Here is a 140,000-nt window from a genome sequence, read left to right on the forward strand (position 1 = left end):
GTTCGCTCCATCTTCTCCACTGTTGTTATTGTGACCTCATAGACGGTGAGTGGCCACATTACCCGGGGGAGAAGTCCAAACTGTAGGCACCAAAGCTTGAGCTTCCCAGGCAGTAGTGTCTTGTTGATGTTCTCAAGACCGTCGGCGATGTCCTGCCTTACTTGCTGCACTTTATCTTGACTATGGAGATGCTTCGAGATTTGCTTGGCTTGATTTTCATCCGGGCCCACTTGACGTTATCCTGCAGTTTTGCAAGTAGCCGCCTGGTGCATGCTGCAGGGGTAGTCAGTGTAGTCATGTCATCCATGTATGCTCGGATAGGTGGGAGACGGAGCCCTTCCTTAGTTCTCTCACCGCCGACCACCCATCTCGATGCCCTGATAATGACTTCCATGGCCATAGTGAAGGCCAGAGGTGAAATTGTACAGCCTGCCATTATGCCTACTTCCAAGCGCTGCCATGTTGTTGTGAAGTCAGGTGTTGTGAAACACAATTGCAGGTCTTGGAAATAGGCTTTTACCAGTGTAGTGATGGGTTCTGGTATGTGGGAAATGTTGAAAGATTCTCAGAGGAGTTCATGGGGAACTGAGCCAAAGGCATTGGCCAGGTCGAGGAAGATGACATAGAGGTCTCTCTTGTCCTTCTTAGCTGTTTGGATCTGGTGCCAAATCATACTAGTATGTTCCAGGCAACCAGAGAAACCAGGAATGCCTGCTTTCTGTACAGATGTATCAATGTACTTGTTCCTTTCCAGATAAGTGGACAGCCTCTGTGCTATTATACTGAAAAAGATCTTCCCTTCGACGTTGAGAAGGGAGATTGGTCGGAATTGACTGATGTCTGTCGCATCCTTTTCTTTCGGAATTAGCACACCACCAGCCCTTCGCCATGCCTTTGGTATTATTTCCTTCTGCCACACTATCCTCATGAGCCTCCAAAGAAAGCATAGAACATCCGGGGCGTTCTTGTAGAGCTTGTATGGTACTCCATTAGGCCCAGGAGCCGAGGCCGCTCTTGCTCTTCGGACAACGTTCTCTTGAATTATGGTGGTTGAATAGGTGGGATGTCATGTGGGATGATTATCTGCTCATGCCTTTTCATGTCTGGTGTGGTCTTATGTCTTCCATTTCCTAATAATTGCTCCCACAGTTGATTTCTTCAAACCAAGCTTCTTACCTATTGCAGATTCAGTCTTCCCAGCCTGGTGCAGGTCTACAATTTTGTTTCTGGTGTCCTTTGACAGCTCTTTGGTCTTGGCCATAGTGGAGTTTGGAGTGTGACTGTTTGAGGTTGTGGACAGGTGTCTTTTATACTGATAACAAGTTCAAACAGGTGCCATTAATACAGGTAACGAGTGGAGGACAGAGGAGCCTCTTAAAGAAGAAGTTACAGGTCTGTGAGAGCCAGAAATCTTGCTTGTTTGTAGGTGACCAAATACTTATTTTCCACCATAATTTGCAAATAAATTCATAAAAAATCCTACAATGTGATTTTCTGGATTTTTTTCCCTCATTTCGTCTGTCATAGTTGAAGTGTACCTATGATGACAATTACAGGCCTCATCTTTTTAAGTGGGAGAACTTGCACAATTGGTGGCTGACTAAATACTTTTTTGCCCCACTGTCTGTATATGTCATACTGTCTATGAATCTAAGATGAAGTGTCTGGATTAGTTTGGCTTTGCTGGACAACAAAGGTCGTATTTAATGGGGATTTCTGGTTCACTGCCCATTTCTGGTTCACTGTTGGTTTTGAGTCACGTGACTGATTAACGCAAGGCACTCCGGGAAGTTTTTGAAAGTCTTTTGCTTATTTTTCCTCTTTTAATCCATTCCTCATTCAGGTGAAGCCTTCTTTGACACAGAGGACAACATTGAGAAGCGTTGCCTGCTGCTGGAGTACATACTGGACTGCCTCCATAAGATCTGCCTGTACGACACGCAGCGCTTCGTCAGCAAGGAGAGAGCCGACTCCCTCATGACCCCTCTGGTCGATCAGGTCAGCCTCACCTCTCTCTCACATCACTATAACAAAGGATTCATCCACAAAAATGGTAAGCTTTACAACTGAGGGATTTCCTCATATGGATGCCGTACGCCTCTTCCTTATGCCCTATTCTATTCTTGTGGTACCATATAGCAGTGGTGTATAAATATCTACCTGTCTGTGTGTAGTTGGAGAATACCCTGGGTGGAGAGGAGGTTTACCAGACCAGAGTCACCAAGCACCTGGTGCCGTGCGTGGGCCAGTTCTGCGTTGCCGTGGGTGACGACACTCTGTGGAAGACCCTCAACTACCAGATCCTGCTGAAGACGCGACACAGCTCTTCCAAGGTGAGACGTCTGAGAAGTGCAAAGAAGTTTGATTGGATTCCCAACCTAGTACCAACAGACATGTGATTCAAGTCATCGTTAAGACCACAGTTAGCTGGTGTGTTAGTGCTGGGTCAGCACAAAAACCCTGGTCACCTGCAGCTCTCCAAGACCACGAGTGATCATCCAGTGACTTAAATAAAGGCCTGTTGGTTTCCCCCCCCCCCCCCCATCAGGTGCGTTTCTCTGCCCTGCTGATGCTGCTGGAACTGGCTTCTAAGCTGAGGGAGAACTACATGGTCCTGCTACCAGAGACCATTCCCTTCCTGGCTGAACTCATGGAGGGTAGGTTCACTGTCTCATCACTTTTTATTTTCTTTTTTCTCCACACTTTTCTCTTTCTGCAGCTATAATGTTTCTGTAATGTTAGCATATTTCGTACATGTCTGTCTGTCCCCCCCCCCCCTCCCCTCTGTGTAGCAGAGTACATTCCATTTAAGCATATCTGGAAACCTCTTCGAATAAGCATAATTTAATATATTCTGTCATTTTGAAAGCGAACCGTTCCTTGACATATTATTTATTTATAAATAATAAATAAATGGTTTCGCAGTATGTAGACATCCCTCAACCCTGTGCCTAGGGTAGTTGAAGAAAGTAGGAAAATAGCAGGGTGGTGTAATGGTAGCTACAGTGCCTTCAGAAAGTATGTATGCCCCTTAATCCACATTTTGTTGTTTGAGCCTGTATTCAAAATTGATTCAATTGGCCCAGCGTCGGCCCGGATTAGGGGAGGGTTTGGCCGGCCAGGATGTCCTTGTCCCATCGCGCTCTAGCGACTCCTGTGGTGGGCCGGGCGCATGCACTCTGACACGGTCACCATGCACAGCATTTCCTCCATCACATTGGTGCGGCTGGCTTCCGGGTTATGCGAGCATTGTGTCAAGAAGTAGTGTGGCTTGGCTGGGTTGTGTTTCAGAGGACGCACTGCTCTCAGCCTCTGCCTAGTCGGTACGGGAGTTGCAGCGATGGGACAAGACTGTAACTACCAATTGGATACCACAAAATTGGGGAGAAAAGGGGGTAAAAAATATAAATCAAATGGGAAGAAACACACACTTGTCAATGTAAGGTCCCACAGTTGACAGTGCATGTCAGAGCAGAAACTATGTCATGAAGTCAAAGGAACTATCTGTAGATCTCTGAGATAGATGCCTCCTTACAATTCTATCTGGGGAAGGGTATAAAACAATTTCTACAGTGTTGAAAGTTTCCAAGAGCACAATGGTTTCCATTATTCGGAAATTGAAAAAATGTGGAACTACCCAGACTCTGCGTAGAGCTGGCCGTCTGATCAAACTGAGCAACCGGGCAAGAAGGACCTTGGTCAGGGAGATGACCAAGAACCCAATGATTATTCTGACAGAACTACAGAGTTCCTTGGCTGAGATAAGAACTTGCCAGAAGGACAACGGTCTTACAGCACTTCACCAATCTGGGCTTTGTGGGAGAGTGGCCAGACTGAAGCCACTCTTAAGATAAAGGCACATGACGGTACCCCTCCAGTTTGCAAAACGGTACATGAAAGACTGAGCATAAGGCAGAAGATTCTGTGGTCTGATGAGACAAAAATGTTGCTCTTTGGCTATGTTTGGAGAAAACCAGGCACAGCTGATCACCCGTCTAACACCATCCCCACCGTGAAGCATGGTGGCAGCATCATGCTATGGGGATGCTTTTCATCAGCAGTGACTGGGAGACTGGTAAGGATGGAGGGGAACAATGAATGGAGCCAAATACAGGCAAATCTTTGAGAACCTGCTTCAGCGTGCAAACAACCATAGACTGGGGTGGCATAGATTTATGTTCCGACAGGACAATGACCCCAAGCATACAGCCAAAGCAATGTTGGAATGGCTTCAGAAGAACAATGTGAAACTCCTTGTGGTCCAGCCAAAGCCCAGAAAATCAGTGGAAAGACTTGGGGAGTGGCGGTGAACAGCAATCTTCATCTAATTTAACAGAACTTTTGAAAATGTGCAAGGGAGAAAGTCCCCAAATCCAGATGTGCAAAGCTGATACAGACATAGCCAAGATGACTCAAAGCTGTAATCAAGACCAAAGGTATCGGGCGTGTGAATACTTGGGCGGCAGGTAGCCTAGCAGTTAAGAGTGTTGGGCCAGTAACCGACAAGCCGCTGGTTTGAATCCCCGAGCGGACAAGGTGAAAATCTGTTGTTCTGCCCTTGAGCACAGCAGTTAACTCCCAACAACAACTGCTTTCTGGGTGCCGATGATGTGGGCGTCGATTAAGGCATTTCTCTTGAGAGGTTGGGTTAAATGCGGAACACACATTTTGTTGAATGCTTTCAGTTGTGCAACTGACTAGGTGTATCCCCTTTCCCTAACTTATGTAAATGAATTTTCTGTATTTAATATTCAATTAATCTGCAAACATCACCTTGAGATGGGAGTATTGTGTGTAGATGGATGAGAAACAATTAAACCATTTTTAATTCAGGCTGTAACACAACAAAAATGTGGAATAAATTAAGGGGTATGAATCCTTTCTGAAGGCACTGTAAATATCAACGTGTTTAGGGTAGTTGGCGAACTTGGTCGATGGCCACCATTTTGCGACTTCCCTGCTTACGTGTGTGTGTGTGTGTGTGTGTGTGTCTGTCTCCGTTACAGACGAATGCGAGGAGGTGGAGCATCAAGTACAGAAGGTGATCCACGAGATGGAGACCATCTTGGGAGAGCCTCTTCAGAGTTACTTCTAACCTGCGTCCCACTTCCACCCTCTTCGCCACCATATAAGGTCCCAGATCGACCCGTAGCCCACTTACTTCCCCCTATAAGAAGGCTGAGCCTCAGCCCCTCTCCCCCAGCTTAGACATGAACTGTTTCCCAGAACCGTGCAACAATCAACATAAAGATGGGAGACACTGGAGGTTAACCTTTGTTTGCATTTACCTCTTGTCACTGGATACCTGGTACATATAGGATGGATCTCTAGCAGTAAGAGATGAAATGATCAGCCCAAAATGTACCCTGTGGGAATTCAGAAATGTATTCATTTTGTTAGGCTATTGCTGTTGTCTTTTCCCTTTTTTGGGGGAGGTGTTGTGAAAAACTTATGGAAACTTTTTAAGTCTTGGTTTTGTTACATTGTCATACAATGTAATATGTACATTTGAAATAATACATTTGTAAACTAACTCTTCATTGTAATACATTTGAATAAAGGCTTTTGAAAGCTTATCCAGCACTACTTACTGCTGAAAATGAAGGAACCTGAATCTGTCATGAGTCATTCCTTTTTATGGAACATTTTCATTATGTATAGCACCAGTAAAATTGTATTTGAATTGTCCCTATTGAAAACACCTTAATAGACATGGCTCAAAATTATTATGAATTCCACTGCTGCCCATGACACAAGATTATTTAACTTTTATTGTTATGAATGTCACTAAATACAAGGCGAAGATGAGTTATGCAATTTTAGTGAAATAAAGCCGCATCATATGTGATGATGCTGGGTCGGTGTCGAAACTTTTAGCCGTGCGGACCATTAAAGAGCGGCAATAGGCTCCCGGTATACTGTACCACGCTCACGCTGGTGTCGTCACACACTGGTGATGTGCCTTTGATTTCAGTAAACAATTTGATAGTGCTCCAGCGCCGCTCCAACCGTGTGCTCCTGTACACTGTGTCCCGACACAGGATAATGGTCATTATGAAAAGCTCGGGAGGATTACAACTCGCCTTCAGAATTTATAAGCGAAGTCATCACTCAGTTGGAATTATTGGAGCGCCTTTTTCAAAAGGACAAGTAAGTAGTCAATATTTTATTATAGGCTAGCCTACTTATTATAGGCTATTGATAGGTTTTCGAATGGGCTTAATAGACTACCGTTATATGCAATATATATGTTTTAATGTATTGCTGTAATAGGCCTACACAGTCCCATAAATATATATCTGCTGCAGCCGCGGGATGGTGTGGAGAAAGGACCAGACCTCATTCGCGCAGCCGGATTGGTGGAGAAGCTTAAAGCGCAAGGTGACGTCCTGATAGTGATTTTACACTCATTCTGTGATATAGGCTAGCTAGGTAGCTCCAGTGTAGAAATTAAGACATCTTAACTGAATCAAATGGTGCGAATATAGAATGCCCAGTACAGAGAATCTGTTTTCATTCAAAGTATTTGTTTTCCCGAAAGAAATAATGAAATGATCCTGTACATTCCCAAATTGCAATATTTGCATCAGTATGCTATTGATTTAATCAAATGACTATGTGATCTGAGCTCTTATGAGGAAGTCACGAGACTGCCAACCTTTTCGTTGACTTGCCTGGCAGAGATGTTGAGGTGAATTCATTAACATATTGGGGATCCGTTTGAAACCTGGTGTCAAATGGCAACATCATTTACACAAGCTAAGGGCATGATTTATTTTCCATGACCAAGTTCAATTCCAGGGCAGTTCTGAACAAATTATGTGAATAAGTGATATTACATAGGCTAGGCTACAGAAATAATCCTATTGGAAAAAATAAACCTGAACTTGAACTTGAGCTCATGACCAGAGCATAACACAGACACGAGTTTCCTTTGGAAAGATTACCAGTAAAACTGAACTGTCTTTTGAATTGTTAAGTCGTGGGAAGTCTTATTGGGAAATCCGTGACCGTGAGAGTGACAGGGGGATCTGTGTGATCCAAGTGGATTAACATGTGAGCAGGATCAATCACTCTGTGTGTGGGGGTGTGTCCTCCTCTGCCCATGTGTGTGATCACGTGTGATCAGAGACATCCTAAGCACTCTCTCTGTTTTATTCATATCACACAGGAGAAGGCATCTGATAGGCCTAGCTCTTTTGACCTTGCATCACTCCCCCTTCCATGTTTGTGTGTATGTGTTTGGGTCACGACAATGGCAGCCTCCTGCATTCAGGATGCATGCCAGTGATAACATTCTCACTCATTAAACCGGCAGCAACAGTTGGGGCACTCTGAGGACAAGTGCCCTGTCAATCCTTAGCCTGACTGTGTGCCCTACAGAGAGAATAGCAGACAGCAACCTGGTCTCATAGACTAGACATAATGTAGTAAATGTAATTCCGCGATACTCAAATTAGTATGATATGTTACGTTTGGTATGGTTACATAAGACGGAAGGTTACTTGAGGCAAAAACGAAAGTAGGGTGGTTGGTCGGGGTGGATGAATGGGCGTATAACGCGAATGTCTAGCAACCCAAAGGTTGCGTGTTTGTATCTCACCATAGACAATTTTAGCTAATTAGCAACCTTTCAACTACTTACAAATTTTTGTCTACTTTGCAATGACTTAGAATGTTAGCTAACCCTAGCCTAGCTAACATTAGCCACAACAAATTAGAATTCATAACATATTGTATGTTTTTCAAATTCTAACATATTGTAAGTTTTGCAAATTCGTAACATATCTTACGAAATGGATGAAGGATATGAAAAATGAATACATACCATACGAAACAAAATATATAATTTTATATGGTGATACTATTATTTATGTACTGAATAATACAAAAGTCATTTATTTAAACTAGGAGAGAGCACATTTGCATCTGATTGTGAAATGTTTATTTTGCAATCACTAACATAGTAACAGACATAGTAAAATATATATTTCATAAATCATTTATTTAAACTAGGAGAACGGTAATTTGCATCGGATTGGGAAATGTTTATTAATGGAGGGAATGTAACATTTAGCATTTTTGTAAAATGGAGGGGATTTAACATTTAGCATATTGGCAAAAAGTATGAGTTTTAACATTACCAAAATGGCAGTAAGATCAGAGGTTAGGACTAGTTTAGAACATGTACAGGGATGGACCATTATAAACATTGTGGTAATCCATTGACATCTGCATCGGAGCCATGAGTTTGCAACTTTTCTTTTCTGTCTAAGTGATCCATGGACAGATCATGCCTTGATTTTTTTAAACATGAGATTACTGTAGGTGCATTGACTAATGCGTTTTCTTATGTCAATTGTGTTGCCCAATCTCATCCTACACAGGCTGTGCGGTCAGAGACTATGGCAACGTGACGTTTGAGGAGGTGGCCAACGATGAGCCAATAGGCAATGTGAAGAGACCCAGAGCAGTGGGCAGCGCCAACCAACGTCTGTCTGCTGCCGTCCACGCTGTGAAAAATGACGGACACACCTGTGTGATGCTGGGAGGAGACCACAGGTGCGTGTGTGTGTATGTCACATGTCTGTGTGTGTCTCTCATATTCACCCATAGTAGAGCAAGAGCCCAGTGTCAACAACCAGCCAAAATACACCTACAATTATTGAGGGTTAGGGGTTTTTCCCTAACAATGTGATGTGGAATTCACTCCAAGTTTGGTCTGTGTCCAGTTTGGCAATAGGCTCGATCCAGGGGCATGCAGCAGCTAAGAAGGACCTCAGTGTGGTATGGGTGGACGCCCATGCAGACATCAACACACCCCTGACCTCCCCTACAGGCAATATCCACGGACAGCCCATGTCCTACCTCATCCACGAGCTGCAATCCAAGGTGATTTCTCTATCTCTCCCTCTTTTCCCATAGGCATCACCTAGTTTTTATATTTCAAATACTGTATCATTAAGTTTGACCAGTAAATGTTATACCTTGGTATTCACAATACCAGTATTTACACAGTTGTGCAATGTCTGTTTTATTTTGGGGGGGGTTATCGTGAGACTCTTCCTCTTCCTGTGCACGTCATGAATCATGAATTTCTACAAATTGATTATGAAATTAAAACATTTGAAAGAGATTAGTCATATGAATTGTGTTTACGTTTTAGGTGGTGACAGTGTTATATAGTACCAGTCAAACGTTTGGACATCTATCTACTCATTCAAGGGTTTTTCTTTATTTTTAGTATTTTGTACATTGTAGAATAATAGTGAAGACATCAAAACTATGAAATAACGCATATGGAATCATGTAGTAACCAAAAAAGTGTTTAACAAATCTAAATATTTTAAGTAAGAATTTGTTCTTAACTGACTTGCCTAGTTAAATAAAGGTTAAATGTTTTAAATGATAGCTTCACTAAGTGCAAACCAGATGGTATAACTGCAGAATGCTGTGGTAGCCATGCTGGTCACTGCAGAATGCTGTGGTAGCCATGCTGGTTAAGTGTGCCTTGAATTCTAAATAAATCACTGACAGTCACCAGCAAAGCACCATCACATCTCCTCCTCCAGGCTTCATGGTGAGAACCAGACATGCAGAGATCATCCGTTTACCTATTCTGTGTCTCACAAAGACACGGCAGTTGGAACCAAAAGGACCAAAGGACATATTTCCACCGGTCTAATATCCATTACTCGTGTTTCTTGGCCCAAGCAAGTCTCTTCTTCTTATTGGTCCTTTAGTAGTGGTTTCTTTGCAGCAATTCGACCATGAAGGCCTAATTCACGCAGTCTCCTCGGTACAGTTGATGTTGAGATGTGTCTGTTACTTGAACTCTGTGAAGCCTTTATTTGGGCTGCAATTTCTGAAGCGGGAAACTAATGAACTTGTCCTCTGCAGCAGAGGTAACTCAGGGTCTTCCTTTCCTGTGGCGGTCCTCATGAGAGCCAGTTTCGACTGCACTTGAAGAAACTTTCAAAGTTCTTGACATTTTCTGCATTGACTGACCATGTCTTAAAGTAATGACTGCAGATTCTGTCATTTCTCTTTGCGTATTTGAGCTGTTCTTGCCATAATATGGACTTGGTCTTTTACCAAATATGGTTATCTTCTGTATACCACCACTACCTTGTCACAACATAACGGATTGGCTCAAACGCAATAAGAAGGAAAGAAATTCCACAAATTAACTTTTAACAAGGCACACCTGTTAATTGAAATGCATTCCAGGTGACTACCTCATGAATCTGGTTGAGAGAAAGCCAAGAGTGTGCAAAGCTGTCATCAAGGCAAAGGATGGCTACTTTGAAGAATCTGTTTAATTTGTTTAACACTGTTTTGGTTACTACATGATTCCATATGTGTTATGTCTTCACTATTATTCTACAATGTAAAAAAAAATATAGCAGAAATAAAGATAAACCCTGGAATGAGTAGGTCTGTCCAAACTTTTTGACTGGTTCTGTACATGGGCATGAGCTACAGTTCTGGATGCAGACTTGTCTCTGTTTCTTTGATTAGATTCCAGTTCTGCCAAATTTCTCTTGGATAAAGCCATGCGTATCAGCCAAAGACATAGTCTACATTGGCTTGAGAGACGTGGATCCAGAGGAGCAGTATGTTTTTGCCTGTCATCCTGTATCATACACTATCTTATCATGACCTTGCACTACATAATTGAATTGTTGACAGGAGAATTTAAAAAAAGATATCTCCCATTCCAGCCATATCCTGAAGCTACTGGGTATCAAAGTTTACTCCATGACTGAGGTGGATCGCCTTGGAATCGCCAAAGTGATGGAGGAGACATGTGACTACATCTTCTCAAAGTATGTAGCCTCAACAATTTCACTGTGTCGTTTTCATTTCTTGCGATGTCTAACTTGGGTACATCAATGGAAATATTGGGCATTGACACGTGTTAGACATGAATTCATTTCTCTGATTCAACAGGGTGAAGAAGCCCATCCATCTGAGCTATGACATCGACGCCCTGGACCCATCAATCTCCCCGGCCACAGGAACCCCAGTAGTGGGAGGGCTGACCTACAGGGAGGGAATCTACATCACAGAGCACATCAGTCAGACAGGTGAGAGATCACACACACAGATAGATGCACATAAAACAGAGATGATAACATGCACACACAGATGCACATAAAACAGAGATGATAACATGCACACACAGATGCACATCCACAGAGATGGTAATGCGCACACACAGATGCACATCAACAGAGATGACAACACGCACACACAGATGCACATCAACAGAGATGATAACGCGCACACACAGTGAGAGATGGGAGTGTATCGGTATTGATGCTGCTCCAATGTACTGTTGAGTCTGTGTGTGGTCCTTCAGGTGTGTGTTGAGCGATGTTCTCTCTTTGTGCAGGGCTGCTGTCTGCAGTGGACATGGTGGAGGTGAACCCTAAGAGGGGCAGGACAGATGATGAGATCAGCTCCACGGTCAACGCTGCAGTAGATCTGATACGTGGCTGCTTCGGAAAGCGTCGGGAGGGAAACCACCCTGCAGACTACAAGATGCCCCTGCCTTGAGCTGCCAACCACCACCAGAATCTGCTGTTACGATAAAGGGCTCTGGCCATCAAACGCAATCTTTTGTATTAAATCATGGAGATTAAAATACTTTTTTCCCACAGAATTTTTTCAGGGTTTGATTGATAACAACTGTGTTAATAGGAATAGTTCTGCCGTTGTTCCAATCAATTATGCGTCTGGTCTGGACAAATAATGTAAAACACTGACTCACTCCAGACTGAATTCTTTACTTAACGTAATATTTATTTCTGTAGAAAACATTCATCTCACATGTACAACACATATCCCCACACATCCCATCATCATTACAATTCAAAATAAAAAGAAGGCCTGCATCTGGGAGGATATACATGTAACAGTGTTGCTTCTGTCCCTCTCCTTGCCCCCCAACCCGGGCTCGAACCAGGGACCCTCTGAACAAAAATCAGCAACTGCCTCTCATGAGCTATCGTTATTCCCAGGGTCAGCATAGGCTTAAACTGTGGAGTGGAGGAACCAGGTTTGGAGTGATACACGGAAGAAATATTTCTTATCGATTCTTAGCATCATATTTCATTCAGTCATTTTAGGGATGAAATCCTATTATCATCAAACCCAATAAATCATCAGTTGATGATTGAATCATCAGTTGATCAGGTACAAGCTTTAGTTTACTGTATTTCACCAAGGCAGAGAGAGGAGTGGGAGACACAGGAGGAACAGAGCGCGTTGAGAGAGAGCGGGGGGAGAGGCAGAAAAACTAAGAGACATCGTGTACCTTTGGCTTTAAAAGTCAGTGTTTATTTGTGCAGCAGATACAGTAGTGTTTGTCGTGGAGTGAATGACCTCAGGGCTGAAATAGCCCCGAGGCATGCATGGCCTTGGTGGAGAAGAGGGGTGTAAGGGAGAGAGAAGGAAAAGAGGGAGGGGGGGGGGGGCTGGCACAGCTTCTCTGTCAATATATCACAGTGAATCAGTGATAATCACTTGTCATAAGCACTGTTCAGAGACCTTCCCTTAGTCCGATAGTAACCCAGACCCTGCGCATAGTGTACTATATAAGATTCCATCAACAATGTAAAGAATGGTTTCTGAGAACGGTCACAATATAGCAAGTATTTGCAGTTACATTGGTGATCCCCTGTCTTAACGCATCAGGTTGCACCACATTGTTTCATACGCGTACACAACTAGAACGGACATTATTTAGAGCCTTGGCCTATTGAGTAACCCTGACTGTCATAGCACAACCAACCAATAAACCTCCATCTTTACAGCGACCCCCCTAGTCTAGCCCTGTGTATGCCCTGCGGGTCAGACCAAGATGGGTCAAGTGTCTTAAATCCCAGGAGGCTTGATATAATGTGGGGGTCATCTGATTCTGACCTGTTGATAGAGAGGGAGAGGAGGAGAAGGGGGGACATCGTGGGAGAGTATGACAGTGCCTTTATGACTGGTCTCGTCCCTCTGTGTGCTGGGTCACAGTGGGCGAGGAGAGGATTGGAGTGATGGTAAGGAAATGAGAAGTGCACATGAAAATATGTCATGTTGTAGGAAGTTGCAAAGGAAGAAGCAGCTGTGTTGATTGCTCTAGTTCAGTGTTTTCCCAACTCCGGTCCTCCAGTCCTCCGAACCCAGTCCTCCGAACAGTACACCATTTCGTTGGAGTTCTGGACAAACACATCTCATTCAACTTATCAAGGGCTTGATGATGAGTTGACAAGTTGAATCAGGTGTGCTTGTCTGGGGGCTAAATTACAAATGTGTACTGTTGGGGTATTCAAGGACCAGAGTTGGGAAACGCTGAACTAGTTAATTGAGTATTTTGTCGATAGTACCAACATAAAAGTCCATGTTAAAGGGTGAGAGTTAAATAAAAGTTCCCCAGGTTTTAAGACAGCTGTGCAGTCTGAGTGTGCAAAACCCATCAACAGAAGGCACAGAAGACTGGGACTGGTGAACCACACACACACACACACACTAAAATGTGACAGATCACATGAGCAGCCAGAGCCTCAGAGAAGCACTGAGTGAACTCTTGAGTTTGGAGAGAAGGAAGGAGAGGAAGGGAGTGGAGAGGTCAGAGGGCACTTCACCCCCCAGCGTGCACAGAGCCGAGAGTCAGGTGGGTCCAGGAGGAGGGATTGGAATAGGAAGACGAGGATTAGGAAAAAGGTGTTTTATTCCGTTTGATCAGTCAGACTCGTCCAGAGTGCAACGTCTTCTGAACTCTTGGCCTCGCTCGTGAATCCACTTGTTAGACACTGGAGAGAGAAGATGAAAACTAAGCCAGGTGGACATTTAAACACACACATCAAAAAACATGGCATAGGAAAAAGGACCCACTGGTTAACTGCTGGAGCAAACAGTTTGCCGACCGGACACAAGGTTATTTCTGCCCTCAGGCAGACCTGAAGTTCTCAGGGTGTAGGTAATATGACAGGATTAAAGGATGTCATGAGAAACAGATCGGCTCACCCCACTTGTTGCCTACCAGGACGGGGCAGGCTGCGTGCCGCGTGCTGTAGTCACCCTCCCCGCTGGCAAACAGGTTATACCAGAACACCGCAGTTCCCTGAAAACAACAGTTTACATATACACGCATTAAAGACACCGTTCCTGATTTAGCGTTCAAATATCATCACAGGAAAAGAATGCGATGTGAACACGCACAGTTGTGCGTCTCACCTTTTTGGGCCACACTGCAGCTCCCACGTCTGTAAAGACAGTGGCGCCCCCTGATGGCACGTCACTCATCTGCAACAGAGAAGAGAGCGTCTTCAAGCCATCGGTCATGCGTACCACTCTAAATAGCAGAGATTTTTCAAGTTCAACATAATTGATCCCCATTGCTGTTGAATGGAATCTTGGAAATGAGACCGATTTACACATGGGTAAATGGAAGATCAAAAGTGTATCCACAGCTATGAAAGAGACCTTGAAACAGCGGATTGCTTAATGGACATGTATAAAGCAGAGAGACTAACGTAAATTAACCAGGTGGCGATGCGGTTCCCGGTGCCCAGCTCTTTAAACGCATCTGGTTCATCTTTCTGCAAAGACAGGGAACAAACAAAGGGTCTAAGGTTGAATAACACTCAAGGCAAAAACCCCACCCAGATATGAACCCACTAACAGTAGATCCAAGTGTGCCAGCCATCAACAGTCACCCACTGACTCTCGGTCATGCACGTCATAGTTCCCTGACCAGAATAGAAAGAGAAGCCTTGTTTACCCGCCCAAAGTCAAAGTGGGGCTCGTATTGCCCGCCCACGCCGTAATTTGCCACCTGGGGAGAGAGGAAGAGAGGGTATAAACAGTGACAGATGCTGTGTTGTCATTAGAGACACTCGTGTTCAATACTGTAGAATGACCTTTCCTTCCGCTTTACCTTCACAGTACAAACACTAGTCTTTCATTGGCTCTTCCTAAGTAGCAAACAGCAGTAAAGTTCATTCCTGAACGATCAATCAAATGTATTTATAAAGCCCTTTTAACCATCAGTAGATGTCAGAAAGTGCTATACAGAAAACCAGCCTAAATCCCCAAACAGCAAGCACTGCAGATGTAGTCACTGCATGGAATACATTTTTCACCCTGTTGCTATAATAGACATATACACTGAACATGCACGCCCCCCCCTTTTGCCCTCAGAACAGCCTCAATTCGCCAGGGCATGGACTCCACAAGTTGTCAAAAGCGTTGCACACAGATGCTGGCCCTTGTTGACTCCAATGCTTCCCACAGTTGTGTCAAGTTGCCTGGATGTCCTTTGGGTGATGGACCATTCTTGATACGCACAGGAAACTGTTGAGCGTGAAAAACCCAGCAGCGTCGCAGTTCTTGACACAAACTGGTGCACCTGGCACCTACTACCATACCTGTTCAAAGGCACTTAAAATCTTTTGTCTTGCACATTCACCCTCTGAATGGCACACATACACAATCCATGTCTCAATTGTCTCAAGACACAAAAATCTTTCTTTAACCTGTCTCCTCCTTCATCTATACCGATTCAAGTAGATTTAACAAGTGACACACAGTACATAAGTGATTCATATCTTTCCCCTGGAATTACCTGATCAGTCGATGTCATGGAAAAAGCAGGTGTTCTTAATGTTTCGTATACTCAGTGTATATTCACATCATTGGTTGCTAAACCCTATAGGTGTACTGCGAGAGTATCCACTCCTGCCATTCCTACCAAACTCCCTCAGCCAACCGGATGTTCTGTTGCGTTACCTGCAGCTCCTCTGCTGTCTTGACATTCAGGCCGGTGATATCCTCAATGCGCTGGTTTATCTTGTCCACTACTGGATCCTCATAGGCGGTTAGCCACGCACTATGATGAGAGACGGAGAGTTTCTGAGTCGTAAAATACACCTGGATTTATGATCAATTGCAGCCAGGCAGCTGACTAACGTTATTACAGATTAGCATGGGCTGCATGCGTTAGTACTGTATGTTAGAAGGGTGTAGGAGAAGGAAACAGGCTGGTTGGGACAGAACGCTTCAAGGGAACCCCATATTTATCCACAAGTCTCAAAGCAAAATGTTTGATATGCTTCTATTTAAAGAATCCCCTTAGTTTTCATTAACTAACTGTTTCTCGCCAAGGAAGATGAGGCAGAGTAACCATTTGGGGTTATTCATTTGACAACAGACCCCAGTCCTTCTGTCCCTCTACGTAAAATATAAACATATTGGATTAGAAAGGTATGGGAGTAACAGAAGATTCTATTAAGTGTCCAGCAGGCAGCAGAGTAGACTGGGCAGACCAAGATCTCATCCTTCCATTGGATAGGAGCCGCACCTGTGTGTCCTATGTGCATCCAGCTAATTAGCGTAGCCTGTGCATGTTATATAGATGAATAAGACATGCCTTGAAGTGGCTCAATCTAGTCATACATACTGAAGTAGAAATGTGTGTGTGTGTGTTGAATTACTCTGGGCCATTTTTGAAGTGCTGTTATTAGGAGAGTACGGCCAGAATTCTGGCTCAAATCCTCAGATATAAATGTGCCATCAGCAGCTATATCGGCTGTATGGTTACAAATATGTTTGCTGTATCAGACTGGTTGATTGAACCATTCATCTAACAAAAAGACAAATATATACAGCCTAAGAACCCGGATAACTAATGACCCTAAGATAATTCATTAAAACGTTGCATGTTTAATGAGCACAACGCTTAATGTATTTAACTCATTTAGGTGAAGGGGATCAAAGATCGTTATGAAACTAGAATCTGGGGTATCAGACTTGAGGAAAAGAACATGGTCACCACCATGTTTCCATTTGCTCGCCTCAGCTCAATCTATCCGCACCAAGGGGGCGCTCTATAACCGCTCCACATCAAACAGGCTTGAAGGGAGCCAAGGGGCCCGGCAGCCACCTTCCTGTAAGAGGAATTTAACTTCCACCCACACGCTGAAATAACATTCTGTAAGATTACACCGGAGCCTGCACCAAGATAACCCGAAAAAAGTCCTTGTGTTTTCAAAGAAAAAGAACAGGTAAAACTACCTTGGCTTGTCATGCTGATAATGTCCATCATCTGATGAGTTGGAGAGGAAGGGATCTGACTGGATAGGTCAGGGGGAGGGAGGAATCTGACTGGATAGGTCAGGGGGAGGGAGGTGTATCCGTAAGCAAAGGTCCACAAAGGGGTGAGGGGGAGGGATGAGCAGCGTGAAAGGGCAGACAGGGCCTCATGCAGGCCCCTCCCCTTCACCTTTGACCCCTTACCTCTTGGAGACTCTGTAATGGGCAGTGGTGAGTTTCCCTGTTTGGGGGTCATGCACGGTGGCGCGCCTTAGCTAGCTCCCGGACGGTTCACATTAGTCACAGATCACAAAAGTGGAGGACAGACACACAGAGAGGAAGAGGAGAGACAGAGAAATAGAAAGAGAGAGACAGAGACAGAGATAGAGAGAGATGGTCACTGAATGATCCAAGCAACTGTATGAAAGCCAGACTGATGCCGGGCCAGGGCATGCCGTCTAAAACCATTGCAGCAAACGACTTGCTGAGCTTGCACTCAGGTAATGGCTAGTAATGGCCACTGTCAAACTTAATTGAGATGCTACAAAAGGAAGATGAGATATTAGACTGCCCCTAACGGAACCCCGACTACTGTTACAGGAGTCAGATAACAAGCAGAGGATTACTAGTCTCCTCTTCCTCCCTCTTGTTATGATCAAAGAAGTGGCAGGATGTCTTGGCAAGAGCACGGGCCCAGAATTATACCTTCTTCAAAATCAACCTACCTTCCAATATACCCTAAATATCTACATTTCACAAAAAAGTAACTTGTTCAATAATAGCACAAGTTCCCCAAACATACAAACTATCAATTTACACTAGGCATTGTGTACAATCAGTTATATTCATTCTACACTTAAGTCGTAGAGTTCACGACTAGCTGTTGTGCTTTTGCCAAGGTTCCTGCCCGAAGCGGAGGGGATGCGGGGTGCAGAGGGATTTGGCGTTACAGACAGAGGCACGGTTTGGGTTACAGTGTTGTGCCCATCCCTGCCTGCTGGTCTTACCTCTTGCTGATGCGATAGTGGGCGGTCTCCAGCACACCAGTAATGGGGTTGGAGATGGTGGCCCGGCGCAGCTGTGGAGCCAACAGCCAACCGGCCGAGAGGACACGGGTTACAGGGACAATCCCTGTTACACACTGGCTGGCTGCTGGACCCACATACACTACTAGGCTACATTAAGTCTGTGCTGTGTGTCCCTGCTGGGTTCCCTTACCCTCTCCAAGAGCTGAACCACAGCTTGAGTTATGGATCTCGATCATTGACATCAATACACGATTTATCCGAAAGTCAGATATGTGTTTGATATGAAGCTATGATTTGGTTGTGATCGTTTGAGGTGACGTTCATTGCCGAGTCAAAACTCCCTTTTAGTTCAAACCGAGCTATCAAATACTACTGTATGAGCCAAGCAAGTGGGATGTTGCTCTTAACCAGCCAGTGTGTAACAAATAAACAAAAAACACACACATTGTACACAGTCAGGTCCTCAGGCAGAGTGGGCATCCCCAGTGTTCTTATGGCAGCAATGGAACGTGTATATTACACACATTTTAACCAGTGGGGGCTGGTGGGGCGAGCTATAGGAAGACGGGCTCATTGTAAAGGCTGGAATAAAAGAAATGGGACCGTATCCCAACACATCAAACATATGAAAACCATGTTGGACTCCGTTCCATTTATTCCATCCAGTGCTGGAAAAAATACCCAATGTTCATACTAAAAGTAAAGATACCTTAATAGAAAATGACTCAAGTAAAAGTGAAAGTCAACCAGTAAAATAGTACTTGAGTACATATACTTAAGTATCAAAAGTAAATGTAATTACTAAAATATAGTTAAGTATCAAAAGTAAAAGCATAAATCATTTCATATTCCCTATGTAAAGCAAACATTTTTTTAAATGACAATTTTTTTAATTATTTTTTTTACAGGTAGCCAGGGGAACTCTCCAACACAGAGGTAGTAGGGATGAGCAGGGATGTTCTCTTGATAAGTGTGTGAATAAGACCATTTTCCTGTCCTGCTAAGCATTCAAAATGTAACAAGTACTTTTGGGTGTCAGGGAAAATGTATGGAGTAAAAACAGCATCATTTTCTTTAGGAATGAGGTGAAGTAAAAGTAATCCAAAATTGAAATAGTAAAGTAAAGTACAGATATCCAAAAACTATTTAAGTAGTACTTTCAAGATTTTTTACTCAAGTACTTTACACCACTGACTCCATCTCAGCCATTATAATGAGCCTGTCCTCCAATAGCACCCCCACCAGCCTCCACTGATTTTAACGCCTACCACACTTAGGGTTGAAGAATCCCGGAGACTTTCCCAAAACTCTCCTCCAAATGGGAATTCTGGAAAACCTTGGAATTTTTGGGGAAAACTGGAAAAATTACTGGAATTTTGCAACCCTTACCACACCCCAGACCTTGCCTTCCCCTGAGGGTGGACCTTGAACTCACCCTGGGTTTGGCCAGCTCTTTGACCTTCTCGATCTCGCTGTTGGAGAGGATGTCATGGTAACGGATGATGCGTGGGCGGTCCCACTCGTCCTCCTGCTTGACGGGACCCAGCACGTATAGGGGGTGACGGTTGTTGTCAGAGTAACGGCAGAACATACGACTCTGACGCCGCGGGGTCTGAGATAGGGGGAGGGAGAGAGAGAGAGAGGCAGAGAGATCATTAATCATATATAAATCACAGAGGGTCACCCGAGGTCACAAACGTGCAGATAATTTGCTATGGTATCTGACCCAAACATTACAGGACATATATGGGACATTCTCACAGTTCTGGCCATTGCTATAGCTACTGGCTTAGAATCTATCAAGGCACGGTTCAGCGAGTGCACACACACACACACACACACACTCTAACCCACACACACACACACACACACACACACTTGTTCATCCAGGCTTCCGCCTCGTTGCCAAACATAATGACTAGAGTAAACAGATCCATCTATGGACAGACAGACGGGCTGAAGCAGAGCCAGGGGGAGAAGCAGGGAGCGGTGTATGCAGGAGAGAGGACATAGAGAATCATTAAGGAGATTCACGCAGCAGAGGAAAATGTGCCAAAAGATCCCTATTGTCCTGCCCAAACATCGAACTGGTCTCTCTCTCGGATGAGCATATGGCTTAGGAAATACCCATATATACTGAACAAAAAATATAAAATGTAACATGCAACAATTTCAAGGATTTTACTGAGTTACGGTTCATATCAGGAAATCAGGAAATTTGAATAAATAAATTAGACTCTATATCTATGGATTTCACATGACTGGGAATAGAGATTTGCATCTGTTGGTCACAGATACCTTAAGAAAAGGTAGGGGTGTGGACCAGAAAAAGTCAGTCTCTGGTACGACCACCATTTGCCTCATGCAGTGTGACACATCTCCTTCGCACAGAGTTGATCAGGCTGCTGTAGACTGTGGAATGCTGTCCCACTCCTCTTCAATGGCTGTGCGAAGTTGACGGATATTGTCGGGAAATGGAACACGCTGCCTTAGTCGATCCAGAGCATCCCAAACATGCTCAACGGGTGACATGTCAGGTGAGTATGCAGGCCGTGGAAGAACTGGGACAGCAATCGCCTACAGATCCTTGCAACATGGGGCTGTGCATTATCATGCTGAAACCGGATGAATGGCAGGACATTTTGAGAGAAATAAGCTTTTTGTGCGCATGGAACATTCCTGGGATATTTTATTTCAGCTCATGAAACACTTTACATTTTGCATTTATATATTTTCGTTCAGTGAAATTCCATGATCAATATAAAGCCTTTCAAGACGAGTAGGACTTAAGCCATTTAAACATCAAAATACATAGCCATTAGAAGTGGTGCATGCAGAGTGTGTGTGTTAGTACCAGTGGAGGCTGGTGACGGGAGGATGGCTCATAGTAATGGCTGGAAAGAAATGAATGGAATAGTATCAAACACATGGAAGCCATTTTCATTTATTCTATTCCAGCTACTACTAGGAGTCTGTCCTCCGATTTAAAGTGCCACCAGTGGTCAATACAGCCTCTCACCATCTTGATGCCCTCGCCGCGACACAGCTGTTCGTACTTCCTCCTCTCAGGCAGGTAGTCTGCAGGTCTGCCCTTCTTCTCAGACACCTCCCGCTTCTCCCGCTCTCTTTCCTCCTTCTCCTTCAGGCCCTCCTCTGCCTCCACCTTCTTCTGCTTGGCTAGCTGGTACTCAAAGTACTTCAGGTTGCCATTGGCTCGCTGGTGGGCAAAGTCTGAGGAAAACAGCAGACACATTTAGGACTGAAGATGAGAATCTACTCAGTATTGTCCTGTGCATTACAATCAAGACATGAAACGCATATGAAACACAAATATCCACTCACCCAATTTCAGCAGTCTCTTGGTGTAGTCCAGGGCCCTCTCTAGCTCCCCTTGCTGGTAGATAGAGTAGCTGAGGTAATCCAGGATGGTCACCATGTCCACGGTGGACTCCTCTCCCCCGTCCAGCTGTTTCAGGGCCTGCTCCATCCACAGCTCCGTGTGGTAGTAGTCTGCATCAGAGTAGGCTATCTTCCCCAGCTCAAAGCAGTCCTCCACCGTCATTGGGCTCATAGTGACATCCGTATTGGTTCCTGTGTGTAGACATGAGTGAGTGACACACACGCATCCGACACACACATAGAATCATCTCATCAGCATAAAAATTCCATCTCGGCAGCATTTGCATACAGTGCATTTCCATGGCATTACATGGGATTTCAAGACTTCATGTGGAATAAATGGGGCTTTCCACTGCATGTTGTGAGCCCTGTGCAGGGTTTCCCTCCGTAACAGTAGCAGGAGCAGCAGTCACTGAAGCTATAACAGAACCTCCGCCGGCAACACGCCCACGGCTAATCCACTCCTGGTATGCAGCTCCCTCCACATGCCTTTCCCTGCCTGCCCCTCACCCCCATCACCAGGCAGTTCCCTCATGGAGATGGTATGTGTTTCCAGCCAGTAGGTGCCTAAATGACTATCGCCTCATAGCACTCACATCTATAGCCATGAAATGCTTTGAAAGGCTGGTCATGGCTCACATCAACACCATCATCCCAGACACCTTAGCCTTACTCCAATTCGCATACCGCCCCCAATAGATCCATAGATAGCGCAATCTCTATTGCACTCCACACTGCCCTCACTCACCTGGACAAAAGGAATATCCAAGGTAAGAATGCTTCATTGACTACTGCTCGCATTTAACACCATAGTCCCCTGCAAGCTCATCGCCAAGCTCTCGTGACACCTCCCTGGACATTCCCTCTGCAATTCTGGAAGGATATTGACCTCATCCCGTCAGTCGAGGATGCCGGTCGTTCTTTAACCTCACTAGGGTAGGGGGCAGCATTCCTAATTTTGTATGAAAAGCGTGCCCAAAGTAAACTGCCTGCTACTCAGATCCAGAAGCTAGGATATGCATATAATTGGTCGATTTGGATAGAAAACACAAGTTTCCAAAACCGTTAAAATAATGTCTGTGAGTATAACAGAACTGATATGGCAGGCAAAAACCTGAGGAAAATCCATTCCTGGAAGTGCCTTTATTTTGAAATGCCTGTTTTTCCATTGAAAGCCTATCCACCATACAAAGACTTATGACGCAGTTCACGATCCCCATTGTTTCAGGCTTTTACTCTGAAATATGAGGGAGGAACACCACTTTCAATGAGAGGACAGTGGAAATTTCCAGACATGAGTCCAGCGTGTGACCGGGTGTGCGCCTTTCTTGTTTCTCCTTTTCTATTGACGAAGCTATTGTCCGGTTGAAATATGATCGATTATTTATGACAAAAACAACCTGAGGAATGATTATAAACATCGTTTGACATGTTTCTACAAACTTTTATGGTACTTTTTAGATTTTTCGTCTGCATGCTGTGACCGCGCTTTGTTCCAATGGATTACGAAACACACAAACAAAACAGAGATTTTTGTATATAAAGAGGGAATTTATCGAACGAAACAAACATTTGTGTGACATGGAGTCTTGGGAGCGCTACCATAAGAAGATCATCAAAGGTAAGTGATAAATTGTATTGCTATTTCTGACTTTTGTTACTTCTCTTCTTGGCTGCTAACTGTTTGTAATGATTTGTCTGCTGGGCACTGTTCTCAGATAATCGCATGGTTTTCTTTTGCCGTAAAGTATTTTTGAAATCTGACACCGTGGTTGCATTAACAAGAAGTTCATCTTTAAACCGATGTATAACACTTGTATGCTTCATTCATTTTTATAATGAGTATCTCTGTTTTTGAATTTGGCGCTCTGCAATTTCACTGGATGTTGGCCAGGTCGAACGGTAGCGTTTCACACCCCCGAAAGAGGTTAAAAGTAATTTCCTCACCATCTTAAATAAGCATGCCCCTTTCAAAAAATGTAGAACTAAGAACAGATATAGCCCTTGGTTCACTCCAGATCCAACTGCCCTCGACCAGCACAAAAACATCCTGTGGCGGACTGCACTAGCATCGAATAGTCCCCGCGATGCGATATGCAACTTTTCAGGGAAGTCAGGAACCAATACACGCAGTCAGTCAGGAAAGCAATGACTAGCTTTTTCAAACAGAAATTTGCATCCTGTAGCTCTAACTCCCAAAAGTTCTGGGACACTGTAAAGTCCATGGAGAATAAGAGCACCTCCTCCCAGCTGCCCACTGCACTGAGGCTAGGTAACACTGTCACCACCGATAAATCCACGATAATCAAGAATTTCAATAAGCATTTCTCTATGGCTGGCCATGCTGTCCTCCTGGCTACCTCAACCCCGGCCAACAGCTCCGCACCCCCGCAACAATTTTCCCAAGCCTCCCAAACTTCTCCTTCACCCAAATCCAGATAGCAGATGTCCTGAAAGAGCTGCAAAACCTGGACCCGTACAAATCAGCTGGGCTAGAAATTCTGGACCCTCTCTTTCTAAAATTATCCGCCGCCATTGTTGCAACCCCTATTATCAGTCTGTTCTACCGCTCTTTCACATCGTCCGAGATGCCTAAAGATTGGATAGCTGCCGCAGTCATGCCCCTCTTCAAAGGGGGTGACACTCTAGATCCAAACTGTTATAGACTGATATCCATCCTGCCCTGCCTTTCTAAAGTCTTCGAAAGCCAAGTCAATAAACAGATCACTGACCATTTCGAATCCCACCGTACCTCTCCGCTGTGCAATCCGGTTTCCGAGGTGGTCACGGGTGCACCTCGGCCACGCTCAAGGTACTAAACAATATCTTAACCGCCATCGATAAATGACAGTACTGTGCAGCTGTCTTCATCGACCTGGCCAAGGCTTTCGACTGTCAATCACCCTATTCTTATCGGCAGACTCAATAGCCTTGGTTTCTCAAATGACTGCCTCGCCTGGTTCACCAACTACTTCTCAGACAGAGTCAAAACGGAGGGCCCGTTGTCCAGACCTCTGGCAGTCTATGGGGGTACCACAGGGTTCAATTCTTGGGCCGACTCTTTTCTCTGTATATATCAGCAATGTCGCTCTTGCTGCGGGTGATTCCCTGATCCCCCTCTACGCAGACAACGCCATTCTGTATACATGTGGCCCTTCCTTGGACACTGTGTTAACTAACTTCCAAACAAGCTTCAATGCCATACAACACTCCTCCGTGGTTTCCAACTGCTCTTAAGCGCTAGTAAAACCAAAAGCATGCTTTTCAACCGTTCGCTGCCAACACCCGCCCGCCCGACTAGCATCACAACTCTGTACGGTTCTGACTTAGAATATGTGGACAACTACAAATACCTAGGTGTCTGGCTAGACTGTAAACTCTCCTTCCAGACTCATATTAAACATCTCCAACCCCAAATTAAATCTAGAATCGGCTTCCTATTTCGCAACAAAGCCTCCTTCACTCACACCGCCAAACTTACCCTAGTAAAACTGACTATCCTACCGATCCTCGACTTCGGCGATGTCATTTACAAAATAGCTTCCAATACTCTACTCAGCAAACTGTCTATCACAGTGCCATCCGTTTTGTTACCAAAGCCCCTTATAACACCCACCACTGAGACCTGTATGCTCTAGTAGGCAGGGCCCTCGCTACATATTCGTTGCCAGACCCACTGGCTCCAGGTCATCTATAAGTCGATGCTAGGTAAAGCTCTGCCTTATCTCAGCTCACTGGTCACGATAACAACACTCACCCGTAGCACGCACTCGAGCAGGTATATTTCACTGGCCATCCCCAAAGCCAACACGTACTTTGGCCGCCTTTCCTTCCAGTTCTCTGCTGCCAATGACTGGAACAAATTGCAAAATTCGCTGAAGCTGGAGACATATTTCTCTCAATAACTTTAAGCATCAGCTATCTGAGCAGCTAACCAATCGCTGCAGTTGTACATAGCCCATCTGTAAATAGCCCACCCAATCTACCTACATCATCCCCATATCGTTTTTATTTACTTTTCTGCCCTTTTGCACACCAGTATTTCTACTTGCACATCATCTGCTCATCTATCACTCCAGTGTTAATTTTCTCAATTGTAACTACCTCGTTACTATGGCCTACCTCCTCACGCCATTTGCACACACTGCATATAGACTTTCTTTTTTTCCTTTTGTGTTATTGGCTGTACGCTTGTTTATTCCATGTGTAACTCTGGGTTGTTGTTTGTGTCGCACTGCTTTACTTTATCTTGGCCAGGTTGTAGTTGTAAATGAGAACTTGTTCTCAACTAGCTTACCTGGTTAAATAATGGTGAAAAATTAAAAATTAAATTAATTTTTATTTTAAATCAACACGGGGACCCCTCAGGGGTGTGTGCTTAGTCCCCTCTTGAACAGTATTAACACATGAATGTGTGGCCTAACACAACTCCAACATCATCATCAAGTTTGCAGACACGCCGGTGGTAGGTCTGATCACCAACAATGATGAGGCAGCCTGTTAGAGCATGGAGCTTGCAACGCCAGGGTTGTGGGTTCGATTCCCACAGAGGACCAGTACGAGAGAAATGTATGAAATGTATGCAATCACTACTGTAAATCGCTCTGGATTAGAGGGTCTGCTAAATGACTAACATTAAGGGAGGTGGTCTGAGACCTGGCAGTGTGGTGCCAGCACAACCTCTCCCTCAACGTCAGCAAGACAAAGGAGCTGATCGTGGACTACATGAAATGGAGGGGTGAGCACACCCCCCATCCACATTGACGGGGCTGTAGTGGAGCAGGTCGAGAGCTTTAAGTTCCTCTGTGTCCACATCACTAAGGAATTAACATGGTTTACACACACACCCTAACAGTTGTGAAGAGGGCACGACAGCGCCTCTTCTCCCTCGGGAGGCTGAAAAGATTAGGCATGGGCCCTCAGATCCTCAAAAAGTTCTACAGCTGCATCTTGTCTGGCTGCATCACCACTTGGTGCGGCAACTGCAAGGCACATGACACCACAGAGTGTGGTTCGTACGGCTGAGTACATTACTGGGGCCGAGCTCCCTGCCATCCAGGACCTCTATACCGGGAGGTGTCAGAGGAAGGCCCAGCAAATTGTCTCCAACCACCCAAGCCATAGACTGTTCACTCTACTGCCGCACGGCAAGTCTGGAACCAACAGGACCATGAACAGCTTCTACCCCCAAGCCATAAGCCTGCTAAACAAGACTGCTAAATAGCTCATCAAATGGCTACCCGGACTACCTGCACTAACCCTTTTTTGCACTAACTCTCTTATACTGACTCTATACACACACACTAGACTCTACCCACACACTCACATATACTTACACTGATACCCCAACACACACACACACACACACGCACGCACTCACACTTTCACACACGCTGCTGCTACTGTCTATTATCTATCATGTTGCCTAGTCACTTTGCCCTTACCTATATGTACCTGGTACCCCCTGTAGATAACCATATTATTTTCACTCCTTAATCACTGTGTATTTATTCCTTGTGTCACTATTTCCATTTTATCATTAACTCTGCATTGCTGGAAAAGGACCCATCAGTAAGTATTTCACTGTTAATCTATACCCGTTGTTCACAAAGCATGTGACGCATAGATTTAAAGCCCCTAGCCTCTACCTCCCTGCCCCATCATCCCTCACCAGGCAGCTCTCCCGTGGAGATGGTTTGCGTGTCCAGCCGGTAGGTGTCCTGCAGCCTCATCAGGGCCTTGGCTGCCCCCGTCTGGTCGTCATCATTGGGGAAGTGCTGTCTCTGGATGGTCAGGTTGGAGATGAACCCTGGAGTATGGGAAGGAAAGATTGCAAAGCTCAATTCTATTATACGAGATCTTCCCTCAAGGTGGTACAGAAGCTAAAAGATGCTTGGAGAGCAATCTTGTTTCTCCCTGAGTGGGAAAAGACCCTGTTCCATCACTTTAGTGAAAGAAATGCTACTGATTATATCGTTTGAAAAAAATAACTTGTCAATTAGCAATAATTTGGAAGGATGAATCTTTGTGGTAATAGAGCATGTATACAGTCGTTATAATAGAGGCCTGTGAGTAACCCTGACCATCAGACATGTCCTTGAGAACCAGGCTCTCCAGCTCTCCCCACTCTGTGTTGAGTCTCTTCATCAGCTTGAAGGCGTTGACCGGGTGGCCCAGGAAGCCCTCTGGGTCCTGCGTGGCCGTGGCCGACAACACGTCCAGCTTCTGAGCCCACCTGGACACGTCGCGGAGGGGAAAACACATTCAGTATACGACTCCTGGAAGCAAACAGTGATTCCTTGTCTGATTGCATTTCTACATATGACACACATACATCAACATCGTATTCATGTACTCCCTCTACAGACAAACATAAACGCAAACCTGTCCCTCAGCACCATTGAAAGGCAATAGATAAAGAGATCAGTTGCGTCATGTCCTGGACTTGACACACCCGGTTGGTTCATTGACGGTGTCTCTTTATAGTAACACAATGAGCCGGAGAGGAAAACTAGGTGTCTTGTTAGCCGGGCCCATTGCAAGTGATATGACACCCTCAGCAATATGACACCCTCAGCAATATGATACCCACTGAGGGTGTTGTTGTACAGGTGGCATCGTGAAGAAGGATATGGAAAATTATTATCTTAGTATTTATACCATTGTGTGTATGCCCGTGTGGGAGAGAGTAAAGTGAGTAAGAACGAGAGAGTAGCTATCTGGGCATTTGAGAGTGAGTGACAAAGATAGCGAGATCGGGCTAGAGAGATAAAGCGACTGGGGGGCTCTCCTCTCACGTTTTGACTTGCTCCAGCTTGCTCTCCTCTGCTCTGATGTAATCCTTCAGAGAGGTGACCAGGTCCTTTTCTGTGTACAGCAGATCTGTCATCTGACCTGGGGAACACAGTGAAACCGGGGTCAAAGGTTGTATAAATGTTGAATACATAGAAGAGCTATACATGTTTGCAATGCTTATGTCTGTGATGAACACATTTCTACCCCTAGGGTTAAGGTTTGTGACCAAGACAGGATGGTAGTGATAAAGGTCATTTCCATGTAAAAACAAAACAACAAAAAAAGACCCATGAGCCCCAACGTGAAGATTATAGGAGCATATCAAACTGGGTGTCAAAAAAAAGCTAAGAGTCTATATTTTTGTGAACTAAGGCATGTATACATTTCTCAACCATTTTCCATCCTAAAAATGAGGAATGAGCAAAGGCTTTAGATTTCTGGGGAACATTGAAAAAGGCGCGTTAGAAAACATCTCCCATTAAAACGTCTTCAGAGGTATTAAAGACACGTCAAAGCACAGTAACGTTGTGGTGAAGACCCCTGGCAACTAATATCAACACTTCTATTACGCACTGGAGAAATGTTTCTGCATTCTGTAAGTTTAAGAAACATTGCCTTTGTGCCTTGAAATCCCATTACCAAAAAACCCACATCTTTATATTGCGTAATTTCTCTCCCTCACGAGGAGGGAGGATAATGAAAGTGCACAGAAGTAACAAGTAAAGGTAGACCTGTCAATGAGTTAGTGTTTATAGTGATATCAATTTTGTTCATTCATGAAGTATTAATTTAGTTATAATTGAATTCATATTAATTAAGGGCTCCCGAGTGGCGCAGCAGTCTAAGGCACTGCATCTCAGTGCTAAAGGCGTCTCTACAGACCCTGGTTCGATTCCTAGCTGTATCCCAACCGGACGTGATTGGGAGTCCCATACGGCGGTGCACAATTGGCCCAGCGTCGTCCGAGTTAGGGTTTGGCCGGGGTAGGCCGTCTTTGTAAATAAGAATTTGTTCTTAAACTGACTTGCCTAGTTAAATAAATAAAAACAATAAAGTGATTAAAACTCTAAATTCGGATCCCAAATCAGTAACCGAATTTCTGATATTGAATGAGCTACAATGGGAAATCATAGGTCACAAACCACATATGGGTTCACAAGTTTGTACAGCACAGTAGAGTATAGTATAGTTCAGTACAGTACAGAGTAGAGCACACTAGCATTGAGTACACTATAATGCACTGTGTTGTACTGTAATTAACTATATTCTACTGTGCTGTAGTTTGATGTCCAAACTTGTGAAACGTAGACATAGAGATTTGGTCCAGTTCGGACCAACCAAATGTGGTGGCAGAGCTCATTAAAATAATAGCCCGTGTGTAGAATAATATCCAAATATACAAAGTAGGATATTGCATATTTATACCTTTGTGTACCTATTTAGGATACACCACCATGAAGAGAACGGCATTCATTACCATAATAATGCATTTCTGTGCAGTACAGGTCAGGGACCCACGACGCAATTCTGTTACCGCAATTCTGTTACCTCAATTCTGTTACCGGGTGTGAAACCACTTCACTTACAGTAGTTCAATAACCAAAACAGATTATTTTAAAAAGCCTGTGTGTCGTGTCCTAGCTGACACCCCATTCTTTCTGCAGACATCGTTAAATCTTCATTCGGAGCAGATCGTTTTTGGAAAGCGTGGACACGTAAAAAACGGAGGGAGATTTGACTGAAATTCTCTTACCAAACTTTGCATCTGCAGTTCTTCCAGTAAATGTGTTTTTGTTTTAAACGTTTAGTGTAAATTCGAGAGCTTGGGACTATAAGGTTCTATCTGCAAAAAGATTTGATAATTGGCCTTAAAGTCTCATTGGTTTGAATGGTGTCAGCAATTTTTTATTGTGTATTCTTTTAAGCTTAACATGAATTGGGGGTATTTAGAGTACTATATCGGTAGAGAACATTGAACAGAACAAGGCTGTGTCAATAACTACATTTTGACAACAATTCAGATGGAACCTTACAGTCTCATGCTCTCCGATTGTTATAAGTAGTCTATGTGCAAAGAGCTGTATGGTTTGTTAAACGTTGAAATCAACCGGTTTTGTTTGGCACACACTTTAAGAGAGAGGGGGGAAAAACAATCTATGTCTCCGCGCAATTACATGAACGTGGAATTGCCCTAAACCTACTGAATAAAGGGGTCTATAAAGGATTGTTCATGGAAAATAGAAGGAGGGGGATGTTTACCGATGGAGGTGAAGAAATCTTTGTCAGCGGAGGATGTGTAGAAGAGACAAGTCAACAACACACACCAGACACCCCTCGGCACCATCTTTGCACTGCTGCACAGGGGTCTGTAAGAGAGAGGGAGACAAGTTGTTAGTCTGTTACGTATCATATTAATACCTGTGAGATGTAAGGGCACTTGCGTGTCTCAGCATGCTAACTGGCTGAGCAGAAGCTCCTATTAATTTGTTGCCTACACTGGGAGATGGTTTTTGCCAGGCTTGCCTCCAGAACCCACTGAGTGAATATGAAACCAATGCCAACTCATGCCCCCGGCGTGACCCACTCTGGTCCTTTCACTGCTCCCAGAAGGCCTTAGTTCTTTACACAATTACTATTGTGTAACTCGTGTTGCTCCTAAAAAAAAACACTTTGTAGACTCAAAGCGAGGATTTTCAATTGCTTTTAGTCTATGAAAAAAAACGTGTTGTTTTCATTATACAGTGTCTATCTATATAAAAAAAAACAGACTTGATACTCAGTTGTTGAGTCACACAGTGACCGCTTGAGACAAAGAGGACAGTACTCTGTTTGACCAGAGGGCATTTGAGGCTTTTAGGATGATGGAGTACACATGCCGGCCAGTGCAAGCAGCAGCTGCATCCCAAGGAGCGTAAGGAGCAGAGGGGGGTCAAGGTGGGAGGGTAAAGGCTTGATTTCCCACACACGACATCACACCAGCCTTTTGGGCAGCCCAAATATTTACGATGGGCAATCAAATACTCGGGAGAGTGCACAAGTTCACACAAAAGGCTGGAGTGCAGAAGGTACAGTAAAGTAAACAAACAGGCCAATGGGCTTAATTTACTTTCATGTTGGTCTGGATTTGATATCTGATACCCTTGAAACAGACGTGCAACACCTAAACAGAGGCCCAGGACAGATGACCCATCACTCAACCCTGTCTAGGAAAATGTAAAGTAGGTCTCATCACTAAATGGTTTGGAATGTGGGAGATGTGACTCTACAAGACTACCAACAGCTAGGCTATTAGGTTAAGAGAACTCGTGAGGACACGCAGAGGCGATGTGTCTGTAATCGGCTAGTACTGTTCACTAAAACGGTTTATAATTGTTCAATAACACACGCTGACAGCCATGTTGTTTACAAGCTGCCTTAATTGGTTGAGGAAAACTAATCCTGACGTATTCCAGCAGTTGACTGGGAATGTTTGATTCAATAAGTGATAAACTGAATGTATAGCCAAGCCTACTGTTGGAGAGGTTCAGGCTAGGGAGTGAAATCAGGGGAGACAAGTCTGCCACGTTCATGCCCCTCCCCCATTGCTGGGATTTTGGGAGCTCCCCTATCAAAAAATATATTTCTTAGAAGCCCTACCTCCAATAACCAGAGTCTGACTGCAAAATTAAAGATTGGTATAAAGGGAAGTTACATTTGCTTGAGTTTCATTTTCCACATCTGGTATTTTATTATTCTGGCCCTGCAGTAGCTGACTAAACTCAATGAACTTCCTTCACAATGGAGATGAGTTGGGTCAGCTAACTTCACCCCGCAGCTATGTTTCTGAACGATCTGCACGTAGGCAACTCTTCTCTTGAAATAGCAACATTGTCGCAACATGTGTACAATAACGTCCCAACCAATTGTTTCCAGCAACATGTTACTGTTACGTGTGGAATTGGGGGGAAAAAAACACATTGGAGATAAAAACATCGAGCTTAAGCTAAATTTTACTGCAGGTGCGACATACAACTTTTTGATACGTTCACACATTGTTGCTACTGTCCAGCAGGGCAAATCAAAGCCAAGCCAGATAACAACACAGCATCAATAGCTAAAATCGAGCTAATGTTTCATTTGCAACAACGATGTGGCTGACAAAATTTTATTTTCCCAATGTGTTATTTCATAAAGGAATGCAGCAGACCAAAACGAAAAGCTGTTTAGCCATTAGGTCCAGAGTGACTGAGGACATGTCCAGACGTTTCCTCCAATAAATACGACAGTGAGCAATATCATGCAATAATTAAGAACATCGATGACATATTTTGGTACCTTTTTCAGCCCAGCACTGCGTTCGGAAGGGGGTTAAATCCCCACGTCAATTGCCACCGCTGTTTTCTCCAAATCCTCGGTATTTGTACTGACCTGCGGTGAGCTGGTAGGTTAACGTGCCAGTAATCTTTTTTTGAAACCTTCCCTTTTCTCTTCCGTGACATTTTACAGGATGGTAAATGTCGCCACCTGGCGGCTGAATTTAAACAATGAGTGAAATACAGTCGTGTTTAAATGTACTTTTACTCAAAACTACTGAAATCAATCTTCGTATTTACGGAGTAAATGGATTATGGACAATTATGGCCAAGCAAAAATAAACAAATAAAATAAACAGCGATGGGTGGTGGTTCTTGGATACATTTTTTTGCTTGGAGAGTACTTTTTTTTTTAAATGGTACAATTTCGAGAATAAGCAATATTTCGAGAATTAAGTCAAAATCAAATTTGGTGAATAAAGTGTCATTATTTAGAGAATAATCTCTACATTTAATTTCGAGAATAAATATTTTTAAAAAAAATGAAGTAGACATTTTCACAATAGTCGTAGTTACATTTCAAGATTAAAATGTGTATTTTTTATTAACCCTTGTGTGGTGTTCATGTTTTTGTTATTCACCTAATGTTCGCGGATCTGATGGATCCACAACGTTGGGGTTTTAAAACAATACAGCCATATCAATTTACGTAAAAATACTTAAATGTTGATTTATATCAACTACAAGCAATAGAGACAGCATGCATGGTTAACATTTGACTTTTACCTCTGCTAGGTCACATTTATCAATAAAAGCACCATTCGTTTTTTGGAGGTAAAAAGCAATTATAATCAAGACATGGGTGGAATAAATCATGTTTATCTTGAACAAATATAAATTGAACAAGGTTTTCCTCACTATTGATGTTTATTGCTTTGTACTGAACAAATTGGAAGGCCAAATTTTACATTAGGCCGGTCTACACACCACATGAGTGACAGAGTTTTTCTCTGTGTGTGTTGCAAATGTATTCCTTGCACTTGATGCATGTGTCCTGTGTCTTCCCGTCCTTTTTGGGTCCACACACATCACAGCGGTTCTTCTTGTTGCTACCGGCTGCATCTAGAATGATGAACACACTTAGTTCAGGAATTTTACTAACATCTTACTCACTCACTCACTCACTCAGATATATCGTTACAGCAGGCCAAGGTAGGAGAGTCAGACACACACACATGCAACAACATCACTCACACTTAATTCCGTTATTGGAGTTGAATCTGTGGATTCCCCATTGGATCTGAGAACACCAGCAAGGATAAGAACTCCAAATTATGCATGTAAATGAGTTTGGTCCATCTCCTTCCATCTCTCTCCAAAAACACACCTTCCCTCCAAATGAGTGCAGTCCAGAATGATTTCCTGGATGGAGTCTGGGATGAACAGATCAAAAGAAGACTTTATGTCCTGCACATGAGAAACCACCATCCGCATCGGCCCTGGTTGCATCCTTATCACATTGACAGCCATGCGGGGTGGCTCATTCCTTGGGCAAGAAGACCATTTTATTTCACAATTGTTTGACATCCATATTTCTCCTCCTGCAGGCTGCTGATGAGCTGGTTGCTGACGGGCTGGTCCTGGGGCTGGCTGCTGACAGGCTGGTCCTGGGGCTGGCTGCTGACGGGCTGGCCCTGGGGCTGGTTGCTGACGGGCTGGTCCTGGGGCTGGTTGCTGACGGGCTGGTCCTGGAGCTGGTTGCTGACGGGCTGGTCCTGGGTCTGGCTGCTGACGGGCTGGTCCTGGGGCTGGTTGCTGACGGGCTGGTCCTGGGGCTGGTTGCTGACGGGCTGGTCCTGGGGCTGGCTGCTGACAGGCTGGTCCTGGAGCTGGTTGCTGACGGGCTGGTCCTGGGGCTGGTTGCTGACGGGCTGGTCCTGGGGCTGGTTGCTGACGGGCTGGTCCTGGTTGCTGACGGGCTGGTCCTGGGGCTGACTGAGGTTCAATCTCATCCTCTTCTTCCAACTTACTGTCAGATTCCGAATTGACAGAGACATGATCGTCATATTCTGAAAATTCTTCCAACGTGGAAGACGCCTTCCCTCATTTTTGCCATACTGATTGATTGTGGTAAGGAGCCACACATGCAAAGCTATTTATTTGTTGTTTCCCTCCCCCAATTTGCACCTGGCTGGGGTAGAGTGTGGGAATTTATTTTTTATTTTTTACAATGTATCAAAATAATGTATTGTAATGACATTGTGCAGGTTCCCGCAAGACATTGTGTAATTTCACACCCTACAAAGGGTAAAGAGTGCGAAAAAAGTGGGAGACAGGCAGGGAGATGGACAGGTTCTTGGTGCTATGTTGAAAACAGCAGGCCCAGGGAGGAGGAAGACAGAGTGAAGGCACACAGCAAACCTTTTTGTTTCATTTTTACTTGTTTTCACTGTAACACACACACTTTTCCACACTTTTATTCCCCTTATGTAATACCACATATGTAATATAAATGTATAGGGCGGTGCAAAGTGTGCAGTCAATGAAAATATGTTCCATTACATGTTCTTCACAGAAAATGAGTCAAGGCCAATGGTCTCAGGTTGAAAAAATAATTCATTGCATTTTTATTTTAGTAAACATTGAACACGGGTCCCACAGACCCGAACACCACACAAGGCTTAAGCAGCTACTCTTGCTGGGGTCCAGCAACATTAAGGCAGTTATGTATGATTAAAAATATGACATGACATTACATTCCATAGCACTTTTCACAACACATTAAGTGTGTTCCCTCAGGTTGCTACGCTACTACCACATATCTACAATACAAAATGCATGTGTACCTGTGTGTAGAGTGAGTGTCTTATCATGTATATGTGTAGGCGTGTGGGTCTGTGCCTGTGTATGTGTCTATAAGGTGTATTTTTTTTAATTTTTTTTAATCTGATTCTACTGCTTGCATCAGTTACCTGATGTGGAATAGAGTTCCATGCAGTCATGGCTCTATGAAGTACTGTGCGCCTCCCATAGTCTGTTCTGGACTTGGGGATTGTGAAGAGACTTCTGGTGGCATGTCTTGTAGGGTATGCATGGGTGTCTGAGCTGTGTGATAATAGTTTAAACAGTGCATTCAACATGTCAACACTTCTTACAAAAACAAATAGTGTTGAAGTCAATCTCTTCTCCACTTTAAGCCATGAGATATGTACATGCATATTAGTCATGTTAGCTCCCCGTGTCCATTTAAGGGCCAGCCATGCTTCCCAGTTCTGAGCCAATTGTTATTTTCTGAGGTCCCTCTTTGTGGCACCTGACCACACGACTAAATAGTAGTCCGGATGCGACAAAACTAGCGTCTGGTTAAATGCATGTCTCTCTGTGTGTGTTTGTGTGGAGGGGGGGTTGGTGGTCTAATACACTCGTTCAAAAAGGCGTCACACACACCGTATCTCCTAAGCCATACAATTCTAACGTTAATGGTGCATTGAAATGCGGAAGATCCATTTCAGTTGAATGCATTCAGTTGTACAACTGATTTAGGTGTCCCCCTTCCCCCTTTCCATTGTCAGACTGCGAGGAGACAGAGAGTTGCGTACCTGTCATGGTACCCTTCGAATTCTCTGCAACGTTATCCTCAGTCCCCTGCGTATGCCAACACCTTGGCTTGCATAGTATATTTTAGAAAGTAACAGCTAGGCCATCAACCTATATGTCAAAATGAAATGTTAACGGGCAAAATTGTGCGTAATGACATGGTGTTTTACGTAGGCTTCAGTTCCAATGAAGTAGCCTCATAGGCCTGTGTTTATTATCTTGTGAGTGTAAATTAGGGATTGCGTGGAGGATTACCCGTCCCTGTCGGGCTCAAGGGCTGCCCCGAACTCCCTCACATGGACATTGATTGCATAGCCACGGGGCTGGGGTTTGGGTACAGCCCCGTGACCCGTCTGAGACAGTAATTTTACTGTCAGCTAACAGGTCTTGCCACTAGCCTCTATAAAGTGAACAAGTGGTAGCCTAAATTAGCGGTATAGCTGAGACAACTGGTCTATAACGGACACGATGCAACTTCTTGGGGATAGCCATCCTTTATTCTTCCCATCCTTGAAGACATCGCCGATAGATGGATAGTGAAAGGAGATATTACGATACCATGTCATGTCAAATCAGTGATTATTTCTTTATAGCCTGTCATTATTTATCTAATTTGTCTATATTTAGATCAATGATTATTTCAAGAAAGGGAGAATCCGCCCGTGATTATATTGAAACAGCGCCTCAGATTAACTGTTTTGCGTTTGCAGGAGTGGTCCTTGTGTTGCCTATCCTATCCACAGACACGTTTGCGTAAACCCCGTTCTTCGTTGTTTATTCCTCTCGCAGCCGTTTGATAGGCCAATAATTTAGTCTACTTTCATTTGCCCACTGTAATGTACGATTAGTCTACATGTTAGGGTACTCAATCTAGTGAAGGGCAGCTCTGAACAGTTGAAACTGGAAACAAAACACGTTTCATAAGGGGTGTCCTTGTCTCATCGCGCACCAGCGACTCCTGTGGCGGGCTCGGCGCAGTGTGCGCTAACAAAGTTGGCCAGGTGCACGGTGTTTCCTCCGGCGCATTGGTGCGGCTGGCTTCCGGGTTGGATGCGCACTGTGTTAAGAAGCAGTGCGGCTTGGTTGGGTTGTGTATCGGAGGACGCATGACTTTCAACCTTCGTTAGCGATGAGACAAGATAGTAGCTACTACAACAATTGGATACCACGAAATTGGGGAGAAAAAGGGGTAAAAATTCAAAAAAAAAAAAAAAAACCTAAAGGTTTGAAAAGTATGCACTTAAACAAAAGTAGCCTATTGTCTAAAATGGATCACATTCAGATCTGGGTCTTTCACGCAAATCCAGACAATATTCTTTGGTCAGAAACATGGGTAACTGAAAAATTATGGATTCTGAGATCGTCAGCCTACGTAAGAAACTGGGGAAAACGCAGAGTGTGGCTGGACGGCTTTCGCGCTTGTTGGATGCATCTCCGCCTTGTCGTTTGTCATTATCCAACTGGCCGGTGTTGCCCGGAGCTACCCCATCAGATAGCGGAGTCGAAGGAGCATAGCAAGAGGAGCAAGACAATCAACGATGGTCGCATGTCACGAGCCATGGAAGCAGAAAACAGTGACTTCCCTTAAAGCAATCTATAATCCCAACGAGAGGCCCGGAGAGGATACAACCAATGAATAGTTTCGCCGTCATGGAGCCTGATATTCCTGCACCTTCGTCACTGGGGGTTCCTGTGTCTGCGGCCGCAGTGCCTACAACTACGAATTCGAAGGCGACGTCGACAACCTCACTTCCCTGCTCTGAATTGAACAGGGCTTCTCCATCTGTCAGAGTTCCTTCTCGCCAGCTGTGATTCTGGGCAGCTCCATGGTAAGAAATGTGACCATTCCTGGTGCAAAAACAATGTCTTATCCCGGAACTCGAGTAAATGACATTACTAAGCTGCTCCCGAATGTACTACGCCAGGACATGGAAATTGATTCTATCGTAGTCCATGTGGGTTTTAATGACATTATGAAGGGCAGTTCTGAAAAGTTGAAACTGGATTTTAAAGAGTTGATTGACTCTCTGCTAAAAACTAACAAAAGACCCATCATATCTGGCCTTTCGCCATCTCTGAATTGCGGCATTGAACACTTTAGCAGGATTCTTTCTCTTCACAACCGGCTACGTGATTATAGCAGCTCAAATGGTGTAACTTTTGTTGACAATTTCGATACCTTTTGGAATCAAAACACGTTTTGTTAGGAGGATGGGATCCAGGGTCCTTTCACAGCACTATAAGGCTGCGTTGAGACAATGACTTATCAATGACTCAAGCCCAGCTCAGCTAATCCCTACCATTCTGACGCAGAGTTGTCATAATGCTTCAGCAATTTTACACTACACCAGGGGTGTCCGTAGACACAATATAAGTAACTCAATTTATGTCCCTCTAACTGCCCTGAATGCCTCTACTGATCCTACAGCTATTGTATGCGGTAATCATGTGCCTATGAACCAGATTTATACTGTTAGCACTAAGCCGGTGTGCCCTAGGAGGAAGTCCACTGTGAGCAGCTCACCCTGCACTAACATGAAGAACATGAGCACATCTACTGCTGCCAAGCTTCCCAGTAAAGCAATGAAAGCAAGTAAGCATCCCAGAAGAAAAGTGCTCAAAATAGCCCACGTTAATATCGTGTCGTGGACAGGCAAAAAGTCAAAACCAGTTCAGAGTCCAGGAGGTACAGTGTGGCAGGCAGGCTCGAGGTCAGGGCAGGCAGAATGGTTAGGCAGGTGGGTACAGAGTCCAGAAAACAGGCAAGGGTCAAAACTGGGAGGACTAGTAAAAGAGAATAGAAAAGGCAGGCGCACGGGGAAAACACATTGTTTGACTTGGAACATACAAGAAAAACATCATTCCAAACATGATAAAGAGACAAGATTTAAAAAAAATTACAAATAAAAGAGAGCGAAGACCTTATTGGTAGAGCACAAACATACAGCACGTTGTAGCTTAAGAGACAAGGTTCATGAAATCGATAATTTGCTAGTAACAGATGACATTCATATTCTGACTATCTCTGAAACTCACTTAGATAATACATTTGATGGTACAGTGGTTATAACATTTATAGAAAGGATAGAAATGCCAAAGGTAGAGATGTTGCTGTTTATATTCAGAACCACATTCCTGTAAAGATTAGAGAGAATCAGTTAAATACTGTTGAAGTAATATGGCTACAGGTTCATCTGCCTCACCTAAAGCCCAGTCTGGTGGGAAGCTGCTATAGACCACCACGTGCTAACAGTAAGTATCTGGATAACGTGTGAAATGCTTGATATTGTATGTGATATCAGAGAGGTATATTTTCTGCGTGATTTAAATATTGACTGGCTTTCATCAAGCTGCCCACTCAAGAAAAAGCTTCAAACTGTAACCAGTGCCTGCAACCTGGTTCAGGTTATCAGTCAACCTACCAGGGTATTTACAAACAGCACAGGAATGAAATCATCAACATGTATTGATCACATCTTTACTAATGCTGCAGAAATTAGCTTGAAAGCAGTATCCAGATCCATCAGATGAAGTGATCACAATATAGTAGCCATTTCTAGGAAAACCAAAGTTCCAAAGGCTGGGCCTAATATAGTGTATAAGAGGTCATACAATAAGTTTTGTAGTGATTCATATGTTATTGATGTAAAGAACATCTGTTGGTCTGTAGTGTGTAATGAGGAGCAAACAGACATTGCACTTGACACATTTATGAAATTGCTTATTCCAGTTGCTAATAAGCATGCACACATTAAGAAAATGACTGTAAAAACTGATAAATCCCTGTGGATTGATGAGGAATTGAAAAAGTTTATGGTTGAGAGGGATGGGGCAAAATGAATGGCAAATAAGTCTGGCTGCACAACCGATTGGCAAACTTATAGCAAATTGAGAAATCATGTGAAACCAAGATAAATGAAATAAAGAACGCTAATAAATAGCTTTGGGCACCTTAAATGAAATTCTGGGAAAAAAGGCAAACTCTGCTCCATCATTCATTGAAACAGATGTGGCTCATTCAATAAGGGCACAAGGCGAGACCCAGATACAGACACGGGAGGCAGATGGTTTGAGTCTTTGATAGTTATTATATCCAAAAGGGGTAGGCAAGAGAATGGTCGTGGACAGGCAAAAAGTCAAAACCAGTTCAGAGTCCAGGAGGTACAGTGTGGCAGGCAGGCTCGAGGTCAGGGCAGGCAGAATGGTTAGGCAGGTGGGTACAGAGTCCAGAAAACAGGCAAGGGTCAAAACTGGGAGGACTAGTAAAAGAGAATAGAAAAGGCAGGCGCACGGGGAAAACACATTGTTTGACTTGGAACATACAAGACGAACTGGCACAGAGAGACAGGAAACAGGGATATATACAACAGGGATAACAAGCGACACCTGGAGGGGGTGGAGACAATAACAAGAAGAGGTGATATTGATCAGGGTCTGACACATTCATCACAAAACCAACTGATATTACCAACTACTTTAATGATTTTTTCATTGGCAAGATTAGAAAACTTAGGCATAACATGCCAGCAACAAATGCTGACACTACACATCCAAGTATATCTGACCAAATTATGAAAGACAAGCATTGTCATTTTAAATTCCGTAAAGTTAGTGTGGAAGAGGTGAAACAATTATTGTTGTCTATCAACAATGACAAGCCACCGGGGTCTGACAACTTGGATGGAAAATTACTGAGAATAATAGCGGACGATATTGACACACCTATTTGGCACATCTTCAATTTAAGCCAACTAGAAACTGTGTGCCCTCAGGCATGGAGAGAAGCCAAAGTCATTCCGCTACCTAAGAATAGTAAAGCCCCCTTTACTGGCTTAAATAGCCGACCAATCAGCCTGTTACCAACCCTTCGTAAACTTTTGGGAAAAATGGTGTTTGACCAGATCCAATGCTATTTTCCAGTAAACAAATTGACAATAAACTTTCAGCATGCTTATAGAGAAGGACATTCAATAAGCACAGCACTTACACAAATGACTGAAGATTGGCTGAGAGATTGTGGGGGCTATTTTGTTAGACTTCAGTGCGGCCTTTGACATAATCGATCATAGTCTGCTGCTGGCAAAACTTATGTGTTATGGCTTTACACCCCCTGCCATATTGTGGATAAAGAGTTACCTGTCTAACAGAACACAGAGGGTGTTCTTTAATGGAAACCTCTCCAACATAATCCAGGAAGAATCAGGAATTCCCCAGGGCAGCTGTCTAGGCCGATTACTTTTTTCAATCTTTACTAATGACATGCCACTGGCTTTGAGGAAAGCCAGAGTGTCTATGTATGCAAATGACTCAACACTATACAGTGCCTTGCGAAAGTATTCGGCCCCAGTTTTTGATTTGTTAAAAAAGTTTGAAATATCCAATAAATGTCGTTCCACTTCATGATTGTGTCCCACTTGTTGTTGATTCTTCACAAAAAAAATACAGTTTTATATCTTTATGTTTGAAGCCTGAAATGTGGCAAAAGGTCGCAAAGTTCAAGGGGGTCGAATACTTTCGCAAGGCACTGTACATGTCAGCTACTACAGCGACTGAAATGACTGCAACACTTAATAAGGAGTTGCAGTTAGTTTCAGAGTGGGTGGCAAGGAAGAAATTAGTCCTAAATATTTCTCAAACTAAAGGCATTGTATTTGGGACAAATCTTTCACTAAACCCTAAACCTCAACTAAATCTTATAATAAATAATGTGAAAATTGAGCACGTTGAGGTGACTAAACTGCAACCATGTAACCCTGGATTGTAAACTGTCACGGTCAAAACATATTGATACAACAGTTGCTAAGATGGGGAGAAGTATGTCCATGTTATAAGGTCCTGCTCTACCTTATAGACAGCACTATCAACAAGGCAGGTCCTACAGGCCCCAGTTTTGTCGCACCTGGACTACTGTTCTGTCAGGACCCCTCCAGCCAGTGCCTCCACACCTTCAGAGCCTTCTTGACCGCCAAGAGTTTCTGGTCCCCTACGTCATAGTTCCTCTAGGCGGGGCTCAGCTGCTTAGAGTAAAAAGAGCAGGGCCACAGCTTTGGAGGGATTCCGCTACGCTGGGACAGCACTGCCCCAACTCCTACTTCGGGGGCATCCACCTCGACGATGAAGGGGAGTGAGGGGCCGGGATGTGCCAACACAGGAGCAGTGGTGAAACGTGCCTTCAGCGTCTCGAACGCCCTCTCCGCCTCCACCGTCCATGAAGTCATTGGGGACCTCATCTCAGCAGGGAGGTAAGAGGCGTGACCACCGTGCTGAATCCCCGGATTAATCTCTGGCGAATCCCAGGAATAGCTGGACTGCTTTCACTGAGTTGGGGATGGGCCATGACCTGACTGTGCTGGCTCGTTGCTCCTCCATCTCCACTTCCTCCGTGGAGATGAGATAGCCCAAAAAGGACACGGACTGCTGGAAAAACAAACATTTCTCCTGTTTAACTTATAGATCATGCTCCAACAGTCTTCTCAGCACAGATCTGACTAACAAGACATGCTGGACGCGGTCAGTAGAATAGACCAAAATGTTGTCAATATAGACCATATATAGTCCCAGCATGTCCAGAATCACTTTGTCGATGAAGGCCTGGAAGACTGAAGGAGCATTAGACAGGCCAAAGGGCATTACGAGATACTCATAATGACCCGTGGCCGTGGAAAGAGCAGTCTTCCATTCATTGCCTGCACGAATGCGCATCAGATTGTAGGTGCTCCTCAAGTCCAGCTTCGTGAAGTCCTGTGCCCCATGTATTTGTTCAATGATGGTTGGGATGAAGGGTAAAGGATAGCTGAACTTGACGGTGGCCTTGTTCAGTGTTCGATAATCAATGCAGGGGGCAATGTCTTCATGACAAAAAAAGAAGCTTGAAGAGAGAAGCTTGAAGGGGCTGGCGACTTAGAGGGGCGGATAAAACTCTGCTGGAGACTCTCCTGTACATAAACTCAGCAAAAAAAGGAACGTCCCTTTATCAGGACCATGTCTTTCAAAGATCATTCATAAAAATCTAAATATCTTCATTGTAACGGTTTTAAACACTGTTTCCCATGCTTGTTCAATGAACCATGAACAATTAATGAACATGGTCGTTAAGACACTAACAGCTTACAGACGGTAGGCAATTAAGGTCACAGTTCTGTAAACTTAGGACACTAAACAGGCTTTTCTACTAACTGAAAAACACCAAAAGAAAGATGCCCAGGGTCCCTGCTCATCTGCGTGAACGTGTCTTAGGCATGCTGCAAGGAGGTATGAGGACTGCAGATGTGGCCAGGGCAATAAATTGCAATGTCCGTACTGTGAGACGCCTAAGACAGCGCTACTACAGGGAGACAGGACGGACAGCTGATTGTTCTCGCAGTGGCAGAGCACGTGTAACAAAACCTGCACAGGATCGGTACTTCTGAACATCACACCTGCGGGACAGGTACAGGATGGCAACAACAACTGCCCGAGTTACACCAGGAATGCACAATCCCTCCATCAGTGCTCAGACTGTCCGCAATAGGCTGAGAGAGGCTGGACTGAGGGCTTGTAGGGCCGTTGTAAGGCAGGTACTCACCAGACATCACCGGCAACAACGTTGCCTATGGGTACAAATCCACCGTCACTGGACCAGACAGGACTGGCAAAAAGTGCTCTTCACTGACGAGTTATGGTTTCGTCTCACCAGGGGTGATGGTCGGTTTCGCGTTTATCGTCGAAGGAATGAGCGTTAGACCGAGGCTTGTACACTGGAGCGGGATCGATTTGGAGGGAGGGTCTGTCATGGTCTTTGGCGGTGTGTCACAGCATCATCGGACTGAGCTTGTTGTCATTGCAGGCAATGTCAACGCTGTGCGTTACAGGGAAGACATCTTCCTCCCTCATGTGGTACCCTTCCTGCAGGCTCATCCTAACATGACCCTCCAGCATGACAATGCCACCAGCCATACTGCTCGTTCTGTGCGTGATTTCCTGCAAGACAGGAATGTCAGTTTTTTGCCAGCAAAGAGCCCGGATCTCAATCCCATTGAGCACGTTTGGGACCTGTTGGATCGGATGGTGAGGGCTAGGGCCATTCCCCCCAGAAATGTCCGGGAACTTGCAGGTGCCTTGGTAGAAGAGTGGGGTAACATCTCTCAGCAAGAACTGGAAAATCTGGTGCAGTCCATGAGGACGAGATGCACTGCAGTACTTAATGCAGCTGGTGGCCACACCCAATACTGACTGTTACTTTTGATTTTCACCCCCCGCCTTTGTTCAGGGACACATTACTCAATTTCTGTTAGTCACATGTCTGTGGAACTTGTTCAGTTTATGTCTCAGTTGTTGAATCTTGATATGTTCATACAAATATTTACACATGTTAGGTTTGCTGAAAATAAACGCAGTTGACAGTGAGAGGATGTTTCTTTTTTTGCTGAGTTTAGTTCTCCTTGGCCTCGGTCTCGTCAGACAACAGGTCAATGGCACAGTCCCAGGGGCGATGGGGAGGCAGGCATGTAGCCTGGGTCTTTGAGAAAACCTGGTGCAGATCCTGGTACTTCTCCGGTAAATCCACTTGAGGAGCACAGTCTGGACTTTCCACCATAGTGGTGTTGATAGACACCGCGAGACACCTCCCCTGACACTCCTGTGACCAACCCAGCAGTCTCCTTTCAGACCAGGAAATAACTGGGTTATGCAAACTCAACCAGGGGAGACCTAAAACAATTGGGGTGCGTGTGGGTGTCTATAATCAAGAAAGTGATCTGTTCTGAATGAGTATCATGGGTCAGCAAAGAAACAGAAACAGTAATTTGATGTATGAGCTCTGTCCTTATTGGGCGATTATCCAGGGCTCGAACTGGAATGGGGGACTGTAGGGGAACCAAAAGAATGCGTAATGCAGTGGCCAGTGCGCATTACGCAAGAGATTCCCGGCAGCTCAATCAGAGCTAACGGGAGTGAAGGGCTAGGGTTCTCAGGGAATTTAATGGGAAAACACACTGGTTGATATGATCGACAAGGAGAAGAGACCTTGCCTCCTACCTGGGTTGGCGCAGGGGAATTCCCTGGCTTGTCACCTCCTCGCCTCCTAGTGGATAGAGAGCAGGTCGGGGAGAAATGACCCCTTTCTCCACAATAGAAGCAGAGGCCCAGATTCCTCCTTCTCCTACGCTCTGCCTCGGGAAAACGTGCCGAGCCCACCTCCATCGGCTCTGGCCACGGAGCAGGGGTAGCCATTGGCTCCGAATTCCACGCAGGTCTTCTTCGGGACCGCAGGAGGTTGTCCAACCGGATCGTGTTGTTGAAAATATTGAATAACATTTTTGCACCCACAATCGCCATGCTGATGAGCTGGTTGAATGACAGGTTGTCATCACTGCAGGGTAACTCCAGCTGTAATTCCTCTCGCAGTGCGCTGCAGAAAACGGTGACCAGAGCCAACTCGTTCCATCCGGTGGAGGCTGCGATGGTCCAGAACTCCAGAGCGAAATCCGATGCGGACCGAGATCCCAGGCGTAGTCGGAGTAGACGCTCACCCTCCTCTCGGCCCTCCACAGGATGATCAAACACCGAGGGGAAGAGGAGGGTGAAGCGTTCATAGGACTCGACCTCGGGTCCGCCCATCTCCCAAAGCGCATTGTAGAAAGAACCCCTTGCATCTAGCTGGTGCGCCGTTGAAGCGCTCCAGGAGGTACAGGGGTATTCCACGGAAAGGCTCCGATGGAACGGAGGTAGGTCGTGGTGTGGGAACTGGTACCGGAATCAGTGCTGGAGACTGGAAGGACTGCACACTCCCCTCCAAGCGCAGGATGGTTGCCAGCACACTGTCCATGGCGATGCAGAGTCTGGAGAGACAGTCCTCGTGGTGCTGTACTGTCCCTACAATGGTCGCCAGCTCGGTCTTTCCTGCTGTCTCCATTTTGCAGGTCGGTTATTCTGTCACGTTGGTATAAAGGACTTGGAGACAGCTGCAGGAATACACAATAGGGGTTTTTAAAACATCCAAAACAAAACACTGGGCTATACGACACGGGACGATACCCATAATACACAATATATAAAGCACACAGCATAATAGCTGCTCCAACTCACACGACCAAGGGACATGGGAACAATAACACATATATAACATACTAATCAGGGGCAATGGGAACCAGGTGTGTGTAATCAGACGAGACAGTCCGGGGTTGATGATAATGAAATGAATCCCATTCAGTGACGCCAAGAAAGCCGGTGAGTAGACCTCCGGAATTGGTGAACATCAGTACGGGGGATCCGTGACAGTGTGTAATAATGAAGCCAGGACCGGGGGTTAGTAGACTGGTGATGTCGAACGCCGGTGGGACGGAGCAGGAGTAGGCATTACAGGCAAACAAATGTAATAAATAGCCAATGACTTCAGGTTGTTGTTGTAGCTGTGTGTTATTATGAACACATTAGATTGATGGTAACAGTAGTCAGATCAGGCTACAGGTAAAAACGAATTCATAAAAATAAACACTGGCTGTTGTTGACAAGCATATTCAGCTCACATACATATTAATAATATTTAATTCAGTGATTGAAATTATGACCCCATCCTCAATAGCCTATTCCAGCAGGCTATTGGGAAAGACTTCTTATTGCAAAATCATCTCGCTATTCATGAATAAATTAGTCTGTTGATTTGAACTAAGCGAGATGCTAAATCGTTCTTTTTACATCTTATCTAAATCTTGTCTTGGCCACTGTAGACTATCTGAAATTAGATGTAGGCCTATTAGGGGCTACAGGCTAACTGCCTTTAGCTAAGCAAACTATGGCAAAATGTAATTACAATCATAAAACCATCAATAGGCCTATGCCTATAATCTATGCCTATAATTTGCCCTTATTAAACTCCCCAGATCATTTTCTATCAGTAGATGTCGATGTAACTTGTTTGACTGGTTTGATTAAGCAATGTCATAGCTTGCAATAATAATTATTTTGAGGAAACCCTCATATTACTTTTAACGTCGGTACAAGTTACTATGACATTCCTTCGCAATTGGCTTGATAACGTTATGGGAAAAGTGGTTAGATATGGCAACTCCTCTCTTCCTGTGAAAAAAAGGGCTAGTTTTCAGGCCTTTTGGGTTCATTGGGCTAGAAATTGTTGCTTGACCTGGCAACCCTGCCTATAGTCGTTAGAAAGATAGTTGCCTTACGGAGAAATACTACTGTTAGTAAAGCACCATGGATAAGGTCATTAATAGTTGCCATTATGCACATATTTATTGCAAGGTGTTCGCCTAGGCAACGCTGCAGAACTTTGTATAGCGAATTCAGAGGGCAGACTGACAGGGACTCAAACCCAGTTCACTTCGCATTCAGTGACAGTGACAATAATTTTGGGGGGTTTGTGCTCATAAACGCACCATGGTGGTTAGAAGAGTTTATGCTTATAGTCTGAAATTGCCAGGGGGAAACTTGGTGTCTGTGTGCGTTTGTGCGTGTGCTTGCGAGTTATTCGCTCGAGTAATTAGATCAATTGATGAGCGTGAATGGGCAGTGACACCTGTTTCATCGAGTGTATTAGATCATTAGATTGATGGCCATTTGTTTGTTTTGACCCTACTTTTTACCACACACAAACACACATTGTATTAACACACAAGCCACCCATCTCTACCTATGTATGGAACCACGGTTGCTCCATTTGAAAATTATCTGTGGCACAACCTTTTCCTGGTCCTCATACTTAAAATATGGTTATTGTGTGCTAATAAAGCCAATGCTCAAGCAAAGCCTATAGTTTCACCAGGTCATCTAAGGCATTTCAACAGTAGCAGGCACAACAACAGGGAGCCAAGGAGACATGCAATTAACCAAATCCCCTACGTTAATCTTGAAATATAACTACGACTTTATTCTCAAAATATTGCTACTTTATTTTCGAAATATTGCTAAATATTACTATTGTAATGGGAATTTTAATGTTTGTGCTTTTCTGATAGCAAATGTCTGTGTTCTATTCATGTGCTGTTCTAATAACCAATTTCTGTGTTCATGCATGTGACTGATTTAACAAATCCTCACTTATCAGTATCTGCAATTTTGCAGCGCGCCCAGACCTTGTTTTGAGAACGAACTAAAGATATCTCAGTTTCAAGGTCTCAGCTTAGAGAGAAGCCTCGTGAGGTATTGGTCTGTCACGTGTTATGAACCAGTATTGGTGGGTCACATGAATTAAACAAAATGCTAATGATTAATGTAATTATGCTAAATCATGCAAATATAACTTTTCTGTGTATAGCCGTATATAAGACAACTGCTGGAAGAGCAGCGCGCTGACAAATAAAGGAGGATTCATTTAAGATTGACTTCGAGTGTCCCCGTGTAAGAATTTCCACGACACTATTGTGCAAGACAAATTATAAGTACCACCACCTGTCCCTGTTAATTAATTTCTCTTCACTTGACCCCAATAAGCTTCCTTTTGTAGTCTTTCAACAAAACAGCATGTTTAAAAATAATTGGATGGAGGGATTGTGATGTCAACTCAGAATAAAAATAACTTATTTGTTTTTTTCAAAATGTTTTATTGAACTAGTAGAACAAAATTAACAATTGTAAAAAAAAACTATCATACAGGGAGAAAATATTGATATTATATAAAGTACATTTGAATGCTTAAAAATATGAACACACACATACATATTTTTTAACCAAGTACACAGTGGAGACATTTGTCATGCAAAAGAGCACAAATCTGAGAAAATAGCACAATCAACCTCATTATCTGACATTTGTTCAACAATGTCGGTCTGCCTTCTCCTTAGGGTTGTTGTTGCCTCCAGCCAAAACAGTGTGAAAGTTCTCTTCTACTCTCCTTCTCCTGATGCTTCTAGTATAGAACCCTGAGGGAAAGCACCTTCCCAAGGTCCTTTAAGGCTGTTCACACCACTGACTCTCACGCCCCCTTTAGCGCCACACATTGCTCCTGGAAGGGCATCAGCAAGGATGTCACTGTTTCGTCTTTGCGTGGCAGTTCTTTCATGAGCAATTGAGTGGCTGAAATGGAGCCATTCATCCCCCAGCTCTTTACCATTAGCTCTGCAAGATCGTGAAGCTCCTCCAAGCACTCCAGGTCATGGCTGGAGATACTGGGCTGTGGGAGTTCCTTTGAGGTTCTCACTAGAAACTTAAGCCTCTTGATCTCCTTGGCTGACAGGTGCTCCAGGATGCGACACAGATTCTGCAACCAGTCCGACTCTGTGAGATTGCTGCCTATTGGGAAAAAAAACAATAAACACACACATCTCTGGTTTCTTATTCCAAACGTTTTCCAAATACAGTGGAAATTAGCATGTTTTTGGTTTATTTGCAGGTAGATGAAAATCTGTTCAATCAGTTGCAGGTAGGGGAAAGATAGTTGTAGGGCTATAAAGAGATGTGAGATAACAGTTACCTGGCTTTAGAAATATCGGTTCAAACCATTGGCATTTCCACACCTTCTTTCGCCCCATCCTCTTGAGCTCCTGAATCATCAGCTTCAATTTGGTAACTGTACTGTCCAAGAGGACTGTAAATGTGGCATGTTGATCTGGGCCATTATGAATATGCAAATCTTTCTCCTGACAGAGAAAGGGAGGTCAATATCGGGGAATTTGTGCCATTCTGAAAAAATTGTTAGTATGACAAACCTGCTAAATATTCTATGCCCATTTGACAGAGAATGTACTTTTAATCTAGAGGAGAAAAACCTAGTGGGTTTTAATACAAAAAGCTGAGTTATTGGTCATAGAGGACAGGTGAGGCTCAGTAATGACGTGTTGTCTCAATGGATGAGGTACTGTAAACAAACATACACACTTTTCCTTACCTATTAGCTTAGATTATATTACATTACAGCACAGTAAATCATGAAACGTCTTCAAATCAATAAAAAAGTGGTCAGATGAAGCAGATGCTAAGCTACAGGACTGTTTTGCTAGCACAGACTGGAATATGTTCCAGGATTCCTCAGATGGCATTAAGGAGTACACCACATCAGTCATTGGCTTCATCATTAAGTGCATCGATGACGTTGTCCCTACAGTGACCGTACGTAATACCCTAACCAGAAACCATGGATTACAGGCAACATCCATACTGAGCTTAAAGGGTAGATCTGCCCTTTCAAGGAGCGGGACTCTAACCCGGAAGCTTATAAGAAATCCCACTATGCCCTCCGACTATCACGTTTTAAGGTAAGACCCAGATGCAGACAACGTCAAAGTAACAACAGTTTATTAATGCAACAGGGGCAGGCAAAAGACAGGTCAAGGGCAGGGGTCAGTAATCCAGATAGGTGGGGTCAACACCGGGAAAACTAGAATACAGGAACAGTTGAGAGACAGGAACAGAGGGAAAATCGCTGGTGGGCTTGACGAAACAAAACAAACTGGCAACAGTCAAACAGAACACAGGTATAAATAACCTTCAGGAGACGCCCCACCATGTAAGCCGGTTGGCCATTGATGAGGCGGGGGAGAGGGGTGGGCCTGGAAACAGGAGACAAGGGGCTGTGAGACATAGGTTTAACTCTGGACACATGAAAGGTGGGGGATGTATACGAAGGGTATGGGGCAACTGAAGACGAACAGCAGAGGGGCTAATAATCTTGGATGGGAAACGGGCCGATAAACCATGGTGGAGAGTTTGCGGGATTCCATCCGGGGCAGATCCCGGGTGGCCATACCTTCTGCCTGAGACGATACCGGGTAGCCATTGTCCAATGGCGATCCGCTTGTCGTAGATACCTGGAGGTGGTCTTGAGGAGGGCCGACTGGGCTCTCCTCCAAGTACGACGACAGCGGCGGACAAACATCTGGGAAGAAGGTATACCAACCTCTTCTTCCTGCTCAGGGAAGAGCGGGGGCTGATATCCCAGGGAACACTCAAATGGTGATAGGTCTGTGGCAGAGCAGGGAAGGGTGTTGCAGGCTCCAGTCCTGACAGAGAGTACAAGCGTCCCCGGGGAAGCGTGGTGCTAGGGAGAAGGTCAATCCCGCAGTCATTGGGTCAGTTCGGCAGAAGCAAAGTGGCCCGGGCCTTGCTGAACACGTCCTGGAGGTTCTGGTACTCTGTTAGGGCGGAGTGCAAATTGGACTGGGTCTAGGGTTTCTGGGATAATGGTGTTCATGTGAGCCATGACCAGCCTATCAAAGCACTTCATGGCTACAGATGTGAGTGCTACGGGTCGGTAGTCTTTTAGGCAGGTTACCTTAGTGTTCTTGGGCACAGGGACTATGGTGGTTCTACAGCTGCATAATCGAAAGCATCCTGACTGGTTGCATCACTGCCTGGTATGCCAACTGCTCGGCCTCCAATCGCAAGGCACTACAGAGGGTAGTGTGTACGGCCCAGTACATCACTGGGGCAAAGCTTGCTGCCATCCAGGACCTCTTTTCCAGGCGTTGTCAGAGGAAGGACTTAAAAACTGTCAAAGATTCCAGCCACCCTAGTCATAGTCATAGACTGTTCTCTCTGCTATCGCACGGCAAGCAGTACCGGAGCGCCAAGTCTACTATAGGTCCAAGAGGCTTCTTAACAGCTTCTACCCCCAAGCCATAACACTCCTGAAAATCGAAATCAAAATGCTACCCAGACTATTTGCATTGCTCCCCTCCCCCTCTTTTACACTGCTGCTACTCTCTGTTGTTATCATCTATGCATAGTCACTTTAATAACTCTACCTACATGTACATATGACCTCAATTACCTCGACTAACCGGTGCCCCTTCACATTAACTCTGTACCGGTACCCCCCTGTACATAGTCTCGCTATTGTTATTTTACTGCTGCTCTTTAATTACTTGTAACTTTTATTTCTTATATATTATATATAAAAACAATTCAACTGCATTGTTGGTTAGGGGCTGGTAAGTAAGCATTTCACTGTAAGGTATACTACACCTGTTGTATTCGGAGCATGTGACTAATAACATTTTATTTTATTATAAATCATAGTCATTAACACACATAAAACATTCTTCATGCAATTTCTAACCTTGGGATGGACGCTGAAGCCCTGTTCGAGGTCTGAGGTCACTCTGTATCGGGCTTCGGGCCTTAGGTAGCAGTCAGAGCAAGCACGGATGAACTCCAGCTTCTTATTTCGCTTTATTACCTATGAATGAGTAGAGATTGATAGATACATGGCCGGCAGCATAGTCTAGTGGTTAGAGCGTTGGACTAGTAACAGAAAGGTTGCAGGATCAAATCCCCGAGCTGACATGGTACAAATCTGTCGTTCTGAACAAGGCAGTTACCCCACTGTTCCTAGACAGTCATTGAAAACAAGAATTTGTTCTTAACTGACTTGCCTAGTTAAATAACTACATATTGTAAATAGATACTGACTTAAGAAAATTGCAAATCTTTTAAATTTGAGTTAAATTGAAACTGCTGTTAAAATTATGTCATGCTGTCACAATCTGATCTGTTTCAACTGTCTTTGTGATTGTCTGCAGGTGTCGCCCATCTTCCCCATTATCCCCTGTGTATTTATACACGTGTTTTCTGTCTGTCTGTGCTAGTTTGTCCGAGTCAACCAGTGTTTTGTGTCTCAGGTCCCGCTTTTTATAGTCTCTCTTTTATTGCCCTCCCGGTCTTGACCCTTGCCTTGTCCTGACTCTGAGCCCGCCTGCCTGGCCACTCTGCCTGTCCCTGAGCCTGCCTGCTGACCTGTACCTCTGCCACCCTCTATTGTTTATTCGACGTGGTCTGCATCTGGGTCTTCCCTTCATACCTGATACATGCAGTGGTAACAACACAGATGTATGGGTTGATATTGTAATTGGATGGGGTTGGAGATTCACTGAGATTTCAATGAGCTGAAATATGGACTGAATGCATTCAAATAAAGACATGCAATATTTACCTCAGTGTATGGGACATTGCGGGACAATAGGTAAACCCAGAGCCTGTGTTGTCCTTCTGTAACGTTTAGCTCCAGGAAAATAAGCACCTGCCCGTTGATTCTTTTTTTAGTTTTTGGCTTGCGGCGTAACAAAGTCCATCTGGAGAGCCCATTGATGTTTATAATCACATGTGAATGTGTCACCCTAATAGGTACCAGAATCTCCAGACTATTGCTCCATATGTGAGCCACAGACAAGGCCTCAGCTGCGTAGACTGGAAAATAACGAGACAGCCACACCAACAATCAGTTCTACCATCTTGAATATTTCCAGATGCTCTCTTACCATTTCTAACTTACACGTGTTTTGTGGATTGAAAACATATATCGTTGGGAAAAAAGGGTATTTCAAAAAGTGCTTAAACTTTTGGTATTTTATTAGGATCCCCATTAGCTGTTGCAAAAGCAGCAGCTACTCTTCCTGGGGTCCACACAAAACACAAAACATGACATAATACAGAACATTAATAAACAAGAACAGCTCAGGGACAGAACTACATCAATTAAAAAATCTAATTTAAAAAGGCACACAGAGCCTACATTACATATCAATACTATCTAGGTCAAATTGGGGAGAGGTGTTGTGCCGTGAGGTGTTGCTTTATCTGTTTTTTTTAAACCAAGTTTGCTGTTCATTTGAGCACAAGTTGACACAAGTCATTTTTCCGACTATTGTTTACAGACAGTGGGTCAGAAGTTTACATACACTAAGTTGACTGTGCCTTTAAACAGCTTGGAAAATTCCAGAAAATGATGTCATGGCTTTAGAAGCTTCTGAAAGGCTAATTGACATCATTTGAGTCAACTGGAGGTGTACCTGTGGATGTATTTCAAGGCATACCTTCAAACTCAGTGCCTCTTTGATTGACATCATGGGAAAATCAAAAGAAATCAGCCATGACCTCAGAAAAACAATTGTAGACCTCCACAAGACCTCCACAATTGTAGACCTCCACAGAACCACAATTGTAGACCTCCACATCCTTGGGAGCAATTTCCAAATGCCTGAAGGCACCATGTTCCTCTGTACAAACAATAGTACGCAAGTATAAACACCATGGGACCACACATCATACCGCTCAGGAAGGAGAAGCGTTCTGTCTCCTAGAGATTAACGTAATTTGGTGCGAAAAGTGCAAATCAGTCCCAGATAAACAGCAAAGGACATTGTGAAGATGCTGGAGGAAACAGGTACAACATTATCTATTTCCACAGTAAAACGAGTCCTATATGAACATAACCCGAAAGGCCGCTCAGCAAAGAAGAAGCCACCGCTCCAAAACCGCCATAAAAAAGGCCAGACTACGACTACGATGTGCAAGTGCACATGGGGACAAAGAGTGTACTTTTTGGAGAAATGTCCTCTGGTCTGATGAAACAAAAATATAACTGTTTGGCTATAATGACCATTGTTATGTTTGGAGGAAAAAGAGGGAGGCTTGCAAGCCAAAGAACACCATCCCAACCGTGAAGCACAGGGGTGGCAGCATCATGTTGGGGGTGCTTTGCTGCAGGAGGGACTGGTGCACAACACAAAATAGATGGCATCATGAGGTAGGACAATTATGTGGATATATTGAAGCAACATCTAAAGACATCAGTCAGGAAGTTAAAGCTTGGTCACAAATGGATCTTCCAAATGGACAATGACCCCAAGCATACTCCCAAAGTTGTGGCAAAACGGCTTAAGGACAACAAAGTCAAGGTATTGGAGTGGCCATCACAAAGCCCTGACCTCAATCCCATAGAACATTTGTGGGCAGAACTGAAAAAGTGTGTGCGAGCAAGGAGGCCTAGACACCTGACTCAGTTACACCAGCTCTGTCAGGAGGAATGGGCCAAAATTGGATGGACCAACTTATTGTGGGAAGCTTATGGAAGGCTACCCAAAACATTTGACAAGCTTTTGACGTTAACGTTTGACATTAATCAATTTAAAGGCAATGCCACCAAATACTAATTGAGTGTATGTAAACTTCTGATCCGCTGGAAATGTGATGAAAGAAATAAAAGCTGAAAAAAATGATTCTCTCCACAATTATTCTGACATTTCACATTCTTAAAATAAAGTGGAGATCCTAACTGACCTAAGACGGGGAATTTTTACTAGGATTAAATGTCAGGAATTGTGAAAAACTGAGTTGAAATGCATTTGGCCGAGGTGTATGTAAACTTCCGACTTCAACTGTACATTAGGTCTTTCCTCGCAGCACTGGACTACACAACTGGACAATAATCAAGATAAGACAAAACTAGAGCCGGCAGGACTTACTTTGTGGAGTGTGGGGTCAAAAAAGCAGAGCATCTCTTTATTACGGACAGACCTCTCCCCATCTTTACAACCATTGAATCTATATGTTTTGACCATGACAGTTTACAATCCAAGGTGACACCAATTAATTTAGTCTCCTCAACTTGTTCAACAGCCACACCATTCATTACCAGATTGAGCTGAGGTCTAGAACATAGGGAATGATTTGTACCAAATACAATGCTCTCAGTAAAACTCACCCTCAGTCTCGCAGTGAAGAAGGTGCAGTTGGTACATACGTCCCTCTGGACAGCTGATCTTAAACACAGGACATGCAGGCTCAGAGTCTGTGTCAGCAAGCATGTGCATGTCCCAGTGGTCCACACTATACTCCACGGTACCTGGCTCCCTCATCCCAAATACCAGCCCTGTAGCTCTGCACTGGAACTTGCCACGAAACCCACACTGGAACCTGGGTAGCATATTAGCATTATATTATAAAGACGGTCTCAGGGCACAGGGGAAATGGTTATTCTAAGAAAGCCACAGTTCTGTTATTAGGAAATATTGCATGTTACATTATCATATCAGTGCATATTATGAATTTTTATTTTTTTATTTCACCTTTATTTTACCAGGTAGGCAAGTTGAGAACAAGTTCTCATTTACAATTGCGACCTGGCCAAGATAAAGCACAGCAGTTCGATTGTTGGCTTAAGAGTGAAAACTCCAATTTGAAAGTAGGAGAGGAAGAAACTTACTGGTTTAGATGTAACAGTAGTTAGAATTGATTCAATCTATGGTAGTTTACCTGTAGGAAATCTTGTTTTCTTCAACCTCTTCAACTATCTCAGGGTTAAATTCTTTAATAATGGGTTTGGTCTGTGAATGAGAAGATGACAGACAGTACTTTACAAACCGATTGCAAACCTGACTTTAAATGGCAGTTCCTGCTGTTGCTCCTTAAATCAATCAATCTACCTTTGAAAAAACTTTAGAGGTCTCTTCTCTCACAGAGGTGTAGCCCAGGTTTGTGACGTGACTGTCCTGCATTCCAGGCACGTGAGCAGGCCAAAGTTTGTAGCGTTTATCCGCCAAGAAGCTGTCAAACTCAGTGATCTTGTTGTTGCAAAGCCTGTGGAGAAAGATTGTTCTTCATTGAGACACGTTATAACTAGGTCAAGGAAGCATAGACATGATCAACAACACTCCTTTACTCACCATACAGTTTCTGTAAAGCTGTTTCCAATCATGTATAGGTTAAGTTGCACAGCTCCTTCATCAGTGATTTCATTATTGCATAGACTGAAAAAGAGATCATGGTTTAAGGGTGCTGGTCCAAAAGTGGCCAATGTACATGGAGTATGTCACCACTAAATATGTCATCCTGTATGTCATCACACTAAGGGTTAGTACTTTGAAAAATACAAAAATATGCCTTCCTGTCACGTTCTGACCCTAGCTTGTTTCTTTGTTTTAGTTGGTCAGGACGTGAGTTGGGTGGGTATTCTATGTTTTGTGTTTCTAGGATTGGGTTTCTTGTTTGGCCTGATATGGTTCTCAATCAGAGGCAGGTGTTAGTCATTGTCTCTGATTGGGAACCATATTTATGTAGCCTGTTTTGTGTTGGGTTTGTGGCTGGTTATTTTCAGTCTTTGTGTGTCTGCACCAGATAGAACTGTTTCGGTTTGTGTTTTTGAAGTGTTCAGTTTTCCATTAAAAAGATGAACACTAACCACGCTGCGCTTTGGTCCTCTCTATCTCCAGACGACAACCGTTACACTTCCACTTAATTCAATGTACTGCATCTGAAAATACCCTTACTTTAGGACTTGTGCCTTGTGCAGATGTGTGAGCAGAAACTCCAGATGTGTGTCAGTGAGATGGCAGTCGCTGAGGTCCAGCTCTGAAAGCCCTTCTGAATGCTCCAGAATCAATGCCAGTGACGAACAGGCCATCAGGTCCAACGGGGTATGACTGAGGTCCAGTTCCTTCCCCAGGGCTCTGGATAGTAGTGAAGCAAGTCTCTCTGACCTGCCTCCATCTCCCACAAATACCAGGTGAAGGAGCTGCAGCAAAATAGGTTTTCCAAGGCTATGAAGGAACAAAGTTAAACAGTGTCACTACTGGAAATTCAAAAGTAAAGCACTCACGAGAGTGTAACGTCTTGGCGCTACATTATTTGGATAGTCCCCTATCGATGGTCTATAGATCAATAGACTATCAATTGAATATGCAAAAACCTGCTTACGGCATCTCACCTCAAATGGACTCTTTGTAAAATGGACTCTTTGTAAAACTCCTCTAGTCCTGCATCCTCAACCTGACAGTCGTGTAGAATCAGCTCTGTGTCACCATCAGCTTTATTGATGGCTGCAGAGATGGCCCTGCAGTCCCAAGAACTGAGGCTCAAAACAGTATCTTCCTCCTGCCCTGACAGATCCATGGCAGAAGAGCAGGAGAGGTCCAGTTTGTGATTCAGAACCCTCAACAGTGCAGCGGGTGCTTCTGTTTGTGTTATCAATCCTGTCCAGGCATGGAGGAGCTCCAGGAGTAGTTTCCTGTCGACCCTGCAAGGTCGTCAGGACCGTCAGAACCATGGGTGGACATAAAATAATGTGCAATTAATTGTAATTCACTCTTTCCAATCAACTAGAAACCAAATACTTAAATCGGGTACAAGAAGAAGAAAAAACCATTGAGACACTAATAGACAGTGATGTGGACAAAGACCTGAGTTCAGAGACCCTGTGCAGAAGAGTCAGAATCTTCCCCATCTCCTCCTTTGGAATGACAGTCCACAACAGGTTGAGTTTCACCCCGTCACTGTAGTGTAAAGCAAAGCGCAGTGCTTCACAGTCGTCCTGTTTCAAGACCAGGTTGTTCAAGTTGATCCATTCGTCTGATGACCTCACTAAAGTCGTCACCATGTGACCAGCACGTTGTTGGTGGATTTCTTTCAGCGCTGTCCTCTCAAAGTGGGAATTCATTCTGCAGAAAAGGAGGCATTAGGTGCTGTACTAGGTGCTGCATGTTTGTTATTGGATTTTCACTGTTGAAAGACAAAGATAATTGGCCCTGATTAGCGATCGTCATATTGTTTGAACCAGACCTTTGAAAGTGAATATTATTCAGGAACGGGAGAAGATGAGGCATGTCTTGCTGTCTGATTCTGCTCCTCCTGAGGTTGATGGTGATGGGTTGTGTGGTGGTCTTCAGCAGGTAGTGAAGCACATTCCAGTCCAGTCTACAGTTAGACAGGTCTCCATCAACCTTCTCCAGGAAGCACTGGGTCAGTTCCTCATTCTGAGCCTCATATACCACAACTGCCAGCTGTTGCAGAATCTCCTCACTTAGTCTGCCATGGAGGAAAACAGGCAGATGGTAACACACAGAAAACAATGTGGATCCTCGACAAATCAAACGGTAATCCCCAACACGCAAACCCCACATTTAGAGACATTTTGTTTGAGAGTGCACAAACTAGGTTAACTAACTTGCCTGATAGTGAGCGGACCCCGATGACACAACAGAGTAGTAAGAAGGTAACCCTCGATGGGACAGTCTGTCAGATCCAAGCTCCTTACGGTCCACACTGTCAGTAGTGAAGCTAAACTACTGATCACTCTACACTGCACCCGTTTTGTTGGATTTGGCCTAGATAAGACCAGGGTCAGCTCCTTAACGATCATTGGCCTTTTGCACAAAAGTGACATCCTAGCTAGCTTCACTGTTGCCATTTCATTCATTCTGAAAAAAGAACCAAAAATGATGTTATAACATTCAAGAATAGGTGTGGGGTGGGGGTGGGGGTTACAAGCTGACATATGGAATTGTTTTAAGACAGTCATGCAATGGATCATTTAGCTGTTTGATTTTGAATTTCAGGACCCCTTTAGGGATATATAAAAATTATATATACAAACATTATTTGTTAAAATATAGAATTTGGCCTTTAGTAGCAAATCCCATACAAACACATTGAATAACACATTCATAAATGACAACAACAAAAAAATCAGAAGGAATAGGATTTTGAAGTGACTGTCCTATATCTAGGAGATATAAGAAAGCTCAGTATATATTTTTTACACATATTTAACCCCTTTTTTGGGGGTAGGCACAAAACGACTGTACCTCCATACTTCCATTCATTTTTTACAAACCGGTACCAGTTAACTTCAGATGAGTCATCGTGCTCGTGAGAGTATCCCTTTTTCATAGAATGGTCATAATAGTTTGTAGGCCAAACCATTCAGTATGATTTTTCGGGATGTTTCATGGTTTGACAAACACCGCTGTAGCTCGGCCACCTTCCACCGCAGATGTGGAAAAGCACTACAGGCGGACGCGGTGGATTGAGACACAGCCCAGATATTTCTAGTTTAAACTGAAGGATTTTGATGGGGATTTTTTTCAAATGATGTTTCTTCGATTGACGCACCACCGGTGCATCAATATACTCTAAGGGTGTTAGCAAATATAGAATTACCTAAGCTTGTGAAGCTCTTTCACTTGTTTGAAGAGAAGTTTAGCTCCTTGGAGAGAGATACTCTGTGGGGTGAGAGTGACGTCCAGTTCCTCGTCAGCAGTAGACTGGCCTAGGACTGCTCCTACTGCCTCGCAGCGTACACTGGGCAACCACCCGGACAATGTGAGAGTGTAGTGTAGGGCCTGGAGGAGAGAGTGGGATAGCAGTGCATCTCCCTCCGAACCCACAGAGAGTGCATCACACATAGACAGGAAGAACTGGCAGTCACAACTGGGGGTGAAAAATCAAAAGGAGTCAAAGACACATGAAAACATTGTAATGTATGCAAATATATCAAATTGTAAATAAATGATTGGTCAATATATCTCAAAACAATTCATGTTCCATGATATAGTTAACTGTTAATTCAATAGAGAAAAACACAAGCCAGGTTGGTAACAAACCCACATGAGGTGTGATATGTAGGGTAGACACGGAAGGAAACTCCTCACGTCACTCTTGTCATCTGAACAACCCCTCAACTCTACCGGTCTCATCCCTGGTTGGAGTTTCAGCACTTCTAGGAGGAGGGAGGCCTTTCTCTCCGAGAGGTCTATTGACCAGACTGCAGGAGTTGACCAGTAAACTGGCTGTAACGCTGGAAGGACACTTCTGCCTGTATGAATCTCATAGTTCTTCGCATGTGAGTACAGATCTAACAGAAGCATACACTTCTCTGTAGAGTCATATGAATGAGCTAACCCCAGAGCAGACAGGAGTGCCTCGACAGACCTCTGTCCACTCAGTATGTCATTAACAGCTCCTTGAAGAAACACTTTCAAAAGGAAACAACAAGACCATGGAAAGAATGTGATCCTCCACTCTTCAGGCAGCTCCCCCTCATCCTGTCTGGAGAGAAACCTGTCAGTAGAAAAACATTATTAGCCTGACGTAAAAGGAACACACAGACACAAGACCGAGCTCTCAAAAGCATGTTGAGGCTAAGTTTATCCTTAGAACCTTAGCCTTAAGATGCTTCAAGTTCATAATTCCACGTGGCACCTAAGTTACTCTCCGTCAGCGATATGATTATAACATAACTTTTTAAGCAAACCAACCTGAGGTGTGATATGTAGGGTAGACACTGAAGGAAACTCCTCACGTCACTCTCGTCACCTGACCAGTCCCTCAGTTCCACCGGTCTCTTCTCTGGTTGGAGTTTCAGCACTTCTAGGAGGAGGGAGGCCTTTCTCTCAGAGAGGTCTACGGACCAGACTGCAGGAGCTGTCCGGTAAAGTGGCAGTAACGCTGGAAGGACACTTCTGCCTGTCTGAGTCTCGTAGTCGCTCACATGCGAGTACAGATCTAACAGAAAATCACACTGTCCAGCGTTGTCCTGATCAGCAAAGGGGAAAGCTGAGTATCCACATACTGATGAAAGCATGTTTAGCGTCTCTCCTTGCAACGTTGCTGCACAGATGAAGAGATCCACAAGCACCTTGATAGCATCATTGGTGTTCGGAATGCAGTCGTTGAATCTAGATAGTTTAGAATGAAAATAAATTGTTTAAAAAATCGAATGACAAAATGTACCCCAACACTCACAGTACCCTCTCTTCGTGTTTAATAGAATATCATTAGATTATAGACTGTCAGGGTCTCTGATGGGAAACGCTACTGTCTTACACCAGATAACATTTTGCACTGAGATAGTAAGCAACTTTTCCCTTCAATCTATGCCAACGGATTAAAGAGACAATGATAGATACAAAAACAAGTCTCCTGTAGCATACTTTTTTTGGGGGTCTATTCTCAAAGAACATTCAGATCCAGGGATAACGTATTCAAGATATTTACACCACCATAGACTCACCTCAGCTCTGAAATGTAGGGTAGACACTGAAGGAAAATGGTCAATTCCCTCTCACTCTCTTCATCCGACCACCACAGCTCAACTGGTTTCTTCACATTCAGAAATTTCAGCACTTCAAGGATGCCAGAGGTTCCTTTCTCAGAGAGGTCTATGTACCATACTGCAGGAGTTGTCTGGAAAACAGGCTGCAACACTGGTAGAAGTCCTTCCTGCGTGTCATGGGCCTTTGAGTACAGACTAACCACAAATTTGCTCTGTTCCTCTATAGAGTCAGAGTGAATCAAATGAGCGAGCACAGGGCGCAAACCCTCGACGCATTTCTGTCCTGTCATCACCTCATAGAGAGCTCCTTGTATGTAAAGATCCATCTGCAATGACTTCACTTCCTCATTCCAAGATTGCGTTTTTTGATCATTGAGTGAAATGAACCTAAAAAAATGTTAAGATGAGACACTTCTTGTATCATCAACGTAGGCCTAAGATTAGAGCTAACATTTGTCATCATTGGAAATACTGATAGCAGCAGTGGCATTAAAACAGCATCTGTAAGTCCTTCAAATGATTTAGAGGAATCTTAACCATATTCAGAATATGCTATTTGGACTTAATAAAAATCCAGCTATGTAGGCTATACATTCATTTACCTGATATCTGCAATGTTTGACAAACGGTCAAAGATGATTTTCATTGATGATGTGGTAATATGTTGGGTGCCTTGACCAACATGTAGACAGAGATGAATATGTTCTGGTCTCTTCTGCTTCAGGACCTCTTCTGCTGGCTTCCACACCTCTTGCTCTTGGACTGACAGGTGAATTTCAGATTCACACAGTCTCAGCAAATTGTCACAGTCTCTCTGTAGGCCAGAGCGAAGTGCAACTTTCCACATCTGCAGTTGTGTAATGGAATCCAGTCTAACAGAATAAAGATTAAAGACAAAAATATATATTGCATGGTTAAAAACCAAAATATATATTGCATGGTTAAAAACAAAAATATATATTGTACTTCTATGTAATACTGCATATGAATTATATAACTGCATATTAATGATCTAACTGAACATTGTTATTATATAGTAAGGTACATAATCATTGGCACCCTTGATAAAATAGCAGAAAATACTGTATAAATAAATAATACAAATACTGAGCTATATTGTATGCAATTTTTTGGGGGGAAATTATATTATTTGAAAGAAATATGTTTTCAGTACTCCAACACCCTATGATTGCGAGGATAACGACACTGCGCCTTTTTCTGACATGTTTTCTGATATTGGAGAACACATTGAAAGGGTTCTTAAACCATTCCTCCACACAGAATCTTTCCAGATCCTTGATGTCCTTGGTCTGCGCTTATGGACTGCCCTCTTCAATTCAAACCACAGGGTTTCAATGGGGTTCAAGTTCGAAGACTGAGATGACCATTACAAAATGTTGATGTTGTGGTCTATTAACCATTTCTTTGTGGATTTTGATGTGTGCTTGGGGTTATTGTCTTGATGGAAGATTCATCCTCCTGGCAGAGGCAACCAGGTTTTTGCTAACATGTCCTGGTACAGGGTTCATGATGCCATTGACCTTAACAAGGGCCCCAGGACCAGTGGAGCAAAATATCTGCATAACATCAAATATCCACCTCCGTATTTTACAGTAGGGATTCATGTCTTTTCTGCATATGAATTGTTCTTTCGAAGGCCACATCCACTGCTGGTGTGCGTGGCCAAAAATACCTATATTTTCATGTCATCTAAACATAGCACTGGTTCCAATCTAAGTGCCAATGCCATTTATTAAACTCCAGGCAGTGCTATGGTCAGATAGCATGAAAATAGAGCTCTTTGGCCACGCACACCAGTGGTGGGTTTGGCGTTGAAAAACGGAAGCATATGCAGAAAAGTACCTCATACCCAGTGGTGACCCATCATTCAGGGCAGGTGGGGTTTTGAGCCCTACATTTTTGGGACATAAACATTACACAACAAGTTGGAAATCGCAATTCAACAATGAGTTGTTTGGAAGGAATCAGTGCCAGTGGCTAACTGCAGGCGTTGCAGCTGGGAAGTCAGACTGGGAAAATACATTTTGAACATTCAAATCGGAATTATAGATCTTTCTCTTTCTTTGATGACAACATTTGCCAACTAAGGACCGCCGTGCACAACAACTCTTAAATGTGCCTGGCTTTATAAATCATCCATATATACCTACAGAAATAAGACATATCCTGCTTCCGGCCTGTTTGAGCGTTTGCTTAATAGCCTACTGATTCGATGAGCACTGAGCCTCACCTAACAATTTCATAAATTCTGCTGTTTTTAATATTTACTATGCTGTAATAAAGGCTTTGCCCTTTTTTCGTTAGACCAGGCCTCGGTGGTATAATTCATCATTTATTTTGTGTTGTTTACACTGTTCCAAATTGTCCGGAAAATGATGTTTATAACCATAATAACCCTCCTTTTTCCTTGATCTCCTTCTGATTGTTATTATTATTATGACCATCATTAAAACAATAAGTAATGTCATTATCATTAGCATAGCAGCTTTGAAAAACCCCCATCGAGCTGTACTGTAGGCATAAGAGCGCATCCTGTTTAGTCTAAATAGCGTAACTTACTTAGGCCTACATTTCAATATTTACATAGGCTACTGTATAAATCAATAATTCATTAATTCATGTCATCACACAGCATATGAGTCATTCATGATGTGAAATGCAATCAAGCATTTTAGTTTTAAAATATAATAACAAAGCGACCATTGAATAATTAGCATAAACAATAAATAGGGCTAAACTGTTCCATTGCGGAAATTGCATTCGCGAATGAATGCGACTGTTGCACGCAGCACTTGCTCCATACCTTCCTTTTCTTGATCTCCAGTATTTTCCACAACTAATCACATTTATTCCACACATCTGACTTGCCATTTACCTCCTGTGCAACCAGTAAACATTCCCCCGTTTCGAGTTTATTTGTCACGTCCTTCTGCATCTATTTGGCTGTCACGTGTGTTACGGTGTTCAGAGTTTGTTACAACCAATTTATTGACGTGATTATGATATGCTATGGGTCAGGCCTCAATGGTCACTTGCATGCGAAGCATACATGTGTCACGTAAAGAGAGCAAGGGTTGAGGTAATGTTTTTTTCTAAACAAATGAGGGATTTCGGTAACTTTTCAGTCAGAAATGATTGTAATTATGTTGCAGCTTCAGCAACACGGACAGCGCTAAAGATGTGTGGTGGTCGCTGCAGCAGGGAGGAGAGAAAGACAACGGGTGCTAGTCACACAGTCACTTAACACAGCGCAGCAAGTCTCAGCCAGGCGGCACAATCAAATCAATTGCGGTCGGCAATATTACTTTTAGTCGGGGACAGCCCTAATGTGAACATTTGCATTACTATCTAATTATGCTTTGCCCAACCCACAGCCCCAACCTTAATCACTCGACCTAAACTTAACCGTTTGAGTTGTTTCTGTTTAAAACCTATAACCACGCGAAATGAACCCTGTAACTACGTTCATTAAATTCCATCAAATCCCGAAGTGAAACTATGAGATCCGGTTGGGTAAAATATGGTGGTGCATCTTTGATGTTATGGAGCTATTTTACTTCTATTGGTCTTGTGGCCCTTGTTATGGTCAAGGGCATCATGAACATTACCAAATACCAGGACATTTTTGCCAAAAACCTGGTTGCCTCTGTAAGGAGGCTGACACTTGGCCTCAAGTGGATATCCCACCCAGCAAGACAATAACCCCAGGCACTAATCAAAATACACAAAGAAATTGTTAATTGACCACAAAATCAACATTTTGTAATGGACATCTCAGTCTCTGGACTTGAATACCATTGAAAAACTGGGCAGACACTTGTTGAATCAATGTTGTTTCCACGTCATTTCAACATGGAATAGACGTTGAATTAACATCTGTGCCCAGTGGAAATTGAAGCTGAAATTTAAGAGTATAGATTAAGGATATTGAGGAACTGGAAAGATTCTCTATGGAGGAATGGGCTATGATCCCTCTCTTGTGTTCTCCAAACTCATAAAACATTTTAGAAAAAGGCTCAGTGACATTATCCTCTCAAGGGAGGGTGCAATACACTACATGACCCAAAATATGTGGACACCTGCTCGTCAAACATCTCATTCCAAAAACAATGGGCATTAATATGGAGTTGGTCCCCCTTTGCTGCTATAACAGCCTCCACCATTCTGGGAAGGCTTTCCACTAAATGTTGGAACATTGCTGCGGGGGACTTGCTTCCATTCATAGTGAGGTCGGGCACTGATGTTGGGTGAACTCAGCGTTCCAATTCATCCCAAAGGTGTTTGATGGAGTTGAGGTCACCGATCTCGACAAGCCTTTTCTGTATGGCCCTCTCTTTATGCACGGGGCATTGTCAAGCTGAAACAGGAAAGGGCCTTCCCCAAACTGTTGCCACAAAGTTGGAAGCACAGAATCATCAAGAATGTCATTGTATGCTGTAGAGTTTAGATTTCCCTTCACTGGAATTAAGGGGCCTAAGCGGAACCATGAAAAACAGCCCCAGACCATAATTCCTCCTCCACCAAACTTAAAGTTGGCACTATGCATTGGGGCAGGTAGAATTCTCCTGGCATCCACCAAACCCAAATTCGCCCGTCGGACTGCCAGATGGTGAAGCGTAATTCATCACTCCAGAGAACGCATTTCTACTGCTCCAGAGTTCAATGGCGGGGAGCTTTACACCTTTCCAGTAGCAATGCTTGGCATTGTGCATGGTGATTTTAGGTTTGTGTGCGGCTGCTCGGCCATGAAAACCCATTTCACGAAGCTCCCGACGAACAGTTATTATGCTGACGTTGCTTCCAGAGGCAGTTTGGAACTTGGTAGTTAGTGTTGCAACCGAGGACAGACGATTTCAACGCATTACGGGCTTCAGCACTTGGCGGTCCCGTTCTGTGAGCTTGTGTGACCTAACCCTTTGCGGCTGAGCCATTGTTGCTCCTAAATGTTTCCACTTCACAATAAGGCTGTGTCGTAACCGGCCGCGACCGGGAGGTCCGTGGGGCGACGCTCAATTGCCCTAGCGTCGTCCGGGTTAGAGAGGGCTTGGTCGGTAGGGATGTCCTTGTCTCATCACGCACCAGCGACTCCTGTGGCGGGCCGGGCGCAGTGCGCGCTAACCAAGGTTGCCAGGTGCACGGTGTACCCTTCGACACATTGGTGCGGCTGGCTTCCGGGTTGGATGCGCGCTGTGTTAAGAAGCAGTACGGCTGGTTGGGTTGTGTATCGGAGGACGCATGACTTTCAACCTTCGTCTCTCCCGAGCCCGTACGGGAGTTGTAGCAATGGGACAAGATAGTAGCTACTACAACAATTGGATACCACGAAATTGGGGAGAAAAAGGGGTAAAATTCTAAAAAATATATATAATAATAATAATACAATATCCACATTTTTTTAAGCATACAATACAGCTCGGTGCTTTACCAAGGGCACCAATAATGATGGACCTGACTGTATATTTACGGGATGTCATTGTGATGCATGGATGAAGTCATAGAAATAAGGCTACTATCAAGCTCTGTAATAGTAAGAAGAGTAATACCTAAGCATTGTGAGATTTTCCAAAGCCCTGAGAATCAGCCTTAGTCCTGGATCTGACAAAGAGCAGTCTTCCAGGTCCAGTTGAACATTCCTGTCTTTGGATTGGCTGATCACATATGACACTGCACAGCACTGTTGAGGATCAAGCTGTTCTCCACTGAGATTAAACTCGTAGCCCACTTTTTCTAGGAGGAGTAAGCAGGCCTCAGGTGACTGGTGCTCATACAAGCATTGACAAATGAAGAGGAGATTTTCCATATCAACATCTGAATTGGATTCATCAGGGTCCGGCTGTGTCTCACAGTAGATGAATGAGTCTATGATCTTTTCAATGTACTTGTCAGATAGTTCTCTCACCTCTTCCTCAGAAATCAAGAATTTAATTGATTCAACCATGTTATTGGACTGACTAGAAAGTCCACACAAGAACGAGAAAATGTGCTTCAAGTACTTTCCTTCTTCGGTCTGGCACTGCTGAAGGACTTGGGTGATTTTGTCTGGTGTCATCAACAGAAAAACAGAGGCCCAAAACTCCTGCATTGTGTTGTGGAGAAAAGCCCAAGATGATGTTGATGTGTCCTTGGCAGCAGATGACGTCAGAAAAGCATCTACCACACTGTGGTCTTCGCCATCCAATCTTGTCACGTTGACTGTTTTGCCCAGCATTGCTTGGTAAGCGCTTTCAGCAAGAGACCTGAGGGCCTCCTTTTGGCGATGCATGTTTTCACCCAGGTGTTCTGTAGTTTGGTCATTGCGTATTTTCAAGATATCTCGCAAGATCTGTACATACATTTCTGTTACAGTGCAAGGATGATCTTTAGAAACACTCAAACAGATGCAGGCAGTCACTATGAAGGCGTACATTGGGACATGACAAAGACTAAAGAGTTCAGGGTTATTCAAAATTCTGCAAATGGCATCCTCATCTGTATCAAACATCCACCTAAAGAAAGATCTGATTGACGCGTCATTGAATCCGTGTACTTCCACTCGATAAGATGGCCAGTCAGACAGAAACCCACAGTCTTCTGCCTCTGGTCTGCATGTGGTCACAATCTTAGCATCACACAGAAGGTCTTTCTCTAAAATGCGCTTCACTACAGAATTGCTGATTGTGTCCATGATTCCATCAAACACAATTATGACATTTTCAGAATTCTGTTCAATATCTTGCAAAATCTCCTCAATCCCTTCCTCTGGTTTGACGTATTTGCCAAACAAAAGTGACTTCAGAGTCGTGGGGTCATCAGAGTGGGACATAGACCTCATCAAGGATTCATTGAAGTAAAACATGTAGCTCACCGCATTGTCCTCTTTCTGTGCCCAAAGATTCAAAATCTCCTGGGCAACTGTAGTCTTACCTATCCCAGGTTTTCCAACCAGCAGAATTTTTTTCTCATTTCCTGTCAGTAAATTATCAGGGGATAATTTTCTCTTGAATGCTGGAATTTAAGTTTGAAGTTTTTTTAAACGAGATTTTTTGTAGGCCTTGTTTTTGGAGATCTTGCTTTTTTGAAACACACTTCCGTCGGGGTCCAAAACAAGAGGTATGTATGTGAATGGTTTTAATGTAGAACTGTTTTTTAGCCAATACATGCGCTTTTTTTGTCTTGCCTCATAAATCCGAATCGCTTTCAATTTCAACTGCCTCATGTACTTGAAGCAAAGTTTGGAATCTAGGAAAAAAAGATGACGCAATAAGGAAACAAGGACAATTGCATGATTTGAGCATTAAATAAAATGTCTGTCAGATAACTGAACCACTCAAGTGTCAAATAGGGTTTTATTATAAAATGACTTGCTATCCATTGATTCTAAGAGATTTGGGTAATAATTTGCATGTACTGTATATTGTAAAGCATCTATAAGTACATAATACACATTGCATTATAGCTACATGGGGTATCGTTAAAGCTTGACGATCTGATTCACATTGATACTGGGAATGTTTTGTTGAAGACAAAGCAGCGTGGAGGAGTGAGTTGGCCTTGATGAGGTGTCATAATGTCAATCAAGATGTGTCATATCACAGAGACCACACCCTCGTGGTGGGCGGAGAGAAAATGTTTTTGTTTTTAATGTTAAATTCCTGCGATTCTAAACCATTTTCCACAGGGCTTAGATCAATTTAGCCGTTTTAGAGGTCATTTCCTGCAATTATTAGACACATTTTGCTATGGCTTTATGACGTTTTATATCTAAATGGCTAAAGCTCTAACAAAATCAGTGGCTGAGGAAGTCTGGTGGCAAGGCAGAGTTAGCAGAGTCAGGCACTCACTTGCTCTAGCTAAAGGGTAGAGGAGTGGGTCCTGACCCACTGTCTATAACTGAGCCATGGAGTTCTAGTAAAAATAATAAATGAATGGTTTTGGATGTTGCTCCCCTTTAAGCTGTAATAATGCTCTATGTAGCTATGATGTGATGTTTATGCTTTGCATAGTGCGTATAGATGTGTAATGTACGCTCTATAACAATTTTACAGTTGGTGTTACGTTACCGCAAATCAGATTTAATTGCCAATATCACATACCATTAGGAGTGAAGTCAATCTGTAGTTTTGGGTCATCTCTGAAAGAAAAGCAGCTGATCCAATAATGCATATCTTGTTTGAGTGAAACTGTCCTGGTGGTGTACAATATCTTCAAAAGCTCATAGCAGGCAGCCTCCCCTTTGCAAACAGTCATGTCCAGCATTTTTCTGGATCTATCAGACTTCTCATACATGGAGGACAGATAAGAGACCTCCTCATGATGGAGCACGTTGTGATAATGCAAGTGGTCAATAACCAGGGAGTGGTTCTCAAGGCTATCCACAAGAAGTCTTCTGCCATTTTGGATATAGTCAACAGCAGACTGTTCGGTGCTTGCCATGGCATCTGTGCACCACTAGCCGACTACTAAAATTATTTAAATCCCTTTATCCCACTTTCATTTAGGCCTAGGATATTTCTGCTTTCTGACTTCGAACCCAAATCTACCGAATGTAATTTTTTCTTGCTGTTCATTTGAATGACTGATCCTTGAATAGTATCATTTATACAAGCCTTGAGGTTAGTACAACTGCAAACGATCCTTTCATAACCCAATATATTACTGTATTGAGATGTCGTGTGTGACTAACACTTTTTAGTTATGGTGTGTGACCACAGATTATCCATTATGTTGAAGTTCAAATGAATGAGACGTACCTTCCTCGACGCATTGATACAGACCATTTGTAAATAGCCTACCTTTCTTTGTAAATGGTTCTATATTGCTCACAACTAACTGAAACATTGTAGGCTATTTAAAAAGCGGTCTACAATTCATTAGCATTATATAAATATATAGACTAAACTGTGAATTTGATTGCGAATTTCATAACGAAAATGAAACTAACTTCGAGTGACAAGTGTACAGAGTACAACATATTTAGAATGAATCTAAACTCTAAAAGTCCACAAAACGCCAAAAGTCCACAAAACCGACATAAATTGACTTCCTCGTGGTGGTGGTCTGAACGCTGTCCATGTTCAATGTCCTGTCCTGATCAGATTTGAGGTTGGTAAAAGAAAAGAAAAACGATGCCACCCACAACTTTCTGGAGAAGGGTGTGCAGCAGGTTTGCCAGGTCTAGAGCTACAATGTCTAACCCAATGACTATTCAAAACCCGCACACAAGATTTTTAAAACTAGGCATTTTTTTAAACAGCCAGAGGAGAGTTGCCACGTTTAGCCAATAAACCTATTTTTCCATAACGTTATCGAGCGAATAAAGAAGGAATATCGACGTAACTTGTAACAACATCAGAAGCTAAATTCGCCTTTCCATCAAAATAATTACTATTGTGAGCTAACGTGACTAATAAAGGAATTTGAATATGTCTCACGAATTTGTTTGTTGTTGCCTTTATTAAACTCTGCAGATCATTTTCCATCAATGGATGTTAACTCGTTTGACTGCTATGTTGTGTGCATGTACTGACATGTATGTGTAACTGATAGATGCACACACACACACTACATGTTACTGTTTTTAAATGTATGTAAATTGTAAAGTATTTAGTCTGTAATATATTTTTTCATTATGTGTCGTCCCCCAGTAAGACTAGCTGTCGCCATTGGCGTCGGCTAATGGGGATCCTAATAAATCAAAAAATCTTAATTGTCAATAAATCCCTTATGGGCATGTGCATAACTATAGATAAATCCAACAGTAGAGTTTGAGGGATGAAAGTTGGATAGAGGATCTTGAAATCTCTGTGCAATAAACACTTGGATGAACTTCAAAAAACGAAAGTTGGGCTATTTTATGGCTATTGTGCCTTCTTGTGTGCCAGATGGTAAGACTACAAACCGATATAAATGGCCTATTTGTGAGATTGACTTCTAATTTCAATAGGCATAGGCTAGGCCTACTAACTAAAATCTGGATTTAGGATTTAATTTAATTTTTTGGTTAGCTAGATGAGGGTATACTATAGCCCCTGATATCCCACAGTAGCCCGGTCAATATGTAAAATGAACAATATAGCAGCTTGCTTAGTTCAAATTGACAATTTATGTAATTTATGTAACATGAATCGTGAGGCTATTTCGAGGTAAGAAGTGCTTCTGTTTGCCCAAATAGCCTGCTGGAATAGGATCCTGAGGATGAGGTCCTAATATCAATCTCTGAATCATATGTTAATAAGAAGGAAATGAACTGAATAGGCCTAAACTTGTCAACAACAGCCAGTGTTTATTTTAATAAAAATGTTTTACCTGTAGACTAATCTGACTGTTACCTTCAATCTAACGCATTCTAACAACAGCTGATCGGCAATTGCGATAGATCACAATTGATCACTTCCAATTTCATTAACTATACATGGCCATTAATAATTGCATAATAACACAAGGCTACAACAACAATAAATCGAAGTTATTGGTTATTTATTCAATTAATTTGCCAGCTCCAGGTAGGCTACACAAGTGGCACAAATAGATTAGCAATGACTCCGGTGATATCGTTATCGTCAACATATTTGTTGTATCAACTGGTAGGCTACGGTAGCCGACATAGGGATATACATTAATAGGCTAATTAATCGCCAACAGATGTATCATTCTCCACATTTAATGTCAGTTTCATTGGAGACTTTTCATCATAATAGAAGCATGCGAGTGAGTTCCATAACTTCAGGAGGTTCCATAACTTCCATTAAAAAATGTCCACTAGCACAGCACACTAGACCCAAGAACTGTGCATAGTAAAACCTTCCACTTGATATAATTTTCCATAAGCAATGTCGACATTAGAACAGTGACGACCCGTCATTCAGGGCAGGTGGGGCTGTTTTAAGCCCCACCTGTTCAGCTAAAAACAATCGATATAAAGTACCAGTCAAAAGTTTGGACACACATACTCATTCGATGATTTTTCTTTATTTTATAATAGTGAATATATCAAAACTAGGAAATAAAACAGATAGAATCATAGAGTAACCAAAAAAGTGTTAAACAAATCAAAATATATTTTATATTTGAGATTCTTCAAAGTAGCCACCTTTTGCCTTGATGACAGCTTTGCATACTATTGGCATTCTCTCAAGCAGCTTCATGAGGTAGTAGTACCCTGGAATGCATTTCAGTTAACAGGTGTGCCTTGTCAAACGTTAAATAGTGGAATGTCTTTCCTTCTTAATGAGTTTGAGCCAGTCAGTTGTGTTGTGACAAGGTAGGGGTGGTATACAGAAGATAGCCCTATTTAGTCAAATTATTATTATGACAAGCTCAAATAAGCAAAGAGAAACCACAGTCCATCACTACTTCAAGACATGAAGGTCTGTCAATCTGGACAATTTCAAGGACTTTGAAAGTTTCTTCAAGTGCAGTTGAAAAAAAACATAAAGCACTATCATGAAACTGGCTCTCATGAGGAAAGGAAGACCCAGAGTTGCAGAGGATAAGTTCCTCAGAGTTACCAGCCTCAGAAATTGCAGCCCAAATAACTGCTTCACACAGAGTTCAAGTAACAGACACATCTCAACATCAACTGTTCAGAGGAGACTGTGTGAATCAGGCCTTCATGTTCAAATTGCTGCAAAGACACCACTTCTAAAGGACACCAATAAGAAGAAGAGGCTTGCTTGGGCCAAGAAACACAAGAATTTGACAGGGTAGTCTAGTGGTTAGTGCTTTGGACTACTAACCAGAAGGTTGCAAGTTCAAACCCCTGAGCTGACAAGGTACAAATCTGTTTTTCTGCCCCTGAACAGGCAGTTAACCCACTCTTCCTAGGTCATCATTGAAAATAAGAATTTGTTCTTAACTGACTTGCCTAGTTAAATAAAATAAAATTAGACCGGTGGAAATCTGTCCTTTGGTCTGATGAGTCCAAATTTGAGATTTTTGCTTCCAACCGCCGTGTCTTTGTGAGACGCAGAGTAGGTGAACGGATGATCTCTGCATGTGTGGATTCCACCGTGAAGCATGGAAGAGGATGTGTGATGGCTTGGGTGTGCTTTGCTGGGGACACTGTGATTTATTTAGAATTCAGGGCACATTTAACCAGCATGGCTACTACAGCATTCTGCAGTGATACGCCATCCCATCTGGTTTGCGCTTAGTGGCACTATCATTTGTTTTTCAACAGGACAATGACTCAACACACCTCCAGGCTGTGTAAGGGTTATTTGACCAGGAAGGAGATTGATGGAGTGTCGCATCAGATGACCTGGCCTCCACTATCACCCAAACTCAACCCAATTGAGACGGTTTGGGATGAGTTGGACCGCAGAGTGAAGGAAAAGCAGCCAACAAGTGTTCAGCATATGTGGGAACTCCTTCAAGACTGTTGGAAAAGCAGGTGTGGCCCAACTTGTGACTGCTACTGTATATATTATTTTTGTTTCCTGTTTTGCATGTTATTTGGCATTAATATGTGTCACTTATCAGGTTGCAAACAACATAGTAAAGCCGCAAACATGGTCTCTTTTTTGCTTTCTTGAGTAAGGCAGCTACAAAATGCAGGTGTTTCAGCCTAGCTCACTGCTTTCTGTGGTGGTGGGGCAGCCAGGGGAAAACTCAGAGTGAAAGGGTTGGTAAAGTTCTCTAGTTGGGTCGGGTATTGGCTCAGTGCTCTGTCACTCATGGGGACACTACGTCACCGCAAAATCTAGAGCAAATAAATTCAAGCCGCCTGGGTGCTGCCATAGATTTACATTAGAAGTGCCCATCCAAGAAAGTTCAAGGTCATTGGCCACAGATACAATTAAGTCAAATCACCTTGTATCGACCGTAGTTTTGATTGGACTGATCATGTCAACATCATACTTTCAAAATCTTAGCTAGCAAGCTAGACAAGCAGTCATCACCATGAATCAAGTCGACAATCTACTGGCAAATGCTTTCCAATCCTTGTCATATAAAGAGAAATTATAGATAAAATGTATCGGTGGTCATCGGCCATTTTTTTCCCCCCAGAGTTCCCAGTTGTTGTCAAAGAAGTAGAAATCTAGAGAATGCCAGTCTTTGATGACAAAGTTTTATGACAACATTTGCCCACAAGAAGGACCGCTGAACCGCCTTCCTGTTCAAGTGAGCACAGCACAACAAGGTGAGTCCAAAAATGTATTGTTGCTACCGCATAAATTAAGTACAATGCCATGGAGATATGTATACTGTAGCTAAGAAAGTAATACTAAGTGTATGTTGTGTTGTAAACTGTTAGTAGCCCATGTGCCTCACCCTAGAAATGTGGTACCTTTCCCCATCATAACTTATTCTACTGTTCTGACTTGGTGGTGCACATGTAGCCTGTTTTAGAGAAATGTAATCATCTAATATTATACGAGCTTTCATTGTCTGCTTATATGCCCCCTTTAATTATACTACGTTCTGACATGGTGTACAGGGAGAATACCGTAAAAATTGCCCATATTTTGAATTCTGTTGCTGTACATTTTAAAAGTGCTGAACAAATAGTTATTTTGACTACGTCAGTCCTAGCTCGCTCATTAATGTCTTAATCCAAATTACAGATTACCTCTTATCCCCTCGTCATCCCCTTATGCCATAGTTTGTACATCTCAATTATCAGTAAAACACATTTGTTTAAGCAAGTCAGCCATATCCGCTATGTTTTTCTAAAAGTCAGTAAATGAGGCTGAATGAACTGTTTCGCTGCCAGACAAGGCTCCGCTGATAGCCAGGTGTAGCAGTGGTGCTGAAAAGAAAGCTCTGCTGTTGGAACAGTTTTATGTAGGCCCAAACAGTTTGTGGGCACCGTTTGTCACCATTACAGTGCAATTAATGTATTGTTTAGTGTTGTGTAGTGGCTTTGCTGGCATGCATCTACAATTTTTTTTGCAGAGTTTTCCCAACCAAGACTTACATGCTAAAATCGCCACTGCATTATAGAATGCAGTTTAAACCACCTTCGAGCAAATGTATCCAATGGGCTCTAGAGCGCCTATAGTCGTTTTCTTGTGCTTTGCCTTATTTCTTGATGTGCATCAGTTTTAGCGTGTAATATGTTTTATGGAAAAAGTGTTGGAAATAGGTGTCTCCATGATGACAATCTAAATAGCTGTCACAATCTTCAAAATGAGCGGACCAAGGCATGGAGTGTGTTGAGTTCCACATATTTTTAATACAAAGTGAAACTAAAAAACAAAACAACAAAACGACAAAGAACGTGACGTCGTAGTGCCTAAACACATTAACACAAACGATATCTCACAAATGGAGGATGGGAAAAAGCCTACCTAAATATGATCCCCAATCAGAGGCAACGATAAACAGCTGCCTCTAATTGGGAACCATATTAGCACCAACATAGAAATATATATATTAATCACGCCCTGACCTACTACACCATAGAGAACTAAGGGCTCTCTATGGTCAGGGCGTGATAGTACCCCCCCCCCCCCCCCCCAAAGGTGCGGACTCCGGCCGCAAAACCTGAAACCAAATGGGGAGGGTAGGGGGGGGCGTGATTAGTGTCGGTGGTGGCTCTGGTGCAGGTCGTAGCCCCCGCCCAGACCCTAGATCCGTCCATCACGCCGGGCTGATGCCTTGACTGGGCATCGGTGCAAAGGAGGGCTCCAGCCATGGAGTTGGGTTGGACGCCGTGCCTGGACTGGGCACCGGTGCAGAGGAAGGCTCCTGCCCTGGAGTTGGGTTGGACGCCATGCCTGGACTGGGCACTGGCACAGAAGAAGGCTCTGGCCATGGAGCAGGACTGGACACTGTGCCTAGACTGGGCATCGACGCAGAGGAAGGCTCCTGCCCTGGAACTGGACTGGACACCGTGCTTCTAAGCTCCGGACCGTTGCTGGAGGTTCCGGACCGTTGACCGTCGCCAGGTTGCACCAAACTGCTAACCGGATCCTCTGGCCGGATGTTGAGCAGAACACACTTGCACAATATCTCTCTCATCTCTCTCTCTCCCAACTTCCCCATAGCCTCCATGACAGTCTCTGGCTATTCAGGGCGAGTGCAGGGAGCAGGCACATGACGTACTGAGCAGGGGAGGCGCACTGGAGATCTGGTGCGTGGAGCAAGCACAGATGGCACCGGACTGATGACCCGATCTTCAGCGCGCCTGCGCTGCCGCCTACTCTTCGCCAACATCATTATCCGATATCCCTCTTCACACTGCTCCATCGACTCCCAGGCTGGCTCTGGCTCTCTCCTTGGGTCGACCGAGCACTTCTCTATCGCCTCCCAGATGTTATCTGGCTCTTCCCTCTGCTCAGCTGCCAGCTCCATGTTCCCCCCCCCCAAAAAAATATTGGGGTTTCTGTGGCCGCGGTCCCCGGCGTCGTCGCTGTCCTTCCACCTTCCTTGGTGTCTCCTTCCAATGAAGGGTCTCACATCCTCCCATGATTTTCTCCCATGTCCAAAACTCCTTTAAAAAAAAAAAAAAAAAACTTTATATTCACGCTGCTTGGTCCTGCGTGAATGGGATATTCTGTCACGATCTTCAAAATGAGCGGACCAGGGCTTGTAAGTAAACATTTCACTGTAAAGTCTACTGCTTACTTACAAGCCTGTAACCAACCATACTGTTTTATTTTTTTAACCAAAAATAAATAAAAGTAACAAATAATTAAAGAACAGCAGTAAAATAACAATAGCAAGGGCTAAAAACAGGGGTTACCGGTGGAGTCAATGCGTGGGGGCACGGGTTAGTCGAGGTAATTGAGGTAATATGTACATGTAGGTAGAGTTCTTAAAGTGACTATGCATAGATAATAAACAGAGAGTAGCAGCAGCGTAAAAGAGGGGGGGAAATGCAAATAGTCTGGGTAGCCATTTGATCAGATGTTCAGGAGTCTTATGGCTTGGGGGAAGAAGCTGTTTAGAAGCCTCTTGGACCTAGACTTGGCGCTCCGGTACCGCTTCCCGTGCGGTAGCAGAGAGAACAGTCTATTACGAGGGTGGCGAGGGCCTTTGACAGTTTTTAGGGCCTTCCTCTGACACCGCCTGTTATAGAGGTCCTGGATGGCAGGAAGCTTGGCCTCAGTGATGTACTGGGCCATACGCACTACCCTCTGTAGTGCCTTGCGATCGGAGGCTGCAGGCAGTGATGCAACCAGTCAGGATGCTCTCGATGGTACAGCTGTAGAATCTTTTGAGGATCTGAGGGCCCATGACAAATCGTGCCTTCTTCACGACTGTCTTGGTGTGCTTGGACCATGTTAGTTTGTTGGTGATGTGGACACCTAGGAACTTTAAACTCTCAAACTGTTCTGCTATAACCCCGTCGATGAGAATGGGGGCATGCTTTGTCCTCCTTTTCCTGTAGTCCACAATCATCTCCAGTGTTCTTGGCACAGGGACTATGGTGGTCTGCTTGAAACATGTTGGTATTACAGACTCAGACAGGGAGAGGTTGAACATGTCAGTGAAGACACTTACCAGTTGGTCAGCGCGTGCTCGGAGTACACGTCCAGGTAATCCGTCTGGCCCTGGGGCCTTGTGAATGTTGACCTGTTTAAAGGTCTTACTCACATCGGCTACAGAGAGCGTGATCACACAGTCGTCCGGAACAGCTGAAGCGCTCATTCATGTTTCAGTGTTACTTGCCTCGAAGCGAGCATAGAAGTAATTTAGCTTGTCAGGTAGGCTCGTGTCACTGGGCAGCTCGCGGCTGTGCTTCCCTTTGTAGTCTGTAATAGTTTGCAAGCCCTGCCACATCCGATGAGCATCGGAGCCGGTGTAGTGTGATCCGATCTTAGTCCTGTATTGACGCTTTGCCTGGCTTATCGGAGGGCATAACGGGATTTCTTATAAGCTTCCGGGTTAGAGTCTCGCTCCTTGAAATCGGCAGCTCTACCCTTTAGCTCAGTGAGGATGTTGCCTGTAATCCATTGCTTCTGGTTTGGGTATGTACGTACAGTCACTGTGGGGACGACGTAATTGATGCACTTATTGATGAAGCGAGTGACTGATGTGGTGTACTCCTCAATGCCATCGGAAGAATCATATTCCAGTCTGTGCTAGCAAAACAGTCCTGTAGCTTAGCATCTGCTTCATCTGATCACTTTATTATTGACTGAGTCACTGGTGCTTCCTGCTTTAGGTTTTGCTTGCAGTCATCTTTGCAGGACGGCCACTCTTAGGGAGGGTAGCAACAGTGCTGAACTTTCTCCATTTATATACAATTTGTCTTACCGTGGACTGATGAACATCAAGGCTTTTAGAGATACTTTTGTCACCCTTTCCAGCTTCATGCAAGTCAACAATTCTTAATCTTAGATCTTCTGAGATCTCTTTTGTTCAAGGCATGGTTCACATCAACAATGCTTCTTGTGAATAGCAAACCCACATTTTGTGAGTGTTTTTTTTTAATAGGGCAGAGCAGCTCTAACCAACATCTTCCATTTCGTCTCATTGATTGGACTCCAAGTTAGCTGACTCCTGACTCCAATTAGCTTTTGGAGAAGTCATTAGCCTAGGGGTTCACATACTTGTCACAACCTGCACTGTGAATGATTAAATGATGTAGTAAATATAGACAAGAAAAATGCAATATTTTGTTTAAGCAGACAGTGTTTGTCTATTGTTGTGATTAAATGAAGATCAGATCAAATGTTATGACGAATTTATGCAGAAATCCAAGTAATTTCAAAGGGTTCACATGCTTTTTCTTGCCACTGTACGTCAACCACAGCTTTCATATCAACAGTAGTGTCTCTACCTACTTCAGTCCCATTCCTGTTGCCGTAGAAAATACTTGTGGTGTCTAGCATTTCCTGTCTATTCCCTACTAGCACATAGCCGTTTCTCTGTGAAGTTTTGACGTATTCTCTTTACCTGCCTAGTTATGATAGTGTGGATAGAGGGTATGGGTGTGCCCTTTCTTCCTCTAACCTCTTGTTTTTTTCTCAGCTGCTGTCTCTTGGTTGGGTGACGCAGCGTGGCTGTGGCTCAGGTCGTGATGGGCCTGCAGACACTGACACCTGCAGACTGCTCTCCAAGCCTGGGGCCCAGCATCGATATGCTCCGTGTGCAGTGCATGATGGAGGTGATGGGGAGGAGATGGACACCACCCTCTCACCGGGGGCCCAGAGCCTCATGGACCTGATGCAGTTTCAGCAGAAGGTGGGTCCATCTCTTGTCAAATCAGCAGTCACCAATACCAGCCAATAGAAGCCTCAGTGGAAAATTACACAGGCCGGAATTACACAGTAGACAGTGGCTTTATTGTATTGTTCAGTCTTCTAACCACTAATATAGCCCTCGGATAGCGAGAATCTCTAACTAGTGAACACAAAAGACGGTCAATGTATTGCATGTTAATTATTTTTCCGGAACAAAGCATGACGCATTAAGATGGTTTCTGTCCCTCCTCATGGGCAGTGGGGCTCTCTCTGCTCTGGCTAGAGGAACTAACTCTCTGCAGCTACAGCTGACATCCAACCTCAGCCTTCAGTCAGCACCAGCCTCCAGTCAGACGAGATGTCTGGCTCTGTTTCAACAGATCCATGTCCCCAGTCTCGGGTAGCCTCCAATAACCACACCGGCTTGGCAGACATGATGTCACCCTTCTTTAATGGTCAGCCAGGAGGACGGAGGCCCAGACATGCTCCCTATGCTGCAGAGTGTGTGTGGGTAGGTGACGCAGCTCCGCATCGAGGATTCAGCAAAAACATCCAACGGCCCACAATGAGTAGGCTGGTAGTGGCTTTATGGTGAGGTTAACTACAACGTAGAGCTCCCTCTAAAGGTTTACATGGTAGTGTGTATGGTGGGAGTAGAATGCAGTCAAGTCGATGGAGGAGGTTGAGGGCCATGCGTCCTCCAAAACACGACCCTGCCAAGCCACACTGCTTCTTGTCACACTGCTCGCTTATCCCGCAATCCAGCTGCACCAATTGTGTCGGAGGAAACACTGTTCAACTGGCGACCGTAGTCAGCTTGCAGGCACCCGAAGTCAGCTTGCAGGCGCCCGGACGGCCACATGGAGTCACTAGAGCGCAATGGGACAAGAACATCCCTGCCGGCCGAACCCTCCCCTAACCCGAAGGACGCCGGGCCAATTGTGCGCCGCCTCATGGGTCTCACAGTCACGGCCGGCTGTGACAGAGACTGGGATCAAACCTGGGTCTGTAGTGACACCTCAAGCACTGCGATGCCGTGCCGTAAACCGCTACCCCTCTCGGGAGGCCCCTGTCAGCGGTTTTGTAGTGGTTCTGGTTGCATTGTGGTGTGTCTGTGTTAATATTAGAGTAAATGTCTTTGTTAGGGTTTGTGGCCCTATGACAGTAATGGCTGTCCAACCTGTAAGCATAGGAGAGGATATTTTGAAGTGCAATGTAAGCGGGTTAACATGGGAGGGCAACAGATCCAAAGAGCTACTGTAATTCCTATGAAAACCTATTCTGTGATGGATTGTCTTGCACTGACTCCAGCCCCTTGCACTGACTCCAGCTCCTTGCACTGACTCCAGCCCCTTGCACTGACTCCAGCCCCTTGCACTGACTCCAGCCCCTTGCACTGACTCCAGCCCCTTGCACTGACTGAACCCAATAACCTGAACCCAATAACCCAACTCACCAGAGACCAGCTGCTATCTTCACTGTAGTTTTACCACTTATATTTGTTTGTCAAATAATGTCTGACTGTTTGTTAATTTGACTCCCTTTCATATTCTGTATGTTAACAGATGGTTTTGAACGAGTGCACCGTGTGATCAAGTGTGAAAAATTTAAATATAGTTTGTAAAAAAAAAAACTACAAAAGGCTTTGCATTATTCTTTGAGCAAGAGCAAATATAACAATGATTTTAACAAAACGTGCTCTCCCACCTCTGTTCTCCATAGTATGCAACAGAACGTTCCTCTGTAATGTCATTTGTTTTATGTTGGCCATGGTGGAGCACTAGGTGGAGCCGTTGGTTTGGTTTCTTTGGAAGAACTTCATTGCTGTGTCCATGAACAGGGCACCACACCCCGGGCTGATCTTCCCAGGAAAAGCTCAGCTGGCTAAATGGATAAGGATTATGTAAAACATTAATTTATGAGAAAGATTTGCTGGTTGTTTGGTGTGGATTATAATACCAGCCAAGCCAATAAAGAAGTATGTCTCTGAAGAAAAATCCTTTGTGTAAATTGTGATCAGGCATCAAACTGGATTGAAACAGTTAGCGCTTTGGTTATAAACAACTTTGTATTCACCTATCTCAGAGTGCTGATTTAGGACCAGTTCTCCCTTTTCAGATTATAATGAACAAGTGTATACGGATAGGGGAGACCTCATCCTCGATCAGCATTCCGACTCTGAGATGCCTAGCCCTTGTACTGCTGTTACCCTGTGGTGTCTGCCACTGCGTAACTTTCCAACTCGGGTTGATGTGGATGTATGTCTGTGTTGTGTCCACCCCGCTGATCTTTCTGCACTCACCCTGTAACGGTTTTCTTGTGGTGAAGGAGAGGCGGACCAAAATGCAGCTTGGTTAGTTTTGTGCATCTTTAATAAAGATGAAAGTACAACAATCTACAAAACAATACACGTGAAAAAAACAAAACAGTCCTGTCTTGTGCCACAAACACAAAGACAGGAACAATCACCCACAAAACCCAACACAAAACAGGCTACCTAAATATGGTTCCCAATCAGAGACAATGACTAACACCTGCCTCTGATTGAGAACCATATCAGGCCAAACATAGAAATAGACAAACCAGACACACAACATAGAATGCCCACCCAGCTCACGTCCTGACCAACACTAAAACAAGGAAAACACACACGAACGATGGTCAGAACGTGACACACCCAGTGAGCCAAGTCACAGAGTGAGACAGTGTTTTCCTCCAGGACCTGTATAGTATACATACAAACAGACAGCTTCAAACCAACCAAACCACAGAACCTCAGGTCAGTGGTGGTTGACTGGACCCAGGCAGACAGAACCAGGGCACAGCTGCCTGTGAGCAAACAGCAGGTCCTGGGCCGCTCACTGAGGAAAGGAAGTGAAGTGGTTCCAACTGTATCAACAATGTCTGACTGTTGCTGCTCCAACTCCGTCTGGCCTGGGTTGGAACACAGCGTGGGTTTTTATGAAGAGAACAAATCAAAGTTCTGCCAGGCTTACAGGTTTTTGTTGAACCTGTTGGACGAGGAGCATTCAGAGGTATCAGAGCATGAATGCTGAGTATCAGAGTACGTTGGCATGTTAGTTAGCACGGCAGTATTCTCATTTGGCCCCAGCCAAACTGATATTTAACCTGCGTATGACTCATCCGATAAATTCAACTCAAATGATTAATACACGTTCATCACATCCTTAGCATTCATCCACACCGTAAATGTGGCCTCTCAGGGGCCTCCACTATATGTAGTCTAGGTAATCACCAACGCATGGAAACTACATTAACAGCAGATCACTTAGTTTGACTGATGGGACATTTACTGTTTTTCCAGAAACCTTGAGCTATCATTTACAGTACAATTGACCAAACAGTTCATCGGTGAGGTCTCTGTAACTGATAGGTCACACTGTGGTGACGTTCCTAAAATGGCACCCATATCCCTATGGGCCCTGGTCAAAAACAGTGCACACTATCTAGGTTCCCTGGTTTAGCTGAGCCCAAAGAACGTACAACGGAACGGACACTCTGTAGAGTATTATGTCATGGACCCTTCCCTGTATATACCTCACCTCATACTGTGGTTAATTCATATTAATCTGGTACTTAATGTCGCAACCCAGCAGGTCACTGTGAGGGTATATGGGAGGAGGTGACCTTAATCAAATGTAAGAGATGACCATGGTTTAAGAGATGACCTAATTCTGTCTTTGTTTTGCTGCACGTGGTAGCGGCCCATGTCCTGCTTGTCCCCATAATGACCTGAGATATATATTGTGCACGCGCACACACACACACACACACACACACACACACACACACACACACACACACACACACACACACACACACACACACACACACACACACACACACACACACACACAGTTCAGCTGAAACCACAGCTGTGGTCACATATTTACAAGCTGTGTGTGTTTTCCCTCCCCTGCCTTGGGTCATGTAATAGAGCCAGATGGTGGTCAAATATTCTCCTTCCTGCTCTTAAACCTGGTGAGGTGATCGCCCTCAGAGACAGTTGATTAAGTCCGGTGTGTCATCTTTAAAGTGCCTTGACATGCTCTCAGAGAGGTTTAAAGGGGTTTATGCTGACCGTGTTGTTGTTTTCTCAAATCCCAGATTGCTCCTCTAAACTTCTAATTTAAAACCTGTAGAACGACACTGTCTGTCATAATGACTAGGGAGTCAGAAGTTTTTCCCTGGTCAGGCTTTGTGGTCAGAAAAAACTCATGGCCCTATAAAGTAATGGCTGCAAAACCTGGGAGAATAGAAAGGATACTGAATGTTTTGGTCTCCTGAGTGGCGCAGTGGTCTAAGGCACTTCACCTCAGTGCTAGAGGTGTCACTACAGACCCTGGTTCAATTCCAGGCTGTATAACAACCGGCTGTGATTGGGAGTCCCATAGGGGGGCACACAATTGGTCCAGAATTGTCCGGGTTAGGGTTTTGCCGGGGTAGGCCGTAATTTGTGTTTAACTGACTTGCCTAATTAAATGAAGGTTAAATTAAAAATAAATGTTTGAGTGACAGTTCCAAAGAGAGATACAGTACTTTATTCCTATGAAACCTCATGTCAGGGTTATGTTTTTGTTGTCAGACCTGGTAGAGTAAATCTGGCCTGTGCTTTACAGAATCATCTTAAAGGATCTTGAGCTTTGGCAGTGAGTAGGTGTTCAATATCTAAAGCCATTTATGAGTTAGGTTTATGAGCTTTCAGATTTATAAGGCTCTCTTTTCCCATATCAAGTACACATGGCAATGATAATATAAAAGGAGTTAAACTAGGTTTTTATGTAGCAGGCACATGATCATACTGTGACTTATTTGGTTAGGAAAGCCAATGTGACCATGATTGATTGATTACATCTATGCATGCTTCGACGAAAACAACACAGTGCATGAGAGCCCCCACTGTCCCAGAGGACTGGGTGATCTCACTCTCCGAGGCGACGTGAGTAAGGCTTTTAATCTGGTCAACAATCGCAAGGCCGCGGGGCTGGACAGTATTCCAAGCCGCATTCTCAGAGCACGTGCAGACCAACTGGCAGGCATCTTCACTGTCATTTTCAACCTCTCCTTGTCCCAGCCCGTAATCCTCATGACTCATGCGGACCACCATCACTCCTGTTCCCAAGAACTCTTAGACGACCTGCCACAATGACTACCGCCCTGTAGCACTTGCATCTGTAATCATGAAGTGCTTTGGCCATGTCCGTCATGGCACACATCAACTCCATCATCCCAGACACCCTAGACCCCCTCTATTTGCATACCGCCCCAACAGATCTACAGACAACGCAATCTCAATTTCCCTTCACACTGCCCTCTCCCATCTGGAAGAGGAATACCTATGTGAGAATGCTGTTCGTCGACTACAGCTTAGTATTCATCACCATAATGCCCTCCGTGCTCGTCACCAACCTCGGGACCCCTGGAATTGATCACTTCCCTCCGCAACTGGATTCTGGACTTCCTGACGGGCCGACCCCAGGGCATGAGGGTAGGTAACAACACCTCCGCTATGCTGACCCTCAACACGTGGGCCCCCCAGGGGGTGTGTTCTCCATGCTCCCGTCCGGCAGGCGATACCGGTGTATCAAGGCTCAGACCAACAGACTCCTAAACAACTTCTATCCGCTGGCCATAAGACTGTTAGATGGCAAACAACTACTGCTTTCCCTCTCCTACAGACTATCCACAGTGGCTCATCCACAGGTCTCTACCCACTCAGACACACACCTTCGCTGCTCTATACAAAATTTGTATTGATTCGATTTATTAGTTCCATTACGCTGCTGGTCATTGATTATCTATTGATCTATTTATCCTGCTACTGGTCACTATTACTCCTGTTTACATGTCAGTATATATTACCATTAGTATATTATCATAAGTATTTATATATTCCTGCTACCAGTCACTTTTCAGCCCTGTTTACATGTATATTCTACTATCAGAACTTTTTTTTATGTATAAATCTACCTCAACCATTCCAGTACTACCGCACATTGAATAAGGTACTGGCACTGACCTTGTATAGACTTGCATTCTCGTGTTTCTTCAACCTGTTTCGTACTTCTTGTGTTTTTTACATTCTATTTTCTATTATTATCTATATTCTTATTATTATCAATGTATTGTCAGTGCAAAGAGCTCTCAAGTAAGAATTCCAATGTGCTGTTTTACGCCTGTTGTATTCTGCGCATGTGTCGAATAAACTTTGACACTGAAGCGACAACAACAATGAAATGGGAGTACAACACATCGAGGAGCCTAAAATGTATTTCCAATATGCTTCTCACTCAGGCAAAACTGTCAAGGCAAGGCTCATGGTACTGTAAGAGTGGAAGCTGGAGTTGATTGTCGTTGATTAGTAATGTCTGACCTGTGTCTAGCAATTCCTGTCTGTACATCCAGACCTTAGCAGTATTCTTCTCCCTTATTGGCTGAGCAGTGGCATACAGGCAGTCCAGCTCCCAAACCATACAGAGGGAGCAGCCGGACAGTATGTAGAGCAGCCAAGCTGGATGTGTACACTGGGTTATTGTGTGACTTCACTCGATGTGTATAGTTCAACTGTCAACATTCATGTAGTCCGAGTTAGGATTTTCAGAACGGTAACGAACACCAGTTTTTTTTCAAAATCTTTTTATTCCCTCTGTGAAATTTTCGTCAAAACATATCAAGAGAAATACAATTTTAAAAAACACAACAATATCAACAGTAACAAAAACAACTACAAAACTACGGTAATCTGCGACACCCACTTTTCTATCTGATTGAGGTGGGTACTCTGTGCAAGGACGTTAGTAGAGTATAAAAACAAACGTGATGGCATTAATCAGTTTCACTGAGAGCGAAGTGTCTTTTTGACTCATACACAAGGAAAACATTTTAATACAAAAGAGTAGCAGGGTGCTAAAATATGTCTGTATTGCCCTGGATGCATTTGAGGTCCCAGAGGTTTCAGTGTGGGCCTCAGGGGGAGGGGGGGGGCACTCGTAGTTACAGGTTTTATGGTAGGGTGTGGATCCAGACACACCATCCCGGTTGAAGTCTGTGGTTTTTAAAACACTGAGAACCAGCTCGTGGTTGCCTAGAGGTCAAGGGTCAATATCCTCGGGGACGACGGTGAGCATGATGTCCTCGTTCCCCCGCCGGACCACCATTCGCAGCGTGTCGTCCCTCTTGATAGAGCTGCTGACATCACTGGCCGAGGTGATTCGCTGGCTGTTGATGGTGATTATGACGTCACTCTCCTGCAGGCCACCTCTGTGGAGAGGAGAGAGGAGTTAGGAGCATGTAGCAACAAAGGAATGTGCTTTACTGATATAAAGTAGAGTACGTAAGACTCTCTAAGAAGTGCATACCATTAGGTTTCAACCCACAGAATATAAATAGACCTTCTTACATCTGTGAAGAAAGAGTTTTCCCCATTCCAAAAAAAGCTAAATGAATTTACAGAGGCAGTAACATTCTTCTTAGACACTGTGAGAAACTAAATCTGACCATAGTCTATGAAAAATCTAAGCGCCCTCGTTACCACAAATACCCATCGGACAAAAGGAAAGCTATTCATTTCCTTCAGTGGGAGACTGCTGCCTCAGCGCAAATTATTTTATGTGGCCACAAAAAAAATATACAAAGACAGTGCATTCTGTTAGGAGTGAGTAACCTAGATAGACTGCCCTATCATGCTGTTTATGTGGTCATGAAATGCTAATTCATTGTGCTACGAGGCCAGTCTATTTTTAAGACCAGAGGACAATGAACTCCAAGCAACCTTTATGGGACTAAAAGAGACTACAGCCGTCCAAATGCTTCCTATCCGAAACAGTTTTTGCTTGTAGTATGACAATTTGTAATGATTTTGTTAATTTTGGTCTTCCGCAACATTTTTTCCCGGGTGTTGGCGCACACAAAACATTTTCTCGAGGCAAGACAAAGTTCAGGAGCCGAAGCCCTGTCGTCGGTCAATGGTCAACAGTGGAAATGTGTTTGTTGTAATTCAACGATTGTTGACTCTTTTTAACGCACATTTTTTCACTTGAGAAATATTGCACCGAACATCTTAGATGTAAAATTGAACGACTAAGGTCTCCTCTGCAAAAATGTAAAAAGGAATGACAGATTTCTGACGACGGCATCTCAAGATGGACAAACAGCGCCAGCCGAACCGAAGCGTGTGGAAGCCTTTAGCCAACTACCAAAGGAGTCCTCAAATGCTCCTGTCCGAATCCAAGGTCAAGGACTTGAACTGTTGGCTCATGTTTGTACTGATTTGAGTCGGTCCACCTACTTCTGGTTCAGGTATCAGTAAACTACTACTTACGTCTCAGCTGGTGTTTTTGGGATGACCTCGATGACATATGCCCCTGAGGTAACATCAGGGAAGTCTGATGTTCTCTCCTTCAGCTCCTTTGCAAGCCTATGACCAATGAAAATAGAGAGATAAGTGTTTAAGTATTTGGAAGAATTTCATTCCCAAGATGAACCTGGCTGGCTGAAACTTACGTTGGAGTGAGAGTCATCATCCTCACACCGATGTACTTCTTCTTTGGTAATAATCTACCTAAAGAAAAGAGGATAAACACTACATAAGCATTATCAAGATGATAAACATTGAACACGTAATATGCAGGACCTGATTAAAACCATGGCTGTGAACCTTTAGATAGGTCTAGCACAATATTCGTATAGTCGTCTAACCGACAATAAGCGTACAAATAAGTACAAATAAGTTGTCTTAAAACAGGCATTTTATGAGTGGGGGGGGTTTCAACTTTATTTTCAAGTAGATAGAAATAACCCAATAGTAGTCTAAACCATTTGTTTTTTTAAACGGGGGTGTCACCAAAGCCGAGTTGTATTCATTAGGTGTTTCATAGATCATTTTCAAATGTGCACTAATTTATGACGCATTACAAGCTCAAAACCTTTTTTCAAAAAAAAAAAAAGACAATTATGACAACGCCTTTGGCAATTTAAATGACAATGAATTGTCACCTAAATATCCATAATCGTCACAGCCCTACCTTTAGACTGTCTGCCGTGGGACTCTGCCAAGAACTGACGGATCTTGTCTGAGGGGATGGCGAAGGAGATTCCTGCTGTCACCTTCAGTGTGTTGATCCCGATCACCTCTCCGTCCTGAAGACAGAAACAACACACACACACACACACACACACACACACACACACACACACACACACACAGACAGAGGTCTCTTAGTCTAGTCCCACTTTCACTCTAACAGCTCATTTAGCTCCACTGATACGTATTTAATGCCACGTTTTCAAATAAAACCTACTAAACGCTGCTTTTGAGGAAACATAGGTCTTTACTTATGTGGATAAAAACAATGGTGCTATCGCTAAATGCTGCAACGTGTAACTGCTTGCCAAGGTTTACATATGGATTCATATAGCCTTGTCTAGCCCCCTTCGGAGGCGTCTTTATTCAAATACATCCTCCAGACGTCTCATAGATTTACATGAAACATATTCTAGGAGATGCAATCCTTATCAATAACAAATGATATCTTACCAGATTGACCAGGGGTCCGCCAGAGTTCCCATACTGAAAAGGAACAGCATTCAGGTTAAAGGGCTGATCAGATGGTAGATCTACACTTCCTTCCTGTGTAATGGGGAAAATAAGGAGGAGCTACTGTTGTGCATTCCACAACTAAATGCCCTGTGCTGATATAGATCACAGCTGTGTGTGTGTGTGTGTGTGCGTGTGTGCGCGTGTGCGATGATGTGTATGTATCCCTCACGTTGATGATAGCGTCAGTCTGGATATATTCCATATCAGAGTTCCTCAGGCCCAGCTCCTTGCCTCCTCTTTGGGTGGTGCTGACGATACCTGTGGTGACCGTGTTCTGCAGGGAGAAGGGGCTGCCGATGGCCACAACGAACTCACCAGGCCTCAGGTCAGCTGAACGACCCAGCAGCAGCACCGGCAGTTTTGTCTAAACAAAGGGACACAGGACTCAGATCAGTCAAGATGTTCACATAGATTCATCCTGTGATCGTTACAAAAAAGGGGACAAGGAAAAGTAGAAATGTACTGTGCGTTCTGAACAGAAACAATGCGTACGGTATCTACGGTAACAAGACCACCCCTCTTTGGAGACACAGCTGAAGTGCCTTTGCTACATTCTGTTTGTTCATGTACAACATAAATAGCCCAGCGCCAGTTGAAATACATATGGGGGTCAACATAAAGTTCCACAAAAATCTATTGAAAGGAAGTTGTGATGCCTGAAGCTATTATGTGCCATGACGTCGGGATACTCTGCATGCTTTCTTAAAACATACCAAGGCAGTGAACTACCACTTCATCCATCTCAATGACACAATCTACAATAGACATTAACAATGCCAGGAGAACGGATTGGAGTTCTATGGTTGGATCTATGGTAGGTTGTGGCAAGGTTACACCAGACCTTCATATTAATAGGACAGGACAGGGCAGCGGGGTCAGGGAACTTTGCGATGAGGATACAGTCACAGTATATGAGGAGAGGAACCATTGCCCCCCCTCCCGACACCCTGGGCTCAGTGCTCCAGGAATCCAGACCTGATATCCAGACTTGACACAGGAATAGCAGGCCGCTCCCTGGCCGACAGCCCTAAGCACTCTACCAGATGGGCTGGAAGTCAGATAAACGAACACGGGGGTCAGGTGGATGGAATGGGACTGGGAGGAATGGCTTTTGGCACATGGTGACATGTCTGCCAATGTGTCTTTCTGCCACCCATCTGTCACACTGTCACACTTACTGGGTTACAGAGTCTAGGATTTTTTTTTTTTTTACATACACACAGTGGGATAATACTATAGTACTACTATAAGAGTACTATAATACTACTGTATATTTGTAATTGGACAGTTTTGTCTGTGTTGTTGTTACACACATACTGTAAGATACCGTACACACACAGTCATACACCATCTAGCACAGGCCATCTTAGTGAAATATTACCATACACAAGACGGGAATCTGAGTTTCCTCTGGGATCCACTGCGGAAGTGGCCTGGCCATCACTTGATCAAGATTCCACTTACTAAACATTTCCTAGTAATTCCTCAAATGAGCGTAGGGAGTCCATGAAAACAGTAGATGACAAGAAACAAAATGACAGTATTACACTTGAGATCCAGCCAGGTATAGATCCAGGACCATAGAACTCCCAAGATAATGGCACCTGAATACACGTTTGAAAAGATACAGTATCTCAGGATTTATATCTACCTCCGGAGGCAAACAACTCATGTATAGTACAGTACCTTGCGCTGTATACCTCAATCGCTCTAGTCTAGTGAGGACGAGGGCTTTGAGTGCCACTGTGTTTTCTTCAGGCAGTGAGAGACAGACTGACAGACAGGAAGTGTTTTGCAATCCACGGTGTTGTACCAGATGCATTATCAGACCACGCGTCTCCCCTCCTCCACCCCCCTTTAACCCTTCCACTCCCCTCTACCCTCCTCCATCATCCCCCTTCATCTGCTCGAGACAGCTGGCCCCCCTCCCAGTCCCAACAAGCACCCAATGCAATGAACTCAATCCACCCACACACTAGTCTAACTGTTACTGTGAAGACGTGCAGAGGCACGCCTCTCGCAAACATCCTGTAAAATACCCTCCGTGTACTGTAAGGAATTACCTTGGAAAATAAAATAATGACTGCGGTTGTGAGATGCAATTATGAAATATTTGCTAGCAAGGTGAGTGGAAGGCTACACATGATCTTTGGTTCTGTCTCAAATGACACCCTATTCCCTATAGTGCCCATAGGGCTCTGGTCAAAAGTAGTGCACTATATAGCGAATGCAGGGATGCAGGGCAGCAAAACGACTTGTCTGTCCTTGAGTATTAAATTGAGTAACAGGACCCAAGACTTATCGCTGGTGCACATTAGCATTTTTTACTAACGTTTTTTGAGCTCCCTTGTTAGTAGGGGACCTCGGTCAACTCTCAGTGACTGGGATTACATTTGCTGCTGAGTCTGATACAGTGCCAGTGTGGAATGGTGAGAGACAGGTCTGTGTGTGCCAGTGGAAATGACCAGGCTGTCAGGGGGGGGGGGGGGGAGCCATTAGTCTATGTTGCTGTCTGTTGCTGCTCAGGTGATTGACGAGGCACCTGTTGGCAAAGTGTGTGAGGTTTTGTGTGTGAGCTTGGTCTGTCAGGCCTGGACGTATTTGTGCTTGTATCTATGTGTCTGGACCTGAGCCAATGGGGACTGAACAGTCAGACCACCAACAGAGTTACTGTAGATTGATTTGCTCAGTGCTGATTAATGCTGAAATGAAATATAAAAAGACACAATTAAGCAATAAGGCACCTCGGGGGTGTGATATATGGCCAATATACCACGGCTAAGGGCTGTTCTTATGCACGATGCAATGCAGATTGCCTGGATTACAGCCCTTAGCCGTGGTATATTGGCCATATACTGTACCACAAACCCCCAAGGTGCCTTATTGCTATTATAAGCTGCTTACCAATGTAATTAGAGCAGTAAAAATAAATGTTTTGTCATACCCATGGTATACTGCCTGATATACCAGGGCTGTCAGCCAATCAGCATTCAGGGCTCGAACCACCGAGTTTATAATATACTATTAATCATAGACAACAGGACTGTGATTACCAATAAAAGCAAAGAGTGTTATACACATATAATAAATCCAGAACTGCATGTTAAATATTGTCTATCGTCAAATTGTTTGCAAACATTTTGAAAAGCAGCTTGTGTTTCCATTTGGGATGAACAACACAGTAAAGCTGTCAAAGAGCTAGTGTACAACCTGTTTTATCCCAGATTTACCAGTCTGTATTCAAGGTCAATCACACATCCTTTTGGAAAACTCATTCTGCTACTGCTACGTTCTCCTGCCAGGAAAGGGAGGACCTTACTTTTCCTCCCTTCTCATAATTCCTTCTAGCCTTGCGCACTTACATACACACGTACGCGCTCGTGTTATGGACGTCAGATTGCTTGCTTAGCGAGGACCACTTCCACCGCCAATGCGGTTCATACCTGGGTCGAACCCGGGACCTCTGCTTTGCTAACACACGTGACTGCCCTCCTTGACCACGTTCCAACGGGTTGAGCCACTCAAAAGGCCACAATCAGATGGCTCCATCTGCGACATTTCAAGCTAGCTGTGGAGTGAGCTAAGTCTGTTACACATGCAATCCATTGTCAGACTTTATCAGAGACAAATGATAAAAACTCTTCAGTTGTGGATTTATGATGTCGAAACTGGCTGTGGCAAACCACATAAAAAGTCACAAGCTATTGAGCAGCATCCAGGAGTTAGCCAGGGGCCTGAGGGGATTCACAACAAGGTGGCACAGAAAGAAGCCTGCAATGCTCCAGACACACCCCTCAAACATGCACACACACATGCACGCACGTGCACACTCTACACAATATTCTGTCTTTGCTTGCATACGGGCCAGCAGAGACTCTCTCTTTAATTCTGCTAAGGCCACAGCTGAGTGTACAGTGTTCCCACAGCCCCCCCCCCCCCCCCCCTCTCTCTCCTTGTGTGGCTCTCCAGTCTGGCAAACACCTTTTCCACTTCCTCTAGTGTAAAAAAACCTTCCTGTCCCCAGGCAGGAGCTGTTCTTCACATTGAGTCAATCATGCATGGTGAGAGAGAGAAGGCTTCCACTGAAAATAAGATTGAAGTCTGTCATAACTCTATTAGTCCACCGGACCCGTCTGTGACTGACCTGGACAAGGTGCCTAAGGGGTTACGCCGGTCTGGCTGTCTCCTGTCTGAGGAAAGACAAATGGGAAAATGGCCTAACTTTAAGAAATGGGGCAATTGGACTTGATAGTGTGTTTTCTTTCACTGGTTCCTGTCTGGCACCAACCATAGCAAGGATGAGCATCTGAAGTGATTCATCATTTCCCTCTTTCTGCCGATGGGATCTTTCCCCAAACCAACTTTCAACCGATGACAAATGCTCTCTGAGGCTGAAAAGGGGAAAAACAAACACACACACTCACACACTTACATAACCCATTCCAATAAAGGCTCATCAATTCCAGATTTTGACTAGAATGTCAATTTTCAGTCCAGGCAGATGGAAAAAGTGACTGGCTGTTCCTAGATCAGGGACAAGGTCAGTAAATCATATTCAAACACTCAAGACTCTGGGATTACGTTTTCAGGACCTGACTCTGTCTGTTCCTCTCAACTGTTTGTTGCTATGGACTTAGCAGCTCTAGACAAACTTACCATGTCACTGTTTTCTTTCTAGTTAATAAGAGACACAGCAAATCCCTCCGGACAGATGTCACTGAGGACTTAACAGTGCTACACAAAATCTCCCAGAGATTTGCAAATCGGGGAATCTTTTTCCTGAAATCTTCATGTCCCTGAAGGTGCAACAGGCCCAAAGACATCACTCAGAGCCAATTGAGAAAAACACAAGCCTGGGAATGCCAGCGTCCGGTGGAGGCATGTAATTGGGATGTCTTTCATCTCTAGAGCTTGCCTCTCTTGTGTCTAACAGACTCCACTCCAATTGAATGACACATATGTTACAAATGTCCTCTTAAGTAGAGTGCAGGCTTTAGCCTGGTTTCGAAGTCTTACCGCACGCCACAGAGAGAGGTGGATATCGGGGAATTTCCACACGAGATGGACAAGACAGAACCCCCGGAAAGAATGCAAGGATGAGACACTCCAACTGAGTGATGACTTTGTTGATGCCAGTGTCACAACTCAAAAATTCCATCTCTCTCTTTGGTACTTGTTTGATTGGCACAAATTGACGAGGTGGATGAAACCACAGGTGTGAAGAGTCTGCCTATGGGCTGGGATGGGTTGGGCCCCTTCTCTTCTCTGTGGTTTGGATTAGTCATGGTCGAATAGGAAACATGAGCTGGCGCACACCCAGAGAAAATGATTTGATGTAAACTCCCCGTCATTTATTTGGTAAATCACCAACGTTTCGGCATCACCGTGCTTTAGAATCACTGGGAGTTTATACATAGAGTGTGCAACTCTATTCTTTAAAAAAACATTTTTATAGCTTATTGGATTAGTCATGGAACATGGAAAAAGTGCAGCAGGATAAAGACAACATCTGCTGGATGGAGAGACGGTATGGTAGAGGTTTAACAGCTGTTTAGTTTACCTAAAACCGGTTTACTTTGTACATGTTTTTGATTGATTCACCATACTCCGCCATCTGTGTGGGGCTGTTGAGACGACTCGGTCTCTGTCAAGAAGATTCAACAAAGTTTCTCAACGTGGTCTTCAGACCGTATCTTAACTTGATGCCGGTAAAAATCTCTCATTGACATCAATGAATGATTGATGAAAACTCTCGTTACGTAACGCTCGCAAACTTCACGTTAGAATTCAGGCTGTCATTCTCAACAGTAGCAGTGTAACAAAGGGTTAACTTTGGCCTCAGAGTTGGACAGCATCTCTTTGCTTAATGCAGACAGTAATACGCCTCCACCTGTGAACCACATTGCACCAGGATCTTCCTCTTTACAGTACATCTGACTACTCAACGGCCTTCATATAAACAGGTCTGGTTCATTTGAGGCTATTTCAGGTGAAGATCACACCTCTTAAGGATCAGACCCTTTTTTAAAAATGTTTGCCTAAAAAAAAAATCAAACTGCCTGTGGCTCAGGACCTGAAGCAAGGATATGCATATTCTTGGTATCATTTGAAAGCAAACACTTAGAAGTTTGTGGAAATGTGAAATGAATGTAGGAGAATATAACACATTAGATATGTTCCATTATCTTTGAAATGCAAGAGAAAGGCCATAATGCAGTATTCCAGTTTAGGCGCAATTTAGCAGTGTGTGTGTGCAAAGTTTTAGACTGATCCAATGATCCATTGCATTCCTGTTAAAAATGTTGTATCATGCCTGCCAAAATGTGCCTAATTGGTTTATTGATACATTTTCATGTTCATAACTGTGCACTCTCCTCAAACAATAGCATGGCATTATTTCACTTTAATAGCCACTGTAAATTGGACAGCGCAGTTAGACTAACATTGATCCTGTAAAGGTTTTCAGAGGTTTTAAGAGGGAAATTGTAGAAGGGTCCTTTGACAGATGTGAAGCAGTGGTATACCATGTACTGCTACTGCACAGAGAGCTCAAGGCAGTTCATTCAGTAGGATGGGCAATGCCCTCCAGATGGAGGTTATGTAGCACAGTTAGGGACCTTATCCCCCTGGATGCAGGAAGCACGGCCCCAGGAAATGTTCTGTGCTGTACAGATCCGGGGAAAAGAAAAGGTCAGTTGAGGGCCCCTTCAATTATATGTTAATGTAGATGTTTGATTAATGAGCACGGTGACAATATACTCTAATGGATGCAGTTCTTTGCCATCATCCAAGCTTGATGGCATTGAGCGAATAGAATGGCCCTTTGTGCCCATAGAATCCATGTTGGACGATGACCAAATCTAGACTAGAATTTCTGCTGAACAAAGACACCGCGCAGACATGAAGAAGGGAAGGGTTTTCAAAAAGTACAAACTTTTCATGATGGCAAGAGAGCATAGTATTGGCCGAGTCGTCGTGCAGAAGACTAAGTACTAGACCACAAGGGAGATACTACAACGCAGGTCTGTTTTTGTGTGAACTGTCTTCCAATGACACAGCGCAGAAGATCACACGAACCACATACAAACCCAGCCACCACAGCAACAGAGAGCCATGGCCAGAAAAACAAAGGCTTCTCTTGTTGTGTGGACTATGATTAACCATGGCACTCTTGTAGTTTGACAGAACTGTACACAGCATTTGGAAGTGACTCATCCATAGGAATTCACTTTAGTGACATTTAAACATGGACACATTTCCCCAACCAGTGTTTATTGCAGGCTGCTTGATGTTCGTTCTTTCCTCGGGAATGAGTAACTTTGGCAAGGTAAACCTTCTGTACTGTGCTTATCTGTCCTCCATAGAGAACTTCAACAGTACGACAGCTATCAAATCTATCACGTAACAGTCTATGTACTATACACGTTTTCCCTCTGATACCAGCCTTAACTCCACTCTCCTGCCTATCCAACCTCCGTCCCACTGTGGTCACGTGATAAGATTAGTGAACTTCCTCAGCCGAGTCCCAAGGGCTATAATTATACAGTGTGCAGATAGCATCACTGAAAATATTTATGCATTTCCGGGAAAACACGTTTCATCACTCTCAATAGGCTATGCAATGGAGGACTATAATTTGTGCTAAAGAAGATCAGTCTGTTTAACACTGATGTCCAGGCTTCCTCTAATGTTCACGGAGACCGAGACATGTACAGTGATACACAGTGCCTTGTAAAAGTATTCATCCCTTTTTCCTATTTTGTTACATTACAATCTGTAATTTAAAATGATTTTTATTTGGATTTCATGTAATGGACATACACAAAATAGTCCAAATTGGTTAAGTGAAAAAAAATCAACAAATTATTTCAAAAAATGTAAGGAAATTAAAAACGGAAAAGTGGTGCGTTCATATACAGTATATTCACCCCCTTTGCTATGAAGCCCCTAAATAAGATATGGTGCAACCAATTACCTTCAGAAGTCACATGATTAATTAAATAAAGTCCACCTGTGTGCAATCTAAGTGTAACATGATCTGTCACATGATCTCAGTATATATACACCTGTTCTGAAAGGCCCCAGAGTCTGCAACACCACTAAGCAAGGGGCACCATGAAGACCAAGGAGCTCTCCAAACAGGTCAGTGACAAAGTTGTGGAGAAGTACAGATCAGGGTTGGGTTATAATTATTTTTTGAAACTTTTTTAGAAACTTTGAACATCACACAAGCACCATTTGATTTGATTTGAAAAAATGGAAAGAATATGGCACCACAACAAACCTGCCAAGAGAGGGCCGCCAACCAAAACACATGGATCAGGCAAGGAGGGCGTTAATCAGAGAGGCAACAAAGAGACTAAAGATAACCCTGAAGGAGATGCAAAGCTCCACAGCGGAGATTGGAGTATCTGTCCACAGGACCACTTTAAGCCGTTCACTCCACAGAGCTGGGCTTTATGGAAGAGTGGCCAGAAAAAAGCCATGGCTTAAAGAAAAAAACATGTTTGCCAAAAGGCATGTGGGAGACTCCCCAAACATATGGAAGAAGGTACTCTGGTCAGATGAGACTAAAATGTATATTTTTGGCCATAAAGGAAAAACACTATGTCTGGCACAAACCCAACACCTCTCATCACCTCGAGAACACCATCCCCACAGTGAAGCATGGTGGTGGCAGCATCATGATGTGGGGATGTTTTTCCTCGGCAAGGACTGGGAAACTGGTCAGAATTGAAGGAATGATGGATGGTGCTAAATACAGGAAAATTCTTGAGGGAAACCTGTTTCAGTCTTCCACAGATTTGAGACTGGGACGGAGGTTCACCTTCCAGCAGGACAATGACCCTAAGCATACTGCTAAAACAACACTTGAGTGGTTTAAAGGGAAACATTTAAATGTCTTGGAAGGGCCTAGTGAAAGCCCAGACCTCTATCCAATTGAGAATCGGTGGTATGACTTAAAGATTGCTGTACACCAGCAGGAACCCATCTAACTTGAAGGAGCTGGAGCAGTTTTGCCTTGAAGAATGGGCAAAAATCCCAGTGGCTAGATGTGCCAAGCTTATAGAGTCATACCCCAAGAGACTTGCAGCTGTAATTGCTGCAAAAGGTGGCTCTACAAAGTATTCAATTTGGGGGGGTGAATAGTTACGCATGCTCAAGTTTTCCAATTGTTTTGTTTCACAAGAAAAAATATTTTGCATCTTCAAAGTGGTAGGCATGTTGTGTAAATCAAATGATACAACCCCCCCCCAAAAATCGTTTTAATTCCAGGTTGTAAGGCAACAAAATAGCAAAAAATGCAGAGGGGGGGGGGGGGGGGGGGGGGGGGTGAATAATTTCACAATGCACTGTATTCCAGGCAATCCATTTAAATATAATACAGTAACAGCAAAACCTAGTTCCATCTAGGGTTATTAAAGTCAAGACAAGAGAGAGGTCCAGCTTTCTGTTTGCAGAAGGTAGTGGGTAGAACACTGGCGATTAGCACCGCCATGACCCAAATCCACTCAGCCATTTAGTCCGTCAGTCACTAAGCAAGAGACACAGAGAAACATCGTCATGTCCTTGTTGCCAACAGGAGACCATTTCTCTTTACTGCCTGTCCATTAACGTCGCCGAAGCTTGCGCAGACTCATCCTCTGACGTGATGGAAAGAGGAGCAGCGAGCAAAACAAAGGCACACGCAGATACCCGCCCAGCAGGGTGCGTCTGTGTGGCTCCGGCGTCGCTTTAAGGACGATCTGCAGGCTAGCTACCACCGTGGCCCAAGTGGACACAGACCTACAACCGCCATTACACCAAACGCCATTACCTCTTTCCAACCTCGTGCTCCAGGACAGGGTCAGGGAGTTTGGTCACTTCGTCTGGAAGGGGTCAGTCAGTCCTTGGGTTCTCTCCTAATGGTTCTTTCTGTGTTTATGGTGGGGTTATTACAGTGTAATTGTCATTTAATGACTTTCAACAATTTAGGTCTCTAAGGGTCAGATGATATCTGGAACTTACAGGCCTCCAGAACTAATACTGTACGATATGTTAACTGAGAACAGTGGAACAGTTCCTAACTATTAAAGAGACTTGAAGTCATTATGGGAGAAGAAAAACACACTGTCCATGCTCAGACTTTATCAAACACACATGATGAAGAAAAAAAACTGTCAGAAGTGGATTTATGATGTTGAAACTTGCAGTTGCCACATAAAAAGTGACAAGCTATCAAGCAGCATCCAGGAATAAGCCAGAGGCCTGAGAGGATTGACAGCAAGGTGGCACAGAAAGAAGCCTGCCATGCTCCGGACACACCCCCCACACATGCACATGCACGCACGTGTAACACATGGGGATGTGTGAAACTTACTCTTCAGCCTGAAGTGTTTTCCGCCAGCAAATAGCTAGCTTTTCATGTGGTGCTGACTGGTAATAGACTTCAGGAGGGTGGTAGCGTGTGCTGGCAAGGCTAAAAACAGTCAATTACATCTAAATCATAGCACGAAAAGACCCTCCTGCTCGTGAACGTTTTTCACCGTTTTTACAATGAATAATGTTCATTGCTGAGGCGCCCTATATCAACAATACCGCCATGCAAATATATTAAACCTGGCCTGCTCCAAGAATGTTATGAAGACCATTTTTTCATGCAGGAATTTGTCGGCCATAAATAAATTAATCCAGTCTGTGTTGGCAGATGAAAGACTATCTAAAAAATACTTGTGTTATTTGTCTACTCCGTTCACAGCCGCTCTTAACCTCTCCATTGCATTCCTGTTCTCTGGCGCCATCTCAGAGAAAGAGATAGAGAGGGCAAGTGCGGGAGCGAGATCAAGATGGTGAGCTAGATAGGGAAGGAGGGAGTTAAAGAGAGAGAAAAGCGAGGTAAACAGAAGAGCTTGTAAAAAAAGTACAGAATAAGCACCAGTGCATTCAGAGATGGCTGGAGAAGAGAGGCATCGAGAGAGGTAACAGGCCTTACCGGGGTGTCGATCTTGATGAGGGCAATGTCTGCCTTCTCGTCCACGTCTGTGATCTTGGCGTCGAAGGTGGCGCCACTCTTCAGCTCCACCTTCACCCGGTGCTTATTGGCCACCACGTGGGCGTTGGTCACAATCAAGCCGTCCTCCGACACCACGAAGCCAGAGCCGCTGGCCACCGCCACCTCACGCTTAGAGAACACCATCCTGGGGAGAGGACAGACAGGAGACAGAGTGTGAGACAGGAGGACAGAGGGTGAGACAGGGAGCCAGCGGGTGAGACAGGGAAACAGGGAAGCATTATTGATCTGTTTGCACCTAAAACACGTACAAGTAGAAGAACTGTTCTGCAAAATGTGTAAGTCCACATGTTCATGAGGAGGCCACATGCTACTACTGCCAAACATACACCGGGATTTTGCTCATGGCAATTCCTCTTGAAGATCACTTGAACAAATGACCCGATGATGTGTTTATTAACAGGAGAGCTGGGGAGCATGTTTGTCTCCTTATGGCTACAACAGGATCCACTTTGTCAGGCTGACAACTATGTTAACAGCTGTGCAAGATCTGGCCTGACATCTACAGTACTAAATATAGGTATTTATTTGTCTAACACTCCCTCCACCGCAATATAATTGATTAGGGTAGTGGTTGGTAACTTTGTTGTCATAAGTTTTACTGGGAAAAACAGCATCGGATACCTGAGCCCGTATTCACAAAGTGTCTCAGAGTATAGCAGTGCTGATATAGGATCAGTTGTGACTTTTAAATTATAATGAATAAGATACGGAGGACCTAATCCTTGATCAGCATTCGAACTTGGAGACGCTTTATGAATATGGCCCAGATACCTGTAAATCTACTGTGGTCAGTGTGTGCGCGTGTGTGTCGGTGTGTGTGTGTGTGTGTGTGTGTGCGCGTGTGTGTCGGTGTGTGTGTGTGTGTGTGCGCGCGCGCGTGTAGGTGTGTGTGTGTGTGTGTATGTGTAGAGGGGAGGTCCTTACTTGCGGTACAGTTCAATATGAACCACAGCGGGAGCGATCTCTTCCACCACATCAGCGATGAAGTTATATCTGTGGCGCAGACTGTCTGGATTCTCCTGTCCTGGAAAACATTCCAGAAACACACTATTAATATAACATCAAATACATGCAGGGGTATTAGTTCAGGGTTATACCATGTTGCCTCAAGCCCTGATATTAGAGGGTATCTCATTTCTGGGGGGAAATGATTATTTTGGCTTGGACTGGACCAGTCTACTCTATCTGTATAAAATGTTTGTTCAAAGTCTGAGCACTAAACTATATATACATATACATACACAGTTCATTCAGAAAGTATTTAGACCCCTTAACCTTTTCCACATTGTGTTATGTTACAGCCTCATTCTAAAATGTATTAAATACATTTTCCTCATCAATCTACACACAATACCCCATAATGACAAAGCGAAAACAGGTTTTTATAAATGTTTGCACATTTATAAAAAAAAATATATATATATAGAAATACTTTATTTACATAAGTATTCAGACCCTTTGCTATGAGGCTCGAAATTGAGCTCAGGTGCATCCTGTTTCCATTGATCATCCTTGAGATGTTTCTCCAACTTGATTGGAGTCCACCTGTGGTAAATTCAATAGATTGGACATGATTTGGAAAGGCACACACCTGAGGATTGTGTTGAGGCACCGATCTGGGGAAGAATACCAAAACATTTTTGCAGCATTGAATATCCCCAAGAATACAGTGGCCTCCATCATTCTTAAATGGAATAAGTTTGGAACCACCAAGACTCTCCATAGAGCTGGCCGCTCGGTCAAACTGAGCAATCAGAGGAGAAGGGCCTTGGTCAGGGAGGTGACCAAGAACCCGATGGTCACTCTGACAGAGCTCTAGAGTTCCTATGTGGAGATGGGAGAATCTTCCAGAAGGACAACCATCTCTGCAGCACTCCACCAATCAGGCCAATATGGTAGAGTGGCCCGACAGAAACCATTCTTCAGTAAAAGGAACATGACAGCCTGCTTGGAGTTTGCCAAAAGGCACCTAAAGGACTCTCAGACCATGAGAAACAAGATTCTCTGATCTGATGAAACCAAGATTGAACACTTTGGCCTGAATGCCAAGCGTCACATCTGCAGGAAACCTGGCATCATCCCTACTGTGTCACGCCCTGGTCTAAGTATTTTGTGTTTTTCTTAATGTATTGGGTCAGGCCAGGGTGTGGCATGGGTTTTTGTATGTGGTGTGTATGTATAGGGATTGTAGCTAGTGGGGTGTTCTAGCTAAGTCTATGGCTGTCTGAAGTGGTTCTCAATCAGAGGCAGGTGTTTATCGTTGTCTCTGATTGGGAACCATATTTAGGCAGCCATATTCTTTGAGTTTGTCGTGGGTGATTGTCCTTAGTGTCCTGATGTCCTTGTTCGGAGTTAGTTTACACAAGTATAGGCTGTTTCGGTTTTCGTTCATTACGTTTATTGTTTTGTAGTGTTTGTATTTTGTTTCGTTTGTTAAATAAACATGGATCGCAATCTACACACTGCATTTTGGTCCGACTCTTCTTCTCACCTAGAAAACCGTTACATACTGTGAAGCATGGTGGTGGCAGCATCATGTTGTGGGGATGTTTTTCAGTGGCAGGGACTGGGAGACTAGCCAGGATCAAGAGAAAGATGAACGGAGCAAAGTACAGAGAGATCTGTGATGAAAAGCTTGCTCCAGAGCACCCAGGACCTCAGACATGAGCGATCAGACATGGACTTTCAAACAGGACAACGACCCTAAGCACAGCGCCAAGACAACTCAGGAATGGCTTCGGGACAAGTCTCCGAATGTCCTTGAGTGTTCCAGCCAGAGCCTGGACTTGAACCCGATCGAACATCTCTGGAGAAACTTGAAAATAGCTGTGCAGCGACACTCCCCATCCAACCTGACAGAGCTTGAGAGGATCTGCAGAGAAGAATGTGAGAAACTCCCCAAATACAGGTGTGCCAACTTTGTAGCGTCATACCCAAGAAGTCTCGAGACTGTAATCGCTGACAAAGGTGCTTCAACAAAGTACTGAGTAAAGGGTCTGAAATTTGACATTTCAGTTTTACATTTTTTATACATTTGCAAGAAATTCTAAAAACCTGTTTTTGCTTTGTCATTATGGGGTATTGTGTGTAAATTGATGAGGAAAAAACACTATTTTTAGAATAAGGCTGTAATGTAAGACAATGTGGAAAAAGTCAAGACATATGAATACTTTCTATATATATATATATATATATATATATGAGAGAGCCAGTCAAAAGCTTGGACACACCTGCTCATTCAAGGGTTTTTCTTTATTTTAACTATTTTCTACATTGTAGAATAATAGTGAATACATCTAAACTATGAAATAACACATATGGAATCAAGTAGTAACCAAAAAAAGTGTTAAACAAATCAAAACATATTTTATATTATGGATTTTTTAAAGTAGCCACCATTTTCCTTGATGCAGCTTTGCACACTCTTGGCATTCTCTCAGCCAGTCACCTGGAAGTCACCTGGAATGCATTTCAATTAACAGGTGTGTTAATTGTTAATTAACAGGTCTTGTTAAAAGTTAATTTGTGGAATTTCTTTCCTTCTTAATGCATTTTAGTCAATCAGTTGCGTTGTGACAAGGTAGGGGTGGTATACAGAAGACAACCCTATTTGGTAAAAGACCAAGTCCATATTATGGCAAGAACAGCTTAAATAAGCAATGAGAAAAGACAGTACATCATGAATTGAAGACATGAAGGTCAGTTAATCTGGAACATTTTTAAAAAAATCTTGGAGTTCAGTCACAAAAACCATCAAGCGCTATGATGTAAATGGATCTTATGAGGACCGCCACAGGAAAGGAAGACCCAGAGTTACCTCGGCTGCAGAGGATAAATTCATTAGAGTTAGCTGCACCTCAGATTTCAGCCCAAATATATGCTTCACAGAGGTCAATTAACAGACACATGTCAACATCAACTGTTCAGAGGAGACTGCGTGAATCAGGCCTTCATGGTCAAATTGCTGCAAAGAAACCATCACTAAAGGACACCAATAAGAAGAAGAGACTTGCTTGGGCCAAGAAACATGAGCAATGGACATTACACCGGTGGAAATCTGTTGTTTGGTCTAATGAGTCTAAATTTGAGATTTTTGTTCCAACTGCTGTGTCTTTATGAGATGCAGAGTAGGTGAACGGAGTCTCTCTGCATGTGTGGTTCCCACCATGAAGCATGGAGGAGGAGGTGTGATGGTGAGGGGGTGCTTTGCTGGTGACAGTGTCTGTGATTTATTTAGAATTCAAGGTTTGGGATGAGTTGGACCACAGAGTGAAGGAAAATCAGCCAAGTGCTCAGCATATGTGGGAACTCCTTCAAGACTGTTGGAAAATAATTCCAGGTAAAGCTGGTTGAGAGAATACCAAGCGTGTGCAGAGCTGCATCAAGGCAAAAGGTGGCTACTTTAAAGAATCTAGAATATAAAATATATTTTGATTTGTTTAACACTTTTTTGGTTACTACATGATTCCATGTGTTATTTCATAGTTTTGATGTCTTCACTATTATTCAACAATGAAAAACCCTTGAATGAGTGGTGTGTCCAAACCTTTGACTGGTACTGTCGAAACAGTTGTAGTCGGAAGTTTTACACACACCTTCGCCAAATACATTTATACTCAGTTTCTCAATTCCTGACATTTAATCCAAGTAAAAATTCCCTGTCTTAGTTCAGTTAGGATCAACACTTTATTATAAGAATGTGAAATGATTTATTTCAGCTTTTATTTCTTTCATCACATTCCCAGTGGGTCAGAAGTTTACATACACTCAATTAGTATTTGGTGGCATTGCCTTTAAATTGTTTAACTTGGGTCAAACGTTTCAGGTAGCCTTCCACAAGCTTCCCACAATAAGTTGGGGGAATTTTTGCCCATTCCTCCAGAGAGAGCTGGTGTAACTGGGTCAGGTTTGTAGGCCTCCTTGCTCGCACACGCTTTTTCAGTTCTGCCCACAAATGTTCTATTGGACTGAGGTCAGGGCTTTGTGATGGCCGCTCCAATAGCTTGACTTTGTTGCCCTTAAGCCATGTCTTGAGATGTTGCTTCAATATATCCACATCATTTCCTACCTCATGATGCCATCTATTTTGTGAAGTACACCAGTCCATCCTGCAGCAAAGCACCCCCACAACATGATGCTGCCACCCCCGTGCTTCACGGTTGGGATGGTGTTCTTCGGCTTGCAAGCCTCCCCCTTTTTCCTCCAAACATAACGAAGGTCATTATGGCCAAACAGTTTCACCAGACCAGAGGACATTTCTCCAAATGTACGATCTTTGTCCCCATGTGCAGTTGCAAACTGTAGTCAGACTTTTTTATGGCGGTTCTGGAGCAGTGGCTTCCTCCTTGCTGAGCGGCCTTTCAGGTTATGTCGATATAGGACTCGTTTTACTGTGGATATAGATACTTTTGTACCTGTTTCCTCCAGCATCTTCCCAAGGTCCTTTGCTGTTGTTCTAGGATTGATTTGCACTTTTCGCACCAATGTACGTTAATCTCTAGAAGACAGAAACGTCTCCTTCCTGAGCGGTATGATGGCTGCGTGGTCCCATGGTGTTTATGCTTGCGTACATAATATTTTTGTACAGATGAATGTGGTACCTTCAGGCGTTTGGAAATTGCTCCCAAGGATGAACCAGACTTTTGGAGGTCTACAATTGTTTTTCTGAAGTCTTGGCTGATTTCTTTTGATTTTCCCAAGATGTCAAGCAAAGAGGCACTGAGTTTGAAGGTAGGCCTTGAAATACATTCACAGGTACACCTCCAATTGACTCAAATGATGTCAAACCCATTTTCTGGAATTTTTCAAGCTGTTTAAAGCCACAGTCAATTTAGTGTAAACTTCTGACCCACTGGAATTGTGATACAGTGAATTATAAGTGAAATAATCTGTCTGGAAACAATTGTTGAAAAATTACTTGTGTCATGCACAAAATAGATGTCCTAACCGACTTGCCAAAACTATAATTTGTTAACAAGAAATTTGTGGAGTGGTTGAAAAACTAGTTTTAGTGACTCTAACCGAAGTGTATGTAAACTTCCAACTTCAACTGTATATCCAATATTGTATACTCTACAATATGTAAGAGATAATCAGAGGCTATGCGTTCTCTGGAAAATAATGAATTAAGTGGGAGGTGTGTTCCACGACGCGCTAGTGGAGTGGAACTGACCTTCCACGGAGTTGCATTATTTTCAAGAGAACACACAGAGCCCCGCTAAAAATGTGTTCAACATCCACTAAAGTAGGTAGCAAGTTTACTAGATAGATACAGTACCATGGCACCATGGTAACCAAACAAACAGACTTGATATTTTAGCTAACCAAACCATCAGTCCTGGCTTGCCATTGTGAAAATCGAATTCAGCCAATTATGTTTTCAATTTTAATTTAGCATCTTTAAAGTAGCTCAAAGATAGAATATGTAGGAATGAACTATAGCCATTGAATTATACCATGCAAATATATTGTGCGTTATCGGGAAATAATGCACGCTCTAAAATGCCTTTCAAGCCAACAAGTATTCAGCAATGCCATGGTATAAACTTTTATAAACAACCGTTAAGAGCGCATTTGGCCTCCGATCATCACTATACTGTATAAACAACTCTATTGATAACATCCACAAGGGTGGTGTGAGGGACAGAATCCAGATCAACCTGAAAGAGGGAAATTGGAAGATCCGCTTTGAGGCTCGATATTGTACAGCATGGTCAGTCTTCTGATCTCCTCACCGAGCTTATAAAACTCAGGAAGTGACTCAAATCTGAACTTGTATAACCGAAACACTTTATTTTAACTTGCGCAACTTTGGTTAGGGAACAGATGCAGTGCGTGCAAAAACATCTGCAATTACCCCTTTTCCTTTGGTTATTCATCTCTTCCACTTAGATCTGTGTCGGTCCAGTTAACGAATATCTCTAGGCCTATACTCCATTTCCTCTTTCTAATAAATAGCACCTTTCCAACCCACCTCGCAAACTGATGAAAGAGTTCTTTTAAAACCCCTATTTGGTGTGGTTTGGTCTCACACAACCTATGATAGGCTAAACATAATGCACTGCAGATGGGCTGAACTGAGCTCCCCCAATCACACCCAACCACAACAACAGGGACAGTCACACGGACACCTGCACTCTTAGAAAAAAAGGGTTACAAAAGGGTTCCTTGGGCTGTAACCATATGAGAATCCTTTTTTGGTTCCAGGGAGAAGCCTTTTGGATTCCATGTAGAACCCTCTGTGGAAAGGGTCCTACAAGGAACCCAAAACGGTTCTACCTGGAACCAAAAAGGGTTCTCTTATGGGGACAGCCAAAGATCTCTTTCAGGTTTTAAATAGCACTAGATAGTGCCAGACACAGGGCTGGATGGTGCGTAGACATTCTCCTTGCTCTGCACTGTGGTGTATTAGCTTCTGGCTACATGGTGTCGATCCAACAGGTCCTAACAGCTCCATTAATATTATCTCAGTCTAAGGAGTTTCACAGACCTAAAAAAAATCCCTCGACCCGACCTGCAGATCGAGACATGCACTCTGGCATGCCATGTAAAACGGCCTTTAATCAAATCACATGAAAATACCTCCGATTTGATAAAAGATCAAAGAATATGCTGTAAATGGAGGACTTTCTTAATCACTAACAGTCACACCATCTCTTTGGTGCACTGAATGCCTACAGCATGATTGAACAGAGACACACAGGCAGGTTGGGAAATAGATACACAGAAGTAGTATTGTGGCATGTTATTTTGACTCCAGTTAGCTAAACCTAATGGAATTATTATCCAAGATAAACATATTTTCTGGATGATATGCGAGAGGAATCAGAAAACTCTTGACACACACGCAAAAACACACACACACACACACAAACAAATTGTATCACGCAGTTTCTCTGCCTAGCAGGTCTCTTGAATATAGGGCATGGCCAGTCTATTCTTGCCCACTGAAGTGCCCATCAGTTATACTGTATGACACTGACACTTGGCTTGGCTGGCTGTCTGGCCTCATGGGTCCCTCTCATATCACACTCTCTGAGTGAAGTGAGAACATAGAAAGACAGAGGCTGGCAGGAAGTGCAATTGTAATGACCTAATACTGCAGATATGGTCTAAGACAACTGTGTGGAATAAATCTACCTCAACAAGTTATTTTTCCTTTCCAACTGTTTGCATGGTTGAGGGATTTCTTGCAGAATCTGTGAGTCTATTGAAATACTACCACGTTTCGCAAAAGATCAAAACCTCTGCTGGGCTAACTTTGTGCCCTTGTCCTTGAAACAATGCTTGTCAATCAAGCAATAACCCATCCATCTCTGCCCATTCATGTGACCTGCGTGTCCATGCCTGCACATGGGCATTCTTGTCAAGAATCCACTGTTATTCCCATGGTGCTCTTGACATCAGTGGTTCATACGTTTTTCCATGCGGAAGCCGCCCCTCTCCTCACTCTACTGAACGCACTGGGTAGCAGGCTGCATTTCAGTCTGGACCCTCTGACTACCTTCAGCTCTTCAGAGTCTGGGCGATGGTCTTTCACTGTCAGATGGTCTGTCACAGCGATCTCCATCGTGTCACTCAAACAGAGGACAGAGCATCGTCAAGAGAAATGAATAAAGAGGTATTAACAAAGTATTAGTTAACTTAGCTACCAATTAAATAAGACAAACAAAACCAATTTGATTTGAACCAACTAAATCTGTTGTGTACAAAACATGTTATGGTAGGAGATTTTATTCACATTTCTTTCCATTCAAAAGGTATTAAGTCACCAGCCCAGTGAATGTTCTACCTACAGTGTTTCGTTGATCTTGTATCCATGTCTGTCAGTCACACGTACTGTATATGCGAAACGAGTCACCTCATGAAGAAATGGGTTGACAAAACATGGCTCTATGACTGTAGAATTTGACCTAGATCTGGATCCATCTGGTAGAAGTTATACGATCTACTGACTCCATGAGGACCAGATGCTATGACATCACAGGTGGAAGCAGCTTGTGACTCAGAGACCTTCCAGATCTTTGGCTTGGCTGAAACTCTTGGAGACCTCACTCAGCTCTGAGTGGTCCTGTGCTCGGTTATTGAGTGAAACAGCTATTTTTGGGGTGGTGAGGTAAACTCATATCAAGGTAAGCCAGTCCTCTGACCTGAAGGGGGAAACAGAGTCCCAGAATCTGGGACAGAGTTTTGTGTTCAAAAGTTAGGAGAGGGAGGAGAAGGAGGAGGAAGAGGTTGAAAAGAAGGGGGAGGAGGAGGGAGTGAAGAGAGCAGGAGTTGGATACTCAAATGTTCAGACAGGAGCTAAACTGAGCTGAGATTTCACCTTCCTGTGCTCTGTAGTCTGTCTAATCTGATAGGGCTCAAGTAACAGAGGTTCCACTGTAGCAGAAAACGAACTGCTGTCACGCCCTGGCCATAGAGAGGCTTTTATTCTCTATTTTGGTTAGGCCAGGGTGTGACTAGGGTGGGCATTCTATGTTCCTTTTTCTATGTTTTTGTATTTCTTTGTTTTTGGCCGGGTATGGTTCTCAATCAGGGAGAGCTGTCTATCGTTGTCTCTGATTGAGAACCATACTGAGGTAGCTCTTTCCCACTGTTAGTTATGGGTGGTAATTTTCTGTTTAGGGTGTTTTGCACCTGACGGAGCTGTTTCGGTTGTTCCTTTGTTGTTTTGATTATTCAGTGTTCAGTTAAATAAAAATGACGAACACGTACCACGCTGCACCTTGGTCCTCACCTTCTTCTAATGAATACTGTTACAACTGCCACAAAATGATCTAGGTGTGAATGGTGTGTTCACAGCTGTGTGTGTGTTTTCGATATACAGTGCCTTGCGAAAGTATTCGGCCCCCTTGAACTTTGCGACCTTTTGCCACATTTCAGGCTTCAAACATAAAGATATAAAACTGTATTTTTTTGTGAGGAATCAACAACAAGTGGGACACAATCATGAAGTGGAACGACATTTATTGGATATTTCAAACTTTTTTAACAAATCAAAAACTGAAAAATTGGGCGTGCAAAAGTATTCAGCCCCCTTAAGTTAATACTTTGTAGCGCCACCTTTTGCTGCGATTACAGCTGTAAGTCGCTTGGGGTATGCCTCTATCAGTTTTGCACATCGAGAGACTGAAATGTTTTCCCATTCCTCCTTGCAAAACAGCTCGAGCTCAGTGAGGTTGGATGGAGAGCATTTGTGAACAGCAGTTTTCAGTTCTTTCCACAGATTCTCGATTGGATTCAGGTCTGGACTTTGACTTGGCCCCAGAGTGATCATGGGCCTCTTGGCTGCATCTCTGATCAGTCTTCTCCTTGTATGAGCTGAAAGTTTAGAGGGACGGCCAGGTCTTGGTAGATTTGCAGTGGTGTGATACTCCTTCCATTTCAATATTATCGCTTGCACAGTGCTCCTTGGGATGTTTAAAGCTTGGGAAATCTTTTTGTATCCAAATCCGGTTTTAAACTTCTTCACAACAGTATCTCGGACCTGCCTGGTGTGTTCCTTGTTCTTCATGATGCGCTTTTAACGGACCTCTGAGACTATCACAGTGCAGGTGCATTTATACGGAGACTTGATTACACACAGGTGGATTGTATTTATCATCATTAGTCATTTAGGTCAACATTGGATCATTCAGAGATCCTCACTGAACTTCTGGAGAGAGTTTGCTGCACTAAAAGTAAAGGGGCTGAATAATTTTGCACGCCCAATTTTTCAGTTTTTGATTTGTTAAAAAAGTTTGAAATATCCAATAAATGTCGTTCCACTTCATGATTGTGTCCCACTTGTTGTTGATTCTTCACAAAAAAAATACAGTTTTATATCTTTATGTTTGAAGCCTGAAATGTGGCAAAAGGTCGCAAAGTTCAAGGGGGCCGAATACTTTCGCAAGGCACTGTATATATACACCAAGGCCAAGCATCACAACTATACACATCGGCAGAAAGCCAGAATTGATTTACACTGCATACGCCAAGTTCCCAAGAAAGTCTGATTTCAACAGGTTTTGACCCTGTATTAATATAATAAAATGTGACTTTGGAATGAAAGACCTCTGGCATAAGATGCACTAAACTGAAGTACTGAAGTGCTGAGAGCTGATGTTTGCAGCCAGCTTTGTGCCAACTCAGATCAAACTGTCTGCATGTGGAGCCATGAAGGCACACCACTGAAATGTCAATCCAACTGCATTAAAAGGTATTATTAACTAACAACTTAAGATATTTTTTAGACATGATATCATTAACATCACTTATCTCCTTGTGAAAAACATTTAAAGACACTAAAGCTCTGTCTAGTTTGACTGGTAGGCTACGGTTAAATGTCTTGGGTATGATTGTGATACATTCTGACAAACTGGCTCTACCACTGGGTCCAAAATGCTCTACACCACAGTAAAACAGTTCCCTTTGAACCTTCATATTTACAGTCATTTCATTTCTTTGCAACATATTATTTAGGGAGCATAATTTACCGCAGACCAATTCACTGGATAATATCATCTCCATTTGGTTTAGGCCTACACCTTCTACACATTATGGTTTTACGCACAACATCGTGCATGCTTGCTGATGGGTCTACCATAACAGAGTGATTTTGATACATTATGTTGAATTCCAACATGGACACATACCTTTGCCACAGGTTCCTCTCTGTATGAAGATGACCGGTGGCTGCTGAAGCTTCAGAGCCCGGTTACTCAATCTCTTCAGTTCGCAGATGTTTCGATAGGACACCCCGTCACTGCCGCACACCGGGTCCGCACCTTTGCAGACGCATACACCGTTTTTGCCCCGACGCCTTACTGTGGCGGACACCCCAATTCCGTCCGATATCGAGCAGTCCATGCCCTCTCCGCACTCCGGGTCCCCTAGTCTCCCCGTGCCGCCGCATACCTCACCTTCTCCGTGCGCACAGACCGGACAGCAGTCGCATTGGTCAAGGATGTCGCCGGCCATACAGTCCGCAGGGATCGGGGGACATAGAAATTTGTCACATTTATCTGGACAGCCGATGACATATCGCTTGGCTCTTGACTCGCAAACTAAAGGAGCAAGAAGTAAAGTTGCGCAGAAGACGGACCAAAACATTGTTAAATATTAAAGTATCTAAAAATGTACAAAGTTGCCACAAAACTACTCTTTAAACTTTACGACTTTCTACAAAAAATATGTTTGATCTGCATAAATAAACGTAACATACATTTGCAAATAAATGTCAGACGCTTTTCACTAAATTAAGCTGTGTTGGTCTGCTGCTCTCAGTCAACAAAGATGCTCTAACTCCCTCTGTGAGGCTGCTTATGTGAGCTTCCAGAGTTTATAAAGGCAACTGGCACGTTGTGGCAATATAAACAAGACAGGCGATTGGTGGACCCTTCTGATGTGCAGAGGGTGCAGTATGCATGCCTCCTCCACCCACCCCCTTACAAACACAATGTCAGAGTGTCACTGAGTTCATTTCAAACTGCTTATACTGTTCTATGAGCAAAGAAAATATGTCAACACACTTTTGCTCTTGTAGTAGCATAAGCTTACCCTCAAATTTCCACGTGTATAATTGAGTTGGCCTACTATAGATTCAATTACTGCACTGGACAAGGCCTAATTATTGTTGTGCTGCAAGTAAAAGACGCCAGAAGAAACTGCATGCCTGTCGATCATTGACTTTTCCATTGCCAGACTATCAATGTTAAACAAACTGGTTACGTACAACAAAAGCCACCATATGCTTGGTGTAGCATAAACAAAATGCATAAAATCCTCTGAAGTTGAATTTACAGCAGGAAAAAGTGATGAAATGAATTGAATGCAAAGGTTATCATAGTTCAGTTTAAACGTTCAGGGTTTCAGCCCTTTGTGTTTTGGGGTTGATGGTCTGGGTAGGGGCCAGGCATCCCGCCCGTGTTATCTCCCCTCTCAGATTGGAGTGGGTCAGGATTAAGTCAGAGGTTTCTGCATGCTACAGAGGCGTAAATCACATTATTCCGAGAGCCCTAAGGTCTACGTCAGTATTCCGGAATGCTCATCCATTCCATGGCATTCTACAGGAACTCAAAAAGCAAATGTAATCACTTCCATGTGCTGTTTGGAACGGGATTGATCGAATGCCCCTAAACTCATACCGCATTTTAAACGACAGATGCTTTGCAACAGTCATTTCCACGAGTGCTGTGAAACCAACTGTGTTTGTATGTGTTGCTGTTACCTCCCTCATTGCCATAGAGACCCATAGCGTTTGAGTAGACCCGAGGGAGGCCTTTAGTATGACCTAAGGACTGACTACAAGGCAACAGGAACAGCAAGAGCGCTCTCTGTTTGTCTAAGTGTCGACAGCTACAGCGAGTGTAACACAAATTCACAGGCAGTTACGCTGGTCGAAACAGTGTACTCTCCCTTTCTATCGTATCCACTGGGAGTGAGAGCATTGGGAGTGTTTGGGAGTTGTGTTGATCACTTGTCGGATTTGACAGATTGTGACAGGAAATGGTGACGTATGATCATAACCAGCTTCTCTAGGATGCCACTACAGAAAACCACGAACATCAACCCTAGATCAGTAGGGCATCAACGATTGTCAGAGTTGACTGAATCAAAGTGTAATGCAGTGCATGTACTGTATTACAGTGCCTTCACAAAGTATTCACACCCCTTTACTTTTCCCACATTTAGATGTGTTACCAAGTGGGGTTAACATTTACTTAATTGTTCTTTTTTGTTGTTGCCATCTACACAACATACTCTGTCGTTTCAAAGTGGAGGAGAATTTCGATTTGTTTTTACAATTAATGGAAACTGAAACACTAATATATTTTGATGATATAAATATTGAACCCCCTGAGTCAATACATGTTAGAATCACCTTTGTCAGCGATTACAGCTGGGAGTATTTCTTGGTAAGTCTCTAAGAGCTTTGCAAACATGAATTGTACAATCATTTGCCCATTATTCTTTAACAAATTCTCCAAGCTCTGTCAAATTGGTTGTTGGTAGCCATGTTCAAGTATTGCCATAGATTTTCAGGCCAATTTAAGTCAAAACTGTAACTAGACCACTCAGGAACGTTCAATATCATCTTAGTAAGGAACTCCAGTGTATTATTGGCCTTGTGTTTTAGGTTATTGTCCTGCTGAAATGTGGGTTTGTCTCTCAGTGTTAGCTAGAAAGCAGACTGAACCAGGTTTTCCTTTAGGACTTTGCCTGTGCTTAGTTATATTCCTTTTCTTTTTATTTAAAAAAAACCCTCCCTAGTCTTTGTCATTTAGTTTAGTATTGTGGAGTAACTACAATGTTGTTGATCCATCCCCAGTTTTCTCCTATCACAGCCATTTAACTTTGTAACTGGTTTAATTAAAATCACCATTGACCTCATGGCAAAATCCCTAAGCGGTTTCCTTCCTCTCCGTCAACTGAGTTAGGAAGGATGCCTGTGTCTTTGTTGTGACTGGGTGTAATTGATACACCATCCAAAGTGTAATTAATAACTTCACCGTTGCTAAAAGGGACATTCAATATCTGCTTAAAAAAAATATGTCTACGAATTAATGCCCTTCTTTGTGAGGCATTGGAAAACCTCCCTGGTCTTTGTGGTTGAATCTGTGCTTGAAAGTCACTGCTTGATTGATGGACCTTACAGAAAGTGTGGGGTACAGAGGTGCGGTAGTCATTCAAAAATCATGCTAACCACCATTATTGTACACAATGAGTCCATGCAACTTATTATCTGACTTGTTAGGCAAATTTCTACTCCTGACATTATTTAGGCTTGCCATAACTGTCACGTTCGTGTGTAGAGACGGACCAAGGCGCATCGAGAATGGAGTTCCACATCTTTATTATGTGAAACTTAAAACAAAACAAGAAACAAACAACGACCGTGCGGTACTGAGGTGCAACATGCACTGACTCAAAAACAAGATCCCACAAAAAAACAGTGGGAAAATGGCGGCCTAAATATGATCCCCAATCAGAGACAACGATAAACAGCTGCCTCTGATTGGAAACCATACCAGGCCAAAATAGACATAAAACAGCCTAGATAACCCACCCTAGTCACACCCTGACCTAACCAACATAGAGAATAAAAGGCTCTCTATGGTCAGGGCGTGACAGTACCCCCCCCCCCCCCCCCCTGCAAAGGTGCAGAATCCGGCCGCAAAACCTGACTCTATAGGGGAGGGTCCGGTTGGGCATCTAGCGTCGGTGGCGGCTCCGGTGCGGGGCGAAGTACCCACTCTGCTCGCGGATCCGCCAGCATCGGTGGTGACTCTGGTGCGGGACTTTGCCCCCGCCCAGACCACGGGTCCGGCCATGGAGCCAGGCAGAACGCTGTGTCCAGACTGGGCCTCGGCGCAGAGGAGGGCCCCGGCCATGGAGCTGGGTTGAACGCCATGCCTGGACAGGGCACCGGCGCAGAGGAAGGCTCCAGCCTTGGAGCGGGACTGGACGCCGTGCCTGGACTGTGCATCGGCGCAGAAGAAGGCTCCGGCCATGGAGCTGAGTTGGCCGCCATGCCTGGACTGGGCACCGGCGCAGAGGAAGGCTCCAGCCTTGGAGCGGGACCGGACGCCGTGCCTGGACTGGGCATCGGCGCAGAAGAAGGCTCCGGCCATGGAGCTGGACTGGGCACCGTGCCTGGACTGGGCACTGGTGCAGAGGAAGACTCCTGCCATGGAGCAGGAATGGACGCCGTGCCTGGACTGGGCACCGGCGCCGGACTGGGGAGGCGCACTGGAGGCCTGATACGTAGAGCCGGCGCAAATGGTCCTGGACAGATGGCACACTCCGCACGGCGAGTGCGGGGAGCTGGCACAGAACGTACTGGGCTGTGGACGCGCACTGGAGACCTGGTGCGTAGAACCAGCACAAATTGTACCGGAACGGTGACACACACTTCAGGGCGAGTGCGTGGAGGAGACACAGGATGTACCGGACTGAGGAGGCCAGATGCGTGAAACTGGTGTAGATGACACCGGACTGGTGTCACGCTCCTCAGCACGCCCGCTCTGCAGCACTCTCATCGCCACCACCTCTCTCCGGAATCTTTTGTTGAGTTCCTCCTTCGACTCCCTGACGGTCTCTGGCTTATTCCTTGGCTTCGCCAACCACCCCGTGTGCCTCCCCCCACTCAAAAATGTTTAGGGCTGTCTTTTTGGCTCTCTACCTGGCCGTGAACCCCGGCGTCGTCGCTGTCCTCCCTTCTCTCCTGTCGTCTGTTTCCATGGCAGGCTTTCGTGTCTTGCCAAGACTTCCTCCCATGTCCAGGATATTCTCTCATTGATCTCCTCCCAAGTACAGGATGCCATCTCCTCCTGGGCACGCTGCTTGGTCCTGTTGTGGTGGGATCTTCTGTCACGTTCGTGTGTAGAGACGGACCAAGGCGCAGCGGGAATGGAGTTCCACATCTTTATTATGTGAAAGTTAAAACAAGCTACCTGATGCTAAGTGTACTTAATGTTTTGTCGTGCGATCGATAAACTTACACAAACGCTTGGATTGCTTTCGCTGTAAAGCATAATTTCTAAATCTGGTGGATTAACAAAAGGCTAAGCTGTGTTTTGCAATATTGCACTTGTGATTTCATGAATATAAATATTTTTAGTAATATTATGTGAATGTGGCGCTATGCTATTCAGCGGTTGTTGATGACAATTATCCCGCTAAAGGGATGGGTAGCGTCAAGAAGTTTTTAATAGTCATAGTGTTATTATATGGTGCAATTCCTTAGTGGGGCGAGTTACTTGTGCCATTAATATTTTAAAAAATATGTGCTCTAAGAAAATTGTCTGAATTACTGTCTGATTTATTATCATATCTAAATCTGAATTATTAATTTTGGGTGATTTTAATCTGGATTGGTTGATGCCAGTTTCAGCTGAAATATACTGTATTTGGACTGAGCTAAATATAACTAATCTGATAACTAAACCTACTCGCTCCAACTGTAAAGTTACAGACGTGCAAATATCATACCCCCAAGACATGCAATTTTGGGGGGGTATGATATTTGTGCGTCTAACTTTCTCACTCATCATTATTCACGATTCATTCAGGACTATCCGTAATCATAGTAGTATCAACATTAATGTAGAAGTGTTTAGAAACATATTATATTCTTATTTACAGTAAACGTGACTCCAAAATGACACAATACATTATTTTACTATTCCTTTCTATTCGGCACAAAATAATCTGAAACTCAACCAAAACAAAAAACAAATGCATCCAACAAGTGTGTAGAGTCACAAGCTTGATGTAATCATTGTGTGCCAGGAATATGAGACCAAATATTAAACTTTTGACTACTTTAATACAAGCTCTGTCAGATGTTGGATGAGATTCAAGTCCAGGCTCTGGCTGGGTCACTCAAGGACATTCAGAGACTTGTCCCGAGCCACTCCTGCGTTGTCTTGGCTGTGTCCTTAGGGTTGTTGTCCTGTTTGAAGGTGAACCTTCACCTCAGTCTGAGGTGCTGAGCACTCTGGAGCAGATTTTCATCAAGGATCTCTCTGTACTTTGCTCCATTCATCTTTCTCTTGATCCTGACTAGTCTCCCAGTCCCTGCCACTGAAAAACATCCCCACAGCATGATGCTGCCACCACTATGCTTCACCGTAAGGATGGTGCCAGGTTTCCTCCAGACGTGATGCTTGGCATTCAGGCCAAAGAGTTTCCTCTTGGTTTCATCAGACCAGAGAATCTTTTGGCAACTCTAAGCAAGCTGTCATGTGCATTTTACTGAAGAGTGGCTTCCATCTTGCCACTCTACCATAAAGGCCTGATTGGTGGAGTGCTGCAGAGATGGTTGTCCTTCTGGAAGGTTCTCCCATCTCCACAGAGGAACTCTGGAGCTCTGTCAGAGTGACCATCGGGTTCTTGGTCACCTCCCTGACCAAGGCCCTTCTCCCCCAATTGCTCATTTTTGCCGGGTGGTTTTAAACGTTTTCCATTTAAGAATGATGGAGGCCATTGTTTTCTTGGGGACCTTCAATGTTGCAGAAATTGTTTTGTACCCTTCCCCAGATTTGTGCTTCAACACAATCCTGTCTCGGAGCTCTACAGACAATACCTCCAACCTCATGGCTTGGTTTTTGCTCTGACATGCACTGTCAACTGAGGGACCTTATATAGACAGGTGTGTACCTTTCCAAATCATGCCACATCCATCGAATTTACCACAGGTGGACTCCAATCAAGTTGTAGAAACATCTCAAGGATGATCAATGGAAATAGGATGCACCTGAGCTCAATTTCGAGTCTTTCGGGTCTGAATAATTATGTAAATAAGGTGTTTCTGTTTTTTTACTGTTAAAATTGTATAAAAAACGGATTTTTCCTTTGTCATTATCAGGTATTGTGTGTAGATTGATGAGAATTTTGTTCATTTAATCGAGTTAAGAGTAAGGCTGTAACATAACAAAATGTGGAAAAAGGGAAGGGGTCTGAATACTTTCCGAATGCACTGTATCTTGCCCTTCCAAAGGTTTAGAATCCCTGGCCAACTCTCAGGTAATCATTTTTAAACTTCTCATTCTATTCTAAATGTGCACCAGTCTGGTTAGACCTGGATACAGCACAGTTTCAGCTGCTACACTTGTTTTAGATGTGTTAAATTGCATAGATCATTAAAAACATTGTGCTGTCTTATTTATAGGCCTTTCCAAGGCCTTCGACATTGTTGACCATAACATTCTTATTCAAAGGCTGACTGAAATAGGCCTGGATCAGGCTCTAATTCTCTCTTTCTCTCTTTCTTTCTCTCTCTCGGAGGACCTGAGCCCTAGGACCATGCCTCAGGACTACCTGACATGATGACTCCTTGCTGTCCCCAGTCCACCTGGCCGTGCTGCTGCTTCAGTTTCAACTGTTCTGCCTGTGATTTGAGAATGATCTGTCAGATAGGACACAATGTGTGATTTCTGATGGTGTCAAGTCTAGTTTCCTGGATATTACAAAAGGCGTACCGCAGGGGTCGGTATTGGGACCTGTTCTCTTGACTGTTTATATAAATAGTTCTCTTCTAATAGTCATCTGTGTGCAGATGACACTTATGTATGCCATTGCCCCAACTGTTGACCAGGTTAGAGCTGCAATCTGACTTTGTTGCCTGACAGAAAGCCCTGTCTGGTTTAAAATGTTTACTTAATGTGGGCAAGTCTAAATATATAGAATGCTGTTCTCTAATTCTCAACAACAACAAAAATCAGATGGACTACATATTTATTCATTGGATGGTTCTTCCATCGACCGGGTTCCCCCCTATAAATATCTGGGCACTTGGATCGACAAAGATGTAATGTTAACAAAACATATGGATGAGCTAGTTAAAAAGCTAAGATTTAAAGCGGGCTTCTTTTTAAGAAATAGATCTTGCCTCATCAAATCAAATGTATTTATATAGCCCTTCGGACATCAGCTGATATCTCAAAGTGCTGTACAGAAACCCAGCCTAAAACCCAAAACAGCAAGCAATGCAGGTGTAGAAGCACGGTGGCTAGGAAAAACTCCCTAGAAAGGCCAAAACCTAGGAAGAAACCTAGAGAGGAACCAGGCTATGTGTGGTGGCCAGTCCTCTTCTGGCTGTGCCGGGTGGCGAATATAACAGAACATGGCCAAGATGTTCAAATGTTCATAAATGACCAGCATGGTCAAATAATAATAATCACAGGCAGAACAGCAAGGAGTCATCATGTCAGGTAGTCCTAAGGCATGGTCCTAGGGCTGAGGTCCTCCGAGAGAGAGAAAGAAAGAGAGAAAGAGAGAATTAGAGAGAGCATACTTAAATTCACACAGGACACCGGATAAGACAGGATAAGTACTCCAGATATAACAAACTGACCCTAGCCCCCCGACACATAAACTACTGCAGCATAAATACTGGAGGCTGAGACAGGAGGAAGCAGATTGAACAGTCAACCTCCCTGACAGTTTTTGACTATGGTGACACCGTTTAACAGATTGCAGCTACTCTTAAACCTTTGGATGTTGTCTACTACAGCATCCTTCAATTTATCACAGGCGACAGGTTTAATACTCACCACCGCATCCTGTATCAAAAGGTTGGCTGGTCCTCATTAAAGTCATTATTCCCTTTCTGTTTGCAAATCTCTCTGTTCACAAGGTTGGTTAACTCTTGAGGTTCCTCGGGTCTCAACTGAACTAGGTGAATCCGCTTTTTAAGTTTTAATGCACATTTTGATTTAGAAATTGTGTATGCAAGGCTCCCTTGTGAAAGAGACCCTGGTCTCAATGGTGACTCATTGCTTAAATAAATTGAGAACAAAATTCCTAGTATTGCAAACAAAAAGAATAATATTGAAATAAAAACATAAACCTTAAAGTATTCATAGCAAGGCAAAATAATGCAAGGAAATAATTTATAAATGCACATAACAAATTATTTGGAAATGGATGTGCGATTAAATAAAACGCCTCCCTCTTTCCTACAATTGTCCCTATCTATGGCTGTTATACTAGCCTTTGTTTTGCTGCCTTTTTTCCAGTTGCAAGTTTCGAAAAACTCAGCAACATAGCACCCTGTGTCCCACTTCTGGTTTGTTTCTACAGCTAAGCAGGGATGGTTCTTGTTGGTCCCTGGATGGGAGATCAGATGTAGCTGAAAGTGGTGAAAAATAAATGTGTGGAAATGAGGTGAAAACCAGAAACAATTACATGAGGGAAAATTTTACGTGAAACTTCACACATGTCTGAAAACCACGTTTCTGAGAATTATTATGACATTTTTCGCGTGATTTGCTCACACGTGTTATTTCATGTGTTTTTGTTGTTGTTGTAAGGGCCGTTTCATGGGACCCTCGACATCTCATCACAGTTTATGAGTGACGCTGGAGGGGAGTCAAACAAAGCTCCACCCCTCTCCATCCCCTCCGCCATGTCTTCTGAACCTGGCTGTCCCAGTACATATGAGTCACGCCCGCTCGCTTTTCACAGCCCCACCATCAACACATAGATAGACTCCACAGGACCCAAAAAGCTAATGAGTCTCAACCCATTCCCATCACCACAGCTCGGATCCAATTTACCGTTGACTCTACATTCCCACCACAAGAAACATAACTTTACTGTAGCTTATGTAATGCTGTGGATGCTGACAAGGAAGAACGTTCATGCTCATTGGGGGACAAGACACTATGAATATCACAATGGCTGAATTGCAATGTCCTTTTAATGTTATTTCTGCCAGCCCAGACACCACACACACAACCAACAGGGTTTTGACCAGAGGTCATCTAGTTCTCCACCCTTGTCCAGGACATATCCTGTTTACCTTCCATGTTACTGGCGCATGTCATGCTGCTGCTAGTGCTACGGTACATCCCCATTATGGCTGAGAAACGAGAGCCACCAGCAGTTGGCGGGAGAAAGATCAACAGTACACTAATAGTGGACTGCAGCACACTGGTGCTGGAAGGCAAAGAAAGCCACATTAGCCACGAGAGACAATGTTCTTTACTGAACAATCCCCGAACAAGACTCCCAATCCTCGTTGTCCTGTCAACAAAATATATTGGCAATTTTCAGGGATGTTTGTTAACCAGAGTTGGCTGTAGAGAGCCATCTTTCTGTGGGAACACATTGTCCTCTATCCTGAACCGTACTGGTGGGGTAAAATGATCCAGCTGAGTTCTACCGTTTCTCTTATTGGGTGCTGAAGTGCTGCTGTACGGTCCATTAAATTGATGAAGAAGCTCCGAAGTGTCTACCAAGTGCTGACGAAGCAAGTGTAGCTCTTTCTAACAGATTAAGGGACTGTAAAGTTGCACAAGGAGACCTCAAGGGTCCAGCAGGGGTGCTTCAGTAGCGCAGTTTGGGAGTTTATAGGTCTGTGTTGGTGTTCAGAGTAGACAGTTGTTTGGGAAACGTGAGCCGAAGTGACATTGATGTCAAACTTACGTCATCTCTCGTAACATTTATTGTTCGCTTTCATTTCACCTGGGAGCGCTTATTTTTTTTTTTACAACAGGAAATAAACAATTACACGTGGGGGAATTTAAGTTAATTACAGTAATGTGGTGACAGGGTGGAGAGCTTACCATTCCAGGTCAATTTAACTGCGGTTTTGTTTTGTACATTGTTTTGGTAGTGGAGTTATTGGGCTGTTTGTGTCTTTATCCTAACTTAAATCATGTGATTGATCATATTGCTTAACAGCCGTGTCTGGCAACATCATAGAAGATATGGAAGAAGAAACTGGAAGCCAGGCATGCAAAGCAGTGATTAGTTAAGCAGGAAATGTATTGGCCATATTATGTCACATGTACTGTAATGTCTGGGGTTTCTCAGATCCAGTCAAAAGTATATAGATGTGGCAGCATGTCTAACATTCAGATACACTTTTGCTCCATCACATTGTAACAGCTAGAATCAAGCATCTCTTAAGTAACACTAAAGTGGGTGTGTTAGTGACCGCACACACACACACACACACACACGCACACACACACACACACACACACACACACACACACACACACACACACACACACACACACACAGATGAATCGAGGAGGAAGGGTGGGAAGGAGGGAGGGAGGAAGTAGAGAGGGTGGGTTGGATTGCTGTGTTCTCTGGCTGTGCAGATGTCAGGCTCCAACCACTCTCTCATTGTGAGTGATGTCCATTAAGCACCCAGGGACCAGTGTGGAGAAATCCTCAGCACCCCAGGAAAATAATGAGCTGGACGCGGCCATTGACACACATTGGGGTGGACCATGCAGGCTCTGTTTACTCCCGTTGTTGTGGTTACAGAGTTCACCCAGCTGTTTATGTTGTCCTTGACTCAGTTAGAGGCCTCTGTTAGGGGCCATGTCATCATTGCTGACATCATCACTCCCCGCCAAGGGCTCTGGGTTTGACAGGATGGACCTGATTCGTACAAATAGCCCTAATAAATATTTAGAAAAGGCCTGGGATCAAAACAGACCTGATGCGTACACCTGGCCCAAACAACCATGGGTCAGCAGAACAGTTCTGGGATCAGAACGGACCAGATGCGTATAACTAGACCTGGCAGCCAAGGGCCAGCAGGACAGACCTGGGATCAGTGGCTAGAGACCTGCTGTCTTCATAGCATCATTACACTGTGGTGTCCAACCTGCATGACTAGGTCGCTAGTTCCCCATATGACCAAAAACAACTCTGAGCCTGTTATGTAACTACAGATAACAGCTAGGGGGGCTCTTCGAGATGAGAGCAGAGGCCAGCTTGAAGATTCATGTACACTATCATCCACATAAAACGATGGCCTGAAGTGCAACCCGCCAGCACTGTTTATTTTAACTGGCATTGGTGGCATCAGAGGAGAGGTCAACTGTTCCAACTTCACTCACTGCAGTCACCAACATAGATAGATTTCCCAGTGGTCGTTTCCCCCTGGGCACACACTGGTTGAATCCACGTTGTTTCCACATCACTTCAATGAAATTACGTGGAATAGACGTTGAATTGACGTCTGTACCCAGTGGGTCTCCTGCTTGTGTTCTTTAGAGTTCCACTATCTGGCAAGCGCATCCTTCTCAATAAGAGCCCATTACGTGTGAACGGACACTTCTAGTGAAGCACTACGAATGTCCGTTTGAGCCAAAGTCAGAGTTACTCAAACCTGAACCTCGGGAATGGCGGAGGGATTCCAATCGTTGAGTCCTCAATGCAATTTGCTACAACAAGCTTTGGCCACCCCAAATCCCTGCCAGTAACATCCAAACTCTGAGACCTGTTCCAATAAGTTTTTTCTGAGTGTTTTTATTGGACCTATGTTTGTGTAATAGTAAGACTAATAGAGGCAGAAAAGGAGGGCCTAGCATCATTAGTACATGGTTGGAATGAAGAGCCCCCTGCTCTTTTGGTTCCCCATCCAAACAAGATTTAGAGCAGGGTTTGTTTCCTCATACCTGGCTCTGTGCATCACAACACTGTGACAGTGAGTCAGGCCTGGCCTGCTCCCAGAGCACGACGGATTCCAGCTGGGTTTACTACGAGATAGCAGGGACCTCTCGGTCACAACAGACAGCTCCTACCAACTGGTCAGTGTGGGGGACTGGCCATCTCCAAGTTGAGGTTTTGTGCACTACTTTTCACCAGATCCGTATGGGCTCTGGGGCGCTACACAGGAAATAGGGATCCATTTTGGACGCAGCCTAAAGTGTATGATGTGGCCTTGATCATTCAGACTGATGGAATTCACCTTTGTTCCGAACACCAAATTGAGATGAATGAGAGACATTTGCTAAATATCTCAGATGGCCACAGATGCCAAAAAGCAAGGCCAACAGGTGGCAGTAGAGCCCTGCATTGCCAAGTCCTTTCCTCTGGTCTTACCAGGCCTTGATGTGTCAACTTTTAAAAACACTGTAAAAAAAAATGGGTTACACCTCTAAATGCAATCTACAATAACATGCTGGAAAAGGTGGGGGTTACAAAAGAAGTGAACATAGCAGACATTGTATGTAATAGAAAAATATTTGAGCAAAACACGGGCTTGTAGTTCTTTCCTTCAGCACTAGTGTCAATTTTCTGTTTTGACTGCGTCCAACCTCAAAAAAAAAAAAAGAGACATTTAAAGGATTTGAGTCAACACAAAAAAGAAGCAAAGTCACTCCAACTTGAATCCATTGATTTATTCTCAAACTCCACTTAATAAATAATGCACATGATTCAGAGCATCAGGTACACAATTAAAAGGGTCAAAATATCTTCTTTTTTTCTTTCTTTCTTCTCTCTATAAAAAGAGAACGCAGGCACTTTACCAGCTTTACAGTAGAGGTGTGCAACACAGTAACAAGTTACAGGAAGAGTACGGCTGAGAGGCACAGAAGGCCTCCCCACAGACACACAAACTGTCACAGCATACGGGAAAAGTAGTAAAATAGTCGCACAGTAGAAAAGAGAAGAGGACCACAAAGGAACACCCAGAAAACAGATCAAGGGCAGTGAGCAGCTCGTCTGCCCACATGAGTGTCCGTCCACAAGGTGCCATTTGAAAGGCCCTGCCAAGAGGCCTATAGATGTTGTGCACATATACATGTCCTGTTTATGTCCTCCTGAGGGAGAAGTCTCTATTCAAATGCATGCTAACATTGGCAGGCACATACAATACAGAGCAGGACTTCATTTGGCAAAAGAAAAAACAGAGGTGGGACAGTGTGTGTGTGTGTGTGTGTGTGTGTGTGTGTGGTTGACAGAGAGACAGGGAGAAAGAAAGAGAGAGAGAGAGTCTAAAACACAACAGGTGTAACTCTCATATGAACAGAAGGACTCAAAGCGTATCTATTTTAAATGATGAACAGAAACACGTAACACCCACTTCCTTTCTAAAAACGCAGCTGAAAATAAGAAAAAGCTGCAGGGAAATTCATCTGCTAAAAGTTATCTTTAGGATGCGACGAGGATTCATGGTGTGCTTCAACAACGGCTTGCTTTGGATAGAAACTCAAACTGGTCATGTTAAAAGTACACACAAGTCTACACCACGCGTGTATGTTTTTGTGTGTGAGTGGGGTTGTCTCATTGACACCGGTTACAACTTTTTCGTTTACATAACTATGAACACAAATAACATCTAGCCTCTTTTTTTATTTTTTATATATTAGTTCCAACAACCCTGATAACAGTAAATCAAGTGACGTCTGGGAGGAGGAAGTGGAGTGGGAAATTATTTGTGAGTTTCTCAGCAGAGTAGCCAACCCAGTCCACCTCTTGAGCCAATGGAGAGGGGAGGATGTCCAGGAATCATACAATACCAACAACAAGAGAGAAAGAGCAACACCCAACAGAAATATCAACAACGACAGAGACTGAAATAGAACATCTGACGGCATCTCCTTGTCCTGAAACGTCACGCCATTTGCTGTGTTAAGAGAGGGTCTGGATACAGGGGAGAGTAGACGATCAACGGTCACAGCCAGGGACCACTTCCTGTCTTCCTGAGGGCCAGGTTGGCACTGATTGGTCACGTTTGATTGGCTTTCCTCTTGTCGTTGTTGATGACTGTCCACTATGTCCAGTCCCCTTTCTGTCAGTGTGAATCCTGACAGGAAGGGTCAGGGTTAGAGGCTCACACCTGGCTGACATGCAGGTCTGAGTCCTCGAAGCCGAGGGAGGAGAGTTCCGGTTGGTCGCCCTCCACCTTGCTGCGCCGTCTCCATGGCGACAGCTCCTCCTGGTGGGCATTGGTGGGGTAACAGGACGAGGCGCTCACTTGGACAGGCGAGGGGTCTCCTGGAGAGAGAGGCGGGAGCGGTGCGGTGGTAGTGGCCCCTGGTGGCCTCGCCAGGGCAGCAGGCCCAAGAAGTCCTGGCTGTCCCAGGTCAGGGCCCGGGCCCCCCTGTGGCTGGTGGTAGGGGAGCTCTGCCTGGATGGGCGAGCGAGGGACGAGGGGTCCCGCCTGATTGCTGCTACAGTAGAAGGCGGAGGGGGTGTGGTCACTGTGCTCCTGCAGAGTGTTGGGGGGAGGGAACGGAGGTAGGGAGGGGGACAAAGTCATTCAGATTCAGAAGCACTGGATGCAGGGGAGTCAGTCAGGTCAGTCACAGAGCTGTAGCAGGGGCAGTGGCACAGCGTGGCAAAGGGAGGTAGGACAGCATCAGCAGCAGCAGTAGTTGAAGCAGTGGTAGTATATATAGTGGTGCAGGAGCAAAGAGGAGTAGTGGAGGAAGCTGGAGGGAAGCAGCGGCAGACTGAGGCAGCAGATGTAGTTGAAGGAGGAGGATGGCAGCACAGACAGTGGTGGTACAGTAGACAGTGAATGTACAGTAGAGCTCACTTGGGGAATGTTAGTATCTCACTGTCAAATTTGACTCTCTGAAAAACACGACAGAGACAAAACAAAGAAAACAGATGGCCAACCGTTAGCGAAAAGATGACCAGTTACGACGAGCTAAAAACCCGCAGAGGAATGGCGAGTTCCAGCAAGGGAGTGAAAAAGTGGGAAAAGTGACACACAGGGTGAGATTCGAGACGAGAAGGGCAGAGGGATGTGAAATCAGAATAAATGGGTAGAGCTCGGAGAACGTAAGTGTGTGTTGAAGGGGTGGGGGTGCACGACGACATGTTGACAAGAATCACAGCATTACTGGGTCATTAGAGAGCAAACTACTCGACACACTTTCCACAAACCAAAATGGTAACGAGAGACTCTAAAAGGCATGTGGAAGTGTTAAAAAGTCTCAAAGTTGGTAAGTGTAAGATGTTGAAGACAAAGAATGAATGAAAGAAGGAATGAAGATATACTGTAATGGTCAACCTTGAGGATTGCTGTGTGTGTGTGTGTGTGTGTTTCTAGGATAGGTCGGGGAACATGCAACACCAGCCTTGGGCCTAGATACCAGCTACAGGTTACTGTACTACAGACTACTGCACTACAGCGCCCCACCCTACATTGGAACCCAGTGACGTAAGTGTTTTCTATCTATAATAGAAAGAGGCCAGATAGATGGCACTTTTCTTCTTTTTTTCCCCTTTCCCATTGTCTGTATAAAGGAACGGGAACTCGGTAAAAAAAAAATCTTAAAACTGACCTGGAAGACACAAAATGTGTTAGAAATGCATTCAAATCAGTTGAGGAAGAAGGTAACCAATGATGCCAGAGGGAGTTTTCCAAGAAGCCTAGTCAAGAACAGACCAGTCGATTACTGATCTCTGGAAGGAGGAGGAGTGAGGTCATGTGGACCAGGCGAGTTAGTCTGGTCAATCAACGGCAGATTAGAGGATGTCTGTCCAGAACAGTTAGGATGGAGAAGGGGGAGGGGCTAATGATCAGCACTCAAGCGTGAGATGGAAGTCTATCTACTATCTAGTAACTGGGCTTGCTTGGGTGTTTCAGAGGGGAGTAAGCAGTCAAAGCTTCATTCCACTACACTGGACTGTGTCTGAAATGGCACCCTATTCCCTAACATAGTGCACATCTTTTGACCAGAGCTCCACCCTGGTCAAAAGTAGCGCACTATTTAAGGAATAGTGTGCCATTTCAGACGCAACCTAGGACTACTACTTGGCAAAACAGAAATGAAGCTGCTTGGCCGACACGGGGGAATCACATACGTGCTGCATTCACCATTGCGGAATGTATACCTCTGTATACAAGGGTTCGACAGCCGACGGGCCTGACGCATCTGCAACAACACAGTAGTGCACCGCTTAGTTAGGAGTTTGGAGAGAGAAAGAGAGAATGGGGGGAGGACACTCCGGCCAAGAGAGGGAGAGAGGCAAGGAGGAGAGAGAGAGAGAGAACAGGAGAGTGGCTGGATTTGGATGTGGGGGTTTCAATTCTGTGCCGGGTGCGACCATCGGTTACGGTTCGAGGTGGGGTATCTAGCAGCGTCACCAGGTCGAGTAGAGATAGAATACTGCCTTGTGTACTGTAGTGAAAGCTACACCTGCAGTATGTCAATGAAAAACCTGTAACCCCTCCCCCAACTGTGATTGGAGTGTCTAGGTTTCTAAGCTGGGGTGGTGGGTGGGTGAATGGTAACGTTTATTCTTCAACAGCCAGAAACAGACTAACTAGAGACATTCTAGCCAAACCGGAACAGCGGATTTAGATCAAATATGGTTCCCTGCAAAAACAGTCAAGTTTCTCCCCCTCGGAGCAGAGATCTCCAAATACTCTTCTTGGGCACCCACATGTCGTGCAGGCTTTTATTCTAGCCCAGCACAAACACACCTGATCCAACTAACCATCAAGCCCTTGGTTAGTGAACCAGGTGTGTCATGTAATACAAGGCTGGAACTAAAGTGTTGAAAGTTGTGACACCCTCTGGGTGCCAGACAGAGCCAGTATGGAGGACCAGTGGCTCAGGCCCAGCCCCAGACTGAATACGTACAGAGGCAGCTGAGCGTCCAGGCCCCCGCTGGGCCACAATGGCTCCAGAGATGGCCTTTATCCAGCTGTGCATCTCCTCTGGACTGTCCGACTACAGAGGAAGGAAGAGGGGTCACGAAAACAGACAGACAGACAGACAGACAGACAGAAGGAAGGAATAGGTTACTGTGTGCCAATGGCAATGGACAGTAACTATATCTCTTCAGTCCATATATTCATTCATATATTCAACTGGAGAAAGAAATGTTCTCACCTGTATGTAAAAGGTCCTTGAGCTAGTGACCACTTCAAACAGATTGTCCCTCTGCATTAAGTCACTAGATAGAAAGACATGAAAACCTCTTTCAATAATATTCAAACATCCCAAATCACTGGGTGTGAACGTAAGAGAGCGCGTCGCCGTCGAAGGACGACAGTAAGCCAATTCTGTGAGTCCATATCCAACATTTAGACTTCTCATCCATTTCCAACATTTACACTTCTCATTTACACTTCTCATCTGTGAGGACGCTACAGTTGGCAGCCAGGTCTGCATCCCACATGGCCCACATCTCCCTCCCAGCCCCTATCACCTTGGCACTTGTCCCGCCAGTGTCGATAGCCAATCTCTCTAGCTCAGTGACTAAAGAGTAAAAAGACACTGACCTCTGTTTGCACTCCTGAACTTTGTGAACCTCTTTCAGTGGGATCACACGCAGTGGCTCTCTCTCCTGAGAGAGAGAGAAAAGAGAGAGAAAAGAAAGAAAGAAAAGAGAAAGGGAGAAAGAGGAAACAGCCACAGAACATGTTACACCATCACAACACATCATTAATTCAACACAAGCAACAGGACATAAACAATCCAAAGTGTAACAAGACAGAACAGGAGCTCGTCCCTGACGTGCCCTGAACAGAGAGGACAGGCTGAGAGGGTAGAAGGGGGATGAAGGGGAGTCCTCATGATCAGCCCTCGCAGGCCTAGCTCTCTGATCCAGGGCGTTTCGTCACGCTTGCTTTTTACGGGAGGCTCAGCATCAGCACGTAACACCCTGGACAACAGCTATCACAGGCCTAGAATGAAGCTAGGGGACAGAAATTAATCCACCGTAGGACTAAACTGAGGACTTGCCTCATTTCCCCCCATCTGCTAAAAGGTTCTAGGACTAAGCATATGATCATTGACAATAGGCTCTCTGACATTATGCTAGATTATTAGGAACATAATAGGATGCCTGCCCACCTGCTGCCAACCATCCATCCACACACACACACACACACACGCTGAGACATGCTACGCTGTCCACAAGTGGAGCACCAGGAATGGAATTCACGACGCATTCCACGACGTGCTGAGACAACAATCCCCAAAGTCAATACCCCAGTCCCCCTATAACCTCACACATACACACACACACAATGAGATTACAGTGTGTGTGTTTGTCTGGATATGTTGTGTGTCTGCTTTGTGTCACAGTTTTGCTTCCGTCCCTCTCCCCGCCCCAACCTGGGCTCAAACCAGGGACCCTCTGCACACATCAACAACTGCCTCCCGCGAAGCATCGTTACCCTTCGCTCCGCAAAAAGCCGCGGCCCATGCAGAGCAAGGGGAACAACTACTTCAAGGTCTCAACAATTGAAACGCTATTAGTGCGCACCACCGCTAAACTAGCAAGCCATTTCAGACCAGTAACACTTGGATATGTTGATGTTGCAAGCCCGGGGACAGTCAATAGCGCAACCCCAGCAATCTCACCATGTCTTTGGCCCTGGGATAGAGGCACTAATGGCATTTCAGTAGGAGAGGATGGAGAGACGAAGAAGTCTGAACAGAGAAAGCACACACTCAGGCCCGGTGTTAGGGCCAATGGGAGTCAAGCTAATTCCACTGCAGCAGCACACCAACCACTCCTAAGGGAGGGGGAAGAGGCAGACAACGTGTCCCTCTTGTCTGAACTCGTTCTCTACCTCTCAGATCATGAGAGAGAGGAGGTGCAGAATGTGAGCGGGACAAAACAGATCTATCAACAATCTAGCAGTCACTTAGCCACAGTTCAGAATGTGAACGCAAGGAATCTAACCTTTCCCTCATAGAGGAGAAGTCAAAACCAGGCTTCTCGATTTGGAAGTCCTATTTATTAGTGGCTGTGCCAAAAGCTTTGGGAGCCGTGAACAATGCACAGGCCTGGAGTCAACTCTTATCTGATTGGTGTGTGTGTGTGTCCGTCTGTCCGGGGCTCTAGGGGTCTGTGAAACACAGGTGCAACACAAAGACGAACTGCTGGCCAACAGGGTCACACAGCGACATTGTATTGTATGTGTGTGTGATGGGGCAGGCGGGTGGGTGGCTCAGGGACACTTTATGTGGAGTGTGTGTCACCTCGCTCACAGCCGCAGCGGTGGAGAAGAGTCATTCCCACTCACCAGGTCTGACTTAAAGTAGCTGACCGCGTTCTCCTCCAGTAAGAAGTATCTCCTCTTCCAGTTCTTCATCTGCGCAAGAGAAAGTTACAAACATTCGAAAGTCATATACAAAGTGGATATCAACATTTCCAGCACCTCCAAATCCTTCCACTTGCTAAGAGCGTGGCTAAATGATTGCTATTCTGATATTGTATAGGACCACGGTTTGCTTTAGAATGGCTGGATCACTGTGGTTAATATGGTCTATTTATAGGGGATACGAGAAGGTACAGTAGGTTAAGGGTAAAACAACAATGAGGGATATAATTCACCCTCAGCACCCTGGCTGTGTCCAAAATATCTGGTCAGAATCCCACTGCTTTCTAACTCATCATCATCCTAACACAACAACAAACACACAGCACTGGTAGTGTTAAATGCTTGTAGCTGACAGAGAATCTCTCCGAGCCTGTGGTGTATTCATTAGGTACCATCCAAGGGAAAAACGGACAAAAACAGGGAGCGACTACCTGGACTTGTCCAATAAGAAACACTCATTTTCATTGTCTGTGCAAAACGTTTTCCACTACATTCCTGAATACATCCATGGTTTTGAGTGTAGGCTGCTACAGCACTCTCTCCCCTCCCCCCAGACAGCATCCTCCTCTACTGTCTACCTACCAGGGCTCCTTGCTTGACACAGTATCCAGCCTTGATGAGCGCCTGGTCCTGCACCCCCCGCCCCAGGAAGTAGGGCAGCTGGCTGTGGGCCTTCCGCAGGCCCCCCCTGTCTGCTCCGTTCTGCCCCCCGTCACCCTGCTCCTGCACCACGGAGAAGGAGGGAGGACACATACACATAAACTCAGCAAAAAAATAAATGGCATCTCACTGTCAACTGCGTTTATTCTCAGCAAACTTAACATGTGTAAATTGTTGTATGAACATAAAATTCAACAAAGAAACATAAACTGAACACGTTCCACAGACATGACTAACAGAAATGGAATAATGTGTCCCCGAACAAAGGGGGGGTTAAAATCAAAAGTAACAGTCAGTATCTGGTGTGGCCACCAGCTGAATTAAGTACTGCAGTGCATCTCCTCCTCATGGACTGCACCAGTTTTGCCAGTTCTTGCTGTGAGAAGTTAGCCCACTCTTCCACCAAGGCACCTGCAAGTTCCCGGACATTTCTGGGAGGAATGGTCCTAGCCCTCACCCTCCGATCCAACAAGTCCCAGATGTGCTCAATGGGATTGAGATCCGGACTCTTCGCTTGCCATGGCAGAACACTGACATTCCTGTCTTGCAGGAAATCACGCACAGAATGAGCAGTATGGCTGGTGGCATTGTCATGCTGGAGGGTCATGTCAGGATGAGCCTGCAGGAAGGGTACCACATGAGGGAGGAGGATGTCTTCCCTGTAACGCACAGCGTTGAGATTGCCTGCAATGACAAAAAGTTCAGTCCGATGATGCTGTGACACACCGCCCCAGACCATGACGGACCCTCCACCTCCAAATTGATCCCGCTCCAGAGTACAGGCCTCGGCGTAACGCTCATTCCTTCGACGATAAACGCGAATCCGTCCATCACCCCTGGTGAGACAAAACGCAACTTGTCAGTGAAGAGCACTTTTTGCCAGTCCTGTCTGGCCCAGCGACGTTGGGTTTGTGCCCATAGGTGCAGGTGATGTCTGGTGAGGACCTGCCTTACAACAGGCCTACAAGCTCTCAGTCCTGTCAAGCTTCTCAGCCTATTGCAGACAGTCTGAGCACTGATGGAGGGATTGTGCGTTCCTGGTGTAACTCGGGCAGTTGTTGTTGCCATCCTGTACCTGTCCCGCAGGTGTGATGTTCGGAAGTACTGATCCTGTGCAGGTGTTGTTACACATGGTCTGCCACTGCGAGGACGATCAGCTGTCTGTCCTGTAGCGCTATCTTAGGAGTCTCATATAAGGACATTGCAATTTATTGCCCTGGCCACATCTGCAGTCCTCATGCCTCCTTGCAGCATGCTTAAGGCACGTTCACACAGATGAGCAGGGATCCTGGGAATCTTTCTTTTGGTGTTTTTCAGAGTCAGTAGAAAGGCCTCTTTAGTGTCCTAAGTTTTCATAACTGTGACCTTAATTGCCTACCGTCTGTGAGCTGTTCCACAGGTGCATGTTCATTAATTGTTTATGGTTAATTGAACAAGCATGGGAAACAGTGTTAAAACCCTTTACAATGAAGATCTGTGAAGTTATTTGGATTTTGACTAATTATCTTTGAAAGACAGGGTCCTGAAAAAAGGGACGTTTCTTTTTTTTGCTGAGTTTATAAGTGTACGAAGTACAAACACAATCTATATTTTTAATCTTAGTTAAATTTTTCATACTCTTGTATTGCTGTGCTCAGGGCACCTTTGAAAATGAGACCCTGGTCTCATTGCATTTCCCATTACTAAATAAAAGTTTAATAAATAAAACACACACAACTACAAAACCAATCTGGCACGCCAACGCACAGACAGACATGCAGAATCAGATGAGTGTGGGAAAAGCCCCCCACCACATCGTCTACAGTGACTAGAGATATGATAGAGAATTCACTGCCTGTTGCATGTGTCAAGCAGAAGTTGAGGCCCACTGCACCACCACCACCCACACAGGAAGTGACATCAGAGGCCATAGCTTGAGCATCTGGATGTGAATTTTCACTTTCAGCTACTATTGGCTATACACCAGATACCAGCACAAGACAGGATATGATTTGTACTGCTCATAGCTCATACACAGCAGCAAACATACAGTGACTGAGCTCCTCAGTCAGTGGAGCACTATATTCAATGTCTGTCACGGTCTGTCTAGCTAAAAGATGGCCTGATCCATGGACACCTTCAGACAGACCGTCAATTTACAGCGCATTCGGAAAGTATTCAGACCTCTTCACTTTTTCTTACATTACAGCCTTATTCGAAAATGGATTGGAAAAAAAAAAAAAAAAACTATCTACACACAATACTCCATAATGACAAACAGGTTTTTAGAAATGTTAGCAAATTCATTCAAAAAAAATAAAAAAATAGAAATACATTATTTAAATACAGTAAGTATTCAGACCTTTTGCTGTGAGACTTGAAATTGAGCTCAGGTGCATCCTGTTTCCATTGATCATCCTTGAAATGTTTCTTCAACTTGACTGAGTCCATCTGTAGTAAATTCGATTGATTGGACATGATTTAGAAAAGGCACACACCTGTCTGTATGAGGTCCCGCAGTTGACAGTGCATGTCAGTGCAAAAACCAAGCAGGGAGGTCGAAGGAATTGTCCGTAGAGACAGGATTGTGTCGAGGCACAGATCTGGGGAAGGGTACCAAAACATTTCTGCAGCATTGAAGGTCCCCAAGAACACAGGGGCCTCCATCATTCTTAAATAGAATGATGGGAGGCCCCTGAGCTGGCTGCCCGGCCAAACTGAGAAATTGGCGGGGAAAGGCCTTGATCAGAGAGGTGACCAAGATGGTCACTCTGATGGAGATGGGAGAACCTTCCAGAAGGAAAGCCATATCTGAAACACTCCACCAAATCAGGCCTTTTTGTTTGAGTGGCCAGACGGAAGCCAATCCTCTGCAAAAGGCACATGAAGGCGCCGAAAGGACTCTCAAGACCATGAGAAACAAGATTCTCTGGTCTGATAAAACCAAGATTGAACTCTTTGGCCTGAATGGCAAGCATCACATCTGGAGGAAACCAGGCACCGCTCATCACCTGGCCAATACCATTTTTTTGTTATTATTATATATATTTTTTTACCTTTAATTAACCAGGCAAGTCAGTTAAGAACAAATTCTTATTTTCAATGACGGCCTAGGAACAGTGGGTTAACTGCCTGTTCAGGGGCAGAACGACAGATTTGTACCTTGTCAGCTCGGGGGTTTGAACTTGCAACCTTCTAGTCCAACGCTCTAACCACTAGGCTACCCTGCCACCATCCCTACGGTGAAGTGGTGGCAGCATCATGTTGTGGGAATGTTTTTCAGCGGAAGGGACTGGGAGACCGAGAGGGAAAGATGAACGGAGCAAAGCACAACGTGATCCTTGATGAAAAACGTGCTCCAGAGCGTTCAGGACCTCAGACTGGGGTGAAGGTTCACCTTCCAACAGGACAACGAACCTAAGCACACGGCCGAGACAATGCAGGAGTGGCTTCGGGACAAGTCTCGGAATGTCCTTGCCTGTAACTGTCTGAAACCACACTTGACTGAAGTGCTCCAAGCCACATCAGAGCAGGTGGCCTTCAAATATATGTCAGATATGACATAAATATGTCAGATATGTCATAAATATGTCAGATATGACATAAATATGTCAGATATGTCCAGAAATGTTCAGTAACTCTCCCAAAATCCCAGAAATCCCAGGTGAAGGAATCCTGGATATCCTGCATATTCCTTCTTGATTCCAGGAATATTCTAACCAGGACTTCTGAAAAACCTGAGAACTTCATTAGTTACTTTAATTTTTTTGCAACTCTACGCATGTTCATATGAGTGGGCAAGGTTAGGGTTCGTTAAGTGCTGGGCCAGACTGGTGATCCTTCCTTACCTGTGTGGCAGTGATGATGGGTACCCCTCCTATGATCTCCGTCTTATAGGAGATCTGCTTCATGGAACCCAGCACCTCCTGAGGCATCTCTGCACTGGGCTGGCCGTCCCCCGACTTTGGCACCTGGAACATGTTAAATAAACATCAACTCCCAGAGTGCACCAGGAGCCAGGAGTCCAGGACCAGCAGAGTGAACAACATTCCCCGATAGCTTGTTAGATGTGTCCCTCTACAGTCTCTGTAGTGATGTGATGTACTCCCTGCCTGCTTGTTAGTGTATTTTCCATCAACTCTAGCCTGGGGGCTTCAGAGAGACACTGCTACACTGTTGAGTAACAGTGAGACCGTGTATGGGAGCTTGTTGAGTAACAGTGAGACTGTGTATGGGAGCTTGTTGAGTAACAGTGAGACTGTGTATGGGAGCTTGTTGAGTAACAGTGAGACTGTGTATGGGAGCTTGTTGAGTAACAGTGAGACTGTGTATGGGAGCTTGTTGAGTAACAGTGAGACTGTGTATGGGAGCTTGTTGAGTAACAGTGAGACTGTGTATGGGAGCTTGTTGAGTAACAGTGAGACTGTGTATGGGAGCTTGTTGAGTAACAGTGAGACTGTGTATGGGAGCTTGTTGAGTAACAGTGAGACTGTGTATGGGAGCTTGTTGAGTAACAGTGAGACTGTGTATGGGAGCTTGTTGAGTAACAGTGAGACTGTGTATGGGAGCTTGTTGAGTAACAGTGAGACTGTGTATGGGAGCTTGTTGAGTAACAGTGAGACTGTTTTGCAGTCTGTCAGCAGCAGGATATAACTCAATGACGAGCACAACACTGTATTGAAGTCATTATAAAAGTTCATTATTACGTTACTATACTCAACGCCCAGTCCCTGCCTCATACATGGATGTGGTTTAAGAGTAATTGGAGTGAGACATCCTCTCTATGCATCTTTGTGAAAGCTGATCCATAGGCACACAGCTCTGCTCTGTCCCTGCACTGCCGTTTCAAAGAGAGAGCGTTATTTTCAGAAGCCCTCAAATCTGTAGAGACCGTCCGTGACTCACGACACACACCTTCCCCTTTGTCCTGCCTGCTCTGGTCTGTGTGTGCGCGCGTGTAAGTGCCTGCCTGTGTATGTGTGCATGCGTGCATTCCAGGGCTAGTCAGAGGAGAGGGAGAGGAGCAGAGTAAGCCACTTTCGTTGCCCTGGCCCTCAGCGACGCACTCATGGAAATGATCCCCCCCGCCCAGAGGGGTTTCGATGCCCTCTAGGAGACAGATATGGGCTCCTGGTCCCAGCGGACCGTAACACTGTGTGCAATGACTGTTTCATAAGGTATGTCTCTCCCCTGTTGACTTGACAGTAGACACATGCGTGGTATGCCCTTGTCTTGTCATCCTCCTCCATCACGCCCTTCTTGTCCTGTAAAAACTTCCACTCACGCTGGCTGAAATGGGCTAACACATGCTCATTGTGAATAACAGATCCTTCCCAGAGGGGTTGAGATGGGAGCAGTCTTGTACAACAGGAGGTGGTGCTGTGACAAAGTGCTACTTATGACAGGTAGCAGGGCGGGGCACTCACTGTGATCTTGGTGGCGTTGTTGAGCACGTTGACCCACTCTACCAGATCCTGCTGATCGTTGGCCTGGAGGTAGAACTTCCTCATACCAGCATTGATGACTTGAGAGAGAGAGAGAGAGAGAGAGAGAGAGCGAGAGATAGATAGATTCCGGTCAGTTTTCAAAAAGAGAACAGTAGCAGTTCTGTCAGTTAGGTCCACATGCGTCGATGTAATATATTCCTGTTAACTAGTCTGACACTCAGAGAATATCATGCGGTTAACAGTCGACAGGATCCCGAGTTCAGAATCCAGAGAGAGAACTTTTATTGCATCCCAAATAGCAATCTACTAGTCCACGGGCCAGAGGTAAAATGTGTCCGCTTTGGGGTGGCAAAGGTTTGATGGTATTAAAATATGATAGCCACTCCAAAATAGTCATACTTTTCTATGTCTTGTTTATGGGAGTCTACGCAATAGAATGTTTGCAGGCTGATGAAGGAATGATGAGACAAGTTGGAATGTAAACGTTCTCATTGAAAATGACCGTTTCAAACAACAATGGAATATTGTATTGGGTGGATCTGGTCTTAAAAACCAAGGAATTTGGTAAATATGATGATGCACTATCATTGAAACAATAACGTTACGAAACATACATTGGGGTTGTTTTAGTGAAATTTGTCATACTGGGAAATAATACAAGTCCAAGGGATCCAAATCTGGAACTTCCTGAGATAACTCAACAAATGACAGAGGACACCTTTAGAATGCTGGCCATTGCTATACAACAGACTATTACAGATGGCAATTAATAAAACGAATATTCTGGACACAAAGACATGCAAACACAAACTATCTCTAAAAAGGAACCTTGGTGATTACAAGCTCTTCTGTCCCTGGACATCGTGATTTTAAACGTGATGCTCTCAAACCGTACAAGTTATTTAATGAAATATGTTATCTAATCATTCTGTAGCCATTAGTTCAGTGGCTGGTTAACAAATGTAATAGAAATTATGCAATTGGTGATTTATTTTAAAAAATCCAGCCTTTTATCAATTGGACCATTGCTGATGCCCTCAACAACCCTCAAGAGACACTAATCAATACATATTCCAGTGGCCGTATACTACAATACACTATTTCCCATAAACAGTGTAACTAGACACCATCCATAAAATGCAGTGATAATGAAGTGATACAATTCTTGACTATTTCCACATTTGACTATGTTACAAGTTGAGTTTTGGGTTATTGTCCTGCTGAAAGGTGAATTTGTCTCCCAGTGTCCGTTGGTAAGCAGACTGAACCAGGTTTTTCCTCTAGGATTTTGCCTGTGCTTAGCTCTATTCCGTTTCTTTTCATCCTAACAATCTCCCTACTCCTTGTCGATGACGAGCATATCCTTAACGTGGGCCGTCACTGTAAATAAGAATTTGTTCTCAACTGACTTGACTAGTTAAATAAATGTTAAATAAAATAAAATAAACAGAAACATGACGCAGCCACCAACCATGCTTGAAAATATAAAGAGTGGTACACAGTGATGTGTTGTGTTTGCCCCCCAAAAAAGTATTATTTGTATTCAGAAATTTTTTTTAAAATAAAATGACTTTATTACTTTAGTGCTCTATTGCAAACAGGATGCATGTTTTGGAATATTTTTACTCTGTACAGACTTCCTTCTTTCCACTTTGTCAATTAGGTTAGTACTGTGGAGTAACTACAATGCTGCTGATCCATCCTCAGTTCTCCCATCACAGCCATTAAACTCTAACTGTTTTAAAAAGTGGTGAAATCCCTGAGCAGTTTCCTTCCTCTCTGGCAACAGAGTTAGGAAGGACGCCTGTATCTTTGCAGTGACTGGGTGAATTGATGCACCATCCAAAGGTTAATTACACATAATTGTATGTGTGGGTACAAAGATAGGGTAATCATTCAAAATGCATGTTAAGCACCATTATTACACACACCGGTGCACCTTGCACCTACTACCATACCCCTTCCAATTCACTTCAATCGTATGTCTTGCCCATTCACCCTTTGAATGGCACACATACACAATCCATGTCTCAAGGCTTAGAAATCCTTCTTTT

At 44.1% G+C, this 140,000-nt stretch overlaps 6 protein-coding genes across 19 annotated transcripts in view; 2 read left to right on the plus strand and 4 right to left on the minus strand.

The window, feature by feature from the left end:
* The window catches only part of LOC139376531 (HEAT repeat containing 1), a 23,980-nt gene extending 18,380 nt beyond the window's left edge, over window positions 1-5,600 (plus strand). For both annotated transcript variants that reach the window (XM_071119226.1, XM_071119227.1), the window contains exons 40-43: window positions 1,844-1,998; window positions 2,175-2,333; window positions 2,549-2,657; window positions 5,007-5,600. In XM_071119226.1, coding sequence (XP_070975327.1) covers window positions 1,844-1,998; window positions 2,175-2,333; window positions 2,549-2,657; window positions 5,007-5,095 — 512 coding nt within the window. In that variant the 3' untranslated portion in view covers window positions 5,096-5,600. The remainder of the gene's footprint in view (window positions 1-1,843; window positions 1,999-2,174; window positions 2,334-2,548; window positions 2,658-5,006) is intronic.
* Window positions 5,601-5,930: 330 nt separating this feature from the next.
* LOC139376542 (arginase-1-like) lies at window positions 5,931-11,665 on the plus strand. Its single transcript, XM_071119248.1, has 8 exons — window positions 5,931-6,150; window positions 6,309-6,381; window positions 8,388-8,562; window positions 8,733-8,892; window positions 10,522-10,616; window positions 10,725-10,829; window positions 10,954-11,090; window positions 11,399-11,665. The coding sequence occupies exons 1-8, from the start codon at window positions 6,046-6,048 to the stop codon at window positions 11,560-11,562; spliced, it is 1,014 nt and encodes a 337-aa protein (XP_070975349.1). The 5' UTR covers window positions 5,931-6,045; the 3' UTR covers window positions 11,563-11,665.
* A 113-nt stretch (window positions 11,666-11,778) lies between these two features.
* LOC139376541 (prolyl 4-hydroxylase subunit alpha-1-like) lies at window positions 11,779-32,779 on the minus strand. Of its 2 annotated transcripts, none has more exons than XM_071119246.1 (15): window positions 32,625-32,779; window positions 30,570-30,676; window positions 28,313-28,409; window positions 27,599-27,750; window positions 27,187-27,324; window positions 21,459-21,707; window positions 21,136-21,347; window positions 19,552-19,728; window positions 18,096-18,166; window positions 15,787-15,886; window positions 14,780-14,833; window positions 14,532-14,597; window positions 14,233-14,301; window positions 14,023-14,119; window positions 11,779-13,808 (listed from the first exon to the last, which is right to left on the minus strand). In XM_071119246.1, the coding sequence occupies exons 2-15, from the start codon at window positions 30,652-30,654 to the stop codon at window positions 13,738-13,740; spliced, it is 1,638 nt and encodes a 545-aa protein (XP_070975347.1). In that variant the 5' UTR covers window positions 30,655-30,676; window positions 32,625-32,779; the 3' UTR covers window positions 11,779-13,737. The 2 variants fall into 2 exon arrangements, with proteins under 2 accessions (XP_070975347.1, XP_070975348.1); XM_071119247.1 differs by lacking the exon at window positions 18,096-18,166 and adding an exon at window positions 17,293-17,363 and having other exon boundaries at window positions 32,625-32,764.
* A 16,018-nt stretch (window positions 32,780-48,797) lies between these two features.
* Window positions 48,798-70,890, minus strand: LOC139377119 (uncharacterized). The gene is made up of 20 exons (XM_071120143.1): window positions 69,830-70,890; window positions 67,301-68,975; window positions 62,339-62,608; window positions 61,695-62,123; window positions 60,940-61,359; window positions 60,290-60,742; window positions 59,843-60,112; window positions 58,852-59,100; window positions 58,463-58,708; window positions 58,084-58,341; window positions 57,612-57,920; window positions 57,175-57,444; window positions 56,572-56,655; window positions 56,332-56,485; window positions 56,162-56,232; window positions 55,611-55,822; window positions 53,061-53,314; window positions 52,188-52,307; window positions 49,605-49,770; window positions 48,798-49,423 (listed from the first exon to the last, which is right to left on the minus strand). The coding sequence occupies exons 2-20, from the start codon at window positions 68,590-68,592 to the stop codon at window positions 49,107-49,109; spliced, it is 5,844 nt and encodes a 1,947-aa protein (XP_070976244.1). The 5' UTR covers window positions 68,593-68,975; window positions 69,830-70,890; the 3' UTR covers window positions 48,798-49,106.
* A 15,620-nt stretch (window positions 70,891-86,510) lies between these two features.
* On the minus strand, window positions 86,511-112,868 carry LOC139376543 (serine protease HTRA1B-like). 2 transcript variants are annotated; one of them, XM_071119251.1, is made up of 9 exons: window positions 112,179-112,868; window positions 101,467-101,566; window positions 100,462-100,666; window positions 89,659-89,853; window positions 89,427-89,459; window positions 88,915-89,029; window positions 88,394-88,451; window positions 88,212-88,307; window positions 86,511-87,151 (listed from the first exon to the last, which is right to left on the minus strand). In XM_071119251.1, exons 1-9 carry the CDS (start codon window positions 112,633-112,635, stop codon window positions 86,983-86,985), a joined length of 1,428 nt encoding a protein of 475 aa, XP_070975352.1. In that variant the 5' UTR covers window positions 112,636-112,868; the 3' UTR covers window positions 86,511-86,982. The 2 variants fall into 2 exon arrangements, with proteins under 2 accessions (XP_070975352.1, XP_070975351.1); XM_071119250.1 differs by having other exon boundaries at window positions 89,427-89,519; window positions 112,179-112,843.
* Window positions 112,869-125,165: 12,297 nt separating this feature from the next.
* LOC139376544 (pleckstrin homology domain-containing family A member 1-like) overlaps window positions 125,166-140,000 on the minus strand; it is a 36,501-nt gene continuing 21,666 nt past the window's right edge. For 4 of the 11 annotated variants that reach the window (XM_071119252.1, XM_071119255.1, XM_071119254.1 and 1 more), the window contains 8 exons: window positions 137,926-138,023; window positions 136,348-136,470; window positions 132,443-132,583; window positions 131,783-131,851; window positions 130,028-130,092; window positions 129,636-129,699; window positions 129,384-129,473; window positions 125,166-126,994 (listed from right to left, as the gene is read on the minus strand). In XM_071119252.1, the coding sequence (XP_070975353.1) occupies window positions 126,617-126,994; window positions 129,384-129,473; window positions 129,636-129,699; window positions 130,028-130,092; window positions 131,783-131,851; window positions 132,443-132,583; window positions 136,348-136,470; window positions 137,926-138,023 (1,028 nt within the window). In that variant the 3' untranslated portion in view covers window positions 125,166-126,616. Of the gene's footprint in view, window positions 126,995-127,112; window positions 127,363-128,601; window positions 128,673-129,383; window positions 129,474-129,635; window positions 129,700-130,027; window positions 130,093-131,782; window positions 131,852-132,442; window positions 132,584-136,347; window positions 136,471-137,925; window positions 138,024-140,000 lie in introns of those variants that run through there. The other 7 variants (XM_071119261.1, XM_071119260.1, XM_071119258.1 and 4 more) reach the window with 4 other exon arrangements.

The sequence above is a fragment of the Oncorhynchus clarkii genome, chromosome 20 (genome assembly GCF_045791955.1).
Source record: "Oncorhynchus clarkii lewisi isolate Uvic-CL-2024 chromosome 20, UVic_Ocla_1.0, whole genome shotgun sequence".
Classification (NCBI taxonomy): Eukaryota; Metazoa; Chordata; class Actinopteri; order Salmoniformes; family Salmonidae; genus Oncorhynchus; species Oncorhynchus clarkii.

What these genes read in the sequence shown, in the direction of transcription:
- LOC139376542 (XM_071119248.1), top strand. Translation starts at nt 6,046, where the DNA reads ATGGTCATTATGAAAAGCTCGGGAGGATTACAACTCGCCTTCAGAATT. An exon ending in GGAGAAGCTTAAAGCGCAAG is followed by an intron (nt 6,382 to 8,387) that starts GTGACGTCCTGA and finishes CATCCTACACAG; the next exon opens with GCTGTGCGGTCAGAGACTAT. An exon ending in AGAGCACATCAGTCAGACAG is followed by an intron (nt 11,091 to 11,398) that starts GTGAGAGATCAC and finishes CTCTTTGTGCAG; the next exon opens with GGCTGCTGTCTGCAGTGGAC.
- LOC139376541 (XM_071119246.1), bottom strand. Translation starts at nt 30,654, where the DNA reads ATGGTGCCGAGGGGTGTCTGGTGTGTGTTGTTGACTTGTCTCTTCTAC. An exon ending in AGATTTCTTCACCTCCATCG is followed by an intron (nt 28,410 to 30,569) that starts GTAAACATCCCC and finishes TGTGTTCCCCAG; the next exon opens with GTCAGATGACAGATCTGCTG. An exon ending in AAGCTGGAGCAAGTCAAAAC is followed by an intron (nt 27,751 to 28,312) that starts GTGAGAGGAGAG and finishes CGACGTGTCCAG; the next exon opens with GTGGGCTCAGAAGCTGGACG.
- LOC139377119 (XM_071120143.1), bottom strand. Translation starts at nt 68,592, where the DNA reads ATGTTTTACTTCAATGAATCCTTGATGAGGTCTATGTCCCACTCTGAT. An exon ending in GAAAATCTCACAATGCTTAG is followed by an intron (nt 62,609 to 67,300) that starts GTATTACTCTTC and finishes TTATTCTGTTAG; the next exon opens with ACTGGATTCCATTACACAAC. An exon ending in GAAAACAAGATTTCCTACAG is followed by an intron (nt 55,823 to 56,161) that starts GTAAACTACCAT and finishes TATGCTACCCAG; the next exon opens with GTTCCAGTGTGGGTTTCGTG.
- LOC139376543 (XM_071119250.1), bottom strand. Translation starts at nt 112,635, where the DNA reads ATGTTTTGGTCCGTCTTCTGCGCAACTTTACTTCTTGCTCCTTTAGTT. An exon ending in TCATCAAGATCGACACCCCG is followed by an intron (nt 89,854 to 100,461) that starts GTAAGGCCTGTT and finishes CCCTTTGTTTAG; the next exon opens with ACAAAACTGCCGGTGCTGCT. An exon ending in GCGGACCCCTGGTCAATCTG is followed by an intron (nt 89,030 to 89,426) that starts GTAAGATATCAT and finishes TTCTGTCTTCAG; the next exon opens with GACGGAGAGGTGATCGGGAT.